Below are 121,384 nucleotides of genomic sequence, written 5' to 3' on the forward strand. Positions count from 1 at the left end.
CTCCCCACTTCTCCTCCTGTGTTTTTTCCATCTTTTAGCTCTATCAGTAGTTTGAGATCTTCCCTATCCTCAAAGCATGATCCAGCCTCTGATCTTTATTTGTCTTCACTCTCTCGCCTACTCTCTTTCTGTGGCCCAGCCTTGTAATCCCTGTCTCTCAAACCTGTTCCTAAGCCATCTAATAAATCCTTTCTCCAATCTCCTCCCTCAACTTAAAATTCATCTAGCCTGTGTATAATTTACCCACTTGAATAACAGCAACCCTTTCACCTAATCTAACTGCAGCTGGCAGGGTCAGAATAGGGCTAGCAATTGACTCCTCTTCTTAATCTTCAGAACAAACGTATCCAAAAGACCTTGACCATAACACCTCCTTGCCTATGGTATCCTCAGCCCTACTAAATAAGGGCAGTTGCTTTTGTTGATGCCTGTAAGTAACCTACTGTCTTTGTGGTGGAAGTCCCTTCCTCACCTCTGAGCCACCCAGGCCCTTGCTCTTAGTTGTACACAGTCATTATTCAATTAGCTCTCCTATTTTGTGGAGGTGCAGGCCTACTGGTTCAACCAGAACTTGAAGGCAGTAGTTTTGCCTGTCTATGTCCTAGAGGCAAAAGTCTCGTTGCACAACCAGCCCCCTTGCTTTAGGTAATAAAATGTGATTGTACAGAGGCAATATACTAAAGGCATGGAAAGAGGGATGGAAGTGATACAGTTCCATGAGTTACCACTCATCAGCCAAATCAAGGTGACAGACCCTGTTTGCCCCTTGCCGTATTACGAATTCACAGCACCACTTTAAACCCACTACTACCAGTTACTGCCACTGCAGTGGCAACCCAATCAGCTGTGACATTTCTGTCTGTGTCCTACATTACTCAATTCAACAACTGTCCAATTAATTCGATAGCTACCTGGGGAACCTGTTGGGAGCTTCTGAGCTTTGATCTGTGCTTTGGGGTTTGTTACGTAGTTTCACTCATGAGCACTGAAGTGAATAATCTGGATACTTTTAAACAAAGTACTTGCTAAACAAAAGCTGTGCATTCTGGAACATTCATCTGGGATTTGAAACAAGATCTCAGAAAGGAAAAAGTGACTTACAATTTTAGATAACAGTGACATTGATAATGCTGATCTAAAAAGACAGCCTGAGACAACAAGAATCACCGACTGCTATTATTCACCTGATCTTGCATCTCTTTCCTCATGAGGGTCTGTTTCAAGTGAGTGGTACGAATGACCAATGAACTGCCGTGGTGACAGAGGCACAGCACCTTTGGCCTCTCACATGGGTCACCGACAGCCCTGGCTGCCTCCAGACAGTGCATAAACCACCCCTGGGTCACAGAAGGATTGCAGTCCTTACCTTCTCCTGGTACTGACGCCGTGAGGAGTCCAGAGACTGGATTAGGGCTGTGGCATGGCCGATGAACATGGCATAGCAGGTGGCACCAACAATCATGCTCAGCATAGTGAGCCACACATCTGACATGCCAACAGGCGCCTGCTGCCCATACCCAATGCAGAGCATGTGACTCATTGCCTTGAATAGCGCATAGGAATACTGCTTCCCCCAGGAGTCATTCTAAAGAGACAGATAGACAGACAAAGCTTTAGCAGTGAGACAAGACATTCTCTGAGCTGAACACATTTCAGAAAAGCATACCTAATGTTAGACCCAAAAGTCCATGCTTAACTCTACATGTTAAACAAGCAATTTAATTATTTGATGGCTTGGAAGTGCTGGGCTCACTCAATTTAAAAAAATAATAAAAAGCCCCAATTTTGTCATCTGACATTAACTGACTTTGGCCAGGGTTTTTACAGATTCTATGTACTCTTCCCAGCAAAACTTTCCAGAAAGGAAGTCAGACGGTCTGACACACTGGTAACCTGGGATAAACTGAGATGATGCATTGGGATATTTTCAAAATTACCCACGTGTGGGAGAAGAAACTGAAGCAAATTATTTCTCCACTGGGAAATATGAGTAAAAGAGAACCTGAGCAAGGTTGCCAGCAGCAAAATCTTAAGAGTGGGGAAAATCACTCCCCAGAAATTTATGAAATGGTCAGGATCTCTGGTCATTACCTGAAGAGATGGGAAGGGCAGAAAATTCAGATTATAAGGTCCGGACAGCAAGTTCTTCACAGGGCTTTTTTCAGGGAGCTGAGAAATCTACAAATGGGCTCATCTGAGAGATGCAATAAACCACCTTGAGAAGCCAGCTAAAGTCAATGGCTTCTTTCAGACACCCTCTGCTCTCCACTCCAACTAACACAAGAAGCACCTCAGCAATCACATCATGGGATAGGGAGAAAAAACAGCATAAATTTCATGATTATGCTGATTAGCTTGAGTTCATGGAACAGCTCAAGGTACATTTACTATCCTGTGGGTATTATATGCTAGCAAGTCCTTGCTACAAAACCTTGTAAAGTAAATGCACTGTCATCACACATTGCTATTACAAGGTATGTGAAAAAATACCTCTGCTACAGTGACATTCATTGCAGCACATAGTCTATACATTCATCAGTCTTCTTTCTGTTCCTAGGAAGGTGTTAACATTATAGATGTAGCTATGCAGACACATATGCCATGGTAACTTAGAAGGTCATTGTATAAAAGGCCTCATTTATGGCTTGCCAAATAGACAAGCAATACTTTTGTGAAATTCACTCAGAGAGATGCAGCAGCCTCAGCACCAGTCGCCAGTAATGCTGGGAGCCCTGGAATTTACTGGACACCTCCTCGGAGGTATCTAATCACAATCTAATCAGGTGGGCAGCTGATGACCTTTCTGTAAACAGCTCTTTGAGTGTCAGTAATGTTGATGGAAATTTTTCAGTAAGCTTGCAAGTAGTAAACAGAAGCAAAGCGTACTGCTGCTGTTTGTGAGCTGTGGCAAAGAGCTGGAACCTCTGGAGAGTGTTAATGCTTGGTTAGGAGATAAGCACATGGACAAAGACAGGCGATAGCATTACCCTGGCCATATTCAGTTACATTATGCAAGACAGGCCTGATTCACACTGCAACAAGAAGGGCAAAGCAACAGAAGTGACAGCGAAGCAGACACAGAAGAAATAGCACATTCACAGCCCTAGAAGACGCTGGTCCTGGCTGGCGCCAGCCTGTCTGGGCTCACCTCCCCAACAAAGCAGGAACCTATTCACCTCCTGCACTGGAAAAAAACTACCCTTGAGTCAACAGAGAGAGACAAGAGACAATATGACCATTGGTGTCTCTATTCCTGGTGATGCAGTTGGCTTGCCAGTGTGTAAGGAGCCACAGCCCAAAGGGAAGCCAGCTACAGATGAAGGCAAAGAGCATTTGCAAGGATCCAACCACAGGGGCTGCCTGAGGTATAAGCACCAAAGGAGTGAGTCTGCTTGCTCATTTGCCTCACCCATGTCTATGCTGTGGCTCCTAGAGTCCTGCCCCCCCCCCCCCCCCCCCAAAAAAAAAAAAAAAGGGGGGGGGGCATTTTTCCACCACCCTGGTTTTGTGTCATTGTGCAGACCCACTTCTGATTTGTGAAGTCATCAAGCATCTCACACACCTTACACAGGCTTCCCTGCATCTTCAATGTTAACATTTCCAGGAGCCACAGTCCCTTTCCCTCAGCCCTGTAGTACTAGCAGTCATAAAGCTGTGGCCCCTGCACTTACAGAATGGTAAACGCTGTAAACTCTATGGCTTTAGTCCATCTATTGCCCATGCCTCAGCAGGGAAATGCTCATCCTGAGACAACAGGAAGGAGCAGTCACATTTGACCAACCTTTGCTTAAAACGGTGCATCACCTGTAAAGGTGGGCAGCACATTCACAGCTTTACTGTGGTAGAGGCAGTAGTGCAGGTGTTCTGTCCCATCCCTTCCTTGTTAAATGAATTCCTTTCCCATGCAGGCATTTCTCACTGGACACTGCAGAAATGCTGCTGCCTTCTGAGTTCAGTGTGGCTTAACAAGGCAGCACATCTCCACAACAGAATTGATAGCAGGGAAAAAAGAAATGCTGAGGGATTCCAAAGGGAATCTGTGGAGACAGATTAATAATAGCTGAGCTGGATTTTGATATATCAGGAAACTGGTTGCCATGGTCTTTAATGGCCACGAATGATCAGATCCTAAGAGGAATATCTGGGTATTAGGCAAGTTGAAGTTTTAGAAGCCATTCCTCCAGCAACTTGCTGCTCAGGAATGCTGTTCACAAGGAAGCCTGGGTGTGTTTTGTAGGAATTAGTCACCCAAAACTACAACATCCAACATCAAGGAGCCCCCATAGCCTGCGGACACTTCTGGCTCCCTGGGAACTCTAAACTTACAAAATCCCAATTCCAATCAGCAACAGGCCTCCTTGTGAGGGCTGCCTCCTTCATGCCAGACTGAGGAGATCACTGAATAATGACAGACTGAGGGGTGAGAGCTGGAGGAAAACAGGAGTGTTTAAAAAAAGTCCTGAGCGATGTGGTCTGCTGGGAGAAGAGATAAAGGACTGCTGAAAGACAGGCACTTCCATGAAGGGGAAACCTTTCAGAGCAATTCACTGTCTTTAGGACATGACCTCTGAGTGGTTTGAGCATCTGTAAAGAGCACTGGATCCTCATGGTACAGTTTATGTAATGACTCTTTGTTTACAGGCCTCAGTATGTCTTTAATTTTTAGGCCTGCTCTACACTCTTTTGTTTTCCACAGAATAAGCAGGCAGGTCAAGAATGCAGTACTTTAAGCCAGACTAGCAGTAGTGGTTCCAAATGTAGGGTGGACACAAGTTTACTAGCATCATGGTGCCTTATACTGATACAGCTTGTTTGCATAAGCTCCATCCCCCTATACTCAATACTCACTATGCCAGTCCCCATGGTGGGACAGTTGTACTACTTCAAAAACAGAGTAGCTGAAATGGCCCATTAGGGTAGGTAAATGAGGCCTTAAACTGCAGAAAGAAAATGACTCCTCGTTAACCAAATCTCAAAGCAAGCTAAAATGGAGCTCCAGATCTGTGCCTGAACATAGTCAAGAAGGATGTTATCTCAGATACATGCCAGGCACCAAAAGCATTTGCAAAAGGGAGTTAAAATTACTTTGAAGCAGTTTCTCAGACTAGCTTGTTTTTAACATCCACACTGGCAGTACTATAAAGGTTTCACTGGGATTAGTGTCTGGACTGCAATGCCTCTGCTCAGATCCACCCATGAATACTTGGAGACATGTTCCTGGAACTCTTCAAAGGCAGTGCTGGGTTCTGTAGTACCTCACAGAAGTATGTAAAGAAACAGTATGGTGTCTTACAGGATGTTCTGGGTCTGATGTACATGTGATTGTACCTGGCTGAACCCTCACTGGAGAAGACCAGAGAGGAGCAGACAGAGAAGTACTGGCAGATCCTGGGCATAGGGGTGTAGTCCACAGACACAATGTTATGCCTGACTTACACCACTAACATTTCACAGTATTAAGGAGCTGTCTGTAGTGAACAGGCATATTTCAATCTTGTGATCTCCCACATTTGTCTCAGCAGTGATCTTATCTGGCCACGGAGTTGTTACTCGGGGTTTGCTGCTGCACACCACTTGTGTCAAGCTCCGAAATAAGGCCTCTGAGCATCACTGCCCTCCCCTGGACTGCGCTGTAACTGCTGGGCCGCGCAAACAAACCTTTAGATCCAGTTTAAAGGAAGGGAAATAGTGGGATGAGAAATAGACATGACAGGTCAAACTTCACATCGGACTGGGCTTATTTCCAAGGAGAGTTTTGCATGGCCTTCACGTAACAGAAGAGATTTTCTCGGGGCTCTGAGTGCACCAGTCTCAATTGTTCCAATCAGCCTTGCCTGGGACTGCCACCCATGCACACACAGTTCCTGGAGCTCCATTTCAGCGCAGGCCTGGGCACCCAGACTTTGCCTGAGCTAGCTGTACCTGCACCCAGCCCTGGGCCCTGAACGTACACTACAGCCTTGTTTCCAGCCTTGCCTCTGACCCTGTCTCTTGCTGCTCCTGATTAGACTCACTTGGGTAGACCCTGGACACGACTGTCACCCTGCCTTCACTGGAATGGTCAATGGACTGTGTTATCACCACTTCTGCTCTGCCCCCTTGGCTCGGGTGACCACATCCTGGCTCATGTCCCATCATGAAGCAGCCCTATTCTTGCTGCCCCCTGACAGATTTTTTAAAATGTGATAATCTACTACATGGCTTCATATGCCTACTGAGCAAGGGCAGGAGGGATCTGCTGGACCAGAGGCTTGGAGTGAGTTAGGAATCACGCAGGAGATCTATGCAGGATTGCCCTGTCTTCCACAACACATGCTGCACCCGTTTCTCTTCCTCCTTTCTATCAGCAATGCCGCAAGACTGTGTTGGGGGGCGGGGATGGGAGTTTAAGCTCAAAAAGAAAGCTACTCTCCTTCTTTTGTAGAAAGGAAGATGATTAGTATTTCCTATGCAAGGTTGCTGCATTTGACATGGGGATATTTGCCTTCCCTGCAGGGTTTATCAGTTCAGCACAATACCCAAGGGAGTGAGCCACATGTTTCCAGCAGCTTTCAGGTGTCAGCAGAGCTCAGATTTCTCTGATCAGGAGCTGCCAGGCAAGGGTCTTGGGGAGATGCTGCTGCCCACACACATGCTGCTCTGCAGCTGACTCAGTAGCGCTTCTCTTTTAATAATGTGCCCTGTAGGGAAGCTAACGCTGAAGCCCCTGAGTTAGGGCTGAGCAATTAATACTGAAAACATCCTTCCCTGCCCTTCCAGAGCCAGTTCAGAAAGAAGTACAGAAACTCACTCCTCCTGCAATTGCTGAAGGTGAAACATGGTACATGTAGAAAACACCAAGATGAACTGGACCCAGGGATTTATCAAGCCTTTGATATGATTTTGGCAACACCAGACCCTTCACAGATCCCCTGGAAGAGGATCAAACCTTTAGGAAGCAGATGGGAGGTGATGAATCTTCTTTCCCTGCTGCATTTGAATCAGAACTCAGACTGCCAAGTGATAGGTGGGAAACACTGGAGGGGCAGAAGAGCAGCACCAGCATACTAGAGGAGAAAGCCTTCAAAACATTTGGCACCTCACTTTCAGCTCCCCTTGGCTGTAGCAGCTTCAGAAGATTCCTTTTTTTCCTACAGTGGTTCCATCCCAGGTTTTTGCCTTCTGTGTGTGATCAGGGCAGTCATGCACCAAGTATATTTATCTCCTCAAAGGTATGCCCAGGTCAGTACAGAATGTCCCAAAATCCAAACTAGCAACTCCCTCACAAATGCCATCCTAGCCTCCCATCTCCCAACCCTGTCCATTACAGCTCTCAAACAGAGCCATTTCTGGAAACTACCATCAAGCTCTTGGCACCAAAGTCTGAGAATAGCCCAGACCACCAGTTTCTTGTTGTGTCCTGACTCAGTGGAAGCAATTTCCTATTTCTTCACAATAGACTAACAAAAATGGTGGCACTAATTATGCCATCCACATCCATCACTGGTCCCAAAGACCATCTGGAAATCTTCTCAGGAGATTAGAAGAAAGAACCTTATTGTGAGAAGAAACTATCTGATTCCAGAAGAACTAAATATTCTCTTTGTTAAATGTTCTAAACCCAAGCTATTTTGGGGCTGGCATATTCCTGTACAGCTTCTGGAATGGAAGCCACCTGAACTACAGGTGGCGCATATAACCATCTCTCTGGTTCTTGAGTTTCCTGAGGCTGCGTTTCTGAGACAGTCACTGAGACAATAAGGGTTTTTCACTTTTATTAAGTGGAAAAGGTGAAAGTGATTTAGCTGCAAAGAAGCAGTGGAAAAAAATCATACAAGGCAAGTTTAATTCCCAGCTTCACAGGCTCTCAAGGCTGGGAAGACAAACACTGTAGTGTAAGTCTTTGCCTGGTAAAACTCTGCTCTGGATAGATGCTTTCTACCCTGCCCCTCCTGGAGACTGCTGAGCCCTCCTGCCTATGGGATGCATCCCTCACCCCTCTCAGTGTCACTGCTATGAAAGGTGCCTAGGCTAAACCTTTTTTTCCTCTGTCCTGTCTCCTGACACCCTTCAAGACTCTATCCCTTCACTACACAGTTACCCTGATGGTCATTTACAGGTTCTGATCAGTCTGGCCACAAAATTCTTTTCACAGATCATAACAATTTAGCTTTGTTTCCCCCCTCATCAGGCTCTGACCCCAATATGTTCGCAGCTCTTCATTCCACTGGGTTACACAAGTGGTTTTCTGGCTTTACTGCCTCTGAGTGAAAAGTGTCCCAGAGCACATTTGGTTAGCTTGCGCCATGCATTTGTGCCTACTCAGTGCAACCCCAGGTTCCTCAGACTGTTTTAGATACCCACCATCACAGTATTTACTTATCATCAGAAGCATCTGGGGAGGGAGAACTCTCTGAGCCTCCCATCTTAACTTGCCTGGGAGCAACACAGCACAGTGTTGGGAACTGAACTCAGGTGTCCCACGTTCAGTCACTGCTCCAGCCGCTGGATTATTCTTCCTCTCACCGTGTGTCTGCTGTTGCTAGTTACTGCCTTCTGTGAAGGTTTTCCATGTACCAATTAGCAGTAGACCTGGTTGTTTTGATTCTTCAGGTGATTTTGCAGCTTGTGCTGCAGCTCTCATCCACTGGCTTTTGAGCCAAGTGTGCTACTCACACTTGTAACTCTGCAACCCTAGCTTTTACTTCTTCCCTCAGGGTTGGATGGGAAAAGCAAAAAGAAGTTGTTGCCATTAGACAGCAGCCTCCACCCACATATTAAGATAAAGGAAACATGATTCAAATCTGCTGCTCTGAAGCTGTCCTGCAAGGGCACCATGGCCAAGACACTTCATCAGATGGGGAGGATTCTCTCTGCACCTCAGAGCTTTCCAGGATGACGAGCTGTATGTCCTTTTGAACCTGAATAGCACAAGCACAATGGGGCCCTGATCTTGTGTTGTTCCTTCCATATAAATAAGAAAAAGGCAGCGTGGGGGAAGACAAGGCAGCTGCTGCATGGGTTGTTCTTGTGCTGTAGATAAATAAAGGGTTCTAGTCTCCAGAACTGTCAGTCTGGCACCTTTCAACAGCAGGAAATGAATGATGATTGCAGAGGGAAGAAAAGAATAAATAAACACCAAACAGACGACTTTTTCAAGGATGCTCAGTCTTCTCAGGCATGGGCAACATGTGCCCACAGCTCCATATGTGGGAGGCATGGGAAGTTGGCAGTTCTTTTATACATTTTATATTTGTTCTGCTCTGCCCAAGTGCCTGATTATTTTCTTTTTCTTTAAGAAGAAATCGGCTGGGGGAATCTGGAGGTTAAGAGCTGCAGTAAGAGGCAATTTTTTAAGCTTTGTCAGGTTTTGCTGCTTAATCAACTGGACATTGTCCCTTTCAATAAAAGATCCTGAATTCTCAGCGAGATGGTTGACAGGTACTATGAACTCCCCATGCATTTACCATATGGTATAAATCTCTCTCACAGCAAACAGCAGAGTGAGCAGCACAGCTTGGGATGTTATTGGGAAGTCTGGCTACTGATCCTGTGATGAGGGGCTGAACTGTGGCTTGGCAGAGTCTGTTTCAGCCCATTCTAATGGGATATTGTGTAGCTCCCCAGGGAGAAAGGTGGGTGATCACACTGACCCTTCAAAAGGATATGGAGCAGAAGGCTTAACAATTTCCTTGGGACCAGAAATGGGAATTATGGATCAGACCCAGCTACGGCTCTAGGACCTCCTCTGTGCCTCTTGCCTTTGGTTCAATATGCCCAGATCCCAGCAGAAAACTCTTTCTGTTCTTGCTCTCTGCTGTTTCCTGCCAGGAGGGGAAGCCTGGCTCCTGCCTTCTGCTGCAGGCAGCCCGCAGCAGGCTCTGCTGGGGCTGGTTCCTGCTCTACAGCCCTGAGGCTGTCTAGTTGCAGAGACTGCCCCCAAAGCACCTCCATGCCCACAGTGCTGTGGCTTTACAAGGGTCTGCTCTATAGCAGAGGCAGGCCCTAAAAGGAGGTGAAAGGAAATGAGAAGCGGGGTGATGCCATGTTAGTGCTGGGAGGTTGATGCTGAAATGGTGATGCTGTGACTGAGGGCCTGAGTTTAGGGCCATAAGGGAGCAAACAGGACGGGCACTTACCACCATGCGGTTGAGGGACACCCAACAATCGTCAGGGAAGTCCTGCAGCATAGGCACAAGGAACTGGAGGCAGCCATCCCAGTGACACAGCAGCAGCATCATCCCAATCAGGTTCACAATCCTCACCACCGCACTGGCCAGATCATAGGTCATGTGGAAGATCTGCAGGGGCCAACAGGGAGCAGATTAGATGGCAGCTCCCCAAACAACCAACCCAACATAATTAAATGCAGTATCAGGGTTAACAACCTTCTAAAGTAATAGAAAAGGCTGCATCAGCTCAGCTCAGGTCAGACACAGTATGCAAGCAGAACCAGCTGAAAAACATTAAAAACCAAAATATCCAATCAGAATCATTCACCCCTCTTGCCCTTTGATTTTGCCTTCTAATTTACATTAAAAGCTCCAAAACTCATTTTATAAAATAAGTTGGTTGCAAATATTTCTGGAACATTAGCCACTACTCAGAAATAAACTCTTATCATTATATCTTTTTAACTGCAATGCCCTTCTTTGATTTCTGCTCTTGCTGCATATAAGCTACACACTGACCCAATGTGGAAGCTGTCTTTGTACTGGATGTGAGATGCAGTCTTCACAAGTATCAAATGCAAGAAAGAATGGCTTCAGACGCAGCAGAGACTTCTAGAACAGGATCTGATTTAACTATTTTCTTGTATTTCTTGTATTCTGCTGCTCTATCACTTCCAGTCTTACATGAAGGTGGGCAAGGAAAAGAGAAACGTGTCAGAGCTGTATAGCAGTTCTCAGCAAGGAAGCTGAGAAACTGGTAAACAGGCAACAGAAACCACACCTCTGCAGTCAGTTCTCTAATTCCAAGGGAGTCTGTGGCCATGTTGTCCATAGTACTGTCACAAGCAGGACACACTGAGAAATCCAGGTGCCCTCTTATGAAATCTGCATATGCAGTCAAGAATTGCTTGATGGACAGATGCAGGTTTTTCCCTATGGGTGGTGTGTTGTGGAGACACTGGAGGTGCTTGGCTCTTTTATGTCCAGCTTCATGATGACAGTTACGACACACAGGGCATGCCAGTGACTGCTATCCTGAGCTATCCACACAGGTTTGGTTTTTCCAACATTACAACGCACCACAGTGAGAAGAGTTCTGGAGAGTGTGAATGACCCTTGGTGGCTCAGCACAGAGCCCACCTTCTGGCCTCTTTTGCCATTAACACAAAGAGAGGAGACCTCCAAACTGTCACTAGGCAATGGTTTGGGTCCAGTAAGGACCATACACTTAGTCCTCACACTGTGCTGGCTTCCAGCTGAAGAAGCCTATTGCATCACCCTGAAAACAGAGACCCTGAACACATCTGGCATCCTCTCCCACATGCTGCTGTGTCACCACTGCAATGTGGGACGGAGCTGGGATGGACGGAGGCCTGACAGCCATGCCCCAGCCCTGCCAACGTGTCCTGCCCTAGAGCTTCATCTGGAGAAATGTTAATCACTGCTCCCCACACACAGTCTTGCTGTTTCTGGCAGAGGCGGAGTGAAGTATTTAGACAGGTCTGTGTGAATGAAGTGGAAAGACTGCTGTCAACTGCCACAGCTGGGCCTTCTCAGGAGGCCTCCCCATGGTTTGAAGGCACATACAGCTTGACTAGTTTGCAGTCCAGCCCGCAATCTGGTGACACAAAGTTCTAGTCCGATTTAGCGGAAGGGAACAGAAAGCAGAAAAATATGAGGAGCAAAGAAGACTACTGTGAATCAGATGAGGCTGTACATCCCAACTCTATTCCTGCGTTTCCATCCTGACCTGTAGGATGGTATTCCCTTCCAGGGTATATTTCAATCAGCTCTGTCCCAGTCCAGCTACATCAGCTTGAAGCTTCCCACAGAGGTTGTTTACCCCACCCACAGCCCCTCCTGCTCTCTCAGTCCTGGACTCCCCAACAGCCCTGACAAAGCCACTCCACTCAGCCCACAGCCTCTCTGCTATGTCACCTGCAGAGTCCCCCTCCACAGCTGTGCTCTTGTACCTTGGCCATGCCCTGCTGCTCCAGCCCTGCGCGGTCACACTTTCTGTTTCCTGACCTGCCACCATAATTCTCGTTACAGCGTGACTCCCAGTGCTGTTGTAAAACTGACCTCCAAGTAAGCCGTGCAGAGCACACAGTGACACCTATCCAAGCTCACCATTTCCTCAGGGACGTAGCAGGATTAACTGTCAGTTTGTCAGATGTAAAATAAACCTGTAAATGCAACTTTCTTATGTGGCACCAGGCAGTGGGCCAAAAAGCACAGAAACCCTGATACAGGCTTATATAAGATAGGAAAGCAATTTTCAGTTTACCATGTTATTAATAAAAATGATAGTGCAGTGACTGAAACTGCAGGGAGCAGCACACCCAATGCTTCCTGCCTGCTGAACACCCCCAGAGCACTGCCCAGGCTCCACTGAGCCTCAGTGTAGGAAGACAGGCATGCAGCGGGTGACTCGCCCTCCTGAGAATCATCTCTAGAGGGGTAGGTAATTACTAAGGGAGATGACTGTCAGGGAAGTACGTGAAGTGGGGGGCAGGCCATAGGCATGCTATGTGACTGTACAGCTACATCCATGTAACTCCTTGCTGCTGTGACAGAGACAGTCCTGCTCCTCCCCAACCACTCATGGCAGTATGTACTTGCCATCTTTGCCTATACCAGGGATTGGCCTCCTCTGATCCCATAGTGAGTCAGTTAAAGCAGCTATAAAGGCAGAAAATTTTTGTTATAAAAGAAAGGAATCATGGTTTGTCAGTTTAGCTGCCTAAATTGGCTCCTCACTCTGACGTCAGAGCTAGTTGTTCAATTTGCCTGTTTCCACACCAGATATTAACATTTCCCCACCTAATCGGGATGCCACAAGGTCATACTCACTGAGAGATGCCAACATGCTCAATCCAAGCTGCGAGGGAGCCACAGAAGAATGCTGGAAATTAGGATGAATGATTTGGATAACAGCTTCTAAACTCCATTATTCCTACTGCACCCAAGATGGAGCTGAAGCCATGTCACTTAGTGTGAGAAAGGCCATTCTAGCAATATTTCTGGGCTAAAGAAAATACCCAAAATCCAGTATGAAAGGCTGTTCTAGGAAATCCAGCTCTCAGTGCTGACTAGGTCAGTATGAAAGCTGAACACATAATTCATAAAGAATAATTCCTACTGGTTTCATCTTTTTTTTTTCCATTGCAGAAATGATCATTCTCATTTAGATAACTCAAAGTGAATCCAGCCTATCTGAGTGACAGCCACGAGCTATGCTTTTAATGAAGCCAGAGCAGCAGTCTGCAGAAGGATCTCTGAATGGATCTTTTGTGTCACCAGGGTTTTACTGTGTTAATGACTTTTCCTCTCCCACCTATGAGTGTTTTTCGAAGAGCTCCAGCCCTCCTGTAACTCAGGGAACTCCAGCCAGGGACAGGGAGAAAGCCTGTCAGAAAGTGCCCTTCTTACTTCTTTAACATATTAAAAGCAGAGAGTTATCAGCTAGAGGGAAAGAATGGTTTAGGGGAAAAGTGAATGGATATGGAGCTGCTTATATGATAACTGGGATCTATTCTAGTTAGGCTAGGGCAGAAAGCCTTTGTTCTTTGGTGGACCTCCGAAAAACAGGAATAAATGAGTGTGTTTGCTTCTGCTGTTAGGCCCTGCTGTCTCCTCTCACGCACTAACAACTCACATATTCAGTGGCAACTAAGAAATGGCAGCTCTGTGCAGAGTGTATGTCTTGGCTCACAGGTCTTCCTTCACTGCTAGGTCATCACCCATCATGTAAGTCACCCATAAGCACAGGACCCAGTGTTGAAGCACAAAGGTAAGGGAAGTCCCGCCTCTGTATTAACACCAGGGTGCATCTGCCTTTGTAGTGCACAGAGCTCAGAGAGGCCAGGAGCTCAGTGGCCATTTGGGATTGCCCTCTAATGCCCAGCACTGACTACTAGAGGGAAGGGTCACAACTGAGCTGACACAACCTCCCACACAGGTAGAGACAGGATCTGCTTTACGCAAGGGTAGATTTAGCTCACCTACTTTGGACCAAGAGATCTAGACAGCATCATTAGGCACGTCTGGTTTGTGGCACGTGTTTACCTGAGAAGGAGGTGCACTGCATCTGCATCTCAGGAATTTCTGTTCCTCTCTGCTGCCCATAAAGTAAGCCTAGATAATGAACTCCAACTGTAAATGCCTGAACTGCAGGTGAGACAAATCCAATTTCAGTCTCAGGAGTTACCAGCTCATGCCCACTCCTTGGAATACATTTACATTCACATGCAAGAGAAAATAAGAAACACTCACTACGTGGCACACAGGCATAACTGTGAAGGGGTATGAATAAACACCTTTCACTGAAAAGAAGCTCCTACTGTAAATAGCTGCTTGTGTTGCAGGGAATACTAACTCCTGTAGTGTGCTGGAGAGTGTCTAAGCCAGTGCTGCAGTGCTCTAAAGCAGTCTATAGCTCGCCAGGGAGAGGTGGGGAAGAAACATTCTAAAATAGCTGGTCCATGAGCAGAGGAACATTGAGTGGTAATTGGAACTCCTCTGGTTTTCATCCTGAACACTCAGGGCTTTCTTGTCCTGCTGTAACACAACCCAGGCTAGGTCCCAGAGCATCACACTTCCTTCTGCTGCCCCTTGAACTGCTTATGCTTTCCATCTTTCTGCTGCCTGTGATTGGAAAAAAGGAGTGGGGAGGACAAGAAGGACAAAGCATGGATTCACACTTAAAAGCACCTCTTTCCGAGGGTATTGTCTGATAGAGCTAATATCCTTGTTTCTTGATCGTCCAAAACAAGCTGTGGCTTCAGAATCCCTGTTACAAAGTCAGGCCTGTCTTTCTAGCCAACAGACAGATACCTTGCAATGCCTTCTGGAAGGACAGCTTGGGAAAGTGGGAGGGCCAAAACTTTCCTCAACAAAGTCATCTCTAGTTACATGAGTTCCATCTCAGAAATCCTGCTTATACAGAACAAGCTATCAGGATCCTACCAGTATGAATCTAAAATCTCGTCAGCCCCAAATTACTCTGTACAGTACTCCTCAATTGGCCTTCTATTGCAGCAGGACTCCTCTAACCTGATCACTTGAGCTGGAAGAAATCTAGGACACCCCAGAGAAGTGGGAGTCTGGTTCTAGCAGTGAAATAAGGGCTCTGACTGAAATCAGTTGTATGTTTAATTAGGTGTGTTGGTTTATGTTGGCATACAGCTTGGTGTGGCTATCCAAGCCAATAGGTCACCAGAATTTCTCAGATCCTTGAGAGCGATGTTGCATTAGTGCATCTGTCTGTCTAGGCCCACGGAGGCCAGACTGCTCCAAGAGACTGAGAGCCCACCCAGGGGACACTGTGGGCAGTGCTGTGCAGGGGGGCAGCGTGGTCCTGCTGCATGCTGCACCACTCTGCCGGGCCCAGGCCAGCTCCAACAAAGCCTTTGTCTGCGCTCAGCTCCCCAGCACGTCAAGCTGTGCAGGCTGGGATGAGAATGCACATCCCTGCTGGCTCTGCATGTACCAGAGGCACTATGCTTAGAACAAATGGGTTTTCCTGCGGGTCTGGGGACCGCAATTCAGAGGCATACTAATGATTTTGTCTGGAGCCAGCACAACTGAGCCAGAGCTAAACACCCCAACAGAGAGAGCTAACAGCATCCACGCTCGCTCAGCTGAACGCTGGCTCTACATAGAACTGACTTCCATCCATAGGGTTTATGAACAGATTCTGCACCACAGGAAAGCAGTGAAACTGCTTGTTGCCCTTCACTACCACTCCTAGCAACATAGCAGTATATCTGTAGCCTGCATCCAAACTAAGAAAGCCTGCTGGTCCTGAGCCAGTGCTGGTATCTGTATCCACACTATGGTTAATATAAAACTGTGATAAATCCCCTGTGGACAATCAAGTAGCTGTGACACTGCTCCAGCTTAATAGAAAGAGAAGAATTTACTCTTAATTTATGACTTTAAAAACCCGAAGTCCTTAAAAGGAAATACAAATCTCAAAAGAGAATCAAAACAGTATCATATGTCATTCTGAGTGCTCTAAGGTCAGAGTTAAGGTTGTTTTGCTATGAGGAAATACATGTTTCTTTACATTTATGAAGAGTATTTGTGGACTATGGGGAAGAAAGTTGACATGTCTTTCACTCTTCCTTTCTTTACTTGGCGCTTGTAGATAACAGAGGCAAAGATGCATTTTCCTCACAGAGGCATTAGCTGCCTTTTCAAACCTCAGTGTTAATCTCTCGATATATGGGGGATAGGTGGTTGCTGTGAAGAGCTTTTCTGAGCCTACAATACTGTTAGAAAGATCACTATAGAGTGGTTGTACTAAGTCCCCGCATCCTCAGCTATGGTGTCTCTGCATAACACCCATCTACTCACTGACTGGGCCTCATCCTGTTTGGTTACGAAAACAGACTGGTCAATAGTTTAAGCTCTTACCCATTCTGACCAGCATGCAAATTAAAGGCAGCTCATTGAAAAAACAGTCCTTTTGCTCAGGGATCACTAGCACAAATCAGTGCCAAACCTAGCGGCAAGGGGCAAAATGTCACCTTCTCCACACTCAGCAAGTCTTGACGGACACAATCCATGTAAGAGGGGAAGGGCTCAGGAGCCTGTATGTGCAAGATCCATCCTGGGAGGCTGAAGCAAGGGGAGAGACAAACAACATGCAGAACTCACATGATGGGCTTCCTCCAGGAGGAAAAATCCTATCCAGGCACACACACAGCATTATGCATATTAGAGCATCGAAGCATGGAAGCCATGAGCATACACAAGGCACACTCAGAGCCAAAACCCCTGAGCAACTCAGATACTGTAAGGACACAGAAGAAACCAGAGCTGAGAGAGAAAGGGCAGCTCCCCAAGAAACCCAGCCTGCTGAGTAAATGCACACCACTGGAAAACACGTTTCAGCAAAGCAACACAAGAGATCTCAGCGGCTGTTTTCCCTCTCCTGATGCTGCTATCAGAAATGCACCATCAACCTTTCTACTTGCTCATTCCTCACCCTCCCCAACTTTCTATTTCTTCTTCCAGTTATGTCGCATTTAAGCTGTGCCAAAACGTAAACTAATTTTAGTCCAGAAGGTTTGCTGTCTCAAGTAACACACTAGACCACGCATTTGGTTCTTTTGGATGAACAGACAAAATGCTGTTCTTGCCACTAAAATATACAAACATATAAACTCTAGATTTCTGAAGCAACTATTGCTCAGGCTGACCTGCTGAAAGCGGCTTAGCTAAGGAAGAAAAATTATGTAAAGGAACACATTTGGGCTTATTTACAACTTCATAGTGTACTGGGAATTAGGAGTCCCTTCTGAAGGATCAGCTTTGGGTCAGACAGCTTTGGGCTGTGCTAATCACAACGTGCTTGGCGGAATGGCACCACAGTATGGGAGGAAGGGAGCTTTGGGATCCAGATTGTATTGGGACAACGCTGAAAGCACCAGCCAGCACACAGCAGATGGACTGGAGACGGGAAATCATCTGTGGTGCGCAGATACATCTGCAAGCAGTGTGCAGATTCAGGGATGCACTCGACAGTTTGAGATGGTGTGGGATTTGGTTTTGCCTGCTTTTTGCTGTGCCAGCAAGGAAAACTATAGCCAGAAGATCAAGTTTTAGATGAAGGGAAGAGTTTGGGTTTGAATCTCTTTTTATGCTTGCTTTGCACCAAATGACATAATCAATGTCAGCAGAGTTGCTGATGCTGCCTTGAGTCAGTGCGAGAGGAGAAACAGGTCTGTGATTCATTAGGTTTAACGCTCACAGGGGAAGATACTGTGGAGTGTGCTTGTCTTAGAGCTGCCTGGAACATCGAGATTGAAGGAAGCACACTGATTGACAGGTATTAAGAGAGATAGCCAAGTAGATTTTACACTTAAAATATAATAATCCTTTGTGCTGCTGTGGCAGTTTTCATCTGAAGGTCTCAAGGGGCTCAGCTGACATTAATCTGGTATGCTTCAATATCACCAGTGAATGTGTTATCTCCATTATTCTAGATGGGCAAAATGAGGCACATAAAAGGGAAAAGCCACTTGCCAGAGGTTGCACAGGAAGCTGAGAGCAAAGTTGTGAGCCAAATCTAGGGATGCCAGCTTTGATCTCCTGCTGCAACCACTGTCTGTGTATTGTGGCTACTAACTAGAGCCCAAGGAGGTACGCTTCACATTCAGAAACAGCCACTTCAGTGCCAAGGAAAGCCAGAGTGTGTATGTGCATCCAGGGAAGGGAGAAGTGATCTTGCAGCAGCCTGCTGCTGTTAAAGCTCTGTAAGAACAAGATGCAAGCCTGCAAGCCTCTACCTCCTCCCGAGACGATTTAACTCTTCCCAGGCAGCTTGCTTTTAATGGAAGTTCTTCTCCAGGTAGGTGCTGTAGCATCTGAGGGGCCATAGACAGAACAGCAAGAAGCCCGTGCAAAAATTAAAGGAAAAAAAGAAAAAGCATTTTCTTGCCTTCTCCCTCAGAGACTTGTGTCTACCGGAAAATATTTACAGCAGAGAAAGGTGAAATAGCAGGGCTAATTAGCACTGAGAAAGCTGGCATAAATGGCAGATGTTTATAGGTATATATAAACCCCAAAGATCCTGCCACCACCATGTGTTTTGCCTCTTGCACTCTCAGAGTTGAGGTTGTCATGACAACAGCCCCCCTTCCCCTCCCCATGCCACCATTCCCAGCCTAGACTTTAATCTTCATTTTAAGAACTTTTGTCACCACGGCAACGTGACACAGACTTTTAAAAATATTTTCTAGCACAATTCGAACGGCTGTCTTTCCTGCATGGTTTTCTTTAAAGCTCTAGGGAAAAACATTTAGGGTTGGATTCTGCCTCCACTGAACTCCGCTGTAAGTCTCCCACGGGTGCTAGCCAGGAGGGAAGGAGATGGCCAGTGCCTCCAGTGTGGAGGGACAATGGCATTTTTACCTCCCAGGCAATGTGTCCCAGAGCAGCAACACAAGGACTGGGGCCAGGGCTTTTTCAAGAAGGTCTATGACTTTGGAGGAAGCACCCCTCTGCTTTTCAATGGTGCTTATGTTCTCATACGCCTACAGCTCAGGTTTTCAACAGTTCTCTCTCAATATACTTAAATGCCTTTGGAAAAAGAAAAAAACAAATCAAGCCCCTAGAGCTGTAAGTAGGTTAGGTATCTCATTCTCAGTGGGAATTAGATACCTTACCTGCCTAGGCATTTTTTTTAATCTTTCATGGCTCTTATCTGCATCTTTGGGAATTGTAGTTCTTCTGAGAGGCTAGCTATGAATCACTTCTGGAAATAGGTCACAGGCTTTTTTGGAAGTTTAAGAATGACCACAGTCACCAGCAAAAGGTCTGTCTAGCTCAGTAGCTATACATAGATACTCCTAGGGAAAGAAATATCTAGGAAGCTGAGGGGAAAGCAAGCATAAATACCTGCGAAGGCAACAAGAAACACAACTGGTCTGAAACTGGGGCCTCAAGGCCTGGAAATGTCATCAAGAAGGAGCACTAAGTGATCTGAGAGGCTGGTCCACACAGCTCTGCACTGGACTGGCACTCACTGGTATTCATCACTGGAAAAGGCAGCTGAACAGCAAGATGAGGTAATCAATGGATGACTCAGACGATGTAGGTGAGTCCAGGCTGCAGACTATGTCAGAAGGACCTCATTTGTGGTCTGATTTAAAATTTACTGAGCTAAGTGGGAAAATACCCCCTGAGCACACTGAGCTATCAGGCGCAAAGTCAATCAAAACAGTTAGCATGGACAAGTAATGAAATAAAATACTTAGGGCAATATTGATCAGGTTATGCTATTACCTAGGTCAGTGACATCCTTTCCCTTGGAGCACAGATCTATTTTCAGTGAGGAAATTAAAAAGTTGTGTAAATCGGTGTGCTGAGGAAGGGGATCCCAATCTTTTTTCCTCTCAGCAGCATCATCATGTCCCAAAGCTGGGCCATGTCACACGTTGTTTTGCAGCTGTTTGCCTTCCACCAAGTGACAGCTGTTACCATAATTCAAAGATCCCAATTAAGAGCTAGTAATTATAAAACAGTAATTATAGAACACCTTCTGGGACAGTTTGGTCCAGGGAGAAAATGGTGACAGGCAGGTAAGACACAAGTATCCCAGGAAGACATTAATATCACTGGATAAGCTTACTGCTCTTAACCATCCTCTCTCACCCCAAGACAAGAGGACTTTTTATCAAAGTGAAGGATCAGCTAATGAAAGGGAATGCTCTTTTTTGCAAAAAACATGCAGTTTAGCTTGCGGAATGCATTGACACAGGAATCTTCCAGGCCAGGAATTTGGCAGGATATTAAATACATGTCTAAATAAATAAATAGGTGGCTAATAATACCTTTAAAAATTTGGTTTACATTTTTCCTTTTCAGTGCTTAAAAAACCCTGAGGAATAAATCTACCTGTGAACAGATTATTTTAGAACTGTTGCTTTGGAATTCACCACATGTTTCCTCTGAAGCATTTGATCACTATTAAGAGCAGGAAACTGGACTAAATTAATGTCTGGTCTGCCACAGAGCCACACTGTCCCCATTTACATACATGAAAGCCTGACCCAGAGAACTAGGGTCTGCCAGCTGTATTTGTATCCATAAACATACACCCAGAACACAGGAGAAAGAAGATCAGATCAAGAAAACAGATCTTTCCAGTGAGTAAGAAAATTGTCTTCTCAAAATTCAGATTGCCTGTCAAATAGCCCTGGTTCACATTCTAAAGAAAGCTGTCGCAAAAGAAATTAGCAGTGATCTTTGTCTTCATATTTCTTTCAGTCACTCTCTAATTTTTTAGTTTAAAATTCAGAACAGATTTTAAAAAATCCAATATTGTCATTTAACATACTTATGGATTCATATGATTACCATCTGAAATATAACATAAACTCATTAGGTCCTGGCCAGCAAGTGCAAACTTGCTGAAGAACTAATGCAGTTTACGCTTGATCAATTAGCGTTTCTTTAATGCAGCTTGCATTTCAATCAAAGAGTAAAGCACATGCGTATTAACCCACTATTAAGCCCTATTAGGATGTCTGTAAGAGCACACTGAGAGAAGCTAAGCCAAAACCCGCACACCTCAAAATGGAATGAGCATGTGCCTGCTTGTCTTCAAAACACTTCTCTCTGCATAAGCAAAGCAACATTTGCACATGCAGGTGAGGCCCCCACCACTTCCCAGAAGGGGCTCAAGCCGTTGGAAGCAGAAGAGTTTATAGGCTCTCTCAACAGAAAACTGGCTTACCCTCCACAGCTAGATCTCCATATGGGGGATCTTACAGAAGCAGCACACAGAGATCAGGGCAGCAGCCAAAATGAGTCCTATGGGCTCTCTGAAAGAACTGCAGCTACACATATTTCACAGTCATCTCTCCTGGGCTCTGCTGCGAGCATTTGTTTACAGGATCTGGCTTTCTGTTGACTGAAGTGATGGTAGGTGTTTCCTCTTGTTTTTAAACAGAGCTGATAATGTCAATTTCTGCATGCTGCATGTGCCCACTGAGGCTGGTAGTGTGTTACGTTGGTTATAACTATGTACAAAACCATAACCTACTGCTGCTTATAGCACAGCACAGCCTGACAGGATGGTTCATGTTCTGCAGGGAGATTGAGTACTTTCCACCTAACTCAATCCTCTAAGTTTAATTCAATTACAACAGTGGTAACCAAGCACAACTTCCACCCTTGACTTTTTTTTATGCTGTTAGTGATTGTAACATCCATGAAAGGGAGCAGCCTGGCAGGCCTGGAGACTTGAATGGTTTCATGTGCCACGAGGCAGAGAGTGTGAGCAAAGATAATGAAAGCTCCTCTGGGTGCAAACTTGGTGACACTTTATTTTAACGGAGACCAAAGTTCACAGACTGAGGATGCTCAGCACAATGGCCTGATTTTCAGATGGGCTGAGCATTTGCCTGCAAAGTCTGTGCTGATCCACTCTGGGCACTCCTTCTTGGTAGTAACATTTCAGAAAACAGCAGATTAAATGACTGGTGCACTTCACACCACAGTGACAAACATTTTTGACTGCAGCCCTGGACAAATTCAGAGAGATGTGTCAGGCTGCAGGGTAGGCTGGTTTTTGGCCCCCAGTAGCACAAACTTAAATTGCTTTGTTAGTGGTGGTTTTGTCCCTAAACTGCTTTGATGGAGACCAGTCTGAATGTTTCCAACATGGATCTGAATTCTTTTGGGGGACCTCAACAGTTTGCCAGCAGAGCGCCAAAAGATTTCATTGTACAGACTGATGCAAATTTATTTGCATACAGTGTCACGTAGGTCTCATCTGGCCCAAGACAAGTAACAGGGAGACAAATGCCCTCCTACTCTTTCAGTGTAATAATAGCAATATAACCGTTTTAGTATTGCAATGTGCACCTGAGAGAAGACATCTCTTAAAAGAACAGTGCAGTGAAAACATCTCCCTGAGTAACGTACGTCAGAAAGCCTGTACCCTCCCGTAACCTTCACAGAGGAGACAGAGAAATTAGAGATACAAGAGCTGCTGGAGGAAATACAGCCATTACCCTCACATGCACGCAGGCCACACTGATCACAGGAGGACAGTGGAGGGATATGACTGGGTACATTTTTTATTTGCTTTAAGAATCTGGGGCAGAAAAAACCTGGTTTTTAACCAATGAGCAGTGTAGATTATATTTCTGAAAGTATGACAGGTTAATTCCTGCTGTGGTTATACACAGATTATAGAAAAATGAATTAAAAGTCTGAACAAAGATATTTAAAAGCAGTATTTAAACTCTACCTAAAATATTCTTAAACCTCCATTAATATATGCTGGGCAGGAACACAGTCCCTAAAGGCTGCCATTTTAATTAGAAATCCAACAGGAAATGCTGCCTGGTGACAGGTATCAAGACAAAAATCCCCAGAGCTGTAGCCCAGGAGAAGGAGGAGATATGCACAGCTCTTTTAGTGGTATAGCATAATAATATTATAATAATCATAGTAGTAGTATATAATAACAGTTTGACAGGAATGTTGTACATTCAATCAAAATACAAAGATGTTATAAAAATGTGCTGCTGTCCCCTCTGACTCCAGCTGTGCCTCAGAGGTTGAGGCCTGCGGGCATCTCATCAAGTTCATAATGTAAAGGGAGTCCCCCTTCTTATTCACAGTATAGGGCTTTTCTGTTCTTGAAATGACCCTTCAAACTTTGACACCCTTTCTTTGCAGCAGACCTATACCATCAACCATCCAGAAAGCAGAAGATCTTAGTAAGTGCTTTTTAAAAGGCCACAACCCTCCACTGGGAGGTTTTTATCCTTTTTCCCTGCAAAGGAAGAGGCATTATATACTAGGGCCCTGTCTGTCAGCGCTGGAACAGACCCAGACACCACCACAGCACTGCAAGATGCTTGCAAAAAATTAACAAAGTCCTAATGAAATCTCTTCTTGTTGCATCACGTGATCTGAAAGTGTTTTATTTGTATTTCTTTCAAAAAGGCACATTGCAGGATAGAATTATTTAAATAAAACTACTTGCTTTGGCCCAATTTTTACTATTTTCCTTCTGAAATGGCTTTTCTGCTACATCTATTCAACTTTTCCTTTTAATTCTGATGGGAATGGGACCCACCACTTTCTCCTGATACACCATTCTCCTGGCCTGTGAGCCTGACTTCCTTCACACCTGTGTGCACAAAGAATAATTTCACCCACTTCAGTTGAAACTGCAACTGAACAAGGTCAAACCACATCAAATGTGGAGCTCAGTTGCTCCAGAATGCTCTCTTCAGCAGCAACCAGGATCAGCTAATTCAGATCAAGGCATAAGAAACTTCACATCAGGTACAGGGACAGTAACCCACCTCCTTGGAAGACTTCACCTGAATGTGTAATAATGAGAGATTGATTTAAACTTGGAAGCAGCAGTGTTTTTTAACCTTCCAAAGCTCTTGTCTACCTTGTAACTCTGGATATACTTACAGCTCACATAAACATCCAAACTGCCCTTGAATTGTGTTGTCTGTGGAAGAAGCTCCAATGTCCGAATACATGCTGTCTGAAAGAGTATTTCCTTGAATGCGTTTGGAATTTGCTACCTTTTCAATTTCATTGACTGCTCCGTTATCTTTGCTGAATATGGCAGGAAAAATATATTCAGTCTTCATCTTTTTCTAGCTCACATTACTTTACAGGCTTTTTCTTTTAATCTCTTCCCCTTTAAGGAAAGAGATTTCAAACTTCTCATTTATTCCAGGTTCTCAATCATCCTCATCGCTTTTCTCTGAATTCACTTTATTCTACAGCGTATAAGTAGCCCCACTAACTAGAATTGGGATCTTTTTATAATCAGTTATCCTATGATGGCCATTTATACTATTTTTAGTACTTGTCTGCATCCTGTGCTCCCCCAATGCCAGTTCTGGTTTTTTATCTCCTCCAGCAGAGAATCGGACAGTAAGAAAATATACAGAACTTCTATAAAGAAGCTATACTATGAAACATAAACAGAATTGCTTTAAGCATTCACATTTATTCTGTTTGGTTTCTTGTTCAGATTTAGAAGAAATTGAGTCTTTTAGGGGTTCCCTTCATAACATGCTCATTTCAACCTCTCCTGCCTTGCCCTCTATAGTCTGGATCATTGTTCAGCTTCTGCTGCATTGTCTGGCTTAATGATATTTCATTGCTGTGAAAGCCCCCATTTCAGCAATAGGAAAATTTGCCCCATCAGTGTAAGAAGAAATGGGCAGAAGAAATGACAGTAGCAATGCTGAAAAATTACCTGGGGAAATGAAGTACATAAAAATGACAGCATTAATCATTCTTTACAATCCCCTAGCAGCTCACTGCATGCTACCACAGCAGAGCCTCCCATGTCAATACCTCTGAGTATTTATTCAGAGAAATTAAGTCCTGGGTAGAATCTGCTTTACTTCTGTGACTGACTGGGCCTTCCAAGAACTACATCTACACTGACTGTGTCTACAAAGGCTACAGACTATGTACATAGAGGCTATATCTACACTGGAAAGCAAGAATAGACTCCAAGCAAGCAATGGGTATGTATATGGAGCCAGCCTCCTGGCGCATGCTTTTCCATCCTTAGCAGGGGCTGTAGCCCTGGTTCAAAGTATCAACAGTGAATTTAGGAGGGCTGGGTACCTCAGGGTGTCTGCTCCTGGGTGGTGTGCAGCCTCAGTCACACTTCATCTCTCCAGACTACATGAATGAGAGCTGTGCAAAAGGGCAGAAAATACTCATGCCCTCCACCTTGGAAAAAGTAAGGCTATGGTGTAGTCCATGTCTGGACATGTGCTTGTACAGATGCAGTGCAGATACTAGACAAGCTGGGACTCAAGAATTGGTTCTGACCCATGCTAAAGTAACAGCAGGAATCAAGAAAGGCTAACATTGCCTTTTATCCCCCAAAAAGAGCACTAACGGAATGGTAAAACTGCAACAGGAGAGCAGGCCATGCTGTAAGATGGGATGAGGAAGGGAACAGTGCAGCACCTCAGTGGTTGCATTTACTATAATGAGTGTCTTTTCCATGAGCACTTCTAACCTAAGGCAGAATTGTTATTGTCAGCGGTGATTATAAATGAAACCGGATCCCTGACCCCATAAAGCTTTGGCAAAGCAAGAAACGTGAATCAGGACACAAGCGTGTCAGGCAGAAGATGTAGATACCAGCAGCAGCTGCAACGTATGGGATCAGGCAAGGAGAACCAGCAGGGCAAGGGACAGGAAGAATCCTAGACAACGATGAAGTACTACTTTCAGAAAGCTTTAGCACTAGGACCAAATGTGTGTTTATGTAGCTTCCCCCTCCACAATGTGAACAGGGAGTTAAATTGCAGGCAAGGAGTTCTGCTAGAGCAACACAGGGTAAGATACAGTTGGGCTGTCTTGAAACCCAACTTCAGGCAAACTGACCCCTTCTCAGACTGCTGTCATCTCCGCAGCCTGAGAAGGGGTGGTGGGATGCCTCAAAAAGACAAAGGTTACACTGTGCATGGGATGAAGCAAATGCATGGCATCAAACTTGATGTCTTAAGATTTCAAAGCCTGAGTGGGAAAACCAGGTATGAGCCTGCTCCGTCAGTTTAGGGCTTATCATGAATTCAGAACCATGGGATCTGATTTCCCAGTTCCGTGTCTGATACAGTTGAAATCTCACAAAACAAGATTTTGCCTCCTTTCATTAAACTTACAAGAATATCTGTTGGGTTCACAGCACCATCATAGTTCAGACTTTTGTGCACATGGTGGGCAGCTAGCAAGACAGGGGAATTGCAGTGACATTCCTCTTCGTGACCACCTACAAACTGGCAACTTCCTCAAGAGAATTTGCTCTGAAGCATGCAGATGGGTGTGGGCACTCTGAAGAACAGTAAAAAAATTAATCTGAGGGATCAAATATTTCACAACCCCCAGTGGGAAGACTGAAAATGGAAGGGAGTCAGGAACAGATGTCTGATATCCCAGTTATTAGTTTGGATCTCCCTAAAACCCCAGGCACCTCAATCTCTGGAAGGGTTAGACTGGTGCCCTAATTTTTAACAAATGATTGGTATTTGAATCTGAGCTATGTAACTCCCCCTACCACAGAGACAAGAAATGATCTGTCAGGATTTCGTTATAGATCCCATCTCTCATATGTAGACTAAATATCATGGAGGATGCAAACGCTTCTGACAAGTCTAATGAGAAAGAGCTTGGCAATTGTCTCTTCTTCAGATCTGCTGCATGTCAAGTTGAGAAGTTGAGGGGGAAAGTGTTGAGGATCATTAGGGATGAGGTGAGAGGTATGGAGCAGAATGTATTGAGATGCAATTACAGAAAACCCTAAATTGAACATCAAGGGAAAATACTGATTGTAAGGATCTTTTAGCTGCATTACTTTGCTAATGGAAACGTAGGAAGCCACATCATTTAGGGCACCAGAAAACAGGGCTGATATGGAGTACAGGAGGCTTCTGTGAGCAGCTGTGATTGCATCTGGATGTGCCCAACCCAGCCTCTCTTCACTCTGATTCAGTACACCCAAGGTGACCTGTCAAACTCTTGTTATTGCAAATGACATAAAGGGAAGACCAGCAGTGACAGCCATGGACAGGACAGGACAGCCACAAAGACAAGCGTCTGGCCAGTATGTCCCATCACCCTCCAGCAAGCCAGCTGGCCTTTGCTAAGTTGTCAGCCCTGTACACACAAATATACCCATGTACGCAAGATGAAAGGATGTCTCCACTATAACTGATGACCACAGATGACCTCCAGCTGCCACCGCTCCAGGAATCAAGATCTCTCCCTGGTCAGCCTGTGAACTGGCTGACATTGCTCTCCTGTAATTACCAGCTGTGGGGAGCTTAGCCCTTCGCACCTGGCTTCAAGTCTTTCCAGCAGTAAGCAGAAAAGTGCACAGCTTGCTGTCCTGCTCCCAGGAGGCTGCGGACCAAGGACTTGGAGCACTATGCTGCCCTTGCAGTCAAGCCTCCCAGCCAGCCACCTGGTCTGCCACATTTTCTAGGCTTTCAAGACAGTTATGTGCTAACCCCCCTCACATGGTTATGTCCCAAGCTTGTTTCCCCACCGCCACCCTGGCTTGCTCCTGGCCCTTTCTCCTGCCACTTTCCGGATGCCAGTGCTGGCATCTGGAGTTGGCAGCTGCCTCCCATCCATCAGCACATCTCTTTTCTGTGCCAGCTGTCAATTAAGCTGGCGCATCAGTGCAACCTTACCACCTTCCCGGCTCCAAAAAGCAACCCACAGTGCACTGAACTGCCAGGCTCAGAGGCAAGGAGCTGGTTGTAGCTGTCAGACAGGGTAAGCTCTGGACCATTTGCAAACAAGTGATGGGAGCAAGAAGCCACTGTGTGGGGCGCTGATGCCCAGACCTCATGCTGAGGAAATGACTTGTCTGGAACAAAATATGCTCTCTCCAATATGCTCCATCCCTTTTAGCTTGGTCTTTCTACTTCAGTCACTGTGGAAATATCCTCTCCTGCCTCTTCTACTTAAAAGATCTCTCCACAGAATAGTTTCTCCCTGCTTCCAAAACAGAACAGGAAGTATTGGGGTGGTGTCCTACAGCTCACATCTTCCCCAGGAAGGAGGGAACACATGCAGGCAACTTTTCCTCCAAACGATCAGAAAAAATTGCTAGCTAATCAAAACAGGCACTGCTTCGCTCAAATGACTGATTGTAGTACTGGCTTTTCTTCCCTCCCTCACCCCCATTAGCTGATCAGGGTCAAATGCTGGGCTCTGAGGCTGCTTTCCCTCTGTCCGCTGCTGCTGCTGGCCAGAGGCTGCAGGGGTAGGGAAGGAAAGGCTGAAATGAGCAGCACATCCTGCAGTTGGCAATGGCTTAGGCTGGGGCAACATTTATCAGGCAAGGAAATAGCAGAGCAGTCAAACACTTCCACTCTCAGGAGCTTGCTGCATTTGTAGAACACAGTGGTAGGTTTGCTTGAATACAAAGAGCAGGGAACACAAAGCAGTACAAGCCTCCACCGGGGCTATGCAAACCTCGCTGAGGCCCATGGCTTTTCAGTGGGGGTATGATCCTGCCCTGACATGTGAGGTCTCCCCTTCGTGGTGCTATTGATACCCAGCCTAGAGCAAAGTCAGCAGAGATACATATGCATTTTTCTGCAACGCTAGTGAATCTTTAAGGGGAGGAGGGATGCCTCTCCCATGACCGTGCCTGACTGGTTTAGCAGATGCACTGCTGCAGACAGTCTAGGAGGGAGGTCCAGAGAGCTTCCTCTTCTCAGCAGCCGATGGAAAGCTGCTGCCAGCTGCTGCAGGTCTCCAGTCAGCACTCTGTGCAGCACGTCCACATCTGAAGGCTGCAGATAAGGGGAGAGTGTTTTGTGATAAGGTTCCTTTTAAAAGAACCATCTACTGTAGGAGCTTGCGGCATGCAGTGTCTCAGAAAGGGGGGAGGAGAGAGAGGGTAAAGGCCAGAGGAACATGTTCCAGTCTGGCTCCAGACCTCTAGTCTGCATTCCCAGCACTCACAGTGAGCCAGGGTGGAAACTTAAGGGACTTTTTCCATCTTCCTAAAGTGGGCTGTGTTCTTCCTTCCCTGCCAGCTGCTACGACGACCTTGGAGAGGGCAAGTAGAGGGGCAAAAAGTCTGTATATGAGAAGCATCAACATCATGTGCTTTTATCTAATCTCCAGCAATGTTATGGCTATGGGTCATGAGAGAAACTCCAGGAAGGATTCCTCAAGTTCCCCTGAAGCATAGCTGCACTCTACACACATACACTCATGGGGCGCACTGTTTTAGGCAGCAAAGCAAGATGGAGCAGCATCTGTTCACTGCTACATGCTGGCCTCTCCTCCTCATAGTGGATATGAGATCGATCTCTCCTTTTGCTTTCCATGATGGAGAAACCAATCTCTTGCCCCTGGCAACAGCAGAGACCAGCTCTCCACTTTCTGTCCCACTTGCTCTCTGTGGGCCAAGGCAGAGTCAGACCCTAGCTAAGCATGGCAATCTACTGCATTGGAAAGTAATCCATCCCCTGCACAGTATACAAGACAATGCTGCAAGATGAACATCTCAAAAAAAGTGACAAGGTATGGCTGCTTGACACATGGAAAATTTTATCTGACAACAGCCCTTGAAGATCAAACAGACAATTCTGTGCCAGGACAGACTACATGATGCAGCAGGCCTTCCCCATCTCTCATTTCTACTACCTCATTTCACAGAAGCGCTCCTCATTTTGCCTTCCTCCCACCCTGCCAGCCTTCTTCGATATTTCTTTCACATTCCAGAGGGTCTGCATTATGCTGCAGACAAAAAACAAACATGTCTTTCAAGTCTGAAGGGAAGACAGCTGAAAGGAAAAGTTCTTACCTACCCTTCCTCACAGCTACAAGCTTGATTTATCAACTGAAAAAGGCAGTTGGTTGGATGTCTGTGCATCCTGGCAGGGAACAGACATTTGAAGAAGCGCTCGGAGTGCAGAGGAGCAAGGCTCACCCACAGGCCAGGCCTGTAGGGAGGGGGAAGAGTCTGCTGGAGAAGGCACAATCAACCCGAATCACACGTATTTTTTTCCTCTCTCCACCTGTATGCAAATGACAGCCCTTTTTAACCTTTCTGTGCATGAAAGAGTAATATGGAAATAGAGAGGAAGGTGATCAGCATAAGCTCCCTATGACTCATTAGTGGCTCCACTTTGCATCTCCCATGGATGCTCTAGCACAAGGCAGGGATGGAGATATAGGGAGAGCGAAGAAGTGCTGGGCTCATGTGATACCTGAAGTTTACCAGTGCATTACAACACATTTACACAAACCCACCAGAATATTCCCTTCCAGCCGTGGTGGTACTGCCAGCATGCAGGGAGCCCTGGGAGGTATGCAGCTGGCTAGGCTTTCTCTAGATGGTCCCTTCAGATATCCCTGTGGCATGTAAGGGCAGGTAAGGGCTATGATAAGGCTCTGCCAGCCAAACCGTTTGTCAGGGCTGCTCCCAAACTTTTCTGACCTCTGTGATGTGCTGTAACAACTTTCTACTGTAGCAGAGGCACAGTTCCCCTGACCAACAACCACTCGTGTTTTTCATGGAAGATTTGTAAGTGTGGTGAATTTAGGGGGATGCTGCACCCTTCTAGCACTGAAAGGGAGGAGCCTTCTCACTGACAGTCACTCTGACATGTCTCATCTCCCCTAGGTACACCCTGCTACTTGCAGAAACCAGTTAGACCTGAGCCCAGTAGACAGGAAGTATTTTGGGTGCTAGTGATAAGAGGATGACTGCAAGTTATTTATCTGTTCAGGACCTTTAATTGGTGATCATTGCTGGGCCCTGACAGAAGTCTCTGGACTTTGGCTGCACCAAGGTTAAATAATTAACTACACAATTTCATCTTAATTCTTTGTAGCGTCTGAAAAGCCAGGCACTCTGTTGGGATAAAGTAGAATTAGTGGATGTTTGGGTGATGCATACTGGAGAGGAGTCTAATCAACCCTATTCGAGGGACAGCCTCTCCAAATTGGGCTACGCTGAGACATGGCAAATCAAGAGGAATTAACACCTGGCAGTTTGCTGGGTGAAAAAAAAAAAACTATAAATGGGGGGGGGGGGGGACGGGGACCAAACACAGCTGCTGTCTTAACTGGTCTCCACCCCCTCCAGGGACTTGAGGAAGAGTAGGCCTGTCAGCTGCTTTAAGGGACATTATCCTCACAGTTTCTTCCCAGTGTTTACAATGAAGGACTGCTGCTGCTTGTTTGATTGCTTGTCACTGCCAGCACAGAGAGAGGTTCTCTCAAAGTTCACCCTCCACAGGCTCCACCATATGAGTGGAGCCAGACCTAAAGTGATCCTACACAAGGGCAGACTCCCAGCTGCTCTCTCGGGTATGGCTCTGTGCCCGCCCCAGCACTGGGCAGTGTTTTGCAGAACGACTTCTCCCTGAGCTCGCTGCCCACAGTGTTACTGCCCTCTCCCCCACTAGTACTGCACCAAGTCCCTTCTTTTCCAATTTGTTTCTAGCCATCTTCAGCTCCTGGCCCACACCTGACTCACTCCTCACCTCAGGATTTCCCCTCAGATCAGGCTCTTCCTACTCCAAATCCATTTACACACTGCACAGATCATCATACTTTCTTGATGATCCATCCTGGCTGGATCCAAACCTGAGAAACATACTCCCCAAATTTCTCCTTTCCTAACCCTCAGGGATCAAAGACACAGAGTAACCATGATACCATCCTCTTCTATGCTCATCTGCCTTGATGATCCCAAGTCAGCAGCTCAAGGGAGAGGATATTAATACATCACAGAATAATGAAAAGCCACATGGAACAGTAGGGTGTGCTAAAATAAAGATATATATCCCACACTGGGTTAGGTTTCTGTTTCTAGAGAAGAGTAGGAACAGCATCCCACCAGCCCTGGGGGCAGGACCTGCCAAAGTGTACCTAGCAGAAAACTGTATGTTTATATCATATCTCCATGGGATTGCTCAGGGTCTATGTTGGAGCAGATCCCAGGCCTAACGGCACCTCAGAAGTGTGAATGAACTGCAGCTGTTTAAGACCTGTGAGGTGACTACATTATTACCTTCGTTTTATGGAAAGGAGCATTGTGGGACTACAGTCATGCGGCTTATCCCAAGCACAGAAGGAAGCTAGAATAGTAATTCTGGTGTTTCTGTTTTCAGATCACATCTCTTACTTTCTTTTTCCAGCTGTCACGAAAGGCAGGATGTTTCCCATGATCAGGCCCCCCCTGATTTCTGGCTCCTCCCTCATAAACACTGGATGAGCAAAAGGCAAAGATAAAATCACCAGCAGTTCAGCCTGCTACATGGCTATGCCAAAGTACATAGGGCTACCATTGCTATTTTACATTATCAGGGGAAACAGATTTCTCTTTAGATTAAAAAGCCGAAGTCCACAGTCCTCATTCCCCTTTCCCTCTGTATATGCACACATATACCCTTGCATTCTGCCCTTGACCAACCAGATCGTGTAGAGAACCACTGAGGCAAGAACTGAGAGCGCTGCATGGCCCAGGCTCCTCTGCAGCTGACCCAGCTCAGCACACTGCACAGTGTGTGGCTGGCTGCCACCATCCGTCCCTCTGATGCTGCAGTGCATCCAACAGCAGCACTGCTGAGTCACATACTGTGACTTGCTCGGGGAGCCTTGGGGCAGGCTGGGGCTGCTCTGCTCTTTGGGACCGTTGTGCCACCCATCCACTAAGAGAAGCTTGAAACAAGGGGCCCCAATGAAATGTTCTTCTTAACTTTCGTGATAAAAAACCCAGTCACAGGGCATGGATATGGGGAGGGGGAGAGGTATAACTCACATATACCTGAAAGAATCAAAAAAAGAAAGCACTTACTTTTTTGAACGTAAGCGAATCACAATGGGTAAGGTGGCCTGCACAGTGTGGTGCAACACACTTCAGGAAGTGCCAGGGGTAGGGGAGGAGGCATATTAATGAAAAGCAGGGCAGTTACCATACTCTTTCCAATTTTATGGCAGACTCTTGTTGAGGAACTTCTGGACAGACATTATCCAGCTCACAGCTCTGGCAGCTGCTGTTCTGCAAGACTTGCTTAGGAAGGGAAGACGCAAAGGAGGAATAGTTACCAAATTATCCCTGACCGTGTTGGAATCAAGCAGGTGGCAGATGCTGAAGGAGCACAGAACAGGGGACACACATTCCCTGGAATGAAAACCTGGGGTGAAGATCAGCACTGTCAACAGCACTTTAGAGCTCTTCCCTGGTGAAGTGCTGCTTGAATGAAATGAATAAAAAGGTTCTTGTACTGAAGTCATATAAGTACTTCCAAGTCCTTTTCCAAGAAGACAGTAAGGAAAATTTGGCCATATATTGCAAAGAGATTTCAGAAACATTTTTCATTCTAATGTGAATCTGGGAATATGGAAATTGCCTCACCCTCTCCTCTAGCCCTTGGGATATTCCTGCTTAATCAAAACTGGGAGAGGGAGGAGTTCAAGTAGAGAAAGCTTAAAAATATGCATTCTTATGAGAGAAGCAAGAATAATGTATCATCTCTCAGCCCTGAAAAAGTTTGCACATTGATTTCTGCTTCATAAAAATGAGGTTAAGTTGAATGCATTAAGCTGGCAAACTGGATAATTGCATGTCCTGAAACTGTCTTTGAAACAGCTCTTTTCGCAGTGGTGCTCAGAAAATAACTTCATCAATAAGGCCCTTGCCCATTAAACCTTCACTTCTCTCTGTGCCTTGCTCAGGAGTGAAGCTTGTTCTTCCTGAGAAAGACTTCATCCTCCTTTCACCTCAAACTAGTAGGGAAAGTAAGGCTGTTTTGCATTACATTAGCAACGTTCTCAGGGCTCGGGCTTTCCAGCTCTGGTTCCCCACACACAGTGTATTGCATAAAGGCTGGCAACTTTTTCTCTAGAGTGGAAGTGAGAACTGCTCAGAGGCAAAGCTTGGCCTCGGGTTTTGCTGCCCTGTGGAAGAGCGTTCCTTCTTTCCCCAGCCTTTCTCATGCAGCCCTGCTGGCAGGATGGGTCCTGACCTTTCTGCACGGCTGACATTACCCTATCCCTCTTCCAAAGTGCACAGAACCTTTGAGAACAAGAGCTTGCCTTCAGCTACCTTGTTTGCATGGCAATGCATATGAATTCTTCAACTCACAGTATTATCTAGCGGTGGTGCTGGAGCCTGAGGTCTGAACACTGCACGCCATCCCAGTTAGTGAGCTTTGCCTGGGAGAGGGATTCAGGCTTCTGCTCTGCCTTGAGCTCCACACCACAACAGCACTTGCCACAGGGTGTTGTGTCTACAGACCATGAAGTGTACGGATAATTGGTTGTTCTCTCTCACCAGCCCTATCCACTTACTAGAATAAAATGGACTGGGTAGGTACCCATTACTGTGGATTCCTCTGGTGTGCAGTGGTGCCTCAGAGTGCTCACCAGCTTCGAGGGGGGAGACAAGCAAAGCAAAACAGACAGAAGAAACCACACACATATCTGAAGAACTCCAGATACAGATTAATTTCCAGAATCTAAACCCTTAATGATGCCAGTGACTGGGGTATTTTTCTCTTCCTACCGCAGAGATTTGCTCTCCCTTTTGCTCCAGCAGAAGCAGCTGTTCAGGTCCCCATCTGGCACTTCCCCTTGCTCAGTGACTGGCTCAGAGCCCATGAGGATGCTCTGTGGGGAGATGAAGTAACTGATTTCAGTCTCTCTTGGCAAAAAGCAACTCCATGGTGGCATGCTCCTCCTTACACTCCAGATTCCCCTTTTCTTCCTCCCCCACTAACCAACTTGATTTTTTTCCCATGGTCCTATTTGGGCCAAGGTCCTGCTTTATTCACACAACTTATGGATTTGGTACATTCCTTTCCAACTCTGTCTTTCTAAATACAAAAAAGTGAGGCGAGGAAATGTTGGTCTCTTCAGCTACCTCATTAAAGTTTTTCACTTGATATGAATGCAATCAATAGTGCCTTCCTGGAAGAAGCTTCAATGAGAGGAGCAATTAATTTGCTAACACTTGCAAAGGGTAATGTGCCTTAGACACAGTGGCCTTTGTATAGGGCGAGTTTGGCAGATCATGATTCTCATACTGCTAAAAGACAAGAACACATCGGGCACTGGATCAGCAAGCCAAATGGTAACAGGAATCTCCCTCTGAATGGTTTCAAAAGCTGTATTGGCTGTCCCTAACATCAGCACTATACATGCGTATGTTACATACAGACCATATGACCTATTAACACAAGGGTGTGCAGGCTGGTTAGGGCACACACACAGCCTGAGGTGTTCAATTCCAGCTCCAGAGAGGGCACAGCCCTTTCAGGCTGGCCTTCACAGTGCTTCTTCTATGGGGCACAGTCCTACTGAGGTGTGAATCTGTGTTCCCACACATCTACAGGAACTGGGTGCTGCCCTTGCTGGTTCCCGAGCTCACAGGCTTTTTCTATGATTTAGAAGGCTCCTGGAAGTTTTCCTTAAGCTTTGCAATCAGCGTACGGGGTTGTCAAGACACCTCTTCCTGTTACAAACACACTTGATGTAGGTCACAACTCATATGTCACCTATACAACAGCAACACAGCAGGCTGTGTCAATATGCTGAGGGCCCAGGGTTCCTACATTGCTGCAGCTGGAGCATGCCCCATCAACAAAGTGTATAGCCTCCACGGTATTAAATTTAACAAAATGACACTGATTGCAGGAGGAATCCTCATGCCAGACTCCAGCATTTCTCCTTTGAGGACCCTCTGTTATTGTAACACAACAGCAATAATAAAGCCTGCCAGACATCCCCCCTCCAAAAACAATAGCATGAAGAAAAATGACAGGCAGCTGGCAAGATAAGGGCACTGAGCTGCAGGCAGCTGGTACTGGCAGAGAAACAGAGAGATGTGAGCTCCCCAAGAGAAAGGCAAACTTACCAGTGTCCAGTGAAGGGACACGTAAGGAGTAGGCTAGGAGGAGTCTGAGGGAAGAGGAAAATGAAAGGCTGGAGCAGCAACCAGCTATCACAGTCGTTAGAGATCATTAGGAGATCAGCCTGTCTCTTTTGAAAACCTTTATAATTCCATTCCAGCATAAAACCCAGACTGACAGCCCTTGTGACACAGAGAACCAGGGGCTGGGCACAGGCAAGACCCTCTTATTAACATGCCTTAAACCCTAGCCAGTGGGGACTCCACCTCAGGTGTGTGGGGGAATTTAACCCCATTGCTGCTGCCAGAGGGAGCCTGAGGCTTACCCGGGCCAGTCCCCCAGATGATTCTGTCACACAGGCACCTGTGTACTAAGAACAGATCAGAGAAAAAACATCCATGAGACAGCAACTGACCTTCACTTGCTACAAGCTGGATCTGAACTACTGACCTAGAGACAAATGGCTCTGTGCCCTAATCCCAGCCCCTCAAGCCATCTATTCCCCCTATCATACCATCCTGTTGACAGAAGACACATTAAGCACTGCCAGAAGGTGACTGTAAAAAAACATAAAAGGCTTTTTCCTTTTTACGGCAAACTCCAAACTCTGGAGCTGTGCAGCTATTCAAATATTTGCCTGGCTCCTTATAATTCATTATAACCCATTTTTTCTGATACTGTCTTTGAAACTGTATTCCCATTGCCCAGGTGGGAATCTTAATTTGAATTACAGCAGTAGAACTTCCTGCTAAAGCAGAATTCCACCAAAAAACTTTTTTAGATTTCTTTCTCCTGAAACAGGGCAGGGGATGGATCACTAGCTGCCCACGGGCAAGTGAGGGAAAATGCAATGTCTGCACAGGAATGGAGAACATCTGTTTCCTTCTGTTGTCTGTCATCCCTCTGCAAGTATGTGCTGCATAGGTGAGCACAGTTCAATGTAAAAGGCTGTGGTAAAATCTTGAACAACCTTCTAATATGGCAACAAGAGGTTTTTGCCATCAACTTCAGTGTGGCCAGGATTTTTACTAAAAAGGGAAAGATGCTTGCGTTTTGGGTCACTGTGCAGTGAGAATGAAAATCACTGTAACTTGCATTATGATTCCAATAAGCTCCTGTAATGACATTAAAGACAAATGCATACTAATGCCGCCTTCAGAAATGAGGTAATGCAAATTTAGGAAGAAATCCAGCCCATTCCCCACCCCCACCCATCCCACCACCACAATACCAGTATTGAGTCTGATTTTACTCAAGGGTGGTCAGAGGTTTTAATCAGTTACTCTCAGGGGTCTGCCTTGCTGTTTAACATGACAGAATTGCAAAACATATTGATAAAAAATCTGCTAAGCTATTTTGAACTGCTTATGGAATGGGACCCTGCTGTGCTACTTGAGAACAATCGTTTTGCCCAGCTCCTCCCCTCTCAGGATCCAGTTATGGATTTGGCCTCACATTACATCCCCCAGGCTACTAGCCATGTTATTTTAATTTAATTTAAGGAAGGCTACAAATAGGTCAAACAAAAAGGGAATTAGCTGTTCAAATCAAAATGAAAATCAATTGGGAACCATATTCTCATGGTCTTTGGAAGCCCTCTCCTAGTCTTTCCACATAAACCCTCTAGCCTTTGAATCAATTTTCTGAATATCTCTGAATCTTCTTAAAAGTGATGTCATCTTTCAGATGATGTAATCTGTGCCCAGTAAAAGACCTGAGAAGATACATTCCCTCCATTCTAAAACTTCTATGTGATATGGAAACTCAAGGGAAGAGAAGGACAGCATTCAGAGTAGTTTCCAAGTTTTCACTGACATAATAGTTTCAAAATCACCAAATTGTCCTTTTCTTCAGGTTTCAGCTGCAAAAATTGAAAACTATAATTTTTTTTCTAACAAAAATCTGATAAAATCCTCTCACAATAATTTTATCATTGTGATGTATATCAATACCAGTTAGTTCCTTTCTTTCCCATCATAATCCCTCACATAGATTCTGAAATCAAAATATTTTTGTTATCTTAGCCTATGTGCTATTTGGAAATCAATTTATAGGAGCAGGATTTTACTGTTGTCGCAAAAAATGTTCCTTGTTCATAAGTCAAAATAGTTTGATCTTAAATATAGGTCACTGCTTCCTAGCATGGGGGTAGATGCTGTGCATAAAATAGGGAAAGCTCAGCAAATTGCTGGGGGGGGGGGGGGGGGGGGGGGCGCGAGAATCAATCATTTTTGCCTAGCAAAACATAAATAAATTGGTTTTTTCCTAACTCACAATCTGAACTGCATTGGTTCAATTTGATTGAGTATGTGGGTTACACAGTATTATTCTGCTTTTATTCTTTCTGCTGGGTGACCTTGGGATAAGGTTTGTAGGATGTTAATGTTCAGTCTGCTTTCTCTGAACACCTTCTCAGACAGCAGTGTGAAGGCCCAGCCCCTGACTCTGAGAGTCACAATGTGCCTCCACCACGTTCACACAGTTAAGAATCACTGGCCAATCCAGATACCCTGAAGATCTATTGGAGTGGTTCAAAGGCCAAGACGACGAGCGCTTCCCGGTGTATGAACAAGGCATGGCTGGAGTATCCATGTTTGTTCTAACCCTGGCAGTACAGCTTCAGATACAGACCATGCCAGCCCTCCTGGATCTCTGCTTATGGACTGGTAACTACCAGACACTGAAGTCTGTAAGATAATATTCAGGCAAGCTAGGCTCGAACCAGTGCGTGTGTGCCTTCCTGTATTGCAATCAAGCTTCCTACTGCAGGGTAGATATGGCAGACACTTCAAAAAGACTCTATTTATATTCTGCCCTACTGGTAAATTCATTCGTTGGACCACTCATGCAAAATGGATAATGCAAATGAAACTGCTACATTTGGAATTAAGCTTATTTTTGTACTCCAGTGAACATGAGTTCATTAGATTGTTTTTCTTCTTGTTTCTTTTTTCTTTAGGTTGTTTGCCCGGCTGTAGTCCCCAATGCACTTGTTTCAGGTCTGGAGGAGGATGCCAGAGTAGTCTGCGGCTGAGCCAGAATGATGCAGGCACTTCAAACCACTGGCTCTCAAGCCCACAGACTCATGACTAGCATTGATCTGGAACTGATGAGTGGCTGGCTGTTTTACAGCACTGCAGCCTTAGAGAAGGCTGCTCTCTCCTCACTGCAGGGTGAGTGATGAATTCATGCAGCGCATGGGCAATTGCAGGGGAAGAAATGAAGAGGCTCGCTGTGAACTCAGGAAGTGACCACTTATCCCTGCACTCACTCAGTTACACTAATGCACAAATGTAGTGTTCATCTAGGAGTCAGAGTAAGTAGAATCTCTGTGTACACTGGGTGCCCCTCTCCTCCTCATGCAGGACCCAGAGCCTCAGCACTAGTTACAAGCAAGGCAGCAAGTCACTGCATAAACTCACTACAAGTGAGTGGGATGCTCTACCCAGACACAACACAGCATGCTCCCTCTCTGACTAGTCCACCCACCTCTGTTAACTCTGCCTCAGATGGCCCTACATTCCTGTAGTTCACACACAAATTCTTCTTCAGTGGACCAGTGTGCCCTACTCACACGTCTTTTTTAGCTTATCTGGTCATATACAAAGAGCCTAAGAGAAGGATACTACCCAGCAGATGAGACATAGGGTGGGATAGTGTAGTGGAGCAAAGGAAAACAGAAGTCTTCAGCAACCCAACAGCTGTCCTCCTTTAACTCTGCACAGCAACCTACCCCTTGCATACATCCAGAGTAAGTCTAGAACACTGCTCCATCCTACAGGAATTACCACTTCCAGATCACCCCTGCTGACCTGTGCAGTGAGGAAAGATTAATGTGAAATTTCAGAGATGGATCATCTGTAGGCACTTCAGAGTAAGAGGAAGAACTGTCAGTGTGGTTCCCAAGGAGCACAACTGTTTACTCCTGCGCAAAGATGGAGAAGCACTTCTCATCCCTGTCTCCTTGTTGCTTTGTAGCACACACTGCACCAATGACAAGGGATCACCCCTTTGCTTTGCTTCCCTCCCCCATGTGAGAAGGTGGAAAACCTCCCAGTATCACACTCTCTCCAGGAAACAGCTGCTTGGGTCGAGCCCTGTTTGAAAAAAAGACTATAGTGTTTGGTCTGCTGGGCTCTGCAATGCATAACAGAGTCTGCATTGCAGTCTCCAACTGCAATCCAGCACCATCTGTCCCTTCCACTTGCAGCACTGCATCACTCCAGGGAGTCTGTTCTTCAGGGGGTATCCAGAGAGTGCCTCGCTGTGCTGTCCCCCGATACCCGTGACAGCCAGTAGAAGGGAAAAATGCCCCACCAATTTGTATTGTGAGACTGAAACTAGAAATGGCTGCTCAGTGAAACTGCATGAGAAGCAAGACAGGAAAAGGGTGCCGATTTGCTTTCATTTCATGATTTTTTTAAGACACATTCAGTACAATCAACAGCAAATATTCTTAAATCCTCTTCAACCACCTTAAAGTCAAGGAGCAGAGACAAGCAGGCACGGAGCTCTGCACTGCTGTGGCTACATGTAAATTTATACAAAGGAGCTACTTTAACAACAGCCTAAGCCACCAACTTGCCTTCCCTGAGCGTTCTCGGATTAGAGGACAGAGAAGCAATGCAACCATGGGACAGCACAACAGACCAGGAGATATCTCATTGCTCTACTCAGTGTCTGACTTACTGAGTCACACCAGGAAGACACTTTTGCTTTATTTATCTCCATCTCTGTATGCACGTCCTGCCTGCTGGTGCTATGAGGCAAATTAACCTAGTAATGAATTCTTCAGGTCTGTAGCTGTCTCTCCATATACACCTGTACAACACCTTGCACAATGTCATCCCAAACTTCAACAAGGCATTAAGCTCTGCTCTAAGTGAAGCATTCACAAATTATAACACCACAAAGATGAAGCCTGAAATTTGTAAAGTATGCACCAGTGCTCTCCCTCTGAGTCTGTGATGCTAGCAGGAGGAAATGGTTCAGCTCTCTCATGAATTAGTGTTCTGACAGCTCGGTGCAATCTAGCCATGACTTGCATGGCTGCTTTCCCTTTGCATTCCCAGGAGCACACTCTGCATTAGATTAGGCTCTGCATCAGGCTCTGCTCCACAGCAGAAGAGAAGGTATGGGGAAGAAGATAAAACTGCCTTGATCAGCTTTCCTTGTCCTGAAAATATACTCCTGACATGTGGAGAAGGATGCAGGGAACACTCTCTCTGCTTTGGACAGCATAAAGACAGGAAAAAATAACTCATTCTCCAGCTACTTGTAAGGTTGTGACTTCATTCACATCATGCCTGACAACTCACCCTGCATACTGGAACTCCCCTGGGAACAGCCAGGGTCCAGGGGCAGTGACGCTCTTGCTTTTCACCAGACTTTTATGTCTTTAAACAGACCCTATTTGTCTGCATATTGCTCTCCTTTCCTCTTCCCCTTAACTTTGTGTCAGAGAATTTAAAAAAAATATTCAAGCCATTTATTCAAAAGATAAGCATGTAAAAGAAGCTGCTTGGATAAACAAATGCCACAGGCTGTGCAAATCAGCTGCCTATAGATCTTTCCTCTGAGCTGTTTCTGGACCTTTTGGGGCTCTGAGAGGGCAAGATCACGCTGTCTGGCTAACTGCTCCACTCACAGGCAGCTCTGTAACTACACACTTCTTGCAGGGGTCCCACCTGTACTTACTCTCCTCCCAGCCCATGCATCATCTCCACAGATTATATATATTATGATCGTGAAGCAGATAGTACAGTCTCTCAAGTGACTAAGTAACAATATGCTGAAGGCCCTCTCAGGAACCTACTAAAAGCAAAGCATTAGACAGTCTCAAGACACAATTCTTTAGCATTCACACTGGCATAAAGTAGGAGAATAGGCATTCAAAGAAAGCACTTTTGTGTAATACCAGCATAAGTGGAGAAAAGATTTAGGATGCAAGTGCATCACAGCCTCTGCTCACCTCCTCCCACTGATGAATGTAGCGGATGAGCCGGGAGAGCCGCAGAAGCCGCAGGAGGCTGAGGATCTTAGTGAAGCGCACGATGCGCAGTGCCCGAGCTGTCTTGTACACCTCAGAATCAATACGGGTTTCAACAATCAGGAAGATATAGTCCACGGGGATGGAGGAGATAAAATCCACCACAAACCAGCTCTTCAGGTACTTCATCTTGATCCTCTGTGGGTCTAGGATGATCTCTGTGTTGTCCTCCACCACAATGCCTGTTCGGAAGTTGAGGACAAGGTCGATGAGGAAGAACGTGTCTGAAACCACATTGAAGACAATCCATGGGGTAGTGTTTTCATCCTTGAAGAAAGTGATGCCCACAGGGATGATGATCAGGTTCCCTACCATCAGGAGCAGCATGGTCAAATCCCAATAAAACCTGGACAGCAAGACAGAGACACATGAGATCAGCTATAAAGTGGGAGATCAGGGAGCCCAGGTCAACAGAATTAACGTGCTTTATACATCTCTACTGTCATTCATTCCCTATGCTCTGCTAGTCTGCCTGATGCACTTAAGAGTACACAAGCAGCTAATTAAGTGCTCAATATCAAAGGAACACTCATCTTCCGGCTTAAAGGGTCCAGAAAGGAATGGAGTACACAGCCGGAAATGCCTACTCGAAAACTTCAACTGGGACTTGAGAGCCACCCAAGAAGAGACTAATAGTTACTGTTGCAGTTACTGTTAGGCTAAGAGAGAGAGAGAACAAGTATTTGGAAGGCCTCAGAGTTCATATGCCATTTGGGGTTAAAATCATCAGGCTTGCTCCTACTGTCTGATCCTCCTTTAGAAGCAGCTAGCACTGATAGCATTGGGATCAGGATGGAACTGGAGACCATCCTGTGATATACAGTGCTCAGTTCTGATTTCTTGCTGAGCCAAGCTTACGCTGAACCTGGACTTTAGGAGTTCAGTCTACACTCTATAGACTCCTATGTTGTACAGAAATAATCAATAAAGCTTAGAGTCACATGCCTGGAAATATCTATTTCATTTCTAAAGTAAGCAACTACAACATTTAACTAACGTTCCATGAAGCACAGTCTCTAAGAAGCTTATCTTCACTTTAGCGGCAAGTCAATATTATCCAGCGGACCTTACAGTAACACTCATTTTTGGTTTTGAAGACACACACAGTCTGAATATAGTTCCTAAATTATTTGTTTGGGATTTTTTTAAAGATTTTCCCCAGTTATTACTGTAAGAGATACACAATCACACAATGTTGCCACAACTCACCCAGAGTGAGGACTAAAAACTTCTCTTGAGTTTCACAGTTTGCAGATGAATCTCACAAAGGAGTCTCACTGCCCAACACAGTGGTGCTCTGGTCCCCTCTCCAAATGTTTCACAGGTAGAGATGCCGATGTATTGTAGTTTCACATTGCCAAGATTTCATCAGCTCTACATTGTATACTGCAGGGCAGTACTATAATATTGTGAGGTATCATAAATAACTTGTATTAAGATGCACTTGTCACAGCGAATGAGCAAAATACACAGAGCAAACCCATTATCAGGTCTGGTTGCTTAAACGTGAAGATGAAACATACACAAAGCTGCAGTGGTTCTCCCAGTCACTCACGCAAATTAGCATGATGTTTATTATATTATTATTAACCTCTTGAGTACCAAATAAGCCTAACTTCCTAGACCATAAAAAAGGCAACAGAAAGTTAACACAAGCAAGAGACTTGAGCCCTCCTTTAAAGCAATCGTCTCAATAGCAGTGAAGTCAATCAAGTGACTCTAGATTTACAATGATGCAATGAAGGAAACTGTTGGGTTTGCTGAAGGAGGACACGGACATGCTGCTCTATCTGTATGACAGATTACAGCCAAAATCAGTGAAAATTTTTAGGAGAAACAGATTTGCCTTAAAGATCCTAAAAATCTAGGTTAGGAAAGAGTTATTCAGCCGAAGTCTGGGCCTTGGACCAGTCTGAGCTGCTGCAGAACAGTATCACTCTATAGTGAGGCAACTGCACCAATTTGTTAAACTCTCAGCAGGAAAACAAAAAAGGCTGAATATGCCTTAAAAGCCTTCTCTGTATAGATTCTCTCTCCTTTTTAAGAACATAACGTTTTAAAGCACCTAAAAGCATGTTTAAGATTCCAGCTAATACACATGTATAGAAAGGGTCACAAACCAGCAGCACACCAGCAATTTTCAAAAACATTCAGCAGAGGCTGATGGGAACTGACTTCGGTATAAGTAAAGTTATCCACTAATGAGGTTTCTAAAAATGTCATCAACTATCTCTTTTGTGCTCTCGAGGTGCCATGGCCCTGCAGGCAAGTAGCACACGATCCTTCACTTAGTAAAAGGTACAGTTGGTGCTGGTAGACACTCAGCAACAAGATTTGTCCATGTGCTTCTAAGATCAAGGCTGTGTCACACAGTAATACGTGTTAATACTGTAAAAATCCATGTTGTGGTCTTCCTTATTAAGGGCCTGAGATGATGCTGCAACTTTCCTAGTCAATTAATCTAGATAATCGCACAATAGCAGGAAGTCTGGAAGCAGTGTGTGTATTATTACCGAAAATAATAACCCCCCAGCCATCTTTAATTTGCCTTAGGGGATACAGAAGGAGATACACACAAAGAAAATTATTTTTCCCAAGTTTCAAATAAATGGCATGAGATAAACATGGCCAGACCTGCAGAGATTCAAAGGTAAGTGGCTTTCTTCAAAGATCTCTGGATTTTTGTGCCTCTTACACTGGCTGGTGATTTCAATACTTAGTGGCAATTGGAGACAATGACAAAACTGGCAAGGATGGCTCACAGTTTAAGTAAGATGTTTTACACACACACAACCCTAGTAAGATGCTTTCTGCCTGACTGTAGCACTTCCTGCTACCCCAGTCTCTTATAGCCAAGCATGGTCACGCCACAGTAAGCTCTCTTGCATCCTGATGTACAGCATTTCTTGCTGTTCCAGTTCTAAGGTCTTCAAACACACTTCACACTTTTCAGTCCCAGTCTGCTATTACTGCTGAAACGACTACAGAGAATCATGGCTTCCAATGTGGGCAAGCAAATATGAAGTGCTAAAATTCATTGCCATGTGTTTCTTAAACCATAGTTCTCCTCAAGGGTGTACTAGTGACTCAAGATTATGGTCTCAACTTCCCCTCAGTTCTGACCTTTACAGCCATCACTTACAGAAGGTAAACTTTTGTATGCAATGCACCCCTGCTAATAAAAGGGTATCCAAGGTGTCAGGGAAGAGATAACCTTTGGACTCTACGAAGGAGGAAGAAAAAGCTGAAAACCACCAAGAATTTGGTCTGCACACCAATTCCAGCACAGGAAATTCACCTGCCTTTACAAGGTAAACTGCCTAGAAGTTAAAATCTAACTATTCAGATTCCACAGCTCCTGCACATTATAATTTTACCCACATATTAAGTATGATCTGCTTAGGGGGGCATCACTGGATTTAGACTGAATAGACTCAGGGACCACAACACCTCAGAGACCTAATATCAGCCATGTGTAATTCTGCATTTACATTGAGGAACATCCTTTCACTCCCCATAAATTATTGGTCAGAATGACTAACGGTGCATGTGATGTATGTAAGGGCAAGCACCAGCTATTAATAACACATGTTTTCTGTATTTCTGTTGTTCCTTGCACCCAGGGATTCTGCAGAGCTGACAGTGATGAAATTGGCTCCGCTGCACCCATGAGAGCCTGACAGAGTTATTATCCCTGTCTTGCAGATAGAGAAGCGGCATGGCAAAATTAAGAGAATGGGATTTTTTCACAAAAGTCTAAGGCTAAATAAGGTTTAAATTTGACTCTTGAGTCTAACCAGATCTGAAGCTATTCATATGGCTTGAAAAAGAGTTTAAAAGAGATGCACCTCATGGACACTTCCTCTGACTTCTCACTTCTATTCCTCTTTTCAAAAGCCTAAAAAAAAAGTTAATAAATATTAATATATTGCTTTATTATAGTTGACTCAGTGCAACTGAACAGCTCACAGCACAGGGAACAGCCACCACTATATAAACCAGATGTCTTGTTCAAACGTACTTGGATTTTATACTACATCCTACTCTGTGCATGCTTCTTAGATCTGAAAATCACATTTTAACATGCACCACCACCTCCAATCTTTTCATTCCTAATATATTATTTAGTTGAAACACAATGCGCCTTGAGAATTACTGTGGTAAAGAATATATGCTCTTTAAGCATAGTTGGTGTCACTCAGTTGGATTTGATAATATGTACACTTTGTAGGTATTAGTTTGTGCTTTTTGACCAGAAAGTTAGATCATCTTTCAGTTCTGTCTACTGCATAATGTAACAGCAGGCTAGGAACATTGCTTTCGGATATAATTTTTTTAATTAAATAAACTTTGATTTTCCAAAACTTTTCCATGATGCAGTGAAACCAATTATAGTACATGAGCTCAAGAAGGACTGTGACCAATTGGAGAGAAAATAGTGAATTGCAGAAGTTTGCCTGGTCAGCATCACTGTGTCAGTATGGCATTCAAAACCTGCCTGAGTGGGGCACATTTGTGGCCTTAACTTCTGTTCTTGCTCTGTAGTGTTTGCACTGTCAAGAGAAAATAGACTTGAGCAACCTCACCTCTAAATTAACAAAGCTTTTTTGGATGTTTCCAGCTTCTGCTGAAAGGCAGCCAACTCTGAGTTGAACAGAGGCACTGTCTGAAAGTGCGCAGAAAGGAATCAAAAATAAAAATGCATCTAACTGGAAATGCCAGGGAGCCAGGATGTTCTCACCAGCCATGGAATTTAGCTCAGACACCGTGACCAACCTTCCTAACCTTACAAGAACAAATCTGTAATGAACACGTCTTGCTAAAACCAAAACCAAAGACAAATCCAATTGCTCTACCAAGCCCAGGCAGGAGCACTGGGCTCCGTGCTGATTCAAGAAACAGAGTGCCACCTACTGAGTCACAAATGACATCTCCATCCTCTGCTTTGCACAGGGAGAAATCGCTATGTTATTCCTTTAAAAAACTGACGAAAATCTGCCCTTTTCTCCAGAGTGGCAGCTCCCTTCCCCCGCTCTGGATTGCATATTGAATTAGACACTGCTGTGCTCACCAGCAACTATCCTGACAGGAAAGAGGTCGCGCTTTAATTCCCAGGACTGCTAGTCAGGCTAGAAATAGAAATCATCTTTTGTAAAGAGCATTAGTAGATGTCAGTGTGGCTAGAGCAGCAACGGTGGGAGGAGAGTTTACTCCAGAAAGCAGCCATTCACATAGGTATCTGAACACAGAGGAGAAAGAGAAAAAGCAGGAAGAGATCCCTCCCTGCCTTTGGAACCATTACTTCTCCTAGATATGAGTAGGCGTATTTCGACTAGAGAGTTACAAACTTTGCATTATTCACAGAGATAATAGGAGGCACATGATGATTCACTGCTCCTAAACACTAAAGGACACTCTACCAGCTACTGAGTACAAGAATTCACTTGCTAGAAGAATTCATTTATTTATAGGGGAGTTATTCAAATACCTGTGCACTTGAAAGCTTCTTTGAAATGAATACCCACCCAAAAAAAGTCAACTGACTTCCAAAAATATTTTGCATGCTAAGTAATGGGAAATGATTAGGAGGACCTACCTAAAGAATAAGACAAACAGTTTTAATTCCTTCTGACCAATCTATGCAAATAATATGTATCCTCTGCCATCCTGAATAAAACCCCTGAGAGCACTAATAATTAGCCATGCATTACAACACTACAAGGAAAAGAGCTCTGCTGTGTCCCAGCCACCACTAGAATCCCCTGGCTGCCTGCTTCGGCAGCACTGCCTGCTTCTCATTCAGCTGTGGTTGTCCCTGTCTGAACATGGGCTGCACCAAATTCAGCCTCACTGCCAGTTGTTGCTATGCAAATACATAAAATATAACCAGTGAGGATACGCCCAGGGCTGACACAGGTCAAGGGCTACACTCAGATTACCTGCACCTATGGGTCTAAGGAAGATGTTCCAACTATCTCCTCACAATGACAGCAAGGAGGCAGGACTAGGAGCTCTGTACAGCTGGTGGTCTGAACTATTCATCTTTGTTTTGAACTTAGATGCTGTAGTCATCATGATGCCTCAGCTGGGTATGAGAGAGTAAGTGCTGTCAGTGAATTCCTAAGACAGGATACAATTCTGCATGTGATTAATTTTCCTATGAGGAACAAAAGGACTATTAGCTAGTGATGAATTTTAAGTGCTTACATAAGCAGGTGGATGATTAGAGATATCTCACAGCACAGTGACAGTGTCCACTACAAGCAAGGTATATACCTTGCAGCACTTTGCATCTAGATTTCTTAAAACTCATGTTTTGTCTTTGATGGAATTTTCATTGCACCCAACTGTCAGTTTTACTTGAGGCAAGATTATTTTCCAAAGTCTGTATTTAGCCTTTAACTTAGATTATCTCCAATCTACATAATTGCTCACATAATCCGCTCTGAACAGTGCAGAATTCCATACCGTATTTCGAGTTTAACTTCTATTCTCATATTATTACCTTAAAATATAATTACATGGATTTTGGTGAGTGGAAAATTAAGAAAGCTATTGCTTATGTAAGACTTTAAAATGGCATTTGCAGGCCAAGCAAGTAGCATGTTAGCTTTTTATTGCTTCTCTATCATCAATTTTTAAATCTAACACTACATTATTAAACAACAATCAACACCCTGCATTTTTCAAAGTAATGTCCATACATTAATTACGCCCCAACAGACATAATTAAGCAGGTATTATCATCCTATATTACAAATAGATAGACTATGAGATTCTAAAGATTTAAATAACTTATTCAGAGGTAGAACTACCATCGAGGAAATACGGTTGCCTATTTTCAGAAGAGGTTTCCAGTCTTGTTATATACTGTAATAGCAGCAGCAAAGGGGGAAACTTCTTCTTTTCCATTGTAAAAATATAAATATACAAATTACTTAGCAATAATTTTATTGCAGATATAGTACTTCGCAATTTGCAAACAACCCATTTGAGGCACTGATGCATTTAACCAATTATAACATAGTGAGTTGTGAATTATGCCCTTTTTAACTTACAAAACACATTATATCATTATGAGTTACCTTAAATTATTAGTTCTTTGATAGTACCTGCAATACACCCACTCTACTGTCAGGCTTCTTAAAGGGATGAAGACTTGCATGACATTCAGAGGGACCTGGACAAGCTCAAAAAGTGGGCCCATGTGAACCTCATGAGGTTTAACAAAGCCAAGTGCAGGGTCCTGCACCTGGGCCAGAGCAACTCCTGGTATCAATACAGGGTGGGAGATGAAGGTATTCAGAGCAGCCCTGCCAAGAAGGACTTGAGGGTACTTGTGGATGAAACACTGGACATTGAGCTAATGATGTGTGCTCACAGCCCAGAATCCCAGCCATACCCTGGGCTGCATCACAAGCAGTGTGGCCAGCAGGTCAAGGGAGATGATGCTCCCCCGCCATTCCACTCTTGTGAGACCCCACCTGCAATGCTGTGTCCAGCTCTGGGATCCTCAGCACAGGAAAGACATGGACCTGTTGGAGTGGGTCCAGAGGAGGCCACAAAAATGATCAGAGGGCTGGAGCACCTCTCCTATGAGGACAGGCTGAGACAGTTGGGGTTGTTCAGTCTGGAAGTGGCTCTGGGAAGACCTTATTGAAGCCTTTCAGTACTTAAAGGGGGCTTGTAAGAAAGATAGAGACAAACTCTTTAGCAGGACCTGTTGCAATAGGGCAAGGGGTAATGGTCTTAAACCAAAACAGGGTAGATTTAGACTAGATATAAGGAAGAACTTTTTTACAATGAGGGTGGTGAAACACTGGCACAGTTGCCTGTAGAGGTGGCAGGTGCCTCATCACTGGAAATGTTCAAGGCCAGGTTGGATGGGGCTCTGAGCAACCTGATCTGGTTGAAGATGTCGCAGCTCATTGCAGAGGGGTTGGAACAGATGACCTTCAAAGGTCCCTTTCCAACACAAACTATTCTACAATTCTATATGACAGAGATTTTTACCGGAGAATTCAAAAGAATTGAGGACTAGTAAAGCAGATCATCTGTTGAAGATAATCTACCAAGGAATGCGTTTGTCTGAACTACGTAACAGCTCAATGCTCTGAATAAACACAAGTTAGGTAGCTGTTGGCACAGCCCCTGCTGCCAGCTCAGTCAGAACAGACCACAGACAGCACTGCAGTGGGCAGCCCACTCACACGAGCCCAGGCTTTTATTGCCGTGACTATGAAAGTCTTGGACCCTGCACTTCCCCCAGCTCTGGTCAAAAACTGCAAAATGCAACATGACCTCATTACCAGGTGTGTTAACTTTGTCATCAAGTATTAGCAAAGGAGAAATGGCAAAGCCTTTCCCTCATGTGGGCTCTGGCCTCTGCAGGGAGGGAGAGCATGCCACATACCTGAACCTCCAGGGAAATCTCCCCATCAGGGCTCTTCAGGATAGCTGGGACACTCAGCACTGCCTGTGGGAGCTGCTAGAGGGGCCACAAAGAAACGGGTGGTGATTGTCCTTCACAAATACTAGATTTATCAGGATAGAGACATTTCTACAGTCTCCATCTAGTCAGTTTAAAACAGGCTTTGTGAATCAGCCAAGGCAGACAGTCCTGATGTTCTGTGACTTTGCCAGAACAACTTCACTGTGTTTCCTGTTTTTCTGTCTCAGAAAACGCAAGCACTCTGTATTAGCTTTGTGCTGATATGCACTAGTCATGGACAAAAACACATTAAGAAAAGTATTGTTCAAGCATGTTAAAAAAATAAATGGAACCCTATCCCAAAAAGCTGCTGAAACCGCTTTCTTGTAAGTGTATTTAACTTTCACTCAGCTAGAATGATGATAGAATTTAAGTGAATTGGCTAGGATGACAGCACTCTCAACTACTAGGTAGTGCTATCTTTCACTCAAGTTCCTCCAAATACCATACATACAGTGTATGTGAACAACACAGCACGTGGTACCACTAAGCTCAGTTTCATGGAGACTGAGCAAACCTTGCAGGGTGTCATCTCATTACAGTCTGAGGCATTTCATTACAGTCAGGACACAGAAGTTCACAGAGGCTAGCTACAGCGCTGCTGCCTGGCTTGCATATGTCCTGGGATAATGACTGTTCTGGACATCTGATCTGTAATATCAATGTCTACCACCTAACCCTGCAGTGCGCTTAATAGTAATTGTATAAGCATTTTCCAGAGTTTTATGTGCAATCTGCTATTCGATAAACGCAGATGTGTTGGAACACTTACACCTAGTCCTTGGTCTGTGGACATACTGTATCACACAGAAACAATATACTCCTGTACTTCATTTCCAGTAATGCTGAAACATAAACATGTCACAAGAATAAGAAAAGGCATGGTGGATTCTGCACAAAGTAGTCAATTGACCACTCTCCTCAACTCCTGCTGCCTTCCTGCCTGCAAGTATCATCCTAACAAACTAAACATTACCTTAAAGCTACATTTAGAACCCAACCTTCCCTGAAAGGTAAAAATAAACAAGATTTCCTTTCACTCTTTGGGGAACGCATGCACAGAAACAGAGATAGCTACAAGAGACCTTCTTTGTTCCAGCTCTAAATTTGGAGTATGAAGGCCAATAGAGCACACATCCCATTTCCAACTAAAAACAGCATTGGTAATATTTTCTCACTTGCCTGAATGCAGCTCATGGAGAATTCCCCTGTAACAAGCTGCAAAAGCAGTGAAATTTTTGTACTGCATGTAGGAAAGCTTATTCCCTGTCTTTTTGAAGGCCCAAAGGACTAACATTTACACACTGAACCTAGACAATTTATTGTTGTTCTCACAGCACCACTGAGGTGATCAAAGTTATAAATTGTCCTGCAGTGGAATTCCACTGCAGGAGACACCACTGGGAAGACAACATGTACAGATTTAGTGGCAGATTTATAAGCACAAGTTCCCTCTCGAAGGAAACCAGGTAAGGGCAACCACTGGCAAACCAAGCTCTAACTTGTCTGGATGGACTCCTCTCCCCACTGGTTAAGGTAGACCATATCAGGCTCCCTCTTGAGGGAAGGTATAGACAAATTGCACACCAGCTGCTGGTGGTCTGGGATCATCTTCTACAGAGCCACGTCACCGTGTAAGACATGTTCTGCTTCATGGCTATCTCATCAAACTTCGTCAGAAGGAACCTGCAGCACCACATCCTCCCAGAGTTAAAGAACTGAGTACAACTTTCTGTTTGTAGCACCTAACCAAAACTCTGCTCATGGCAGAAAGCCCAGGCCAGAGAGCTTAACCTCTCTTCAAATCCCCCCCTATTGCACTCATAAATATTTCTTGATTCCCCCCTCCTCCACCCTCCCCCATGCTGAATCCCAAAGGTTTTCAAGGTGTTAAGATGTGTATTGATTTCACAGAGCTCCCAGGATACATTATGTATGAGACTGACATACTAAGGGCCTGGCAATTCTGCATTGTTTGATCTTCTGAAAACTCTCGCTTGTATGAATATGGAAAAGTTCTGCTTTGTTTGTTGGCCATTGATCCAGATGTTGACCCTTCTCTGTGTGCATTTATCTCTGATGATTTAATAATGAAAAAGGCCAATAAACTCAGGAAAGGAAAGAAGCCCCTTTAGGGGACCTATTGCCATGGAAACATGCCATACGTTGTTGTAGAGAACGGATAGATCAATAAGGGCTGCAGCTTCCAAGTGATCATGAATATGTTGTGGAATGTGAAGGACAAAAGCCTAAAGGTGCACATAAGTTGTGACATTATGAAGTTCAGGCCCCGGTCCATATCCAACATCTAACATGAGTCAAATTCAAAAGTTCAGGCAGTCTGTTACAAAGGTGGATCTGCACTAGAGAGTTCCCAATTGTCTCAAACAGCAGCGATACTGGGCCAAGGGTTTGATTTGTACCAAGTATATGAAGGCAAGTGAATGTATCTTATTTCAGAGTGCCCAGGCTACAGTTTCTCAGAGATATACAGGTAGAAATTTCAAAGCCTACTTCTCTGAATCCGATCTTTCACCATTGCTTGCCAGATAACAGCAGCTCACACTAACAGGATTCAGGGCTGCAGGTACAGACTTTTACATCTATATAGATTATATAGAGATTTATATGTACATATGTATATTAGTTCAGAGTAAATGCTACTGCAAGAGTGGCAGAGGACACAGGATGCCAACTGATGGTACAAGTATCTTCCATCAACTTATCTTCTTGGTAAATTACAAGGATGACAGTCTAGATTCTTAACTATTTCGTATTGACATGGCTCTCTCAATATGAATTTACATGAGAAGAGAACATCAGCCTCACCACTAGGAACCCAAACTTGCTAAAATTAAACATTAACATAGGTCAGAGAGGTTACACTAGTCACATAACTAGGTAAGAATCAGTTTAGAAAGTGGGTGATAGTAAAGGGGACATTGCTCTGCTGTCTGCTAGCTGATGTTTTGCTTTTGATTAATAAATGTATGCCCTCATGCTCTGCAGTAGTCCACAAAGAGGTGACAAACACATGCAGCAGACAGTAGCTAAGTCAGCTGCGAGGCTAAGAAAAAGACTTCTAGCCATTTGAGATGCTAAAAAAGTTCTTCCTACATATTGCCATGCCACAGCTTGGTGTTAAGAATCACAACTCCAGTCTCCCCAAATGGAAAGCAGGGTGAGACAGAAGGTCTCTTATTACATCTAGACTCTCACAGAGGCTCCTAGAGACCCAGGTTTGGGGTACCTGCCATAACCTCTGAACCACACACCACCAGCACAACCATCTCCACAGCAGGTCACCAGCGGGTTTAAGGAGCCTTAGAAACAGCTATGTATGTTGCTTAGCAGAGTATCTGGTCATTTGCATCCAGTTACTTTATCTTACAATGAAAAACCAAAAAACAGAGGAAGAGCTTCCTGTGCCTGATGATGGATAAAACCTGAACCTGATGTAGCTGTCATTCAGCTACACGAAGCCATTTACTCAATGAGATACATCTCTGCTTGCAGGATAAGGCACACATGCTCTCTCGTATTCTCTCTTCAACTTGTAAAGTTACTAGAATTTATGTCTGAGACAAGCAACAGCATCTGCCAGACTTCAGCACCCATGCAATTATTCCTACCACTCTGCATGAGCCCCAGATATGCCAGATGGGGTGGGGAGAAAAAGTTTAACCTCTTTCCTGCTTAATGGCAGAACGGGAATCCAAAAAGCTGCCAGGAAGAGGTAACAGAAAGCAGTTCAGGGTTTTCCAGTGGCCTGCTGGAATGATGACATTCAAAGCTGTGTTACTCTAAAGGCTCAAAACTTCCTAAACCACCTGCTCACTGAGGAGAAAGCCAGTGTGACATAACATGTTGCCTGCGTATAGTTTTCATCCCTGACAAGGACACTTTACCACAGATGTAGTGGTTACACAGCACAGGGGTAAGAAGACCTGGAAGAGAGATTTCACTCCCAGCTTACACTCCCAAGTCAAATGACTTCTTTAAGAAGTATTGCTTCAGTGTTAAAAACATTTTGGCCAACAGCAGTGGCAACTCTACTGCACATTTTCTGCCTACTCTGTGAAAAGAACTATGGCTTTAAGTGTTAGAGGCTGAGGAAGTGCCAAAGAATCAATGTGTAAAGACCATGGATTGGGATGGATGGAGGACGTATTTTGTACTGTTTCCAAACTTCAGCTCCTACTGATCAGTATTACCTTATGAGAATCAACAGAAGAACACTGATTTACATCATTACTTTCAGCCCTGGTGGGAAATGTTAATGCTGCTGTCACTGTTTCAGAGAAGCTTCAGTGTGAAGTGCCAGCCATAAGCGTCTTTCTGCGGGGAAGAGAAGATGGGGGTGGAAGGAAGTAAGACATCTAAAATGAAAATAAGGTAGTGACTATTGTGTTTCAGTTTCAAAAGCAGAAAATATTTTTCCTTCCCAACTTGCCTGCTGCTAACATCGGACTCTTGTTTGCAATGAGTTATTCAGGCTGGATTAGCACACAATGAATCCTCAAAAAGATTAATGCTACTGGGACCTTGGGACTATTCAGGTATCCGAGACCCCAGATGAGATGAATCACCTTCTAAAAATGCAGCAGTTAAGGAAAAAAAAGAGCCCAATTGCATCTGATTATTTTAGGTTTCAGAAGAAACGTACTGTGCTAAGGCTGTGCTTATCTAAGGCATCCACGTGAATTCACTATCCTCTCCAAACATCGGATGCTGAATTAAACAGTATGTAGCTCACAAGAGATTTTTCCCTTTTGACCTCAATGCACTATATGGCAGGTGGCTGAGTCTCACCATCAGAATCTGCCAGCTGGAGAAACTGAGGCACAGAAATGCAGTTATTTCCTGCGTGCCTCACTCACATGCAGGCCCACAGCAGAAAGGAGGAGGAGGACCAGGAATCCTGATATCCACTTGAGTGTCTTAAGGGCACTCAACTTAGCTCACAACTTAGCACTTCAGCTCAACAGAAAGGCAGCTCCTTATGCAAGGAGCCACTGTGCTCCAACGCCATTTTCAGTTTCTGAGAAACTATTTAATTTGTTGTCCCCACAAACATTTCTGCATTGAACCCACTGAAATGAGGAAAACCAGCATAAGCTGAAGGGCAGCAGGAGACTGGGAAAAATGAGGACTTGGTGCATACTCCGGGACAGAATGAAAAACTCAGAAACTGGACATTTAAAATATATTCTCCCCTAGAAAGGATACTGACACACTTGCCCAAAGAGGATGCTTCGAATCACCAATTATACAGAACATAGAAAATTCTGTGGCCACATTCAGGGCATATAAGGCCTTTCCCCTCATGTCAGACTGGTAGGAGCCATTTTGGCTTTTCATCTTCCTGTGTGGCATTGAGGCACGCTACGTAACACTCCTGTAAAGGAACAAGTACTAGCATATTCACTTAACACATATCTGGCTTTTGCCAAGACACAGGATGCTGATGGATGTCATCTGCTCTTTCCAGGACATGCTGCAAATTTCTGATTTCTCATCCTTTGCAGGAAGGGCACAACTTTGTGGTGTGGTGGGGGTTCCCAGGGGATTCTCTTTTACCAAAGCTCTAGTTCAGTGGTCTCAGTGACCAGTCCTCTCCGGCTGTTTGTTACAATCACAAAACCTTCTGGTGCAAGTTGTAACTGCAGCCCCTTCTTTCCTCACCATTCCAAATCCCCATTACAACCAATGGGAGTTTGCATAATACCTCTCTTTAAAAAATATGCAAACCAGGAAAACACGGGTTGCAAACCATAGCAGCTTGCTGTAACTCTACTATAACATCCAGTGCTGCTCCTCCAATATGTATAGTACTTTTCTGTCACAGACATCCAGACAAATAGTGATGGGCACCATTAAAAAATACTTAGATAAATTGTTTCCAGTATGGGCTGGACTTGATCTGCTCTATTTAAGTCAATGGAATGCAGCCATTGAGCCCTGAGGGAGCAAGTGCCAGCCCTAAATCATTTCTTTGATTAATTGTTCTTGGGAAGGAAGAATTCATTAAGCATTCTGCTCAGCAATTAGAAATAAATATATTTTTAGAATTAACAACCTGCCAGAAACAAGTTGTTTCAGAAATATATTCAGATTGATGCAGCCCATTTTCCATCAATACAACAAGGAGGCTCCAGGCTGCCAGTTCTCATCCTACCTAGAGGGATACTAAAGAAGGAAACAGGACAGTCCTGTCACTGAGGAACTTCTTGTGCTGGCTACACAACTGAAGTTCAGATTCTGCGAGCTACTTGCTAGAAAATAACGTAGTTTCCCCGTGTATCAGTTTTCCAGACAAAATGGAAATATATATCCTTGCTATTTCCCAGAAATATTACAAAGCTATTTCTACAAACAGCTGGGACAGTGCAGATATGATACTCATGAAAACCCAATAAATAATGGGAAAAAAACCCTGTATTTGCACTTCAGCATCAGGGCTTAGACATGCTACAAAATGAATATGAAATAACAACCTCTGAATATTTTTGGACATACGACCAATATAATTACCACAGACTTCAGGTATAACTGAAACATGCAAGTAGGTTTTGTTGACTCCATAAACAATTACCAAAAGGATAGCAGGGCAGGTATCTGTCCCAAGGCAGTGATATTCAAGCACTTCCCTACTTATTTAAGGTGCAGATTCCACTGACAAATGAGGTGTAAGTGTATATTTTAAATCTACCCGTTTAAAATTTTACATCTCCTTACTTCAAGGCAGGAACTCATCACAGAGCTCTTTCTATTTCCTTTTCTTCTTTTTGTGAGGACAGGGTCTATTCCTGCCTGAAGCCCAGAGAAGTGCATGCAACTGCAAGATGGGCAATGGCACTTTGCAGATGCCACAGCCCTCCTCACCAGTCTACAAAGAGGTGCTTCTGGTCCCAAGTCTGGCAGAAGAAACCCTAAAAGAACCTAAATATGCTCCAGGTACTGAAAGTTACAGCCCCAAAACACTATCCATACTTTTACATTTTGTGTCTTAAGAGAAAAGACATGTCCCATCCTTTGCTTGTGGTGCCTAAAGGCAAGTCTGTTCCCTGCTCTGTTTTGGGATTCTAGGATGGCAGCAGTGCCTCAATGAATTCCAGCTTTTCCAAAAAGCTACACAAGAACACACTCTCAAAGGCCCTCTTCTCCAAAACGTGAAATATGTTTTTGGTTTTTCACTTCTACACATACAGGACCCAATTCAAAGACCACTGTAGCAGGCACTGACTTAACCTTTGATTTCAGCAAGAGCAGGGATGTGCTAGCATATTACGTAAATCAGTCAGGAACTTGTGCACTTCAGTAATACTTGGTTACATGATACCCATGTTTTTCTTCCAGTCCTTCTATTTAAGTAAGCTTAGTAGTAAGGCAAAAGCTAGGGGTTTCCTCTGTATTCCTTCAAATTCCTCTCACCAGAAATACATGTGATATGACTCTGCCCAACTGGCTGGCACTCAATGGATCACAGGAAGGCTGAGAAAGAGAAGTGTAAAGATGGTTCAGTGATGAAGGTACCTGGGAAGAAAACTGCAACTCACTGGAGCCAACATCCTCAGCACCCTCTGGTTTCAGCAAGGAACAGCAGAAGGTCTTTCACTAGAGTCCAGGAAAAGCAGATTAGCTCCGCTCTCAAGTATATAAAAAAACTTCTTAACTCATTAGATATTCAGATCATAAATTAAGGATCTCCTTTATGAAAGACACCATTGAATCAAAAATGGCTATTTTGTGGGCAGAGCAGAAAAGTGGTGTTCTAAAATACTTCCACTCTAGCAACAGATAGCTAGCCTCACTAAATCCATTCCACAAACATCAAAATGTGAACGTAATCTGGTACCTCTCATGCAGTGCAATATTAGCAGGTCTCAAACAGTGCTAGACACAGTGCCCCTACATGCCTCAGAGGTGCATACACAAAAGAAAGAGGCCAGAAGTACCTCCAATGAGTAAAATTGATTCCAAATGTCACCCCCGCCAGCTGCAATGGGTTCTCACCAAGGAATTTGGCTCCATACATCTACTTACAAAAACAACTTTCAAAGAAATAATGATCTATCCTTCTGCATCCACAAGAACCCCAGTGTGTGGAGAAATAATTAGCACTGGACCAAGGCTAATGCTGAGGTGAAACACAGAACAACATACAACTACACTTCAGGGCAGGGTATGAATAAAACTGAGGGACACTATTTACACTGTACCACAATTACTTACAGTGTTTTCTGGCTGCCTATGAAGCCTAGTTATTAGTCTGCTCTGTCAACAGCCATGGATTTTGAATGATCAGGGTAGTTTATATTACTACATAACTCTGTTATTTGGAATATCCTTCCTTCTCCTTTCTGAGCTAACCAGGCCCACATATATTTTTCCTTTGAAAAACAAGTGAAGAACTTGTGAAGATTTCCTCTCCCCTTCTCTTGAGACCAGCTGTAGGAGAGCTATGTTCGACCTTGAACCATTACACCTAGAGGTATGTCTTTTTCCCTACATGTCTTTTTCTCTAACTGGACTGCAGCTTAGTATCCAAGTCTGGGGCAGGCACAAGTTTCCACTTGCCTGTCCTTACTTGAAAGAGGTGCTGAAAAAAAGTGAGCCACAACGATCTGTACAGAAAGCAAGGCTTAAAGATTATTCGTGGGCCAAACTAAGGAAATGTGAATGACTAACATCAAGGCATCTTGTTCAGCTCTTTCACAGCTTGTCTCTGTACATCTTATCTAAGAAGACTGGAAAGAAACGCTGATGGACTGCCATTACTGAGAAAATGTGTGTGTGTTATGGTTACACTAGAGGAAGTGTTTAAGAACAGCTCAGCCTTGTGAAAATAATACCCTGTAACAGCTGCCAAGTCCCAGAGGGGTTACATCTCCTGACTCCCCAAGCTGTGCATGACTTCTATACATCACCATCTCCAACAGCTATGTTCAAGGATAAGGCAGTGTCTTTCATCTCTATGGACAAGTCAACACCTCTGTCATTTCCTGTTCACCACGGGTACTGTGCTCTGCAAAGAGGGTTGTGCTGATCAGGGAATTGAGCTTTTGAGAAATTTTGCTGCTTTTTCTTTTTCCTGCTTTGAAATTTCAGCTATGGGAAACAGAAGACAGGAAAGATGTCTGAGGTGTTTTAGGCAGGAGGAAAAGCAAAAAAAAGGTAGTGGTGGTCTGGATGTAGGAATCACCATCCTGTGGTACCAGGAAGAGAGATGTTTGTACCTGTTTGACGTGCTCAGCTCTGTTTTACACTCCTCACATACACATCACTCATGAGGCATTGTGTTATTGGATGCACCCCCAGTGTTATGTATTAATTTCCAAAGCAGACTTATTCACACACACATAACACATCCACCCACATGCAATAATGGTTAGACAGACACAAAGCCATCCAGCAGCCAATTATTTGGGGTGGGAACAGCTTGCATTATTTCATGATGAAGCTTAGCCTTAATTCTACCGAGCTAGAGAGGCTGGGAGCATGCAGTGCTCTCCTGACTGACTGCGGATCTCAGAGCGGGGCAGAAGATGTCAAGGCAAATCTTTTTTTGTCTGCAGTGCAGATTTTGTTGTGTGAATTTACTTGCAGATGAGGCCTCCAGATCCCCCATTCAAAAGCAGGAGCCCTAGGCCATACTCACATCTGCCACTGTTAACCTAAATTCCTGTTTGTGCTACAAAAGGAGCATGAAACCAGCAGAACTCTCCTTGTCTGGCAGGCTTTGGCCCATCGTTCAATCAATATATGTAGACAACAAGAAGCCAGAGGAATTTGCCCATTTGGGTGATGAATCAGGAGTACATGAGAGAGCCTGTGCTGCAAAGAGACAGCAGAGGAGCCCCATCATAACAGGAAACTCTAAGAGAAGCTCCAAACAATGTCACTTTACATGGGGTTTCGCTAAATCGAAGACCAGAAACTTTCCAAAACAGTCAGGCTTGAGCCAACAGTCATTGCCAAATCTGGAGTCTGATTTAAGTATGTCTTGGACCCAGGCATTTGTTCCAATTCCCAACTGTGGAACAAGCCTAGTTGCTCTACAACCATAGCGCACACACAGTGTATTGCCTTAACCATGGCTGGCATGATCTGAAGCACACTTGTGTTTGCACTAAAAACCAAGGGGTCACAACAGATTATCCGAAAGACTCAACAGCTGACAAGCTTAGAGGATGTTTTCTAAAGCTGGCACACCACTGAAAAGGACAGATATCTTGCCAGCTCCTGTGCCAGACCTTTTATTCAGGAAGTGTTTACTAAAGTCCCATACTCCTGAAGAAAAGGTAGCACACCTTGCAATACAAGTTACAAGTGAGGAAAAGATGGAACATTTTCTTTTTAGAACATCTCCAAACTCTGTGCAGAGGCTGCACAGTTCTCATTTACAGACACAAATTTGACGTAAATGGTTCATCTTGTCTCCCTCCCCATGCAAGCTCTTTTTCCATCTTTTTCCAGCCTAGTTCTAAATGTGCCACACAATATAGCACCATACATGGAACTGTAGAGGCATTAGTAACCAGTTTCCATATTAAGACAAAGGAACCAATTATTCAGAAATCACCTAACAGTACATGGATCCACTCATTTTTGTGTTCCTAACAAAAGATGGACAAGAGATGTAACCAAATGTACAGCAGTACACAGAAAAGGCTAATCATGAAGAAATTCTCATGAAATTGTTTCGTAGATATTAACCAAACCCTTGCTGAAATCTACTCTAGCACCCATGACATTAAAATATTTTAGAGTTCTGCCACACCTTCCATGGTCCCCGGCAGTATCATCACCCTCTTTTCAAAGCTGAGAAACCAAGGCACAAAGTATTCTGTTCAGGATGGCTCACAGGGTCAAAACTAGATGCCTGACCTGCCTTCCAGTTTGTCCTTCTATCCGTTATACATTCCTTATGATTCAAAGTGTATCTGCAGCTAAATAAGCACGGGAGAATGACACAAATGGTTTGTACAGGCATCAAGGAGAACAGACCATAGTTTGTAGTCTAGACTGGTCTTTTCTCCTGCCTGCCCACAAGCCCCAGAAAACCAGGGATGGAAAAAAATATTCCTTTTGCTATTAACAGAAGCATACCTTGTGCACACACTAGTGCTTTAAAGCAAAGGGGGAAAGATCAAGCATCAGGCCTCTGTGCTTAATGAAAGCAGGTTTGCTATTGTTAAAAAAGCTCCCTACAGTCATCATTTCTCTCATTGTTTTGACTGTTGGGAGAGGTAGTCCAAACCCTGACACTGCCAGGAAACGTCACCTTTGCACTGCTTCACTATGCCTAATGCAACTTCTGCTTCTCTGCAGAGAGCCAAGATGTCACTGGACTTGCTCAGCCCACACCCCTGTGCTCTGCACCATCCCTCCAGCCTAGTCACAAAGGTGGACAGAGGTGAGAGAACATACAGAGCAGGGCTGGATAATTAGGGGTCTCCACTTCCTCCTATCCCCTGGAGACCTGCACATACGCACACGCGCACACAACTCCTTTGCAGATGAGACACTGCAGCGAGTAACAATGTTGTTAGCGCTGTGATGAGTTAGCACCTTGCCCTAAAATCACGTGTGAAGCAACGGCTGGGAGGAAGGGACTTATTAATGGAGTCCCCAAGTCTTTGGAATGCAGCTGTTATCTCCCTCACAAGCTTCGGAGCACTGATAACTTTGCAAGACATTTCTTTCCCACACCCAGGCAAATACAAATGTACTTCACTAGGTTTTCCATCCCCCAAATATGCAGGGAGTGGAACTGAGCATCAGAGCGTAAACAGTGCTCAGCAGCTCTCACCAGGAAAACTGAATTCCATCGGAGTTCCTCTGCCTACAGTCTCACTGGAGCTGTGTACAGGGATGAGGAGTTACTCCGTGTACAGTTACTAATTGCCAGCAGTGAAAATAAAAAAAAAAGGAGTTATAGCTCCTACGCTAGTCAGCTGGCAACCTACAGCACCTCTCCTGCCTCTAAGCTCTTTAACAATACATGCATAAACACAGACAACCTCTCCATCCAAAGAGGCAGAGATTTAAATCCGTAATTAGCACATTTGGAGGAGTCACCACAAATGAGATTAGCTTTTGCACATTGCTGGGGAAGCAGTTGTGCCCCTATAATGTCCAAGTGGTGGGCGCTCAAGCTGACCCTGGAATTCCCCTTTAGAAGCTCATCTGCTTTGCTCTCAACAGCACTGTCTTCCACTGCTGCATGCAGCGTCTCTTCAGGAGTTAACAGCCTGGTTTTACTACAGTCTGGTGCTAATACTAGGCACCGGGTGACCATATTTTATGTCAGCCACTGTGAATATACTGCATGGAAGGAATAATTTCAATTTGTAAAGGGACTTCCCAGGTAGCAAACAATTCAACATGGAAAATGGGCAGAAAAAAGTCTCTGTGGTAGCAGCTTGTTAGCCCAGCACCCATCTGCTCTCTCTTCTCCATTTCTGGAGTCCTAGCTGCTTTGTCTGCTGACAAAACCCTGGGTTTAGTGCTGTCAGCACTGCAGAGCTGTAGAGCTGCACAGAGCCAAGCTGCATTCTCATCTGCCTTGTGCTTTACCAAAAAAATTGCCCACTTAAGCAAGGATACCTGAGCAGTTATTACTGCTTGTTATATATAAAGTAACTTTGATTTGGAGACCCCAGAATGAGTTTGCAGTGCCACTTGGTCAAGAAACCTTGTCCTGAATTGTAGGTTGAAAAGCCACTGTTTTACAACTGTCTCACTAAGAAATGCCCAGTGGGAATAAGCACTGTATTGCTGTAGAGGAAGAGGTTATCTAAACGTTTCCGAACAGAACTTAAATCAACCCCATTCACCATAATAACTCTGACTCTTCTGCAACACAGAACAAGTAAATCTCATGAAGTTATAGATCACTTGACACCAAAAAGGTAATGATGTCACCAGCCAGGTGCTGCCTGATTTGAGATGGTTGTGGATACTACACCTGCATCAGTAGTCACAGGAACACATGGGACATGGAGAGCCAATAAAGGAGAAGAGGCCATAGGGCTCTCCACATGGAAATAAACCCATGCTCTGTTACATACCAGCAAAGGGATGTAAGAGCATTTGTCAGATTTTCCTAATTCTTCCTCTTGGCCTTGAGTTCTGGACGTAGTCTCACCCCGCCGCACACAGAAACAGCCTGGACCTTGTTCAGTCACAGACCTCATGGCATAAACATTTAGGGATTAAATCTTAATGCTCTCTCTAGCCACTTCCCTACAAACTGGCCTTTCACTTACACCCCATCAGTGGAAGTGTGGGTTTTTTTTAGTTCTCAGAGACAGAAAAGGAGTTGGCACCTTTCATTTTGAGTGACGTTCATCTGTAGGTAAATTGATCTAATAGCTTGTTAGAGTGCCAGTTAGAACCAACAATAACTCAATTGACCTATAACTGCCTTGGCACCAACACAACTTTCAAAAATAAGAGAAAGGAAGAAATCTTTGCTCTGGCAGAGATGAGAGCTCAGATAGTTGGTTTCAAGAGCAAACTGAGGGATTCATGGGCTTGCTAATGAGATGCTCATAAGACATCAGAAACCAAGAAAAATTCCAATGATTTCAAGCTAAAATGACATTACGTTATCTCCAGACAAAGATCACCCTTTTATCTGTGTAATAAATGACTCTACAGCAGAAAAACTCAGTGCAACAGAAAGCACTAGCAGAGTTACCTAACCAGAATAACACCTTGAAAACTTAAATTTACCTGCTTATAATAGTACTGAACAGTCCTACAGTGATTCTTTGTGTGTCTACCAATAAAAACCTTTAGAAAAAACATTTTTCCCTTAAAATCTGTTTCACAATAATGGAGTGGGGATTGTGCTACTATACAAATTCATCATTTTTAAATGCTTAGCTCTAAGGACTGAGATATTTCAAGTTGGGAAAAAAAAAAAACAACCCAAACCCAAACATGTAGAGTTTGTCTAAACATTGCTGGGCTGGTAGTGTCCAAGGATGGAAATAGAGATAATGTGGAAGGGTTTTAAATTACTAGGCAAAATGATCTATTCTTAAATCAGGAAGGAAAGCAAAGAGTGAGAAAACTGAGATTGAAGAGTCAGAGGGATGATAGCAACTCAGAATATACAGAACGAGAGAAAACTAATCTGGGGAGACCCACACAGAAAAAACCTGAAGGATGGAGCCTGGCAAGGGAGGGAACTGGACTAAGTGCCACGTGCAACATACTGCAATGGGAACATTGTGGGGAGCAGCAGGTGGAAGAGGCATTACTGGAAACTAAGACAAAGTGGAAGACAGTGATCAGATGATAAACTGGGTATTGGGACCTGGGACTGGCTGGACAAGAAACCTGCCATGAGAAGCCTAGAAAATAGTGATGGAACTGGTGGGGTAAGAAACACAAACTTGAAGTGAGGGATAGGGAGAACAACAGGTTGCAGGGAGATGGGCAGAAGGTATCATGCTTAGGTACTGGGGAGAAAACAAGCACAGAATTTGTAATAAGCAGAGTATATTTCCCTTTGAAGCCTGGAGAGTAACCCAAGAATCTGGTGCATCATCGTTCCTTTGCTGTAACTACCTGCTATGGCCATTGCTTAATTCAAAGCAAAGGGCAGTGCAGCATATCCGTCAAAAGATTCATACTTGCTAATGAATCCAGAGATATTACAATAGGATAGGGACTGATTTGGCTTTTAAAACCTTAACAACTATACAAAAACACTGTATTATAAAAAATTCAAAAGCTCAGGTTACGAAATAGCAGAAAGGAGGTTAGCTGTACATATGTATTATATTACAGTCCTTACATGATTCAAAACAGTTCTTCCCATAGAATTCATGCTTCATTCAACATGAGAGGAAGGGCTTGAGGCAGATGTGGGCTGGAAAGAGATTTTCTATAGAAGCTCATTTCTTGCACAATCTGGAAGGTTTGCAATAAAGAGAGATAAGGAACTGCAGAATGAGATGTGATGGCTAAGGCAGATGAGCAGTGCCCTGGAGATTCTGTCTCTGCCAAAAAGTTCCTGCAGAGGTGTTAAGCAAATCGCTCAGTCCAAAACTGTAATTAGAATAATATTCTTAGGTGATGATTAAAGAGAACACTATGTCATTGTTTATTGCTATGATTTTTTTTTTTCTTGCTATAACGACAGATAAACTAACAAACATCAGAGGGTGGGTGGGATCGGCATGCCCATTTCTCAGTCTGGCTGCTCACCAAGCTAGTCCAAGACACGGTCCGAATCAGAATGTCCCAATCCTCTTAAAGCACCCATTACTCTTAAAACAGGTAGTCATTATCTCTGTGCCCTTGTCTTCTGGGTCACAGCAATGTCTGATTCCTCACTAAGCACCCACAAAGGCAGAGCTCTGAACATAAGGTGTGGTGTGTAATGCTTCATACTCTGCAAAACAGGTCCTTAAATTGACTACACCAAGTTAATGAACGTTTTTGACCTTAGTCTCTATGAGTCTCTGCCACCTTGCTATAAACTGGGGATGACGGTACCAGTTTCCTAGCCAAGGTGTCAGGAGGCAAAATGAACATTTACTGCCATTATAGTTGCATATTTTATAAGTGTCAAAATAAAGAAAACGCTATAAAGAAATTAATCTGTTTTTTTCAGAATAGGATCTGAATAAGATGTAATAAATATGGTATACTACCTTAACAAGGAGATAGAGAAAACGTTAAATAGTTTTTCACAAAGGAGCCATCCCTGTGTGTATGGAATGAGGCATGGGCTTCTGTGGAAGAGATAATGTATGCATCTATTGGCAGAGATTTGTGCAATGGGCCTCAATGACGTTTATGCAGAAAATCTTAACCATAGCGCTTTCTTAAATCTCAATATTTGCTTTAGCATTTTTTATACTCTTTCATCTCATTTCCTACACATGAATATACATGAAAATACCGTAATATTATGTGATTATAGTCTTAAAACATACTATGGTGATACACTGAGGTGTTTCATTTACTGAGGCTTTCCTGCTTTCAAACGCTGCCTTTTATAGCAACTGAACGTCTCATACAAAAAACTGTATCCCTGCACTGATTGTCTAGTGTGTTTTTTTCATCCTCTGCCTCATGACATGTGAACTAGGGCATGAAGCATGTAATGGCTTGCCTATGGACATGGGAAATATGGCTGCACTAGTTTGGTCCCCTTAGTTTATGGTCACAAAATCATGTTTCTTCTCCTGCAGCCTGATTCACTGTCCACTGAAGCCACCAACATGCTGTTCACAGAATTTGGATTATTCCTCACATTATTCCTGTTTGGATCCCCTCGTTCTGCTCCAACAAAACTGCCCTGGGAATTGGCAGGAAAGTTGTCTATAGTAAAGACAGCAAGATCTGACTTCAGGAAAGCATCTCCCCTTCCTCAGCTAGCAGTGCTCCCACATGATTTTGAGGCAACTGTCATCAGCATAAACAAGAAACGAAAATAGCCAAGTCTATGAGCTGCCTACCAATAAACCTGCGCCCGATTTGCACATTGTATTAGTCTTCTATGACAGGCGCAGGTTCTGCTACTAATGCAACTGTCTCCCAGACCTCTCCCTCTAAGCAGAGGTTTCACTGAACCAGAATTTCAATTTGCTGTACATATGGCCCACACAGTGGGTAGCTTTCCTTTTACTTTGCTATGAGCAGTGGACAAGTCACATGATGAGAGTTTGCCATTGTGGACAGCATCTGAATGTGGATAGGCATGAAGTGAAGCCGGCACAAGAAGCAGCATTCTGGGCAGCAGGTAAAGAAAAGGGCGTAATTGTCTGAAAGCAGGGAGAGCAACACCCACCTAAGTGAACTGCCAAAGTCAGTGAGCAGTGCCGTATGCTTCACAAATTGTTTACCCTTCTAACAAAACATTTTACGAATGAGAACAGACAGCACAGACAGACTAGCACTCCATGAGGCACTCTAGAAATCACTTCTACTCAGGAAAGCAGAAAAGGTAAACACACATCCTTCCCATTTTTGCTCAATCCCACCAGTGCTATTGGGTTCAGCATTTAGTACTATAATTAGGAAACCCCACTAATTCCCCACAAGAAGGCAGCCTGAATGGCACTGCTTAGAGGTCTGGAGCTGCATGAAGGGAAGCAAATTATTTTGTTCTCCAGGAATTCCCCTACTTTATGTATCACACCTGAGCATCTATTGCTTTTGGTACCACAGAAATCTCCCCAGGTTCCCAAGCTGACAGGGGGCTCTGGCAGAAGAAGGAAATGAAAGAAAGGATCTGTTTGCAGAGAAGTATTAAAAGGGAGAACAGTTAAAAGAAAAATTCTAAAATCTGAAGTTGGGGCTGTTACAGAGTGGAATATTTTCCATTGTTTTCAAAAAGGCAGCAGCTTCTCTTTTCTGTGAAGAAGTTAATAGATTACCGGGCAGTGAATAACGTGCAGTTCTATTATTTACATCCACTGCTTGGACTATTTTGGTCCTTCAGACAGTGTATCTGTTCTCAGGCCTTTCTAAAAGCAGCATGCTACACTTTTTTCCAAGCAATTCTGGGTAACAGCTACAACCAATATGCTTCAGTCAGCTACAAACTAGATAGATCATTGTTTGTCTGCAATTTTTTTATTAAATCAATTGTACTGGATCAATGCTTCCTCTAAGCAATAAATTACAATTCTATCTACACAGTGAAAAAGCTTTCAAACTCACAGATAAATCTTGATCTAGGAAATACAGTTTGGCTCTGCACCGGTGTGTGATCAACCACAGATGCAAATAAACTCAAGCTGCTAACACACACCTGCACCTCGGAACAGGAGCTAGTACTCTTACTTTCATTAGAAATTGCTAAGACACCCTTTAAGTGCTTCAAGAACTAGTCCACTGCATTAGTCATGAGTACTCAGGGGCACAGAGTTTGGTTTTCATAAAGGTCATTTGGTGTCTTTTCCCCTGACAATGGACTAAAAACAGAGGTCAACACAGACAATCTATATTAATTTGCTTTACTCTTGGAGGGTCATAGATTTGCCACTGGAATTAGCCATATTAGATGCTAAAATGATAATTCAATGAGACTATGATGAAAGCCTCAGTTCTATTCTAAAACAGGAACTCCTCTCACACAGTGCAAAGGAGATGCAACTACATGAAGTCAGAGGAATTCACCAATGTCATTTCACAGCAGAATCAAGCCCCAGTAAATAGGGCTGGAGTGTTCCATTCAAAACTTCCCATCTCAAGCTGCACTGAGACAGGAGTCATGAGGTCTTGAGCTCTACCAAAATGCCTGAAGACGCACCTCATTCTCAAGAGGTGAAATTGGTTTCTCAAAAAATACACAAAATAAGATCTGGATCTAAATATTTATTAACTTGAAACTTGTACACAAAATGCTGCTGCACAGCTTTGGTGACAGCGAAGTGCAAGATAATGAAGACTCATGCCTCTTACAAGATCCTAACACCCCAGAATCTGCACCCATCTATAACAAGGAGCAATCACACTCCTTGTTATATTATGCACTGCACAATTTGCAAAGCAGAAAATAAGAGCCCTTTGGGTCAAGGATATACCTCTTGCAAACATTTTGGTAATATCTCCTCTTTGGTGCAATCTGCTGCATTTCAGAGGTCAAAAACTGTTGTTCATATTCACGTGAGTTGTTTCCAAGACAGATGCTATAGCAGCATTCAGAGAATGAGGGAATACAAAACCCCAACAGAATCTGGGAAACTCCCACTCTTCTCCTTTAAGGCAGCCATTGTTCATAGGTCACTTTTCATGGAAGCCCACACATTTTCTCTAAGCTGCATTCATATTCTAACAAATATGTTGCATGTGAACTAGAAACAGGGGTGAACAAAGTTCCCCAGAAAATATACATATTGACCATACATAGTGCATCCAACTCCTCCTGGTGTCTTCAGATGCCTCTCCATTCAACCAGTACCACTGCCCCATCTGATGTTGGTATGTAAAAGTAGGGAGAAAACAGGTATTCGTGTGCTAGGCTTCTAGCATCAATACAGAAGAAACACCAAGTGGCAAGGTATCAGCCTACCTGGAATCTGACCCCAGGCAGAGAGTAGACTGCACCAGGGTACAGATATCCAGCTTACTGTGCTTTCTCTGCACAAATGCAAAGCTACGTCAGGGGAGGACTATTATTATTAATACTAACAAGTCATACATGCATTCATATATATCTGCATGCATACAAACATCTAAGTGTTAGCATACTCAGTGTGACCAGCTGGTTTGGGAGAATCTAAGTTTGCCTGCATATTTCATTCCTTTGTGTAAGGAAGGCTAGGAGTGGCCCTAATGCCAAGCACCTCAGAAATAAAAACTTACCTCATAAATTTATGTGCTGTTTTAAGGAATAAGCATTGGTTCACTAGGAATCTTAAAAAAACCCAAACTCTTAGGACCATCTCATCTTGGCAAGGTGGTTACCTCAGCTACCACTACAATTCTTTTACTGAAGTTTGCCAGTCTGATTCCGTGCTGAAAACAGTCACAAAGATGAAGGCAATAAATCCACTATACAGATACACAAAAGATATGTGAACTGAACACTGCTTTCACGTAAATCCAAATACAATCCCGAGACTAATAAATCCAAAATCCCTTGAGGGCGTGACACACAGAGAACACCTTGCTAAAATAACCCAAGAAAGCACATTAGTTAGTTTTTGTAATTCCAGACTCGTGGCACATAATACAAAGATCTATAACCAAGAATATGAAATTGGTTTTGTTCTTTCTAAAGCTTTCATTTCACTGTTTGTGGGGTACTACTTGATCAGTCACAATTGGGAGGCAATTTTATACTCTTTCCAATTTGGGTTTGAATAAGATTGTACTTGCAAGGACTATATATCATGATGTAGCTACTATGAAACCCTCATATGCTCGGTCAGCTGTGCACTTGGGACACTTGAATGCACTCAATTTAAACGACAGTGCAGTCTTCCAATTCACATAGCCTTCTAATAACATTTGTTAATCCAAGCAAATATCAAGGCATCTGTTCAGTGCCAGTAGTGCTGAACCTTCTAAGCATGTGGGCTCCTTGCTAAATCCTAAAAGGCAGTGTCAAGAGGTTTCTGTCATTTGTCTTTGAGCACCCAAATCCATCCTGGAACCCCTTCCTGCAATTATCTTGCTAACTGTATTTTAGGGAATAATGCAAGGTTTCTTGCAGAGCCCAAGAATTCAATAAATGAATTTTGTAGTATACATGTAGTTTGATAGATGTGTGTTTGAATAATGTTCTTTTAACTGTGTGCTTTTAAATGTGAGACGTAAGCCAGTTGTAATTAAAGTTGAAGCAATAAACCTTAGCCATTGATTGCACTAAGTAATTAATTATTGATTGCAGTACATTACATACATATTGCAGAGGACAATTCACCTGTGCAGTAGACAATACTTTACTCAGAAATACCCCAAAACAAACCCTCTGCTATACAGAACTATACAAAAATTGGCTCTAGGGTTTACAAGTTAATTTTCTTATTATCCTTCATGGAAATGTTGCTGCCTGAGTGAAAGCAAGCCATTACTTTCATAAAGGCAATGTTAACTCTTTCCTATCCAAATTACTTTTGCAAATATGGGTCTACAGATGCAAAAGAGAAAATCTTTCTCTGTAAGACTCTGAAGGTGTTAAGTTCCTTCTTAATGAATGCCTCTATCCCCTGCCACATACCAATTCCTGACAAGCATGCTGCAGCAAGAAGCCCTACAGAACAGCAACAGTAGCAACATCCTTCCCTAACTCTTGGGGAAGCAGAAGGGAGAGGACTTGGAGGTACCAAAATGGGAACTGAAAACATCAATCAGACAGACCGTACATTCTAAACTGGAGATGCAGGACTAGTTAAGCAGCAGACACCATGCTTTTAGTCTACAGTTGTGCATCAGGTGGGAACTTTTTTCCCCATTTACACTGAACTTATGAAGAGGCTTTCCCTTATAGAAAGCCAAAGCAAAAGATATTTATTGGTTTAAAAACACAATTTAAAATTAGTAGTAGTGTGGGGACACTAAAATTAAGCTTAAATATAAATGAAACCTGCAGATTGTTTGCCTGGAACAGATCTTGGATGTGTCCTCCAGCTTCTCTGACTAGGAAATTGCGAAGGAAAGTTATGTCTGGGTGCGTGCATGCAGAAAGGTCTGAGCTGGATGTGGTAGGGGAAGGGGCCAGCCAGCTAGTTTTGAGTGGGCTAGGAAGGGGGGGGGGGGGGGGGGGGGGGGGGCGGTCGGTTGTACCTGAAGTCGCTGTAGGGATGGATGATCCAGAACCCGGCAGACTTAACCCTTTCCTGCTCCCTCTCCACGGCCTTCTGGCTGCCAAACATCCTCAAGGAGAATTTGTTGACGCCCGGCTGGAGCATGGCCCCGAATTGCCTCTGCATGAAACCAGCTTGGCCCAGCCTCTGCTCCTCATCTGGGGTGATCTGGTCGCACCCTCCACCTCCTTCCACTTTGATGGAGGTAGAGGAGCAAGCCCGGGGGGGTTGCTGCTGGGGCTCTGGTGGGGACGCTGGTGGTGGAGGCGCTGGCAGTCCCTGCTCCAGCTCCCCACTGCCAGGGGGGCTCTTGTCCTCACTGGGGGAGGCTGGCTCCCCTTCGCCGCCGATCAGCCTCTTCTCCTCGGCCGCGTCGTGGAGGTGCCTGCTGGTCAGCGAGGACAGGCTCCCTTTGAAGCGGCGGCAGTCCCCGTTGGTGCTGGTCTTGGCACCCTTGCTGCCTGCCTCTGTCTCCAGGAGGCCGGGGTCCCCCCCTCTGCCGGGGTCTCCCCCAAGTGCCCGGGTGCTCCCAGCAGAGGGCGAAGGCAGTGGCTTCAGCCTGATGCTTTTCCTCCGGGTGTCCTTGTCGCTGTCTTCCTCCTCGTCCATGATTGATGCCTTGGGTCCTATCTGCTGGGGCAGACTGTAGAGCCTCTTGCGCATGGAGGGGGGCAGCTTGTCCATGACCGATGCTGCTGCTGCTGCTGCTCAGTTAGAGGGAAAGACCCCCCGGCTCTGCCCAAGGAGGGGAACTGACACTGCCCCCAGGCCCCTGCCCCCAGCTCAAGGGGCAGAAGGGACCAAAGACTGGTGTGTCATCTCCTTACCAGACTGTGGCATCCACAGGCTCTGCATCAAAACACAGGCTCTGCATCCAGAAGGAAAGGGGGAAAAAAAAAAAGGGAAGGCAAAAAAGCGCCCCCCCCCCCCCCCGCCCGGCTTCCTCTGTTGTCTCGATTTGGCTACTTGCTGCTTGTCTCCCCTTGGTGAGTGTTACTGCAATCCCTGTCTGCTCAGATCCACAGCACTGGGCAAGAAGTCTAGAGGAGAGCCACACACTTCTGGCTGGAAGGCAAGGGAGGGCGGCAGCTGCAGCAGCCGCCTTGCCATGTTGGCTTCGAGATGCAAATGTGCTGTGTCTCCTGGCGGGCAGACATTATCCGGAAAGCGAAGCTCAAGCCCGGGTACCTCAAACTCCTCAACCTGCCGGCCAATAGCACAATGAACTGCAACCTGCAGCAGCCACTGCTTGCTTACATCACTGTCATCACTTACTCCTCAAGCAGCCCCTGCTCCTGGGAATATTCATGAAGCCATCCCATTCTATTGGGTTGCCATAGGAGCGACTACTGCACACAGGCTCTGCCTACCTGAGCCGGCACCCAGGCTTCTTAAAAGGGCAACGTCTGGCTGCTAAGGGTGTGAGTGGCTGAACGGGCGCCGCAACGCCGCAGCTGCTGCTGCCGCCGCCACCGCCGCCAGGCTGCACGGACCGCGTCGCCCTGGCACTGCAGAACTCCTGCCGCTGAGCAAAAGTCACCCGCGGCTCAGCTTTAGTGCCAGGTTTAATGTCATCCTTCGTTTAACGGCAAAAATTACCGGGTGGCAGTGAATTTCAAAATAGCATCATCGTAAACATTTTTTTTAAAAAATAAAGGAGCAACAAGATTCGTTTTCTCTTAGATGCTGACGATCCCTTCTCCTTCTGGAGTTGTGGCTGCCGTGTTGCAGGTTTGCTTGTGAGGACACAAGAGGGTTTTGTGGGAAGGAGCAGATCCAAATCTAAAGGAAAAACAGCTGTTCACCTTGAAAATCTCACTGGCATGCAAAGCAGGGACTTGGGGAGTGCCGGTCTTCTAGCAGAAGTTTGCCTGCTGGGAAACACGTTGTGTTTTGTACCTGTCTGCAAACTACCAGAGGTTTGGAAGCTTGCTTTCTCCTTTGCTGCCTTACTCCCCCGTTAGACATGCAAAACGTTAGTTTCTCCCAGAGGGGTTGGGTCTGTAGAAGTCATTAAAAAAAAAAACCCAAGACGCATCTCAGACAGCTCCCTGCTGCACTGGGGTGGGGGGCTGGGCTGGGGCAGCAGCCACGTGTGGGCTCTCCCTACGGCCTGGGGAAACCCACTATCCCAGCTGAGTCAGCACTTTCTGCGGCTCACCCTCGACTCACATGTCTCCCAGAAGGTTGGTCCTGGGGAGATAACAGCTGCAGGTGGGAATCCTTCCTCTCACTGCTGGCTACAAGGCATGTCATGTAATAGAGGCCCAAGCAGTGGGAAAAAAAGCTAAAATTAGACATTTCCCTACCTTTTGTTCTTTGAGAGTTTTTTCGCAGAAAAGGAGTAAAAGAGGTTGCAATCAGTCCTGCCCTGCACATCTTCGGGAATGCCTGTTTATTCTGTTATGTTTAAGAAGCTCTTACCATTGATAAACTTGTTCAAATCATTTCCTAGTGCAAAGCCTTTGAAACCAGTGGGCTTGAACACAGACTCTGTTTAGCTATATGAGAGACTCTGCATATCTTTTTGCACAGATACAATAGCTGAGGCTTCTAAAGTGTTTGTTGTTTTATACATTTAAATTCATACCTCCTAGGAAAAGGAAACCACATGAACTGCACAGACAGGCAGGGAGGCTAAACACAGGCAATGAATGCCCACTGCAAGCAGTGAGGAAATCCTCACCCCATCTCTGTGCTTCTGCTTTCATAAGCAAATATTCACCTTTCCCCTTCCAGGAGTCACTTGTCACCCTGCCATTTAAAGCAGCAGGATGTTACCTAAGCTCTTACTTCAAAGAAATGCAGCCATCAGCAGTGACTTCACCATACACGAAGCACATGCTTCCCCATCTTTCTTCCCCTGCTTTCTTGCTCTCTTGAATCCTTTCTCTGAAACGTTCACCTGCTCCTCACAACCTAGACTGGCTGTGACTCTTTTGAAATACTCCAAAGTGAAGCTACCCAGTGCAAATATTATTTAATATTATTATTTTCATCACAATTTCTGGTAGAACAAATGTTTCTGGGGAAATAAATCTCAATTTTGAAATGCTCCTGTAGATTAGATAATGTGAACTCAGCCAGTGATAGCATTAAAGGTCTTTTTCCTCCTCCTCTTCCCTCCTCCAGGCACTAGGGATACTGAGGTGTAAGCACTTCTCTGCCTAAGCTGCAATCAACTGCCTTCCAAAAGGATGTGTTTTGATTAATAGGGTGCATAACATCTGAAACTGATGCAGCTTCTTAAACACAGTCCCTAATGTTCCCAGAGGATGACAGAGCAGTAAAGGACATGACAGAGCAGTAAAGGATATGCTCAAGGAATCAAGCTGTTTGTCCTCTCAGCTATAGGTATTTTAGCTGCCTCTCGGAAAATACCCACGCTCTTTATTTCCTGGCCTTCCTGGGATTGTTCTCAGAGTGCTGCCTTATTTGGTGACACAAACAAGATTCTCTTACAGTTCTTAAGTGGGGAAAGAACACACCAGAGCATCCAAGCAGCAGAATGCTCCTTTATCACTTCTGTAGCTAGGAAAGAAATTATCAGGTGTAAAGACTGAGTCAGGCTGACTGGCACACTACTGCACAATTACAGAAGCATGTAGATATCCCCATGCCCAGAATTCCAGCTAGCACTTCCCACCTACCAGAGTTCAATCTATATATGACGCATATGATTCCTCTGATACAGACCATGTTTGCTGATCTATCCACAAAGCATTAAGCTTCACTTCAGTATAGTTGCCTAAACTCCCCAGTTACCAAATTCTACTTAGTTAAGCAAGAATGTGCACAAAGTTTAGGTCAGGCTGACCCACCCTCTCAAGTCGTTAATACTCAAGTACTCACCACCATCTCAAGTCGTCAAAACTGATGACTGAAAGGACTTCTAAACAAGGGAGTCAATCTCTGGAAACAGAGAGGGTCTACAGTAGAAAAAGCAGGCCGAGCTGGTTCTGGAGTTTGTGATTGGAGTTTGGAGTGCTAAGTAAGGGTTATGTGCCAGAACTCAGGTGGAATAATGGGGCAAACAACGGGATGAAGAGGAGCAGAGATAACTGCCCAGGCATAAAAGGACATTTAAGGAAGATCGAGGGAAGGCTCATACATATGCAAATATTTCTGAGAAATGTAATGAATATGTATAGCTATGTAACATAAAATGGGACCCACAAAACAGTTCAGCATGCACCTTAGGTGGAACGATCCCCTGTGCATCTGGCACCACAATAAATAATGACTGCTTCTTATTACTACATTGGTGTTAAGGAGTTTTATTCCCGGATTTCGGTGACAGTATCACACCTGCTTGGAAGCAATTTTTTGAGCACATTGTTTTAGCAAATACTATAGTCCCATTTTGGGGGGGGTGGAGGGTGGGGGAAGTTTAACCTGAAATAAGAACCTAAGGGCTGTATCAAATCTAGGCCTTGCCCAGAAGATAGCCTAAAGTGCTACAAACCAGAAGGTGCATACTTGTGTAGCTCCGTCTCCAAGCGTGGGTTCCTAAACACTTCTAAAAACTTGGCTCCAGGAGTTACAGGTACCAAACTCAGAGAAAGTTTTAAAGTCCTTAAAGTGTAATGACAATTTTGTGTCCAGAGAACTCCAAAGTAATGACATTTTATTTGAGAGCCTTCCAAGAACTAACTGCAGGAGGCTGGGAATTATCCTTGTCTAATGGTATGAAACTACTATCATGGACATTATTTATTGTCAGCATTATGGCAGTGCTTTCTATGTCAGCAAAAGGACTTTTATAGGCACATTTTTATAACATTTCAGAAAAGCTAGGACTGTTGTAGGACTAAGACTTGCCTTTCGTTGGTACACAGTACATTCAAAAAGGGTATAGAGAACGCACCTCCCAGGAAAAGGGAGAACTGTTTTTGAGGGAAATTATCTTGTTTTTAACAATATTGGTCAGACACTGTTCCAAAGCTTGGCATAGATACAAAGGGAGTGGATTTAGTAGAGAGAATGCTGGTGAAGCAACCCAAGATTCATTTGTTTCCTAAGGGATTTTGCCAGCTCACATATACACATACATATGTGTGTGTGTGTGTGTGTGTGTACACACATATATATGTGGTGCTATTTTAATAAAACCCCAGTGCGGAAATGCAAATGTGAAAAATCACATTCTAAATGAGCTGAGGACTAGAGAATCAACTGAGAACCATAAAACCTGATATCCTGTAGCTCAGGGTACAGAAAGCAGTGGTGCAAGCTCTCTGCACACTGGCCCGTTAGGACCACCTTCACTTGGGTGAAAGTTTCAGCCATCATCCTTGAGCCCTTGGATTCTCAGATAAAAAAAAAAAAAGAGTCAACAAACATGTGGTATAGATTTGAAGAATGGGAGCAAGTCCTTTCAAAGCTGCCTATTGTTCCTAGCAGGCAGCAAGTAACTCATAATTGGCATTTAAAATTCATGAAATATTCAACACTACAGAACAGGGAAATTCTACCTCCAAGTTTTAGCGTTAAAGTCTGCACTCACTGCCCTTGTTAAAGACTGCTCACTCTGCCTCATATGCAGAAGATAATAAAGAAATAATCACCATAAATACACAAATCCTAATCTCCCCCTTGCCCCTATTAACTACCCAAGTGTGCTGTCACACTTGTACTCATTGAAATTCAGCCAGTGCTTTCTTACTGCTCTATCACATTCCTTACAGAGCTTGTAAAGTGGGGGACTGAACTGCTGGAACATAAATTGAAACCTATTTAAGGCACAAAAAGAGGGTACCTGAGCACCTGGCCAGGATAAAGGGCAGAGCTGAGCAATGGGAAGTGAGATCGGTGCCAGGGTGCTGGAACTCTTGGGAGTCAGCCCAGAGGGCAGGGGGGAGAGAGGAGTGTCCCACAGAACTAGACATCAGGATGGAAGGAAGAAGTTCACTTTTGCTGTGCAAGAATTGTTTTGGGAGAAAGAGTGGTTCAAAATCGATTTGTGGGAGCAGAGAGATATTAAACAGATCTCTAACAACAATGGACTGTGCAGCCTGGCAAGAGAGGCAGCAGCAGGAGATGAGATACACAACAAGACAGAAAAGCTTGTATCAGAAAGTACTTGGAAAGCTATATTCATTCCAGCTTCCAGTGGTAAAAAAGTCTGGAGCAATGCCACTCTCTCCACCCTTATAACCAAGATCAAAATATGAGCACTTGTCTAGAATATAGGGGGGTTGCTGAGAATGTGCTTATAACTAACAAACAGCTTTATCACTGGACTGCAAAAAAGGAAATGTTATTCAAAGAATCAGCCATGTTGGTATCTATGGAAGGAAGTCAGACTATGCAAGAAATAAACCTCTGAGATTTTCAGGATGTTCAGATGTTTTGAAAAACTGGTAATCCTCAGTGGAGCAAGTAGCTAAAAATCATAGCTAGAAACAGATTGATTAGCACAAGCATCTTGCCCCTTGACCTTTATCATTCCCCTTGGAGAATAGAAAACTTAATAGAAATAGAAAAATAGAGACAGGTAACCAGGTATGAAGCTATGAAGAAGCGAAATTACATGGACTCTAAGAAGCTGCAGAGATCAAAGCAACTATATGATTTAGTCACAATTACTTTTTAGTTTACAAAGTACCTGTATTTCTACATTATAGTATAAAATCTATCAATGAATTTTCCAATATTCATATTGGAATGCTCATATTAAAAGCTTGTACCTTGGAATTCAATAAAATTTGCCTTCCAAATGTACATTCCATCAAACTTCTATTTAAAAACCAAGCACTAGCTTATTTTTCTACCCTCATCTGGAATTATTCAGGAGAGGATTGAGATAGCATAGGGAGGTTTGCTCAAACTGGATCAGTTCAGTGACTATCAAATGACTCTTTCTCAAAATAGTGCCTTTCACTAGCATTTAATGAGCTGTAGCTTCACAAAGAATAATGGACCCCTCTTCAACGAGTCTGTCCCTGAGATGTATCTTGTCTACATGAATTGTACTATTTTTGATTACCATGCAGTGCTGGACTTGATGGGAAATATGCTATTGTCCCTAACAACGGTAAAGGCAGCCCCCAACTTTGGGAAGTCCCTCTTACTGAGCTGAATTCAGTCTTGGCTGACTTTAACCCTTGTTATTCCTCAGTAAGCGAATCAAACGAACTCAGCATCATGTGGTGATGCAGCTGCAAACCAAAATTTTGCAGCCGTACCACCTGTCAGACATTTATACAGCTCTGATTTAAGAATTCATAATCCTAATAGATGTATTTTAACAATGCCTCTCTGCCACAAACTGCTGAAGACAGGCAGAAGATTTAAAAATTTGAAATAAGAGGCCGAATAGAAACAAGATGCTCTGTGAGCAAAATGGCTACGGAAGAAATGTCCCACAGATTTATGCCTTGTTACTGGAGTGTCACATGTCTAATGTGCAGTATTCAACACAAACTTTTTCTCCATAATTCATAATTGTACTGTCATGGATTCTCTAATGCCTAGTAATTTATTGATGCTGGTGCTGTAGGCTGCAATGGCTTTGAGCAGAAGACCCTCAGAGATCCATTCCGAGCTAAATTATCCTTTAATTTTATGACTCTATGACTCAAGAAGAATTCTCTCTTTACTCCAGCTGCCTACTTTCTACTTTCACAAATATGTAGGAAGATACTATCTTGGAGACAAAATACATGTCAAATTTGGTTTTAACCATCAAACGGGTTGAAATATTAGTAGCAGGGAACTGACAGACTGAGGGATAGAAAGCATGACTGTGTAAGTTTCATTTCCTCAGGTAAGCAGCTAGAAGCCATTTAATGATTTTGGAGAACAAACTCAGACATTTCCATGCTTATTCATCATTTCTGAACTCCTGAAGATTGCAAAATTGCAAAAAGAGCTTAGCCAGCATGTCTAAACAATATAGTAGTAGAAGAGCTTGAAGCAGAAGGTCCTAGTTATCATTACCCCTTGCAGATACCCCTGGTTGTGCTGCTCCCCTCACAGACTGATTTTTCAGTTAGTTATTCTTTCCTACTCAGTAACTTAATGGAACAGAATTTCACTGCCAATAAAAACAAGGCCAAAGGCAAGGGAGATACAGTTTTTCTGCCTGCATTTCATTCCTTTCTGGCATAAGCACATCCTCTACAAATAAGCAACCAGGCTGCGCCAGTCCAAGACATTCCCATTACTTTGTAAGAGAAAAGAGTGATTTGTGCCACTGCCATGTCTGTTGCTCAGCAGCAGCGTCTGCAACTGTCAGCAATGCTGAGTGCCTCAGTGAGCAAGTAGATAAGTAGAGAAGAGGGAATAGGCTTCAGCTGATAAGGCTGCAAATAAATAAAGATTAAAATAAAGGCCTCCTCTGTCTGGGCTTTGCTTTTGGAAACCAGCCCTTCAGTAGCACTGCATACAACCTACTCAACACCAGAAAGATCTTGTGGTTATCCTAAATCTGGAGATTATTTCCTTGAGTTTGCACCTGCCTTTGTCTACACATGCATAATTGTGTTTTTGCTGATCAAGCTTTTACTTCAATTCTGGATCAAAAAAGCAGCTGAGGTCCAATTCAAGCCTGAGAACAGTATACAGCAGCAGAGTAAACAACTTCATGGTCTTCAAATGCTAGTTCAGTGGTGTTTCCTTTCTGCTTGTTTAGTTTTAGAAAAGGCTTAGTTGAGAGGAGCTAGAGCAGGGGAAAAAAGACAGAGAAGGGTGGATCCAAAGCAGAAGAGAGGAAAGTAAGAACATGGAAAGAAGACAGGGAGATAATTGTACTGCATTCACCTTTCTGTATGATGAAAGTTGTGCCGCAATGCTACCATTAAGAAGGATATGAACTTCCATTATAAGCTTCTTTATGGTCATTCTTGTTCTCAAGTAACTAAGCTGACATTTGGAAAACCTCATCTTTACTAAAAAGTGAATTTTCTTATTTTGAAAGTTAAAGCAAAACCGCTGGTTTTGGAAACAACAAGGTTGTATGAGTAGAAGAGAAAAAGAGAAAATGCGCTTCTTCTTTTTTAAATGGTATTTTAGGAACCAATTTATTACCCGAGTGGTTAATAATAACATGAGGTTTGGACTTCCTAATAAAAGGGAAGTGCAAGTGCTGTGCACTTGACAAAGATTAAATACTCAGTAAACTCAGAAGGGTGGAGGCTGAAGGTTCATTCAGGCTTTCTTATCTGTGCATCTCCTTCCCTGTGTGCTCCTTGCCAGCCACATCTATTCAGACTGGATGCCGGTGTGCTAATTAATACCTATCATGGAGGCATGTCCCCAGTTCTCATGCAAACAGTCTTAAGGACTAAGATTTTATCTTCCACAGAGCCATACAATCTGGCCCTGATTAAACAATGTCAAATGTTCAGATGCTCCTGGAACTGAGCTGCAAGGCTGTGTGCGGCTCTGCACAGGCAAGAGTGACCAGCCCTGCTTCAGGCTGCAGCAGTTCTACAAGTCCACCCAGGGACTCCCCATTGATTAATTTTCACAACCTGTGCTTTCATTTGTTTTCCACACTCCACTGACCTTTGTGTAAGAGTTTAACTAAAACTCTACAGACTCTTGAGGCCAGTGCCTTGATAGTATCAGTTCATCATTGTATAAATGTCTCAGTGGATGGCAGTCTTGTGTTTGTGTGTGCTTCTGCAAGGGGGAGGGATCCTGCTCACCTGGCTCTTCTGTGAATACTGAAGCTTTTTTTGGTGAAAACAAAAACTGCACACTGCATCTAATGTTACTGCTCTGTGCTGTTTAATACAAGGGCAGGACAACACACAGGAGCTCTAGATGCTGCTTCCTGGACTGTCTTCTTTTTAGACAATACCATTTCCTATGTGATTTGTAGGAACATTCCTGCGAGCAGGACCCGAAGACGATCTGCCTTTCCTCATTTTCCCCTAAACCATTAGCTGACAGAATCATATTCCCTCCTGTGCTGTCCTACTGACTGATGGTATCTTAGATCTACTGTTCAGTGGAGCAACTTCACAAAGATGCATCCTGTGGGACACGAGGGAACAAGAAAGGGGCATCTGCTTCATCAGCTACAATTTAGGAGCAGTGAGAACTGTTCTGTGGTTTTTGTTTTGTTTTGTTCTTAAAGAGCTTAAATCTCTATGACAGGGTTCTAGATGATGTGAAGCTGTACCCCACACATGGCTGGACTGTGGTGAGATGATGGGGAGAAGCAATTTGTGGCTGCTTGATTTTGTCAGCATTTCCCTCATGGCTGTGTTACTTCCTGCTCAGCACAGAGGCTGGCCTGTAGTCCCTGGAGAGCTACCAGGGCACAAGTTGGAAAGGTTCAGTGTTCCCCTCCGGGCTTGGTTGGGCTCCAGGAGTTACACACTGCAATACACACCACCTTTGAGCACCTGTCTCCTTTGCTGGGTCTGGGATAAAAAACTTTCCTGAGGTGACACAGAACATCTGTGCATTTAGCTTCCCAGGTAATACATGTTCCTATGGTGTCTAGCAGAAAGTTATAGCAAAAAACATTTGTTTCTGCTTGCTGCTTCTGTTCTTACTGGTGTAAAAACCCCTCTATACATACAGATATATATATAAAGTAGCTTAGTAAAGCAGACCTGGAGACTGCAATCATTTTCTTCTCCTACTCTCATAGAGGGATGTCTGACTATACAGCACTCTGAAGTTGGTGACATCTCAGTGCACACTCTACCCCAGAGGAAGCACTTAAGGTTAAACAACAACAAATACCACTTTCCCCCCTTCTGAGCAACTTCGTGTCATAGTGGGTGCTTGACAGGCTGCTGTTCAAAGTCTGTGCAAAGAAAAATTGTATACATTATTAGCTACTTCTGTGCTTTTTAATTCTTTGTTTTTCACCATTCTGCAAAACCCTTCACAAATCCCTGTTTCAGTGGAGCAACGGACTTTTAGTTGCTTGGATTTGCAGGTTTCACTTAACAGAATTAGGTGACAGGATTTATTTAGAAATGTGTGATGATGAAAATATCCAGTTCATTTAGTAATGGGGGGGGGGAAGCTCACAATGTTGTTGCTTTCTTAAATTAAAACTTCTCAGCAGGGGAAAAAGTTCAGATCAGGTGTTTGCCACCCACACTTTCCAGTACTCAAGAATGCTTAACTTTTTCTAGCAGGGAGAGGACTGAAGTGGAATAGATTGAGAAGACTGAGTCTTGCTGTGAGACCTAAAGAATGTGAGATTGAAAATTACTTATCTTCCCATCAATCCTAGGGCCGACACAGAATTTGTTAAAACATCTTCCTATGACTTCAAGTAATCTGAAGACTTCACTAACTTACTTTGGCTTTTCACAAGAGGTAGATCTATTAAACTGGCTAGAGCAGGGGTCCTCAAACTTTTTAACCAGGGGGCCGGCACGTGGATGAAGTGGCAGGATGAAGTGGCAGGCAGTCATCTGCGGCTGCTTGGTTTCCCCCCCAACCCCTGCCGGGGGGGGGGGGGGGGGGGGGGGGGGGGGGCGGGGCAGGGGGCTTCTGTAAATACCGGGGGCCGCATTGAGGACCCTGGAGGTCCTGCTGGCTGTAGGAGGACCCCGGGCTAGAACATGTAGCCCTCAATCATGCACTTACTCCCAGCTCTACAGGAGGGTGGTATCACAGCTGCTTTGGTGATTCTGCCCTTCTGTTTTTCTGGGGAGGCCTCCCCAGTGCAGAAGACTCAAACTGTGGATAAACTGTACCCAGGCCAGGACTGCCTTTGCTGCTTGTGGGAGAAGATGTTGGCACCAAACCCAAGCTGACAATCCAGCTCAGTGGAAAAGAACTGGAAGACATACTTTAATAGAAAAGATCTTGGGAGCCTAATCTTTTTTGGTTAAGCAAAAGGAAGTAATTATTTGATAATAATCTCTAAGTACCTACATGGAGAGGTGGAGACTTGAACACAGAGGAATCCTCACACCAGCAGACAATAGTTGCAAAGAGGTGCTGCCTGGAAGCTATACATCTTTAGGCCAGAATTAAGTTAATGATTTTTAATGTTGAGGGCAACCAACCTCTAGATTAACATGATGAAGTTTTTTGTAGATTCTCTGTCATAGGAAATTATAAAAACAAGATTCAATTTTTTTAATATATAAAAGATCTGCTTTAGTGCAGTACCACATACCAGACTAGAATCTGCAATTAATTTGGCTTAGTCCTAGATCATTTACTGTAGCCTCCGGTATGACATGTTAATAAAGTTCTCTTCTACATTAAGATCTGGAAAACTAGAAAAGCAAATGACCAGTAATGGTGACTAGAATGCTCACACCCTTTTCTGGGTCATTTATGAATACACTGAACTGCCTACATCCCAGAACAAATTCCTAAAGAACTCTGTTTGGCACTATTGTGAAGCTTGATCTTTTACTTTTATGATCTGCTTCTTTTGTTTACCCAACTACTTACCCATGCCAGGACCTTCCCTTATTCTCTGTGGCTTCTTAGTACCCTCAAAAACTGGATTTGCCAAAGCCTCTTGAAAATTCAAATGAACGGTATAAATCAGATCGCCCTTTTACCCCATTTACTGATGACTCTTCAAAGATGCCCAAGAGGTTTGTAAACTATTAGGACTCCCCTTTACAGAAGCCACTTTGACACTTCCCAAGTAAACTGAATTAGATCATATTTCTCCAGTTTCATGTCCATAGGAGGTTTCCGGTCCTCAGAAGTTCAAGATTCTGGTTTTGGTTATAGTGATCTCTTTGACTATTAAAGATTTCCTTCTAAGCTGGGAAAAATAGCTAGCCAAGCACAGGATTTTGTTGTGCTGCACTTTTAATAGAATTGCAGCCAAATGCTGCATGTGTCCTTTATGAAACCAGTATTACAAAACAGAAATGGATTGATCTTTCTTCCTAAGAGCTGCAAATACTACTGCCACAACATCCACCTGACAATGCACCTGACTCACAACATTCCCTTTCTGTCCCTGCCAACATTGGTAAACATCAACGAGCCCTCATATACACATACTGCTCCATTACTTGAAGTGGAAAATATCTCTCCAGAGCAGAACGGAAGGAAGAACAGGGGTGTGAACATTCAAGTGTCTAAATCCTAGCTTATGTAGAAGGTATATATCATGTGGTCATGGTCAATTACTCAAAGTTTGAGCATACTGAACTGTTTACTGTTTGTTCAATCCAGCATACAATAGAATGCTTGCTTATCCCACTACGTAGCTTTGCAAGTCAGCCAAGATCTTTCCACACTCTTCTTGTTGAAATCATACTATTTTCCTTATTGAGCTCTGCATTTTGCTTACATTTCTGATACTTTTCAGTGCCAGTTCTGGCATTTTGATTAAAATCAGCCTGCAGAGGAATTGTTAGTTACATACCCCTGAAGCTGAGATAGTACCTTCCCTTCCTATTCCTTGGCTTCTGTCATGCTCTTGATGGAACTCCTAATATGCATGCCTACATGGAAAATTACAATGTCATATGCCCTTTGGGTCATTATGCACTGAGGGTTCACACACACTTGTCAGATGCTTGTGCCCATGTGAAATGGGAGTACATACAGATTTTTTTTTAATGGGCTGAGTATTGAGAGCTTCTACCAGGCTGGACCATCACAATTCCAGTTTCAATATGGACCTGCTTCAAAGAAAGACTCATGATGAATTCTCAGAGGTTGTCTGTTTGCTTCTCGCTGAGAGCGTGGAAGTGTGGCCTAATGGTGAATCCAAATTCAACCCTACAAATGGTAAACTTTGCTGGTGTATAACATTAATTTTCCTGTAGAAAATTAATGCAAAATAGTATTTCCCAGTCTGTGTAACTATACTGCATGGATTTCCAAGTGCAATGAAGTCAGTTTTAGCCTTTCATGTTTTACTAATGCCTTGTAGCCAAGTAAAATGACTAATAAACTGGCACTTTAAAGAACTGGATAGAGCCATTCTGAAGACTGAATAATAACTAAGCATTCATCTATTAAGTTCCCTTTAGTAGTTTTTCAGTATACACAGAATGAAAATTATGGAGCTGCTGAAGTAATGCTATGGAGAAATAGTGTGAAATGGGGACAATGGACACCGACTGTGATTGTATATGTCTACTCAGGAATGTGGGTATGGTGACTAGTCATGGGTGCCGTGTCTGGTCACATAGGCACACAGCTCTGAGGAGACAATCCTCTTCCTCTAACAAAGGGGAGATGGGGAGACGCCTGCCCTTCTTCCTCTAACAAAGGGGTTATTTAAAAGAGAATGAGAAAAAGATGAGAGACATTCCAATGCTATCTAGAGGGAGGGAGTGCTAAGTCTCCTTGCTGGAGAAGATTGGATGGTCACAAGGACATGAATCACCTTTCCTTGCTGAAGAAGATCGGATGGTCACAAGAACATGAATCACCTACAAACCTGCAAGACCACCACATTCCAGGAAAGGGACTGATAAGCTAATTAACATACGAAGCGGGGTTTAGGTAACAAAAGGCGTTAATTGAATATTCATTTGTTTTATTGTATAAATGTGAGATGGTTCGTCACTTTGGGCATGCACGCTTGTGGAGGAGCGATCCCCCGTGCATCTGCGCACAATAAACATACCTACTTTATAACTTTCGAGTTATAGAGTCTAATTCCGCACGTCAGTAAGTTCACTCTATTTTGCACCAAAGATGCTTACAGTAGGTTCAGCACCTTCTGTCTAGTTTCTATGTACAGAAGAGGAGGAAAAAAGGTCATCTTGCCCAGATTACCACAACCAAGTCAAGGCTGGACCCAGAAATAAAAACCTCCAACAGTCTCGCTGTCATTTCCTAGTAGTTTGCCACCGTTCTGTAGCATTTTACAAAGGGAGAAAGTTGAAAGGTAAAAAGCTGAAGATCCCCCAAAATCCAAATTAGTTTGAGGGGTTCTTCCCTTATGAATCTATTCTTTCATTCTAGTTCCTCTGTATAAAGAGACCAAAGAGAGAGGATTTCCTGAAACAGGGGAAAACTAGACAGAAGTGCTCTTAGATCTGTGTTTTACCCCCAGTGAGAACAGGAAATTCACACATAATATCACTCCCATTGGTATCAGGTGGTGACTGGAACTGAATGTGCTAATGGTGGTTAGACTTTGAGACAGCTGGAGCAAATGAGCTGTTAAGGGTTAATTCAGGTTACAAGCACTTTGTATGCCCTGCTAAGGGCTTCCTTTAGCAACAGCAAATCTTTTTGTTTCGAAATGGGACTTCACAAAGGAAGCACCTCCACATCATAGATGAACTGATAGGAACCTCATCACAAGCAATGAGCTCAGCAAAACTAGGGGAAAGATAATTCCAGCAGGGGGAGATCGCGACCACTGACCTGTTGCCCACCGACTCAAGAAATCCCCCTGACCCAAAAGAAGTTGAGACTGAGCTTGAGAACTAATTAACTTGAGAAGCAAGAGAATTATTTGACAAATGGGAAACGGAGTACTAAGTAATGAAGGAGCTGGGTAATTTGTAACCAATGAAGGCTGATGTCTTTGTATGCTAAACTGTATAAACAGTGTGAAGTTTTGACAATCAGGGAGCTAGGCATTTGTGGGTTACCACCTAGCTCCCTACTTTGCACAAACTAGAATAAAGAACTACAGAATACCTCGACTCAGTGTGTGAATTGGCGCTGTGCAGCAGGGAATGAACCCGCTTATGGGACACCACCATGTGCGCTGCTGGGACAATGCCAATTGCCAGTATTTTCCTCTCTACTAAAAATTCAAAGAGGGAAACCATCTGCATTGCTTAATTTCTGAAGTGAGGCACACTTGTACCAAATCAAGCTGCTAGCCCTTGTGACTGTTCACTGAAGCAAGTTTTAGCACTACACGAGATTATGAGAAAGGTACTACAGAGGATCTAAAAGATTTCACCAAGGTCTCTCAGCAAAGCAGTGGCAAGCCATGAACTAAAATACAGGATTTTCCCAACTCCTCATCTCATCTCATAATCAGGCCATTGGAACAAGCAATTTCTCTCCACTTGTGTGTGTTCAACACTGCCTCTTAAAACCAGAATCCAGCTGTTGTCACTGAGCTCAAAGCAGCTTTTGTTAAGCATTTCCCTAAATGCATTCCAAAACATGTTTGTTTTCACTAAACCTGATATACCAGCTGCCATGACCATTGAAACTGGAACCACCCACTTCAACCTCCATCTGATATGAACATTCTAAGTAGACATCTCTGACCAAAAAAGAAATCCCAGGCTGGAACTTTATGGCTAGATAGCCTCACGCTTTTTTCTGTCAATGTATAAGAAAAGAGACACTAAAGCAGTATATAAAAGATTGTACACTGCATTATTCAGAGGGCCTTATTCACCTTCAATTCCTATGCTGCAGATACTGTACACTGGCAAGTGTATGATTACCAACTGAAAATTTTTGTAAGACAAGTACAGCAAGTGGAATTTAAAAAAAAAAAAAAAAAAGAAAAAGAAAAAGAAAGGCTTGTAGTCAGAAAAGGTAGAAGACGCTATTGTTTTAAGGTTGTTTTGCATTTCAGATCAATAACAATGAACAATCTCTCAGGCAAAATCAGCTAAGGTCTCAAGAGCCTCCATCAACAGCCACCTGGTCTCTGCTCCTGTAGAGCTGTACGCACCATGGGACACTTCTGCACATGGACATCACAGACTACATTCTCTGTAAGCTGATGTGAAAACTGATGTAAAGGAACAAAATATGAGAGCCTTCCTTAGGTAATAAAACGGGCATCCTCGAAGCCTGTGTAGCCTCTGTTCAACTGAAACATGCCGCAGTCAATGAGAATCATGGTAGGAGACAGCTGTTGTCTTTCTGCCCTTGACAGAGGTCAGTCTGGAAATGCTAGAGGTGAGCGTGTTTCCCAGAAGAAGTGGCAGCACATGTATGACATGGATTTATACCTTGCAATTCCAATAATTCTGCCTTCTTGAATTCAACCCTAATTGTAGTGTGCCTCTCTGATGATTTAGAGCATTTGATTTACTGATCTTATTTTACTCTTCCTGCAATTTCACCTCTTTGATCAAATCTTGCCAGCAGGTTTCCATTACCAAATAGGTGGGTTTTTTAAATAGCACAATTGCAAGTCATCATCATAAATATCAATCTTCATAACTCATCTGAGCACTCTATGTACTTGTAATGTCATGTGTCAGGATTCTGCTGTGGAGATAAACCCCAGCCTGTGTAGCTGCCAGCTTCTCGTTCCTTTATTGATTCTCCCCTATTGGCTTTAATTGAGTTTTTATACTTACTTTGTTCTTCAGTATATAAATGCCTATGAGAGACAGGAAAAGACAGACCAGGGATTTCCACTTCCTATCACCTCAGCAGAAGAGGGTGCTATGCAACACTGATTAAAATAGATGCTTTAGCGACTGAACTAGTTAAGCTGAGAACTGCCTATGGCAGGTATCAAACCATGTACTACTCAAATGTCAGCAGGTGACTGTAGGAAAAAGCTTATATTCCTTATTTTCTACGGGATAGGGAAGGAGAAAGGAATAATCTGCAATTTTGCAGCACTGACTCATATGTTGAGTTGCCCATGTTAAAGCAACCTTTAAAGGGAACTTTTTTGTTTATTTTATTATACAGGACTGTAGAGAGGCTCCAGTACACGTCACTGTCCTGAAATGTCTGCATGTTTAAAATCCAGAATCACCTTTAATTTGGTATGGACTGAACTATATTTATTAGGTATAGGTTTGCAGGTATGTGTTTTAAGGATTGTGTCCTTAGCTGAGAGGCAGCCAGTGTGCCTGTAGCATCCCTGCTATTACTACTTTTACTACACGACCCTAGTCTCAGATGGAGTGGTAGTTACACAGATCACAGTGGCTATGCCAGCATAAGGGATCATAGAGCACGTTAATACTGTTGATGTCCTCAGCATGCACTTGTGAGGCACAATTAAACAATGAGCTTGCCACCCCTGAGATAAGAGGCAGGGAGGTGGATAAGGACTTTATTTCTAGTTTTGCCTCTGGTTTTACTGGCTGATGTCTCAGTTTTCCAGTCTCTGAAAAGACAGTACACACCTAGAGACGCTTACAAGAAATCAGTTAGCTATGACTAGATACAGGACTCCTCCTCTCCCAAGGAGGAAGCTGCATCTCCCTGACTTCCCATGAACTGCCAGGAGTGGTCTTTGAGATGCCCCTGGCAGACAGTCATAGAATGACAGAATCACAGAATGGTTTGGGTTGGAAGGGACCATGAAGGTCACCTAGGTCCAACCCCCTGCCAGGGGCAGGGACACCTTCCACCAGACCAGGTTGCTTCAAGCCCCATCCAACCTGGTCTTGAACACTGCCAGGGATGGGGCATCTACAGCTTCTCTGGGCAACCTGTGTCAGTGTCTCACCACCCTCAAAGTAAAAAATTTCTTCCTAATATCTAATGTAAATCTACCCTCTTTCAGCTTAAAACTATTACCCCTTGTCCTATCACTACACGCCCTTGTAAAAAGTCCCTCTCCAGCTTTCTTGCAGGCTCCCTGTAGTTATTAGAAAACTGCTACAAGGTCTCCCTGGAGCTTTCTCCAATGCTGATATCCATCTTCTGCAGCAGGCTACCACTTTCTTTCAGCATGCAGGACAGCCTCACATGCCACTTTTATTCCCTAATAACCCATGTCACAGGGCTGTGCAACTGTGGCATGGAACAGACTGTTGGTCACCAAGTGCTGCTCTGCGCTATCTACTGGCTGAAACCAGACTGAGCAACTGTGTGTCCTGGGCCATCTACTGCTAATAGCAGTGATAAATTTTCATTCTTCAAAATCATTCCTGCAAGGGCTCCTAGAAAAGCAGAAAGGTCTCATTTTAAAAGCTTCCAGAATTCAGCATAATTATTGCTCTGACACTCTCAAGTAGCACTATGAACACACATATATACCGAATTAAACTATTTCTTGTTCTTTTGGGGGTGGTTTAGATACTTCCGTTTTCCAAGTTACCAACTTGGAATTTGGCAGCCATTTTCAGGTCCGTGCAGCACACACGTATGAGTTTGTTCTGAAGAAACAGAAATTTTTGGCTTTTTTGTCCTTCTACCACTAGAGAGCAGGAGAATGGTTCTCCCAGCCGACTCCCGCAGCTCTGGCAGGGATAGCTGCTGTAAATCATCGAGGAACTCCTTATATAACTTACATAGTTTCTGAGGCTGACACTCACAGCGAAGCTGGACAAGCTTTCAATCCACTTATCAAATCCTAGCAGTTGCCATTTCCAGACAGATGAAACCAGGCTAAATATGAAGCAGAAGAGAACAGTCTGCATCCAGAATAATGTGTTGAAGTTCTAACAGCAGTACAGGCATACAATCGCCACCCTGTGTTTTACTGAGACAAGCTAGTTCTTTTTTTTCTTTTAACATATGAGCCTAGCCTAGATTCCACCTGATAGAGATGAATATTCACTATTAAGGGTTAAACTCTGCCAAAACATACCTAGAACTAGAATTACAAGGGAAACTACATTTGTGTGCTTTGTGGTCTGTGATAAATTACTCTGTCAATATTTTTGCATAATTAGGAGAGAGAACTCCCTGAACCATGACATTTGGTTCTAGGTTTTCCTGTGTCTAAGAAATGGATAGGACGAAACTACAGCTGTGGTTTCACACACTGATCTACCAGCTGGAAGGTGCTGAAAGAGGTCTTCTTCACCCTCACGTTCTGTTCCCCCTTTCTCTTTCCTTGCACTCGTGGGACCTTCACAAACAAATACTTTTCTAATCCAGAAAAAGCATGTGTGGGGGTTGTTTTGCTTCTTTAGTCGTCTGACAGATTAGTAGACTGCATCAGTTTATTAAAACACCTGATAAGAGCCAGAGGCAGCAAAAGCAGCAGTGTCGGAGGTAGCTGGGGAAATAAAGCTTCCTTCTTTCAGTAGCAGTAACCTTTTGATCAGGTTCACTGAGACACACAAAATAGAAAGATAAGGCAGAAGGGATTCCTTGCCAGGAAAGCTGCTGAGATGTTTTCAGAGAGGAGTGCTGGAAGTCCTGAAGAACATTCTGTACTGAGCTCTGACTGGGCAGTATCAGATAGCACCTTTATAGGAGTCTCAGGACTCTTTATTTCAGCAGCATACATAACTCCCTGCAAAAAGGACAGAGCAACTGTGATTCGCCTTCCAGGATGAGCCATCATGTGAGAAAGGACAAAGCAGTGAATCACAGACTGAAGAAAGACCTCAAACAGAAACAACTGATCCAGAATGTATTTCCTACTCCACGGAACGTGTTAAGTCTTCATGTGCAGGGTCTATGTAAGATTGTCCTGCCTGCCAGTCAGCATTACCCCACAAAACCTTATGGAAAAGGATGCTGTAAACCCAGCTCTTACAGAAAAGTGTTGCCTAGGTCTTGAGGTTATGATTAGCTCTGGCTGACTTTGCATCCAGCACTCCTGTCAGAGACATGCTACTGGCCCAAGAGCGGCACTGATCTGCTTAGGTAGAATTCCTGCAATTTTACAGTTCAAGAAGTATTGGGCTTTTTCATCTGCTATACACTTTAGAGCAAATGCATTGTTAGGTTGGACAAAGGCAGGCAGATACCAAGCAGAGTGTCTCAGCTACTCTAAAGTAGATTCAAATTCCTCTCTGCTTTGTTCCTTCACAAAAGTAGCTTTTTACACTGAAGTCATTTTCCCACCAGGTCATATCAGCAGACTGTGCTGAAACCCAAGACAGCGATTTTCTCAACTGTGATAACTAGCTAAGGTTCCACTTTACATATTGACTGACCTATTTAAGAAACAGTCAAGTCCTAGGCAGCATGCTGCATAAATCAAATGCTGCAGGCAGGGGAGCAGAGGCTTGATTCCTCCAGATAGTGAAGAATTTACATTTGCTTGTACACTTCAGTTGTAAACTTCCTTAAGCGGGCTGGTGCAATCAAGGGACAAACTATCTCCATTATGGCAACATGCTCGAAACAAAAGATCTGCTAGAAGTCCTGACTGTGAAGCCACAGTTTCTCAGGTCTAGGATGGACAGGTCAAACTCTCTGATTTGAGCTTAGTTTATTTCACAAATTTGTTCTCAATTCTTGTTCAAGTTAAACTGAATGAAATTCATCGTAGAGATTAAAGCTAGAAAAGAACAGAGAAGGAATGAAGATCTGATGTTATCTCTGAGAAAGGAAGATGCGAAGTAGGAATCTGTCCCTAAATTTCATGACTTGACCATGTTTTAATAAAGAATTAAGCAAGACCTATATCCTGTTATTAATGAACTTTAAAGAGGGTATTTATAGTTAGTACAAGAAGTTAGGTCTTTTACTTCCAATTTCCTTAGTGGGAAACTCTTTCAGAACATCCCTGGCTTGATGCTTAGAAAGCTCTTTTCCTACTTTTCAGCCTAAATTTTAATTGTGGCCAGCTTATGGCCAGTATATCTTAGCTCATACATGTTTTACGTTACTTAAATTCCCTTTGCTGCCAGTCTTGTCCTCAGCAGATTCTGTGGGATTTAGCCCCACTGTAGTTCAGATAATTTAGCGAACGGGTTATCACTCTGCTCCATTTCTGTAGTTTCTTCTACTGTGATGGGCTACATTATGGTGGTCTATAGGAGAATCCCAGCTAAAACCTGGTCCTGCTGTGTTAGGCACTGCATAAAACATACCTGGACAGGCAGCTGTTGTTTCAGAGGGCTCATGTTCTAGACAAAGGGTCAGAGAGTGAAGAGAGGATGAGAGTGGGTAGATGATTTAATCATCCCCACATAGTCATTCAGTGGTGAAGGCAGGTGTAGGGCCAAGGTGTCCTGAGTACCAACCCAGTTCAATACACCAGTGCTGTTTCTCTGTTACAACATTTTGATATGTCAATTAATTTTCCATTTGCAGTTTCACCTTGTCACTATCTATGTAATAGATAACACCTAAAGCAGCTCCATTTGAAACAGATCAGTTCACACAGTGCAGTCTAGAATGTGTATAGCTGCTTTTGTGAAAAACTTTGCTTTCCCTCCAGGGGCTTTGCATACAACCAGCTCTGGAGTGCCTGTACAGTAGTTAAACATGAATTTCTAACTGATTCTGTTTAGCTTATCGTGGGCAGTTAACAGCACCAGTTTCAGATATTGGCCACTCTGCTGGGAAGGTGCTTGTGTATCTGAAGTGTGAGGTCAAAAGTTGATGAAGAAAATCAGTAACTGGAGTTCCTCTCTTCTGTTCTCAGCTCTGGCCACGACTCATTACCTGAACCTAGTTCTCTTTAAACTGGTATGCCTTGAGGGACTCCTCCCACTAACTCTTCCCACCCTGGTAAGTAGACCATCCTCCCCACACACAAAAAACAATCAAAAGAAGTTGGATTGCTTTTACAAATAACTTACGGCCAATAGCTTCCCCAAGCACATGTGTGACCATGTGCAAGATCTGAGGCCTTAGGATAAACAGAAAATTGGAGGTAAGTTTTCACTAAAATTAATCAGCAAAAAGTAAAAGAAAACAAAGCAATTTTGAGGGAGAATCTGCAGCAGCATTGTATTATGAAGCAAGGAAACAGTAAAATGTCTTCCTTCCCGCTGTGGTGAAATTGCACCTATAACGTGGTTTTCTGTGAGGAGCTCCTTATTATCATGGAGACATTGACAGATTTTTTTAGGTAGTTCAGAAAAAAGCAACACAAGTGATTAGGGAGCTGAAGGAATTGACTTGTGAAGAAAAGTTAAATTAACAAAATTAAATATGTTTAGCTTGGCTCAGCAATAACTGTGGGCCCACGACAGCCACCTACCAATAGCGAAGGGTTTGAATACAAGAAGGGAGGGAAATGCAGTTTGTTACAAAGTGCTGTAATAAGAAGGAAGGGAAAGGGAATGGAGTTAAAGCACCATAGGCTAAAAAGCCCAAGAGAGCTCCCTAACAGTGAGCTATTGCTGCTACATGAACTGTGCAACTAAGAGAGACATGTTCAAAACCTGTGGAAATGAAGGTCTTGAGCACAAATGCCTGAACAGCTCTGATACACAGAACTTTGCAAACAGGCAACAAGAAAAAGGAAGCACAGGCCTCTGTGAACTTGGGCAGTGTAACATAACAAATGTGTTAGTATCAGCAGGAGGCTTGTTCACGCAGTGACTGACAGCATCTGTTATGTAACAGAGACTCATGGTGACAGTGATATGGAGAAATAGTGTGAAATGGGGATAATGGACATCGATTGTGATTGTGTCTGCTCAAGGAATGTGGGTATGGTGACTAGTCATGGGTGCCGTGTCTGGTCACATAGGCACACAGCTCCGAGGAGACAACTACAGTTTTGAGGAGACGCCTGCCCCTCTTCCTCTAACAAAGGGGTTATTTAAAAGAGAATGAGAAAAAGATGAGAGACATTCCAATGCTATCTAGAGGGAGGGAGTGCTAAGTCTCCTTGCTGGAGAAGATTGGATGGTCACAAGAACATGAATCACCTACAAACCTGCAAGACCACCACATTCCAGGAAAGGGACTGATAAGCTAATTAACATACGAAGCGGGGTTTAGGTAACAAAAGGCGTTAATTGAATATTCATTTGTTTTATTGTATAAATGTGAGATGGTTCGTCACTTTGGGCATGCACGCTTGTGGAGGAGCGATCCCCCGTGCATCTGCGCACAATAAACATACCTACTTTATAACTTTCGAGTTATAGAGTCTAATTCCGCACGTCAACAGCAATGATAAAGTGTCTGTACGAAAAAGCACTTGAATGAGTCCCCCTATTCTTAGTTTCCATGTGCCTGTCCTTGAATGCAGCTGAGGAGCAGAGTCAAAATCAAGGGAGGCAACTTGTTGTACAAGTTGTTGTACAAGTATAGCCTTCAACCTCGCCCATCAGTTTTCTTTTACCCACATATTTTCAATTTCAGAGCAAATTGAAAATGGTCCAACACTTGCTAATTGCTAGATCTCCCAGAGAGCTCTCACAAAAACAGAGACTAATCACAGAACCTAGCAAGGGAGCGTGTGTGTGTGTGTACACATGTGAAGCATAGCTACTACATCTGTTAAGTTCCTGCACGTAATAGTCATAACTCTGCTATAAAGCATAATGTTGCTCTAATCCAGGAATGATTTTCACCTTACATCTATAAAACAGGGAGAATTACATTCCCCTGCTTCCTCACAATATTATGAACATGATAAACTATTTGTTAAAAAAAACTCAGAGATCTCTGGATGAAAGCACAAAGGGTTCATGTTTGCAGAATGCAGCGAAGGTTCTCTTTACATTAAAAACTCTGCAGAGAGTTAACATTGTGCTATGGACAAAAACTTAAAACTGTCTTTCCTACAAATTATTCCACTGCCATTAACTGGTATCTCCAAACCAAGAACAATCAACCTAGTTATTCCAATATCCAACTATTTGTTTATTCTTAGGTAGTAAAGGTATATAGCCAGTCATACTGTACAAGAGGCCTGTAGACACTCCAAGAGGTACAACAGCTGAAGTGTCAGGGACAACCGTTTTTTCCAAAACCTCACTAGACAGTCCTTTTCAGCAGATGCTGATTTGCAAGGCTGCTGTTCTGGCCCTGGAGGAGATCAGCCAGGATATCTTTAGAAATTACAAAGTATTGAGTGCACACCTTGGAGAAAAGCAACACAGATAAAATCAGGATATCTGTTTCAGCTAAAATGTTGGGATCCTGCTTGAAAGAAATAAAATGCCTTCAAATTACCAAGCTTATCTCTTGGCCTTGTGTTTTTCCTGTGCCTTGAAGATGTCTGTGCTCAAAGCTTTTCCCTTTCTTTGGACAATAGGGGCTGCAAAGGAGCCTTTTCAGCTTGTCAGGTCAATAGTCCAAACACTAAGAAGGATTTATGCTATAGATAGTAACAGCATCAAAGAGGCCATTACATCTTCAGCACCAGTAATCCCCATTTTAAAAACTCCATTATCTGACTGGTTCTTCGTTTGCTTGTCACATAATCCTTGTTGTTGTGGTAACTCAGAAACAATGCTGTGGGCTTAATAGAGACAGTGACAGAATTGCCCCTGCATGGATTCAGGCAGGACAGTTATGGGCAAGACAGAAAGAAGTCAGAGACTAATAAGGAGTTCAAAGATGTTAACTGAACAACAGGAATTAAGTCTGCCAGGATGCTGCTGCAATTATTAAATACTTATCGGACCTTCATGGGGATCAACTATTTTCTGATTTTCATGAATCATTCAAGATCAAATCCCTGACTCTCTAGTTTTTTAGTAAATCTTTCAGCGTAGGCCATAAGTAGTGAACAGATCTGTTCTCTGGATCAGAGATTGCTGAATTTCTATGGAAATCAATGCCTGCTCCTGGGACAATGACAAACTGATTCCTTTATTAAGCCGAACACCAATGACTTGTTAATATTTATATCTTCTTCTACACAATTAGATGTCTTGGCAGAACAAAAACATACAGCACCTCTCTGCTCTTGGGCCATCAGTTGTAGTCCAGTTCAAACTGGTACAAGACTCAGTGAGTTCACCTACACAGGAATGTTTGATTTATTTTGGAGGATGTGAGCTGTAACTCAGGCAGCTGCCTTCTCTTTGATCAGTAAGCTGAAGGTAGTGGGACTTATTTCTCAGCAAAACGGAAAAGGAAGACTAACAGCCTTGTAAGCTGATCGTGGCTTATCTGTGGAAGAAGCCCTTGCTTTCAAGGACTAAGAGTAGCCAAAAGAAAGAGACAAAAAGAAGCAGCTGAGAATCAGAGTGATCATTCCTGGGAAGACCCTGTCAGGTGTAAAAGACCATGCTCCTGAGTGCACCTATACCCAAAATCCAAACTCTACAGATCACAGCCCTTGGCAACCTAGTAAAAACCAGGTTTCTGCAGGATTAGGGAGAGATTATCACAAAGCTCTCTTACTAAGAATGTGCTGAAATAGAGAACACAAAGGAGACCAGTTATGGCACCAAATATTGTCAGATAGTTTTTAACTCTCAGGAATCTGATGCAAAGTACATTTTAAAACAGCTTTCGTAGATACAGTGCCTCAGACAGACCCAAGGCACAGGAACCATGACTAAACGGTACTTCACAACAACACTACCAAATGGGAAGACATAGCTTCTCCCTTAATAAACAACTTCTGTAGTGATTCTCCTGTATGGGACTGAAAGGACTTGTCACTCAGCTGTAGCATCTGACTGAAATACAGACTTTCTCTTTTGGGGAATAGCCCAATAGTTTAGTCTTGACTTGAAGCAAAGCATCCTGTGGAGCAGAAGCCAAGATTCAATGTCTACAAGGACAGCTCAGGAGCAGTCTCTGGAAGAGCCTGTAAGATACGAAGACACTAGAATGGTTAGGAATTAAGTCAGCTATTTGGTTGCCTCAAAAATAAATAGTTAGGAATTAAGGAAGAAAAGATAGCCCCGCCTCAAGCTGCTGCGCGTATGAAGGAGGGTAGAAACAAGTTGTTTCCTTTAGGAAAGGTTCCCATTCATTGGTTAGTAAAACATATGTGGTGGGATGGATGCAAATTCTCTACTGCTGCTTAATGAGTGGCAGCTGGTATGCATTATGGACTAAAGAGATGATAGCTGAATTTTCATGACTGGAGCTCAGAGTAGGGGAAGGATCATCCTTCATTGACTCCACTGTCACCTTAACAATGATGTGATGCCTCTTTCTGTCTGCAGTGTTTTGGATACCATGCAGCCTCAACAAGAGTGATTTATTACTATGTGCTATTCATTTACTCTTTCCTGTGAATTTACAGGTAACAGCAGTTAAAGAAATGGGAAGATAAACCTGGATTTCAAATTGCTTGTGACAACACTCTGGAAAACAACAGAATTGCTTTACCATAACATGCTTGCAATGGTCATGCTGCAACTGGCTTTAGTAGATTCATTTCATTTGAATAAAGGGAACAGCAAGCCCGCATTCACAATGCCAGCCAGCACTGTGTGAGGAGACGTGAAAGTGAGCACTCACCTATTAAAGACAGATCACTACTCAGGTTGTAGTGTCAGGGTCCTCAGAGCACCAACAGGCCTTAATTGCCCCACCAGCCCTACCCAAGCAACTTCTGCTCTTTACTGCAGAAGACTATTCAAGCTCGGGCATGCACATCTGGCTTGAGCTATGTTGTAGGTGTACCTGTTTCCATGCTTGTTCCCAAGTTGTTATTTGGCTTTCCTGGACTGACCCTGAGGATGGCTGGACTGTTAATGGAATCTGTTACCATCACCAGCCCTGCCCTGCTTGCTCAGCTGAGGTACTGTGGGACTGTGCCCCCGTTGGTGAGGATGCTGCCCCTGCCTGTGCTGTGGTCTCTCAGGTGCCAGCTTGCCCATCCTTGTGGTACAGCCCTGCTCTTGCCGCTCCCTGAAAGTTTGTAATTTCACCTACAACCTCCTTGTGAGGGCAAGGTGTGTGTGGATGAGAAGGATAGGGATGCTTTTGGGTGGAATTAAAGAAGCAACTCTTCTGTGATTACTTTCTCATTCATAGCTCTCTCCTTTTGCATACATTCCTCACATAATTAACTGTCAGTTACAAAATTATAGTCTCAGAACTAACTAGGATGGGAGATGTGATAAAGAGTGTCTTACAAATGTGGGATAGTGTTAGAAACAAGACAGAGCAACTACAGAATGGCACTGGTAATCAGTAATCAGAGCCGTGGGAATAAATCTAGTTTACATTGCTTACATCAGTAGAGAGCCAGAACCAATGTCTTCTTTTGGTTACTGGATAAAGAGCGTTAAATGATTTCAGTTCTGCTCCCAGACACAAACTGGCTTGCCTACTAAGAACTGGATGAGCCGTGGAAAGCAAACCTCCCTTTATAGAGGCACACGCAAGGATAGGACAAGTTTTTCTGCTTGAATCATTTCATAGATGTGTAAAAATCTGGAGTTCTTCAGGGCTCTTTGGTATTTATCATTACGAAAATCATACATACTCAATTGAAGTGTTTTAATTTGAAAAAAGGACCAAGTTTTTGGGCAGATGACCAATCTGAAGGATGTGTATGCCTCAATTTCTTATATTAAGCTTTTCACAACATAGATATGAACTGCTTACAATGGGATGTACCCCTGCCTAAGGTATTAAAGGATGAGTGTAGGCACTGAACTATGCTTCTATTCCATAGGTTGATTTGCCTTCATGTTATATTGACTTTAAAGTAATGAAATTATAAAATCTCAGTACAACTGAATGAAGAAAATATTGCTAATGCTGCAGAGCTCACAGCATATTGTACCCATGTCTCACTCAAGCATGTGAATTGCAATGATGCTCACTTTCCCAGCAGTCTTCCTCCTAGGAAGCTTAATATACTTTCTTACCCTTCTTTAATATCCCAACTTGCAAATAGGGCCATACGCAATTCCATGACCTCCCCAAGGTTACACTGTCTTCGTTTCCAGTCTAAATACTAGACAGTTACTAAGCAAAATACATTTCAAGTGTAACTGTCACATTGGGGAGGATCTTCAGAAACCAAACTGCCTTAAAGCCAGAGTAGATCTAACTCCATAAAGATTATTTGTCACACACTCATAGGCCATTTGCTTTCCTTGCTCTTAAGTTTAATTAAATAAAACAGAGGCCAGGATTTGTGCACTGAACTCCAGTGACTTCCAGCTTTTAGAACTATTCGATAGACAATGTAAATTAGATCGAACTTCGTGCTGTTCAAAGTCCCTCACACCTTGCCCCTAAAACATGAAGTCTTAAAATAAGTCAAAAGCTTCAGCAGGTTTGTGCAGAGCAGGGCTTACACAGATTGGGGATTTTGGCCCTCACAGTACTTAAATACTTCGCTGCACTTAGAAATAGCTGCCACTTTTTCCTGCAACTAAAAAAGGCACTATGCGCATCTATGCTTTTCAGCCGAGTTCATCTCCCTTCCTGCTGTCAGTGACAGCAATATACAGCAGAGGGACCCAAAGTCTTCTGCAGCTGTGCTTCAGCATTGTGTTACACCCAGCAGGAACATAGTGAGGACAGCCTCTCACAGCAGTGCGGAACTGGGACAGAGACTGACACGGATAAAGTCTTTTGAGCTCAGTCACCCAACACACCAATTAAATAGAAGCAAGACATGCATGTATTTCTAAAGGCTTTTTTTCCTGCCATTGTTACAGGTTTTTGAAGGTAGATGGATGGATCAGACCAGTGAATAAGTGGGACAGTGGTAACGCTTCTAAAATAGCATCCCCTACCACTAATAGATCCTTTTCTCTGTACCTGAAGGGTAAAATGTCGGGGGGGGGGGGGGTTGCCTTTCTTCTTGTTGTTGTTGCTACTACATATAGCTCTGAAAATAGATTTTTACAGTAAACAGCTTTGGGGGGAGAAGGTATAATTGATGATGATGTCTTGCACAAAGAGGCACCTTGTTGATAATCAGACTGGGATAAAAAGCCATTTTTTTACAACATATATTTTCATTTTTTTCTACCCAATCAATTTGAGATTTTGGGGTTCTTTTGAGCTTGTCTGAGGTCTATAATACACTTGAAGTACGTGCAATAATGCTGTCCAGCTTTGACAGTATTTTGTACACCCCACTGGTCCAAGTATGATATACATTTCCTTTTATGCTCCTTTACTAGCAAGTGTTTATTTCTCTAACTTCGTCTTTCAGTTCAAGCTGAACTTAAGAATGGTGGTACAGTGTTTTACCTCAAGTCAAAACCAAGACAGAGCTATAGAAGCAGCATTCTCAAAGGAGTCCAGAGTGTGATGTTCATTAAATAAAGAACATATGAATGACATGAAGCAGTCTAGGCACCTACTGACTTGGGATACAGGTAATGCAAGTTACCTAATTGGTGCTAACAATAAGCAATCTCAAGCAGCTGAACAAATCATCTCACCCTGGCTGTGCTCTTAGACCCCGAGTCAGACATAACTTGAGAAGCAATACTGAATGACACAAATTGCAGCATTTGGAAAACAGAATGATCCCTCTCTGGCAGTAATCTGAGGTCTCAGCCATACTGTCTTCTCATCACATAGGCAGACTGGTAACCAGGACACAAGCTCAAAACTGAGGTTTTCTTTCCAGAGTCTGTATAGATATGCATGTTAACTACATACACTTATATAAATGTATATATATGTATATAGGCAATGAACAAAGAAATACACATCAGTGGTAGGGTTTCTTATCCAATACATGCCCAATCTAAATAGTGCACGTTAAAAAAAACAACTCTTCACTTAAGAGATTCATACCTTACACCCACTGCTATTCAGACAGACACATTCATGCAACAAAGCTGCATACAACCTCCATGTACCAACTCCTTAGATCCAGAGTACCAGGAATTTGCTTATTTTTGGTATCTGTGACAATCTTTCTCCAGACTCTACAGCTATCATAAAAAAGTACTCCTTGCAGCTACAGAAAGAAACCTTCTCAAGTGAAACCAGGAATTTCACAACACAGCAGAAATCTACCTGCCTCTTCCCCCAGCACACGTAGATATAACTTGTGGCATAGGACAAGTGATGCTGAGTAACATAGGCTAGAAATATGCTGGGAGTCAGCACAAAATGAAGTTTGTTCCTTGACTGTCAATGGCATCTTAAAATCTTTAACTGTCCTATCTCATTGTTCCAAAAGAAAGCAAGTTAATACTATTAAGAAATATCCTTCCTTTCATCTGATCATCTTATTCTTTCTTCTTTCCATCATGCTGCTCTACTACCTACTACATGTGTATAAGGATGCCTTCACAGCCTTGCTCAGGTTCAGATGGACAGCTTCAGTATCTTTTCAGAAAGAATTCCTACTTTAGCATTACCACTTCAAGTGTTTTAAAGGAGGCCTTCAAAACCAAGAGATCTATTTTAAAATAATGACTGCCTAACAACTCACTTGATGTTTTTTTTTTATATCTACAAATGTTATCTTCCACCACCATCCCCCAAAATAAGTAACAACATGAATCTATGATGTTTGCCTTATACTGTTAATTTGGAAGCTGCTGTATTCAAGAAATTTTGAGAATCAAAAGATAAAAAAATTCAGATCTAACTATACTGTTGAAGAAACTGTATTTAAACTGCCACAGCTGACAAGCTCAGTCAGAGGCAAATTTAAAATATATCTGATGCATACCAGTGGGCTGTTCACATAGATCAGAAAAATGATCCAACTGTTCTCTCCAGATGGCAAAGGCAATTTGAATTCCTTATGCCACCACAGAAGGTGGAACAATGAATTTTTAAAAATCTTATTTAATGTAAGAAACTCTGGAGTAACTCTACTGATGACATTGGGATGGATTGTTGTCTACTTGGTGACACTGACAGCAGACCAAAAGCTGACCATGCTTTGGAAAAGATTTACTGCAAATAATCAGCCATTCAGACACCAACACCTTTCTCTTGAAGGCAGGTTAACTGCTTAATTGCAGACAACAAGAAGCAAATATTTGAGGGTTGTATTCTTGTATTTCAAAGAAGTTGTGCCAACAAGAATTGCTTATTTTGATATCAAAGTTGATGAAAACATATCAGAGTAGCATTTATGCTTGGCATTACAAATGTGCTTAAGTATCATTGAAGCCAATGCTTAAAAGCTATACATTTCACAATCATCTAATCAGTCATTATGCTCCTGAGAATGCACAGGGGTTTTAGGCCTGGGGCATTTTCTTACACACACACAGGACAAAACACAAACAGGTCCAGACATTCCTAAGAGCAAGAATCCTAACCAATTCTGAATCCTACAATGTCAATAAAAATAGCAAAAGCACTGATTAATCAAGCTGTAAAGTTTCCAGTTCCAGATCTCAGGAGCAGAAAGAATGATAGAACCAATTACTATACAAAGGCAGAAATAAAGAGATCAGGCAACTGCCTGGAATCCCACAGAATTCTAAAATAAATGAAATGCTGAAAATAATGTTTAATTTTATTAACTTTTTAAATACTTAAGGAATAAACCCACTGCTTTTAAAGGTCTGCTTACAGCTCCGATTATACTGGTTTTTGTTTCTGCTGTGCCTTACAACTACACGGTGTTGTGTGACCAATACGTAATGTTTGCTTATTTATTTATTCTTTGACAAAGACTGACATTTACTTGGAAGAAAATTTACTTGATAGTAAGATTTGTCCAAGTAAAAGGATGATCCTCAGATTTCACATTAACAACAACATGAACAACATCATTTAGTTGATTAGGGCATAATACAGTAGCTGCTACTGAAGAATTTGTGACACGTAGGTTATATCCAGCACTTACATAGATGAAATATTAGTCACCAAGTTCAAAATCCCCATAGCCTAATTCTTGACTTCTGGAGGACGCAAAACATTCTGAACTAGTTCCTTTCCTATGGCTCTATGCACTGAGTTTTTGAATTTGTATTAACAGTGAGATTCCCAATATTTTTTCCACTAATTCCATTTTTCCACTAATCATGAGACTCCTAATAGCATATGGTATCTTAACGGATAATCTCCTAAGGGGTTTGATGCTCCTAGAAAGCTGTGGCAGGAGAGTTAAAGTGCAAAACCCACCCCATGCCTAACATCTTATGGAAAGAAAACATACAAATATCTTGATTGTTCAAGGAGGCCTCTTCTTATATTCTAGTTAGAAGGTGTCCAACATATAAATCAGATGGCCAAATAATTTTTTTTGTTTTGAGACTCTGTGCTCTGGCAAGCACTCTTCTGTATTATGACCACGATAAGCAGTAAACTCTAAAGGAATCTACATAACCAGACAGTAAAGAGGGCCCCTGCAATCACACCAAGCCTGTTAACTGCTATAATACTTTGTGCTGATGTATCTAGTCCTCTTGTGGCACCAGAAAAATATAAAATAGCATACATAGCTATCTATACCTTCCAGAAGGACATGCTGCTCCATCCACCAAAATGTACCTACCAGAAACAGTCATAAAAAAAGAGAAGCCTTTATGAGTCATGGGCAGAGCTTTTCAACAGTTGCTAAAGGAGGATTTTATAATTGCTTAGCGGGGTAACAGTTACCTCTCTGTGACTTTTACTAGCTGTAAGTCTTTCTACTGACTTTAGTGAGCTTAATCAGTGCAGCACTCAAGCTGTTTCAACGCATGCTTAAATCTTAGCGAATTCAATGGGAATTCTATACATCCATACTACATCCATTACCTTGCACCAAAATATCTTTCAACATTGCTTTGAGCACAATGAGTAGTATCTGTCACTTACTTGTTCTTACACCCTTTTAGTACGGAGAAAAGTATATGCAGGTCAATTGTTACCCACCTACACGTGCACAGATTTGTTGTCAAATGTCAAGATGATGCACACCTTGCATTTCAAGCAAAAAACTATCATATTTGTCAAGGTCCTTAGTTTCTTTTTAGAAGATATAATGATGAATGCATCACTCAGATGTATGATTTGTTTGACCAAACATAGATGTCTGCAGTGTAGATCTAAGCCATCTACTCACTTCATAATCAATGGAGGCACAATTCCTCTAGAGTGATAAAAATGTGTGTATCTGTATCTATAATGGGCTGGACACTATGGTGTCTTCTCTCCAGTGACTATAAAGTAAGCTACATTGTGACCAGCCCTAATGTGAACATCTGACATACAAAATTTTACACTAAGGGAAATAAATCCTACCCTTGCTGCCAGGAAAGGTTCCTCCAGTCTCCTGATTCACCAGCTGAAGTTGTCAACTGTAGGTATGTGTCTTCGAACAGCAGAGGCTACAAGCACTGAGGAAGAAGTCTCTCTGCCTGATCATCTACCACGATGGCTGCCTCATTCAGCTTTAACTGTTGCCACCTATGCTTCCCTTATGGGCTAACCTCATTCCACATGGTACTTAAGTTGTGTATGGAGAAGGATGAACCGAGCCAGTGACCTGTAAGCCACTTAAAATATGAAATGTGATTATATACTGCCTTGAGTGGGAACCAGAGTCTTTGAACACATAGCAGCATGATCTAAAATCCAAGAGTTTTAGAGACTAATGGATGGTTGCTATTGAAAACAGAGACAGAGACTAAGGAGACGCAGGGAGGCTGCAGAGCTAACATTTTTCTTCAGTAAAATGAGTCTTCTCCATATTGTTTTGTAACTACATAATAATACAAAATGCACAAGTTTGTAGATGCTTCTCTGTAACTTCTAATTGTGCACACCCTGAGCTGTTTTCATACAAGCTTGGTGTGGGTTTTCAGAACACAATAGGAGTCTGACATATCTGTAATAGTTTTCTGCTGGGAACGGATTTGCCCATTCACAAGGAAATCCTATTCAATAACCTTCTTGTGTCAACACAGTCAGAATTAATCACGTCCCCTGTTACACAGGGGAGAAGTTTCCATATCCCACAGGAATATGCTGCAGACTTGGGAGACACTCTTCCCCTGAGTTACTGATTGTTTTGACAAGTAGGGTCAAAGTGTGAACCACAATTACCCTGGATTTCTGAGCAGCTAGTGTTTGGTGAGTTGAGGTATGGTTCCAGTCAGTCAGATGTTACTATTTGCTGTATTATCTGGAAACAGACATTCTACTTGAAATAAAACAGTATATAGTTAGTAGAAATTTTTGACTTTTCCTATGATCACAACAAGCAACTGGAGCTGGACCCCTTTGTAATTAATAGGGTTCTAATAAAATAATTTAGCCTTACTTAGGAAGCAACTCTCATCCATCAAGTCACACTGGCCTCCATGCCCTTGCAGTAGGAATGCATCACAACTATGAATTCATTTTAGCATTATTTCTCTCTCTTCACAACCATTTCAACATCTTCTCTCCTGTCCTCGCATCAATAATGCCAGAGAAATTACTACCCTGCAATTTCCCTCCACATCCTAAGAACAGTTCTGTACTTTAACAGAAATGAAGTGCCTCACGCTACCTGTTTTCTAGATATGACTGCACATCTGGGGCATATGCATTAGTTCAACAAAAAGTCTGAGACTAAACAGAGCGGTATTCTATTGACTTACTCACCTTGGTACTGCTTACAGAAGAAAACTCCTACAGTCAGTTCAAAGTGCTGGATAATACATTGATCTGCCAGCCTTCTGAACACTAAGTGGAAATAATTTTAAACCCAATGAATGCGTGTTTTTAGAGACAAGATATGGATTACTGAGATTTTGACAGTATTTCAGAGCAAAGCTAAACTGCTGCAAATTGACCAAGTAGAATCAAAGTCGTTCTCGTTCACAATTTAACAAAAACTAGCACCTAAACTGACTGCATCCATTTGTACAAGTGATGCACAAACCCAACAAGTGGAGGTGTTTCTGCTTTCCCAAGAATGCACAGGTTTTCCATTTGACAAAGCTTCAGAATGTGGCTTCTTGCAGAGCTAGAATGTGGGGCAGAAGTTAGACGTCCCTATTCTTAAAACACAGCAAGAACTAACAGGGAGTCAAGTTTTCCAAGCAAATCTGTCTTGGTAGAGTTGTTGTCAAAGTTGATCAAGGAAAAAGGGACTAGAAATCATAGCTCTGGATCCAACATTTAACTGTAATTAAAAAGCAAACAGAAATCTACATCTGCACACACACACAAATACACACAGAAATACATTCAAAACTAACTTCCTGAGGATCCTCATACATGCAAAGTCTTTGCTGATTCCTTTTGTACATGAAACAAATATTGGCAAAGTGAAAAAAAACCCCACAGTTTACCTGTCAGCACAATACAGAGAGCACTGTGATAAACTGAGATCATTTAACAAAGTGTGATTTAATACAGCAATATGCAGGGCCTTACACATGGAAACAAAATACGGAAATACCTACAGATTAGGGAATTGTACCCTGACAAAGCAGTGTCCCTGAAAAAGCCTGCCTACATGAGCTCCCAGAGCTTTTGTGAGCATGGACTATAAGCAGCTGGGTAGTGAAGAAGAAGTGTGAAGATCTGGGAAAAAAAAACCCCGCCTTTAAAGCAAAAGAAGAGTCCAATATGTTTAATCTATCATAAAAGGGGATCAAGAGGCGATATGCTTATTTATAAAAAGGCATTACACTAACAACTAAAGAACTTTGTAAGCCAGCACAGAAACACATGAAGTCTCAAAGTAAGTCGGAGATAAATAGGGAGTACATTTTAAAAGCAAGCTATCAGAACAAACTACCAAAGGAGATGGTCCTTTTTCAGTCATTTCATAACTTTGTATCAGGACTGGATGCTCTCCTGGAAGGTTTACCTTGGACAGATACTCACTGAAGAGTGAGAAGCTGTAACAGAAGGATGAAATGTTCCCTCTGCTTTTCCCTTTGTTGTTGCAGAATGCATATTATTTTTATGGAAGACATGTTATAGGCCAACACCCACTTTTCAGAACACACCTACATACAGACAGAAGTCTATCGCCATGTTTAAAATAGCAACTGCCAAAGCAAGAAGTCATCTATATGTCCTGATCAGTCAAGTATGAGCAGGCATCAGACACATGTACAAAATGTTGTACAGTTTAAGATATATTAATTTCCAATTAAGTTCATGTAAAACAACATTAGCCGAAACTGCCTATGTGCTGCGTACAGATTAGGCTTTAGGTATGAAACATACACAGTGTACTTCAGGCTACAGTCACTTCTGTCTACCTCATCAGCTGGTAACTGACAGTCTGAACTCTTCCCAGACAGTTAAAATGTGTCCTGCATCCTTTCGCTCTCTTTGAATAACTGACCCGTTTTCAACAGCCAGAGCTGAGCAGTTGTAACAAGTCCTATACTAGCTGCGCTTCTGTGCTTGTTTTCCTGCTTGGAAAAAGCAAACTGGCTCTCATCGGGGCCTTTGTTTCTAGTGCTGCTAACAATCAACGACTTGCATGGCTCCAGAGGTATTACTGCCCAGTGTGCTATTCATTTAGCTAACAGTATGTCAATTTAAATTACAACTGCTCCAAGGAAAGAGCCTAAAAATAGAGACCTTCCAGGTGGCTCCGCAGACAGATCCATTTGCCGTACATGGTAGTACAAGTTAGCCTTTTCAGACTATGCTTTTAGAGTAAAAAAATATCCCATTAAATTATGGCAGGAGTCAGCACTGGTCTTAGATCAGAGGTGGACTAAGCAAGTACCTAACTGCATCTTAAGGGACTGGCTGCAAGCAAACACTGAAGCTCCAGTGTTATATGCCCACAGCTGAAGACAGGTAATAGACAGAAAAGCAAACAGGTTACTAGTCAAAATGCAGAAATCCAGAGGAGTGCAGCTGGCAGCTCTTTAAGACATCCCTCATCTCCTGGTCACAACTTCAGATCAGTCAGGACACGGCACTGGCAATAGCAATAGCTGATACTGTATACATACACCTAGACACCCTTTGCAACATGGAGAAAGATTCCACCACCTTTCTGCATCACCCAGCAGGAAGAATCATTCCTACCCAAACCTAATTCAAAGGGACTTTGAGACACTGCAGTTTCTTCCTTGAATTTCCTGTTAAAGACTCCTGTCTCCCTTTATTAACCCTAACACCTGCGACTTGCATGAAACCCAGCAGGAATCGTTTTCACTGATCACAGTAATGACAGACAAGGAAACTGCTCCATCTACCCTACTGTGTATGCCATAAACCAGGGCTTCCCTAGACTCACAGGAAGTGACTTGACTTTATTAAGTCATCTTCAAACTCTTCCATGTTCAACCTCTGATAAGGAATGAAACAACTCTTAACTGCTGGGATAAGTCTGAGAATATTAAGTCCAAGGAACGAAATATGGGGTGCAATATCCAAGGAAATACATGCCTTTGCCCGAGTAATGAGATACTTTTAAACTTTTGTCTGGAAAAGCAGCCACAGTGGAAATACTACCTACTGAGGGCACTGACCAGTACTGACTGACAGCAACAGCAGGAAAGGCACAACTTGACAGAAGGTGAAGAGATAGTAACAGGCCTGCTCAGGACCACCCTCTTCCTGCTGACTGCTTCGAGTTTGTATACAAAGTGTTATGATCACTAGCTTATGCCGGGCCTACTCCTCAGAGTGTTGAAAGGAAGAGGTACTACTGTTTTTACAAGGTGATTTTTTAAAAAAAGATTTTTCTTCCTAATAGAGTTGATTAAATTGAAACAGTACAGCATCATTCAGTGGGTTTAAACCAACATCAAATCACTGCTTCTGAAAGAAATGTTCCAGTTTGTCTACAAGCTGCAGTAAAAAGCACTGCATTAAATTCTACAGCTTATGGTATACAAGTCAGGCTACATGTTTCCAACAGAGTCTCTGATTCTCAAGATAGCTGTATCCTGACCCGGACTGGAGCATCCCTTAGTGCAGTACACAGGTGTGTTATATAGATTCCTATATTGCTTTCCTCACTATATCTGACTGTCATCCAGCTGTACGCTAAGCAACATGACTACATGAAGTTTGTTCTTTTCTCTCCTTTTTCCTTGAGGTCTGAATTCTGTGGTGTATGAGTAAAAGGACTAACCAAGAACAGCTTATTAGCATAGTGAGAAACTAAATTGCTCGTCTGATAGCATCCACAAAATATCTCAATACAATTGTAAAAATAAATTGGGTCCTTTCACTGTGCAAAAGGAAGAAGAAAAATAAATATTGAACAGCCACAGATCCAACCAGACATAGCTCCTGTCTGCCTCTGAGCCAAATTTATAATTACTTCTTCTATTTTATCAAGTTTCAAGCAATGCACTTCAATGGAGAAAGTTAGCAAGAACAACTCTGAAGTTAACATGAGTGTAATGGAATTTGTAAATTCTGTCGTATAGGAAAAGTCATCAGCTGGAACCTGAATTCCGTGACTTGTCTTCAATGAGCAATGATTTGCCAGTGTCTTCTGGATCTTCACACTGTTTCAGAGAACATTTTGAAGCGCCTAGATAAAAAAGTATTTTGCCTTCCATCTATTTGACTAACTCCTTTTGGGACATTTCTTTCTTAAATGTTCTTCTATACCCTTGCAATAAAATATCCATACACTTCAAGAAGAAGTATCATGACCCCTCCGGTGCATGACCCAGATCAAGTTTTTGAAGCCTCAACATATGCTGTGGTCCTTAGTTCTTAGTGTCACATCATTAACAGATATTCCCACTTTTCTTGTAAAAATGAGTTGTATTTCTAGCCCTTACACTTGCAAACTAAAGCCTGGAAAATATTATGGACACACTACGAGTGTCTAAGCCTACCGTCATCCTATGATGACAACCTAAGACGCGATGAACTTGCTCATGAACTAATGCTGATGCTAAAAATTGTCCATCAGTGGCTATTAAAATGCAAGCAAGATGGCCTTAATGGAGTAAGAGGTTAGCTGCTTGCTGGTGCTAATTCCATATGAACTTGGGCCAAGGCTGAGTCTTTTCATCTCATTGTTACTTCATAATTAGTGCTTACAGAATAAGCAAACACATTATTCTGCTCAGGCATTACAAATGCATAGTTCATCACAATAGGATGAACCCTTAACTCTCATCTATTAATTCTAGATTATTATTTTTTCAGAGATTTCAGAGATTCAGAATGTTAGGGAGAAAATATTAATCCTTTACATATGTATGAGCAGATGATAGAACTTCTAAAAACTGATCGAAGATATTGTGTCATGGAAAGACTGGTTTATATGTACTTTAATGGGAGAAAATTCCTGACAGTTTAAGTCCATGAGCTTGCATATGAGGCTGATCAGTTACCATTAGGAATGTAAATGGCTATTATTCTAGTATTTCCTATTATAGCAAATGGAGTTACATTTGTATTTCATATCACATGCGAAGACACCATGTATTCTGAATCAGGTCAAAGTATGCACTTCTTACCCAAAGTCTTCTTCAGCCTACAGGTACAGGCTAGGGAGGATGGTTACCTAAGAAACTGCTGGAGCATGATGTGCAAATATCAGATTAGCTAGTGCCTATGGTGTAATACACAGTAAAAACTAGTTAGAACTGCAAAAGAGACCTCTTCTGATCTATAGAAAACTGGCATTGGTTGTATAGTTTTTCCCCATCCTACTGTCCCTGCTGAAAACTGCAAGCAATGTCTACCTATGCCTGGCACCACTAGTTGGCCCTCTGATTCTGAAGGTTATTCTCACAAATTTAAAACCATTTTAAGGCAAGACAAAAATCTGAGTTTGAAGCATGTGACAATGTGATTCTAGTGGTTGTCTCCTGGCATATTCACATAGCTGAGGATTTACCCAATTTTGTCTGTTTGCATTCTGACAACAGGGAATAATTTGGAAATCCCTCTCAGCAAAAATAACAACTCTGTGAAAAAGCTGTGTGCAATGAGCTAAGTTCAGGGTTATGTATTTGAAAACTCGTGCCATGAGTGGCACTTCATGGTATATATTAAATGCTGATGAGTGCTGCCTGGGCTTAAGTGACTTGGCAAATCTAGAAAAGCTCACTTACCAATTAAGTAACGAACAGAAGTTGTTTCAGGATATGTGTTCTTGCTTTTTGAAGGCTTATTATTAAAGCAGGTAAGAGCCAAAGGCTGAATGTATACAGACAGGTGGAATGAATAATAGGTGTGCATGTGTGCAAAATCCACAAAATTCTAGTTCCCCAGCTGCTGTATATGATATGCTAAGGTTTTATTTTCATTTGGATTATCTGGATATTTTAAAAGAATATTAAATAAAAGATATTTTATTCATCCCTTTTAATAAAGCAGGATTTTTTCAAAACTGTAATATTGATATAGATTGGTGCCTGGATTTTGTGCCTGAAATGATTTCCTGCATATTATGCATGGCTAATACAGCATGTAATTCCATATAGTTTCTATTGTTCACAGAAGCAACTAGAGAAGTGTGATTTTGAACAAAGGAAAAGATCATATGGTAGAAAAACAGAGGTACAGACTAAAGATTTCTTCAGCTAAAGTCCAGTCTCCAACAGCAGCCAGTACTTGTATTCATGATGCACTTCACAGGGTCTCCTGACTCACGTTTCCTCTGAGAGTATATTCAGTGTGCCAAGCTGCATTGTTTCAGCTCTAGTTTTACCCTCACATTTTAATTTATATTCACCCCATGCAAAGTTCCATGGAGTTGCAAGACTTCCTTCTCAGCCTCTTGACCTTAGCCAAGCTTGCCCTCCATAACACCAGGTAGTGACCGTGAGACCTCTCTCAGAATCCACCACCCTGCTGGATACCTTGAGGGAGCAAAATAATCTCACACATCTCCATCCCAAAGTTACCTGCCTCCAAGATACTACCACACCTCACTGGGCATGCAGTACGGATCAGTAACAAGAATATATATGACTAGAGTCACTCAAGCTCCACCTAAATGTAAAAAACCAAACTGGTCCTGGACTGAATTAAGTCCAAGAGGGGGACTCTAAAGTTGTTACTTCTAATCAAGTGTGTCAGTCTTGGGAAGGACAGGAAACAAACACCAGATGATGAAAAGATCTAAGTTGTTGCAGAAAGAAGCCTTCAGGTGAGGAAAGCACTGGCCACAAGAGGAGACAAGCTGATAAGGTGTTGCAATCCACAGACATCAACAGAAAATTAGTTGAAAATAGGACAAAGGTTAATTGTGGTAGTGGGAGATTGCAACCTCCAATTCAAATAGCTCCCCTGAAAGAAGGCAAAACCCTGCTTGGGGAGCATGTGTAGTTAGTAAACAGCTTCAGCAGTGATATCTGAGAATGCGTACTAATCTGCATCAGAAGCGAGAAACTTGTAACCAATCCTGTATATGATAACAAATATGCAATGTACTATGAAGTATAAAAAGGCGACGAAGGAGGGGAGAAGTTAGGGAAGACTCCATCATAACTTCTTGGATCAGTCAATGGGCTGAACCTGTCTTCTCCTGCATAGGGACGCCTAGCAGTTAAGAACTTTATTCTATGACTGGCTCATTTTTAGGTGTATTGTTTTAATACACTGACTGCAAAACAAGCTTATCACTGGCCATGTCCGAACCTTACCTGTCACAAAAATCACATTTTATATAAAATAAATCTTCAGCTGAAGTTCATTTTTTATAAGTCTCTGGAGATTTGAGTAGTTGATACAAGTGATTTGACTCAGTGATGCTAACAGTGGAGGTCCCCGAATTAGGTTAGTCTAATCACCTTCCGATATGGTGGGCTGTGAAAATGCAGGTAGTGAACAGACTGGTCAGGCACAAGGGTCTTGTCTGTCTTGGGAAACTGACAGGCTGATCAAATACAAAGGGTTCAAGGAAATCCCCCTTTTTAAGTGACAAGCTATGGCTGAAGGACTTTCTGGTCATAAGGGCTATCTCTATGTTCAACAGTCCATCACAATTTGTCTTCTCTTACATTTGCCTAAGTACTTTTCAGACCCACATAAACTTTTGGCATCGACAACACCTTATGGCAAAGAGGACCACAGATGAATTGTATGTTGCTGTACAATCAGGTATGTGTTCTGTATTTTTGGATATTTTTCTTTAAAAAGGATAAAACCTTTCAACAGATGAAATCACAATTGTATTTGTTTTCCAAGAAACTCAGATTAAAGCAGCCTACTCTTTGCTTTTCAAAACTTTAAGAAACAACAATCTTACAAAACTTACACCTGCTGCAGAAGAAAAGCTACAGACTGCATCACCTTACTATGCTGCTTTGAATGGAAATGAAAAGCCCAGACAGGTTTAAAGGATCATTTCTTCTCAATATGGAGAGTGCTTAGCTTTACTTGCAAGCATGAGTCTGCACTTACACTGAAAAGCAAAGTTAAGTATTCTCTGCTGTGTACTGTCCAATAATACCTTTAAAATTGCCAAATAGTCTCAAACTGCTTCTATCTTACCATTTTAAGTACTGAGCCTCTGTTATAATGGCTTTTACTCCACTAGTGAGATACCTACAAGTGGAAAGGACAGCAATTGTGATGATAAAAGCAGGGTCATCTTGACCAGCACCTTCTGCATGGCATTAAACTATTCTTAATACAGACAGCTAGACCGGACCCTTATGGCCAGAAGCACAAATCCTAAAAACAGCTTTCAGGCTGTTACTACCAAGACATACAGGCAAAGCTCACCAGCATGCCAGCAAGCTGCAATCCATTTTGAAGGTAATTTAATGCAGCCTTTATGATACTTTACTTCTAAAGGTTTACCTGAAAAATTCACAGTGAAGGGTATGTGGAAATCACACCAAGATCATCTTTTGGGGGAAAGAAATGCTGGAGTGGTGGAAAGTGTAGGTGATTTTTAGATTCTCTACAGCAGTGGTTGTCAATCAAAGTTATACTACACAGAATATGAAATAGACTCTAAAGCACTGGAAATGTTAGCACAATACAAAACCATGCCCTTCCAGTCCTTTACTTTTTAAGTTAAAACATTCTCTGTCAGCCTCTTAAAGCAGAGACACAAACCAATGATTTTACATTAGCACTGTTGCAATTAAGATATTTTTACATCTACCTTTATAATGATTGTAGCAGAGCCATGAAAATGGTTTTGGTGTTTTTTTTTTTTTTTGGAAAGGGACTGTTCTTAAAAAACATTGCTTTGCAGTGTGTGAGGAGAAAAAGCAGTTTGAGAATGATCTCCAACCTTCCACTGTGACCTTAAGCCTCAGTTCTGTTTCAGGTAGCAGAAATGTCTCTTAAAAATTACATTTTTCTTGATTAATGTGAGAGCTTATGTCAAATGACATCTGAGTTCTCCACTGACATCAGGCCATTGTTGAATGTTAGCAAATACCCTAACCTCTGGAATGCTAAGACAGGAAAACAAAATCTCTTCTATCACAAATGGCATTCCATCTATCACACTTGATTTTTTTTTTTGCTGAGAATAACAAATAAGATTGTGTTTATTTGCATCCCTGTCTATTCAGGTCTTGTGTAAACAAGAAATAAGACAGAGAGGCTCTCATTCTTACCTTCTGTCAAACAATATCATGAAGTAATCAGCTGAAGCTGGTAAAACTGTTCTGCTGTGAATTTGCTGGATGATCAGAATCATACACAGGTTCTGCAAAGAATGACAATAGCTATCTCAGTTTTCACATAGCAACTGAATTAGACTGAACTAAGGTGTCTAATGTATTAAAATTAACAAAAATATAACTTAACAGAGAAGACATTCGTATTTATGAAATGGTGATATTATGCTCGACTCTGTAAAAACATGGGAAAACAAAACCAGTTCTTGCTCAAGAGGTATTAAAGCAGACTCAGATATGAAAATGGGTTATTACAAAACTATATCTTGAAGAAATGTCCAAATCTTAATCATGCTTGCCTGTTTAGCAAATGTCCCCAGTGAAATCAGGGACAATGGGGGAGAGTTACACATTTGGTCACCTGTGTCATATAGAAGCATGACAGACTGATATTTGCACTTATCACAACTTAACAGATTAATTTTGTATGATAAACAGAAAGACAGCACTCAAGAACAGGAAAGTATCATATGCCTGATACCAATTCAATACAGATAATGACATAGCATATTCCCTTATGTTGAATGTCTTTGAGTCAGTCAAACACTGCGAGGCTGTAACACTGTTTCACTCTACTGTTACCAGTGAGATTTCAACAGTGTAGGCTAAAGAGAACCTGACCCAAAGCGCTGACAGGCAAAAACAATGAATCTCACATATTTTAATTAACAAGAAAACAATAGTGTACACTACAGTATGGCATAATTTCCACACTGTACCACATGCAATCCAATATCAAAGCAGAAGTATTTGAGGGCTTTAATTTTTGTTTTAGGCTACTTGAGCAAAGCAAGATTTCTTGTGTAACACTACATGCTTCTGATCAATATTCTCCTTCTACACATACTGATTCTGTCATCTTTGGTAAGATGGGAATGTCTCTGGTATCTAATAACACATGATTTGGGGAAACCAAAATACTTGTTAACCCATTCCCTGGCTCAGACGCCTGGCATAGAACTAACTGTCATGGAAGTTACTTGCATCCTGCTGCAGGAGATTAAGACCTCCATTTCACATCTGGTAAATATGAGTAACTACATTAACCTTATGCTGAAGGAGAACATTTTGTTATGTCAGCACTTCCCAGCTCCTATAATGCTATTCATATTAATACAAAATGCAGGGGAGATTAAGCAAGTAAATAAAATTTATTAGCATTCTGCTGCTTGCTTCCTGAACAGTGTGCAATTCAGGGGACTAGAGGCTTCTTCTCGCATGGCACATATTCTAGGTTCTGTGTGAGAGGAACAGCTGAACATGGCAAGGTGTGTTTAAGTGTACCACACAGTATACTTTTTATTGGAAGGCATAGCAACTGTTCAGTTGCACATCAAAATCTCATGGCATTAACAGCTAGAAAAGATTTTTCTCTACTTTAAATGGCTGTATATTTGGAACAGGATGCTTTGAGTCTTGGGCTCATTCATCATTAAACTCAAAAAGATTCTAATGTGGGTTGTTCCAACTGAATAGAATTCTATCCTATTCAGGCATGGAGAAAGAGGAACAGATATATTACACTACCTAGACGTATTTAGAGTCCTCTATTCACCTGCTCCACTAACTCCTAAATTGAACACACGATAATCCAGTAGACTAGAAAGAGAATTCAGAATTAAGGTGGTGGGGAAAGAATATCCTTCTTTCAGAATGCACAAAAGTTCAACACATTTTCCTCCTTCTCTATGCCCACGTAACTCTTGCAAACATCAGCTTTGGGGCTGAGACTTTAAGAGAGAATCAAAGAAGTATCTTCCCCCCAGTTAAATGCAGACTGAGGGGAAAAAAAAAATCTATTTTTTTCTTTACAAATGGTCTATTTTTTTCTTTTCTCTTAATGGTCTGGTATATGTTTGGGCAGAAACAAAATTTGACGGTTGTGTACAAGTCGGAAGTCCCTTCCATTACCGCTGTGTTTATAGCAGCATATACAGGCTTACATTAGGAAATGTTCAAAGTTAATCAGTGCAAGAGTTAAAAAAGCAGAGATAATTACAGCTTATGTCCATATCCAAGACTGTCAAAAATTCACTTTACAATAATTACTCTAAGCAAGTCCAGAGTCTTTTCTTCCTGCTAGGGTCACTATCTAACCAGTGGTTAAATGAAAAACATGGTTGATTGAGACGGGAGATCTTGGCAATGGTGAGGACTATTTCTCCTTCTCCAATACTCATCAAATAAGGGGCATACAACAAATCACTTATCTCCAATCTGCGATTCTCCCCTCCACCCATGTGTAAATTTGAATTAATTAATAAATGCCCTTATGTTTTCAAAGTCATGGAAAATGAAAAACACTCAGCAAAATGGATGCACTGACAGGGAAGGGTGTTTGTGAGTGGTGTTTTTTATGTAAATGGAAAAGCTGTGAGGCAGAAGAGCTCCTTCATCTGTGCCATGAGTACTAAAGTTAGAAAACTTAAAAGGAAATAAAGAGAATGCAAATAAATTATGCTTTGAATAAATGTGACCTTCCCTAGAAAAACTCTAAGGCTTTATGGAACAGAGTCTCAAAATACACAAAGACATCACTACGTCTGGGAGGGGTCTTCATGCAAATTCCCTCACACTATTTTTTTGTTTGTCCCTGCTGCCTGTGGACAATCTCTGCTTTCTGTCGACATTAGCTGTTCTCAAAAGAACTGGCACAGGGCTCTTCCCAGTGTTGCACGCCAGCCACATAGACCTCATGTAGACAGACTTTTTTGACATCTATATTCACCTACCTATTTAAAGCTTCTGACTCAATTTTCAAACACTCCAGCAAATCCCATTGCAGTGACAACTAAGATACACAAACCACAGAACTACATAGCTACTTTTTTTCGTCACAGAACTAAGTGTGCACATCGACATACACTGCTGCATGAGCTTCCACTGCTTCCCTGTAAATCTCAAGCACCCTCACAAATAATGTAATTTCAGGAGTAAGATGAAGGTGTCATTTAGGTATACAACACTCGACAAGTTTGGAATGTCACCATTAGATAAAAACAATATACAAACTTATGGAATCGACTGCTGAAGACAACACTAAAACAGAGTAAAAACTTCTGAAAAGGGATAATTGAAGACTTCATTGGAGAAAATGTTTTCACTTTGAAAAATGAGAAGGATCAGCTGCTTAAAATTCTGGAAGACACTGAACTGAGCTGGAAGGACCCTTTCATTCTTGTGGTTCTTAAAGGGTGGATTCTCAATCCAATCCTAATCTTGATATGACCACTGAAAAAAGAGATTATGAAGTATAACTGCAAATTACAATTTGAGCATGATGCCTAACACAAGTCATCAGACTTCACTCTTACTTTACAGCAATACTGGAAGTACATTCTGTCAGAAATGCACTGATTTGGTTTCTGGTTTTCAGTTAAAAACATAAAGCTTATTGCAAGGGGTAGATTTTGGCAAGGAAAAAAGCAAAACAGGATAAAACCAATGAGTAAAATTCAGTGACTGCAGTTCACAGCAGCTGGGGAACGAGCTCCTCTAATAGGTGTGTGAATGTCTGACACTCAGGACAGCAGAGCCCAGAACACCACACAGCCCTTGGCTTCAAATTGCTGTGTAAGAAAACTAAGTTCATCTCCCTCAATGCCGTCCTATGTTGACAGAACTGGATGAAGGTATTTTTGTGATGGGTACCAAACTGCCGTACAATAATGAAATACCATGATGCTGTAATTTCATTAGCTCTGAGAGATCTTGGGCAGTGAGGCTGCTGACTGTCAGATCACATTCAGATGAAAGTATGTACAAGTAATTATCTGAAATGTTGATTAATAGAATGAACCTGTCATCTACCAAGGAAGTTTCACAATTACTAACAAAACAACTAAAGCAGAAGGTAATACTATTTATTATAAAAATCAAAGCAATAAATCAAGTATTTGGAAAAGAACATTTTCACTAGCCTATTATTTATACCACTGTAAGTAATCCTATTTATCTCCTGAACACAGCTGGGTAGAAGCAGATGGTAAGTTGTCAGTACCACAGGGAAACCTCCAGAATTTCTACAATGTACCTTTTGTTACTTATTTTATCCATTTCACACATCTGGTAGCCTCTATTTTGTTAATACATTATTTTTTGAATTTGTCCAAATTACTCCAGTCCATCCTTTGCACTTGTGGCAAATCTACACTCACACTTGACAATAAAGTTATGGTAATAAGATTTTAATGTTGCTGTTATCACCACCATTATTATTAAAAATCATTAATGTAGAAGGCTCAGCAAAATGGCACAGAACAGATGTCTTTTCCTGCACAAATCTCTCTGCTTCTGGCAGAGTTTTTCAAACTTATTAACAGGTCTATGTACTTTTGCAGTGAGAGAATTAACTTTTACCACTGCAGTCTGTGAAGTCTCAAGCAAATCTGAAGTAGACCACAATGATAAACCCTCAGCACATACATGGGATTTGCTCTCATCTCTGACGAAACACATTTTAATCTGTCAGGCTCACCTACCAGTCTCCTTCTACATTCCAGTTTGTAATTTTAAAAAATTGGCAACGTCTGTAGCCTTTTACAAAAAAAAAACAAACCAAAACACACACCACATTTCAACATCTTCCTACATGTCTACTCCCCAAGTACAGACATCAGAATCACCAAGAGCTTGTGTATCAGTCTTAATGCAATGTCCATTTCTCCTAGTTTAAACCTTACTTTATACACATGTAAAAGCGTAACGCATAACACATTCATGTCCAAAAACTAAAAGCAAACTAGTAGATTCTAGTCAAACAAAAACCTTCAATCAGAAAAATAAAGGGTGCTAGAATCATGCTTCAGTTCAACATCCAAAGTAAACATGGTTGTGATTGGCATGTCTAGATGAAAGCAGCATGATATACTGCCCAGTCACGGTTGAGTTGCACTGGCTTCAGGTCTAAACAAAACTGCAGATACTATATACACTACTGAGGTGTCCTAACAAAGCTGCGAAGCAAAGAATTTGTATAGCCTTTTACACACTGCAACTGGATTTATGTCCCCCTCATAACTCCTCCTTTTCATGTGCCATTTCAATAATACATTATTATTAAAGGATTTTAGGGAAGTATCTGATGCTTTTGGTTTATTCCTGCCTCATTTGAAAGCACATTTTTTAATTTTTGTTTTGGTAAAAGACTTAACTTTTGTTTTCCTCCTGCAGAAGCCTTTGGCTCATCTGCCAGAACTCACTCTTGGAAACTGGACACTAGAAAATGCTGCAAACCGTTTTCCACAGAATTTCAGCAGATTTAGGGGAAAACAGATTCAATTTATGTACTCATACTATCTTTCTCTGACAATAATATTTTGCTTCTTCTGTAGCTTCCAAGAAAGTCCCAAGTCTACAGACCAATTCTGAATGTTTGACAAGCACAATTTGAGAAATCCTCCTGGGGAAGCAGTGATTAGAGAAGGCAACCAGCAGCTAGGAGGCCCACGCTGTATTCCCTCTTTCATTACTGATTTTTCAGGATGACCTTGTCAAGTCATTTAATGCCTTTCTGCCTGTGTTTCCCTATCTGTTCAGATAAACACCTTCATTTTGAAAACACTGTAAAATTGTTTATTATGGGAATAGCTCCTCAGATGTTAATCTGGTTCTTGGGCTGTATCATCAGATGAAAAAACACAACAGCCA

At 42.9% G+C, this 121,384-nt stretch overlaps 1 protein-coding gene across 1 annotated transcript; it reads right to left on the reverse strand.

The window, feature by feature from the left end:
- Positions 1 to 514: 514 nt before the first annotated feature.
- On the reverse strand, positions 515 to 72,715 carry LOC114015413 (potassium/sodium hyperpolarization-activated cyclic nucleotide-gated channel 4-like). The gene is made up of 5 exons (XM_055715835.1): positions 71,872 to 72,715; positions 42,036 to 42,459; positions 10,119 to 10,280; positions 1,367 to 1,585; positions 515 to 601 (listed from the first exon to the last, which is right to left on the reverse strand). The coding sequence occupies exons 1-5, from the start codon at positions 72,573 to 72,575 to the stop codon at positions 515 to 517; spliced, it is 1,596 nt and encodes a 531-aa protein (XP_055571810.1). The 5' UTR covers positions 72,576 to 72,715.
- Positions 72,716 to 121,384: the final 48,669 nt, after the last annotated feature.

The sequence above is a fragment of the Falco cherrug genome, chromosome 7 (assembly GCF_023634085.1).
Source record: "Falco cherrug isolate bFalChe1 chromosome 7, bFalChe1.pri, whole genome shotgun sequence".
Lineage (NCBI taxonomy): Eukaryota > Metazoa > Chordata > Aves > Falconiformes > Falconidae > Falco > Falco cherrug.

Bases quoted from the DNA above. Each gene is read 5' to 3' on its own strand.
- LOC114015413 (XM_055715835.1), bottom strand. From the start codon at position 72,575: ATGGACAAGCTGCCCCCCTCCATGCGCAAGAGGCTCTACAGTCTGCCC. The intron at 42,460-71,871 runs GTACAACCGACC...CTTGCTGTCCAG, and splicing joins CATCCCTACAGCGACTTCAG to GTTTTATTGGGATTTGACCA. The intron at 10,281-42,035 runs GTGAGCAGAGGC...TGGCCCCTGCAG, and splicing joins ACATTCATCAGTGGGAGGAG to ATCTTCCACATGACCTATGA.